Below are 144,179 nucleotides of genomic sequence, written 5' to 3' on the forward strand. Positions count from 1 at the left end.
ATTATTTCGACAGGCCAGCTGCTGTGCGGCAGTATGGGGAGGCGGACAGACTGGGAAAACTGCTAGCATGTGCAGTCCATTCCGACAAGGGCAGTCCCTCTATCCCTTGTCTAATGTGATCTGACAACTCTGTGGCAAATCTAGACACCAACATAAACGCTGTCTTCTATGATTTCTATGTTGCACTTTACACCCTGAAACGGCTACAGAAATTGATACTTATCTAGCAGAGATCCCCAAGACTCTTATATCGGCTGATGCATGGCTGTTACTAGAAGAACCCATCAATATAGCTGAGGTTAAAAGAGCCATTAAAGATCTCCCGACATGGAAGGCACTGGGATCTGAGTGCCGAATACTGAAAATGAGCTCACCTCCACCCTATTGCAGGTCTGGTCGGAAGCCCAGGACACTGGGACCCTACCGGAGATGGTGGGCAAGGCCATAATTATCCTGCTACTCAAACCAGGCAAGGCTGCAAATGAATGTGGGTCTTACAGGCCATTGTCATTAATAAACACTGACGCTAAAATATTTACGAAAATCCTTGCTTCGCAACTAACCCCATTGATGCCACACGAGGATCAGGCTGGCTTTATACCCCGGAGGTCCACAGCATTAAATCTACGTCGGATGTACAATGTTATCTCACAAGTACCACAGGACAGCCAAGGAGTTGTGTTGGCCTTGGACATGCAGAAAGCATTTGATACAGTATACTAGCCCTTCCTATTACGACTACTTAACCCACTTTGGATTTGGGCCTAACTTCATAAAATGGGTGAGAGTGTTGTACTCGCACCATATGCAACAGTATATTCCAATGGCGTACTCTCCTCCACACTGCAACTGGAAGGGGACACCAGACAAGGGTGCCCACTGCCATCCATATTGTTCACCTTAATTATAGAACCATTGGCAGCCCTTATACGTGCTTGTTTTAGTAACACTGGCATTCACATAAACGGCCGTCCTGGACTCATCACGCTATACGCAGATGATATAATGTTATACGTGAGTCATTTGCATGGTGTACTAACAGCGGAGCTGGAGTTCAGTAGATATTCTCGGCTTCACCTAAACAGCAGTAAATCAGAAATATTTCCATTGACGCAAGGCACACAGGAACTGACAAAAACATTTGGCCTTCATTGGTCACCCTTGGATATTAGATACCTGGTGATAGAAATACCACGTACCCCTGCTCTGACCAGAAACCTCAATTATGAGAGCCACATGACAAAAATGGCTACAAAACTGGAAAGGTGGAAATGCCTCCCCATATCGCTGGTGGGAAAGGTAGCGCTAGTGAAAATTATTATCTTACCCAAATTCTTGTACCTCTTTATTAACATACCACTGAGGAGGTTGTTTTTTTAAAGAACTAGCCAGCATGTGCTCCTCATTTGTGTGGAATGGACATGATAGAGTGAAGTGGCAACACCTCCCACAACCATACGAAACAGGAGGACTCTCAGCCCCTGACTTTGAATTGTATTATCTGACAGGGCAAGCACACTTCGCGACATACTGGTTGGAACATGATCCAGGACCACACATGAGATTAGAGAGACTTCAGATAGCCCCCAGCCCAATGGTACACTTACTTGCAGGCAATAGATATCACTGTGCACCCGCTTGACCCAGTGGGCGGTACGCATGCCGTGTTGGCAATAAATCAAGGGATAGAGGGTGTTGCTGTGCCATGGGTTTATAGAACCGACGGGGGTTGGTATTATTCCTAAACCTCCCCTTGTCAACCCAATATTGATGCAATGAATGCCATGAGGTACATTAGATCTAATCCACTAGACAGAAAGAGGTTGAACACCAAAGTAAGGCAAATATGATGAAAAAACACAAACAGACAATAGAACACAAGTCTTAATTGAAGGAAAACAGTTCTGTATTTGGTTGCACAAGCAGATTTGTGAAAATAACTGTTTGTCTGGTGATTATCATCCCAGACATGTAAAGTTTGCAACCAGTGCCCGTGATGTAAATCAAAGCATGAAATATGATAAAAAAGCACAACCTGTTATGTTGTACTCATTGAAAGCATAAACAACAAATAAAGGTAACAGTAACTATAACACACACCTAGTACTTTCCTGTTCTATAGTCACAGACAAAGTAGGTTTGAATCCAAGTGGTGGTGTCAGAAAAAAAGGGAAGGACATGCAGATGAGGGGGAGGAATGATAGGCAGAAGTAGAGAAAGAGAAACACGTGGTTGACAGTAGCAGCAAAATAAGGACATGAGTGTACCTGCCTGTCCTTACACAAAATTAAGAACAAATCAAGCTAACGTGCTGCCCCAAGAATGCTGTACTCTATAATAAAGCAATGCCAATCTGGGGCCTGTCAGCCTTTAACCCCTTTCGAGATAAATTGCTAGCAGCACACTAGTGTACTGCTGGTGTAACAACATTGGGTCATTTGTTCCTTGAGGGCAACTTTATCACATGGGACATGATTAAGACATACGTAGGCGACACACCACTTTAACTGTTTCATTACTACCGGGTCTGCTCTGCAGTGGCAGCCACATGACCGTTATTTGTTATTTACGTTAGAACCAAAATCACACCAAGATCAAGCGTAGCCATGAAGGTTATTAAGTAGTGGTCTGTCCAGAGTTGTGGGACAGTGTCGGTGATGGCTATATTGCAATTAAGATCAGATACCCAGTCAAGGGTCCCAGCCTTGATGTGGGTTGGTGAGAGGACTTTTTGGGTGAGCCCATGGTCATTAAGAAGGGCTGCTAATGATTGGGCATGTTTGTTGTCTATATCGTTAAAGCCAATATTAAAGTCACCCATCAGCAGGGTTTGTGAGTGGCCTTTAGTATTGTTATCTATGAGGCTGGTTAGGTCATCTTCAAAGGTTCCTAGTGGCCCTGGGGGCCTGTAGATCTAGTGGATAGTTAGTGTGCGGTTGTTGGTAGCAGCAATTTGCTATTTACACTGTCCATGGAGCCTTTAGCCAAAAGGGTTAGGGACAATTTGAATATCAGGGGTACACTACTGAAAGATGAGCAATATAAGCTGTCCCTTTATTCAAATGATGTCCTGGTCACAGTCACAGAAGCGGTACCATCCATGGTAGGATTATTAAATTAACTGGGTAGATTTGACTTAGTCTCTGGATTCTTAGTTAACTACTCAAAGTCCCAAGGCCTGGCAATCTTGATTGCTCCTGAGACTGAATGACTGCTGTCAAATTTGTATCCAATTAACTGGTCATGGTAAGCTAGTGACTATTTGGCAGTTAAGATCCGGGTGGATGTTGGAAACCTCTATCGGGCTAACTAACCTTTTTTATTTTACAAATTAATTAGATCTTGGGAAAGCTGGTACTATCTTGGCTTGGTCGAGTAACAGCAGTAAAAATGAACCTGGTACCGAAATTGCCATATTATTTCCTGGCACATATACCAGTTAGAAATGTGCATGTTCTTCAGAACAACATCTTGCATGTGTTTACATGGGGGTCCACTGTCATCTTGCCCTAGATGGATACACATTGAGCAGGATTTATCGCCAATTCCCCTAGTACAACTCCCCTTTACTAATGTTAAATGATATCCGGGGGACGTCCCACTCCTAACATCGACTTTGGTTTCTCTCACAAGCTAGAACAAGGTGATTGGGGGCATGGGGGATTCGCTAAGGGTCTGAGCCCACTATCCCTTGTTTCTGGTTACCTGGACTTCTCGCTGGGGGATAAAAGAAGGAGTTTTCAACATTAGGAAAGGGTGGGATGAAGGAATGAAGGCAGCTATACTCAGAAGGATCTCCACGGACGTTCGCAGAATGCAAAGAGGCATTCAGCTCTGATGAAACAGAGAGGTTCAGATATTTTCAGCTGCATCACTGAGCCTCCAATGTAAAGGTGAAGAATAGAGCAAATTCAGCCTTATCTGCTCTGGAACTCACCTAGCGGGCTTATCCATTGTGAAAGTATCTACACTCTATAAGCTCCTGGATCACTTCGGTCAGCAAGAACAGTTTGCCATATATGCTGAAATGGGAGCAGGATCTGGGTACCAGTGTCAGGGAGGAATCTTGGGATAACATTTGTGTTAGGAATCATCAAATTTCCTGGTTCACCACTGACAAAGAATGTCAATTAAAGCTATCTTGTCAGTGTTACCTTCCTCCTGATAGGCTCCACAAAATGACCCAGGGCTACTTCAATCTATGCTTGCGGAGCTGTGGGGAAGTTGGGACGTACATACATATGTGATGGGCTTGTCCCAGGGCACAATATGTTTGGAAAGAGGTTCTTCCACATATCAAAGCAATGACAGGTATTACCTTGCAGATGGTTCCGCTTATCATACTCTTGGGAGATACAGAGGATGGAATTTACCCATTGGGAGGTAGAGGTGTGGCTCTGGTCTCACATCGTTTGCTTGCAGAGAAAATTACATTAGCACACAACTGGAAAATACCTGAAGTGAAGGGCCAATTGTACAAATATGGTGGGCTAAAATTTGTGAGATCCTGGTGGCAGAAAAAAGCATGGCTCTGTCAATGGGCATGTATAATACATTTGTCAGGACCTGGCTCCCCTTTTATCACCCATAAATAACGCCCTCCCAGTTGTGTATAAGACTACAATATATGAGTACTTGGCTTTACTGTGAGTGGTAGGACTTTGCTGATCTCGTGTAGTACCGATGTTGGGCCCGGATGCGGGAAAACAGAGGAGGGAGGATGTCAAATTGTGGGTTGTCGGGGGGTGGGGTTGTGCTAAGAGGAATCAGCTGTTATTCAGCCAAATTCACTTTTGCTTTGGAACATTGAAAGTCAGTTATCTGTCTGCCTTGTGGTAATAAATAAAGATGACGAAAAAAGAGAGTGGTATAAACATAACAGAGGCGAGATTCAAAACTGCAACCCCACTCCTGTTGGCCCTATGGGAAGAGAAATGCCATTGTGGCACAACAGAACAGAGGTGAGATTCAAAACTGCAACCCCACCACTGTTAGCCCTACGTGAAGAGAAAATGCAAGTGTGGCATAACAAAAGAGAAGGGGATTCAAGACTGCAACCCCAACCCTGGTAGCCCTCTGGGACAAGAAAAGGCAAGTGTGGTATAACAGAACAGAGGTGAGATTCAAAACAGCAGACCTACATCAATGACAATGTCTTCTACCTGAACGAAGCAGCGGAGGGAAGCACAGCATCCAGCAGGGTTGGGCCACAAAGATGAACAGGCAACCAGAGATGGTGGGCCGGCCTAAAGACAGCACCCTTTGCCTGAGCCCTTTGCCGGCTGCCCGGGCAAGGTTGCCCAAGGGCTCCACTTAAGAGTATGTGTACCTGGGTCAACTGACCCAGTCAACTCACCAATCATGAGGAGGAGGCAGGCAGAGGGAGATCTAGGGGAAGGGGAGGAAGGCCGGGCAAATGACGGTGAAGCGTAAGTGTGGCTTGTTGTGGTAGCAGAGAGGGACAGAGTCCTGGAGAAGCTCACTGCAGCTATCTACGCAGGGAGAATCCTTCTTGTAACCACAGCTGCAGCGAGGGAAAGGAAGATTCCCCTGGCAGGGAACCCAAGTATGTGTACCTGGGTTAGCTGACATAGACAATGCACCCATCATGAGTCAAGGGGCCAGGCAGATGGAGTGAGGGAGGCATGAGGGAAGGGGGCGCAGGGCCAGGCAATGGATGAAGAAGCATTCATGTGTCTCCTTGGGGTAGCAGTGAGAGACCAAGTCCTGGAGAAACTCACAGCAGTTATCTAAGCTGGGAGAATCCTTCTGTGATCTGCAGCTGCAGCGAAGGAAAGGGGGATTTTCCCAGCAGGGAACCAGAGTATGTGCACATGGGTAAGCTGACTCGGGCAATGCACAAATCACGAGTCAGGGGGCAGACAGAGGGAGGGAGCGAGGGAGGCCTAAGTGAAGGGGAGGCAGGGCCAGGCCTTGTACAAAGAAGCATTTGTGTGGTTCCATGGGGATGCAGAGCGGGACTGATTCCTGGAGAAGCTCACCTCAGCTATCTACGCTGGGAGAACCCCTTCCTGTAATCTGCAGATATGGTGAGGGAAAGAAATTGGGTCAGACAGTCTCTATGTATCTGAATCCCAAGGGCGGAAATAAGATATCCCACCCCGGCAACCTTCCCCAGAAGCTCACTGTCTCCAGAGCTCTGGTTCTCTCTAGGATGGACTATTGCAACAGCCTCTTTCTAAATTTGGCTGCTTCTACTCTCTGCCCTCTGCAACTTATCCAGAACAGGACTGCAAGACTTGTTCTTGGCCTCAAGCCCAGGGATTGTATCTCTCCAGGCTTGAAATCTCTGCACTGGCTCCCAGTGGGTGCAAGGATTAAATTCAAAACCCTCTACATCGTCCACAAGGCCTTCTGGGGCCTGGGGCCTCAATACCTTCAACTCTCTCTTCCTAAATACATTCCTTCTCGAGCTCTTTGCTCATCTGCCTCCAACTCCCTTGGGGCCAGTCCCTTCTCCAAGCAACGAGTGGGTGGTAGATCTCTTTCTTCAACTGGGGCCTCCCTCTGGAACAGCCTCCCTGAAACTTGAGGAGAATCATCTTCGGTTCTGGAAGCACCTCAAAACCTTCCTCCTTGCTTCTGCTTTCTCTCCTCCTCTCCCTTGCTGACTTCCTGGCTGTCACTGAAACTGCACTGGTTACCTGGCCACCCTCTGATCTCGGGCCCAGGTCCCCTCCCCCGTCAGCCGCACTCCTGCACTGCCTTCCTGGCAACCCCAGCGCTTGGGGACTGTTTTCTGCATCCCTACAGTCCCACTACCAGCACTTGACACCTGATGTCCGCACTTACTCTTGCACTTGCACTGTCCTCTTCCCCTTCCTCCCGCACTTCTCCTCCTTCCCCTTGCCATGCACTTGCGCGATCTGAATGACACCTGGCCCAGTAGGCTCGTTGTCTGTCTTCCCTCCGTTCCCCTCCCTTGCCTCGTCGCGCATTGAAACACTTGTGTATAGGCGCGTTACAAATACCATATCATATCATATCATATCATTTACCAGGCAGTACATCTTCTGCAACAGAACCTGGCTGGAAAGGTGGGAGTATGATGCACTGTGGGCAGGGTATACCTTATATAACGACTCCCTCCCCTATTAAGGGGTAGCCAGGGGTGAGCTTTGTCCCCCCAGATGAAATATGTCTGGAATAGCTAGCATAACTCGACTGGGAAAATGAAAAATTACAGTTAAAGGCAAATGTAACATCATTGATCATTACACTGAAATTGGTGGACAGATAACAATGTAATTTGCTAGTTCCCATGAACAAAGGATCTGGGTTGGTGACGCATACAAGACCCATTGCTGGGGAGGAAAGGTGGAGTGCTGCTGGCTTAGTGTGTACTTGGTTTGGGGTGGGAAAATTCAGAGGACAGGTAAAACCCAAGTGGGAATGAGTGTCCCTAAATGGTCCTGGGCCTTAGGACTGTGTAACCAACTTGAGATCCAAACAGACAACCCCCCACTGAAAGGGGATGGGTGTGATAGGGAACCTGGAGGATAAGTCATGTGGCAAATGGGCACAGACCCAGCTGTCAGCAATATTGAACATGCAGGCATACTTCTAGGAGAGATGCAAGTAAGTGTTTTCACTGTGAACCAGGTATGTGCAGAGGGACCATCATTTTCATGACAGGTGGTGTGGAAAGCATCAGTCGCAAGGGAAGCAATAATATTTAAATATTCTAGCAATAATAATGATAACAGAAATATAACCAAACATAGTGTACACTAGGTCATAACACAACCAAGCCACCAACACAGAAAAGTTTGTGGCTTGAAGAAAAAACTTGATTTAGTTCATCAAGGCAGATAGGGTGCAAGACACACGAAAAATTTCACAGACCAAAACCTCCAGTTCAAAGTTTATAGGCTCTGCGAAGTTACAGAAAAATACATATCAATGTTCAAAAGTTCCACCAGGAATCAGGTACTGAGCAAAAGGTTCCTACGTTCACAGTTTATAATTGAAAGTTCAAGCTAAAAGTCCAAACTACAGGTGTCACAGGTGCCAGAGCCACATGCATATAAGGGTCATAGTAACAGATGATACAGCAGGGGCTATAACTTGCAGATATCGATGAATCAACAGTAGTGCTTCTACTCTCTGCCAGTGCACCGCCACCTCAGAGAGATTGATTGTCATTGAGGGCACAGATATAGGAGTGAGTGACTTGGCCAGATGCCACTTTGTTCAGAGCGAATGACTCTCAGGAGCTCTTCCACAGGTTTGCAAAGCATATTTTTTGACGGTTGCCTTGTGAGGTCCAGAGAGGTCAGAAAATGAAGATGGTACACCAACAGTGGGGTCTGAATCAAGGTCGCTTCTTCTGGGACTTTGACGACCTGATGAAAGAGCCATGCCAATAGCTCCCGCAGGGACCTCACTGTGTTGAAGAGGTTCAGAAGCCGTGCATCCTGGTTCAGCATGTGAGCATATTGGCTAATCGAGCGCCGAACCCTTGCATTCTAGTACTGGCTGTTCCGTTCCAGCAACACTGGAAGAGTTTGACATCGGCAAACAATAGACAATGTAACTGGTGGTGGAGTCAGTGGTCGCGGTGGAACTTGAGTCAAGCTGAGAAAGATTGGTCACCATGGAGGTGATGTTGTCAACTGGAGTGGCAACTTTGCGACAGTGCGCCGTATGCATCCTAGCTGGGATTCCAACTTTACTGCTGAGTTTGTGGTCAAGAGGACCTGCAGCCAAACCACCTATGCTGGTGCGCATTTTCCCTGGTGGCTTTCACTATGACCCAGTGTCCTGGCTGTAGAGGGTGGCAGGGTTCAGTAGCCAGTTCAGGCAGGCTTCACAGACCTGAGCATGGAGAGATCAGTTTTAATCAACATGCGACAATACTGAATGCAATCTTGGTCTTTATCTGGACTCTAATCTTTCTTTTACCCATCATATTTCCCTCATATCCCATTCTTACCGCCTTCATCTTTATAATATCCATAAGGTTCACTCCTATCTCATTTTCTATGCGACCAAACTTCTTATTTCTTCTCCTATTTTCTCCCGACTCTTCTATTGTTCTATCATGCTCTTTGGTCTCCCTTCCTTTTACCTTGCTCCTTTGAAATCAATCTACCATTCCTCTGTTCGTGTACTCCGCCTTCTCTCATACCGTAATTCTAACTCGGCATCACTTGCATCTTTTGGATGGTTACCTTTTCACACCCAACTTAAATTTCATTTTCTGTGCTTAGTCTTTAAATCTCTTTGTGGGCTAGCTCCAGACTATCTTGCTGCTCTCCTGTCCTTTTATTCTTCTTCTCGCTCCCTTCGCGCCTCCTGACTTTAAAAAAAAAACATTATTTATTGGCGGACGTTTACAGCAAACACACTCAGTATGGCTTACCATACTATATACATAGACACAGTTCCATTTCTTCTCTGTATCTTATAACACAGTTTGCATAGCACAAGGTTACATCATACCATGATATTACAGATTACTACCGTCCTCTGTCCCTGCTGTGCCCAGTCCCGTTTTTGTTCCTTCCAGCTTCTTGCTCCTCTTCATTGGAACATTCTTCCTCTATCTCTTTGGTCTATCACAGTCTACTCTCTCTTTCGGGTCTCTTTGAAAAATCATCTTCTTCACTGTCCTTGATTGTTCGCTATCAGAATTGATATAAAGCGGGTGCTTCAAACTCTCATCTCAGAACAGGTTATCATGCCATGTTCTTTCTACAGAGGAGCACCTGCTACCTTTTTTTGAAATATTTGCAAGGAATTTGGGGTTGGTCACCCTGAGTTACTGGGGGCAACCAGACGTGGACTCCCTTCTCACTGTGCTCAGAGAGGCATAGCTTCACCTCACTGATGAGGCCCAACAAGGCTGAAACATGTGTATGGGGTTGCTGTTGGTACTCTTGTTCAGAGAGAAATTGCATTAGCATTTTGGTGCTGGACTGCCCATGTGGGCAGTACAAAGACTGATATGCAAATGGATATTTCCCATCTGTGAAAGGTACAGTGAGCAAAAAGCGTGTGCTGCAAACTCTCATCTCAGAACAGGTTATCATGCCATGTTCTTTCTGTAGAGGAGCGCATGCTACCTTTTTTGAAATATTTGCAAGGAACTTGGGGTTGGTCACCCTGAGTTACCTGGGGGCAACTAGACGTGGACTCCCTGCTCACTGTGCTCAGAGAGGCACAGCTTCACCTCACTGATGAGGCCCAACAAGGCTGAAACATGTGTATGGGGTTGCTGTTGGTACTCTTGTTCAGAGAGGAATTGCCATAGCGTTGTGTGTTGGACTGGCCATTTGGGCGGGACAAAGACTGATAGGCAAATGGATATTTCCCATCTGTGAAAGGTACAGTGACCAAAAAACGTGTGCTGCAAACTCTCATCTCAAGAACAGGTTATCATGCCATGTTCTTTCTGTAGAGGAACGCCTGCTACCTTTTTTGAAATATTTGCAAAGAACTTGGGGTTGGTCACCCTGAGTTACCTGGGGGCAACCAGACGTGGACTCCCTGCTCACTGTGCTCAGAGAGGCACAGCTTCACCTCACTGATGAGGCCCAACAAGGCTGAAACATGTGTATGGGGTTGCTTTTGGTACTCTTGTTCAGAGAGGAATTGCCATAGCGTTTCGGTGCTGGACTGCCCATGTGGGTGGAACAAAGACTGATATGCAAATGGATATTTCCCATCTGTGAAAGGTACAGTGAGCAAAAAGCATGTGCTGCAAACTATCATCTCAGAACAGGTTATCATGCCATGTTCTTGCTGTAGAGGAGCGCCTGCAACCTTTTTTGAAATATTTGCAGAATTTATATTTGATTTACTTCACAGTTCATTATTTTTGTACCGTTGGTTTTAACTTTGTGCAGCGCTTTGGACAAAAGCGCTATATAAGACTCAATAAATTAATAAATACAAATATTGGACCACTGTTTCATCCTCTAATGGCAGACTTTGAATGACGAGAAATACTGGAGGTGCAGTTCCTATTCTCATAGGTTGACCAGTGCGGATTTCATAGGCAGACAGTTTATGTTTACCTGTGGATTATTTTGCATGGCAAACAGGACCATGGGACAAAGCTTGAGGTCATTTCAACCCCCTCACTGTACACAATTCAGACTCCCTTAACTTAAGGTCCCCATTTCAATGTTCTACATGTGCGCTAAAGCACATGTATTAAGAGCATTGGAACTGTTGAGCTACTCCTAAGACTTTGCACACTTCTCTAATTACTTGACAAGTAAAACGGGTATCTCCGTCGCTATCTATACTGAGGGGAAATCCAAACTAAGGTATAAACTCTGGTAACACCTTTTTAGCCACTGTGACAGTGCCTGCTTTTCTACATGGGTATGCCTCCACCCAAACAGAAAATACGTCAACCAGAACCGAACAGTAGATCAAATTCATGCAAGCAGGGAGCTGTATGAAGTCTGTCTGCGCAAGAATTGACCTTCCAGTACAGGTCATGCAGACATCCTCGTGAGTATCACTTTTCAAACATTGTATGTTAAACATATGGTACCATTTTTACAATAAGCCAGAGCTATAGAAACTAAACCAAGAGCTATCCAATCGCAAGGTAATAAAGTAATCATAGTATTTTTAATTGATTGGGCTAAACTGTGAGCTTTATGGACCCAGCAGAGGATAAGTACCCTAGGTGGCACCAGGCAGCCATCTGGAAAGCACCAGAGATAATCTACTCATAGTTTACAATGCTGTTGAGTCCAGGTCACCTTTTCAGCTTCTGGGGCTTAAACTTGTAGGATTTCCAGCTTGGAAATAGAAGTGATTGGGGACCCACCTAGGATGTCTGCTGTTAGAACCAAGCAGAGCATACTGTGAGCTGGCTGTGTACCAGTTCTGAAGCTGCTGGATGGGTCCTCTGAGTCTGGTATCTCCCCCTGTTCCCTGGGAGATGCTTAGGGGAGGGATATTGCTTCCTTCTTGGAAATCCTGGCCTTCCTTCACTAGTGGAAGATGTACCTTCAGCCTGGGTCCAATGTGAGTTCTTTTTTCCTGCTTCTCGTTAGGCATTCATATGATCTTGTAATTGAGGGTCTCAGCCCTCTTTTAAAACCAAATGAGCCCCTGTGATTGTTTCAGGCTAAGCCTACCTTAAGGAACCAAACTGAGGTCCCCACCAACAATCTTCTGTTATACGTGAGGCTAGGACCAGAGTGCTTTGCAACAGGAAATGTAAAGGGTCGTCCTGTCTGTTGTAGATCAAAGTGTCTCTCTGGTTATCTGAGCCCTCAGTGACTCTTGATCAAAGTGCAGGTCTCCGTTGACGTTTGTGATGAGAGCAGATTCCTGTCTCACTTAAATCAAATACTTCTGCCTCTGAAAGGGGGCCGCTATTCAGGGGTTGCCTACGGTAATTAGTGTACCCAGACTTGCCATTCACTGCCCTTCATACAGAGGATTGGAAATTAGCTTCAAGTGAACACATTGCATATCAAAGAGGTGTTTGTTTTCCTGCCCATTGTTAAGTTCTGTGACCAGGCCTATTCTCAGACCTGCTTCAATTAACTCTCATCAGTATGCAGAGCCACCACACAGAACTTAGACAATAGAACAGGGCGGATCTGTGGAGCCTTTGATATTTAATTAGGCTCACCATGGGAGGAGGAAGGTGTTGCCCTTCTGCTATGGATGTTTTTGTGTACCCCTCGCTGTCACCTGTCAAATAAATGTGACAGGGATGACTGTGCTTGTAGGCTGTGTCGCCCAGAGTACAATGGACTATGGGCCTCATTACAACCCAGGTGGTAAGTTCCCTACTTTACCACCATAGTGTAAACTCCGTTTACACCATGGTGGATGGCGGATTCACCACCCCATTCCAAGGTGAGTGGGGCGGTAAATCCCCATTCCCCATTTACTCTTCCCCATTCCCATTTTTGCCCCAAAGGGCATAATGGGAGTGAGGAAGGCGTTAATTACGGCACCGTAAATTACGGTGCCGTAATTAGCACCAAGGCGGGTTAGCGCCTTGCATTTTAACGCCTGCTAAAAGCAGGCGTTAAAATGGTAATCAAGTGTTAAGGGTTAAACCCTTAACGCCTGGGTTGTAATGAGGCCCTATGTGTCTGTTGTGCGGCAAGCATTATAAAAGGTGTGCAGATTAGCCCCAAACATTTTGGAGGTTGATCTCCCATCATTCCATTTCATAAAAAAAGCCTAGGCGAGCGCACACTCTCCATGCGGATGGTCGAATCCCTCACAACACCATCAGCGGAACAGTAAGTAGAGGAACTTAGCTTGCACAATAAATCTAATCCAAACAAATTTACAGGTGAACAGGGACTGCATGTTGGTCAGATATTGACCTTATCATGAGCATAAGCGGAGTAGACACAGGATGGGTTATTGGAGTAGCCCCTATACCTGCAGCATTAGCAACTTCATCTGAATACATAATTCATGAAAAACCAGAAACTTTTAGTGTGGAGAGTGATGCTCCAGTGTCAACCAAACATGACATATTTTGAACATCGATAACGCAATCAACATACTGGGCAGTAGGATCCATGGATATAAGTGGTGAAACAAGTTTAGAGACCCCTTAGCAATACTAACCACGGGTCTGAAGTGGTGGCGGTGGAGGCTGGAAGCTTGTCCTTCTGCTTGCCGCAGTTGGCTGTCCACCCCAACCGTCATACTGGGGTTGATGTGGACACTCGGCTTTCCGGTGTCAAAACTCTTTACAGTAATTACAGTGACCACTGTATGTGTTCTCTACCTTTCAGCAGTTTGCCCTGGCTCATATGGTTAGGGTTCTCCTCTCCCTTTTCCCTGTCCTCAACCTCCTGGTATTGGGTGAAACCCTGCCCTTCCCTGGGGAGGTTGTAAACTCTGTATCTGCATCACCATATGTTTGGCTTCAGTAATTTCTTGCTGTCTTTCAACTTTTTCATGAAAATGCTGTGCAGTTAATGCAACCTCTACCAAACTCTTTCCTTCCCATCATATTAGTACTACCTTAATTCCTTCAGATACCTTAGGTTGCAAACCCATAACAAACTGAGCCATCACGTCTTGTGGCGCTATACAGGCTGCATAAAAAATCCAAGAGTATTGTTCAACGGCTCAAGATATTCTTGTCATGATGCCCGCTCCCGGGGAGCCGGTTCAAGCCCGGCGTCCCCGAAAGCGGACATCCAGTTCCCAAGGAAGGACCCAGCAACCCCATATAGGGGCCCTTTGGACAGTGTCCTGGCGCCATTGGAGGAAGGATACATACCTGGAACTTCTTCCAAGGCTATTTAAACCCCACCCGAATAGCCACACGTGCTTCGCGTTGTTCTGCATATAGCTGCTGGATGCTCACCGTGTCTGCTCCTGCATCCTGACTTCTGCCACGCCTGCCAGCATCCTGGATCACCTGCAAAGGAAGAGAAGAAGAGAACAGAAGAAGGAAAACTCATTACCTGCTAAATCCGCACCCCGGAGACATCTCGCCGACAATCCTGAAAAGGAAGACTTTAATTTAAAAGCTCATCGCGTCGATCGCTGCAGGGCCACATTCCACTCACCTTTACAGGGCGCCTCCATGTTCAGCAGCGATCATCCGGATTCGCAGTCACGCCCCAGCGCCTAGGGAGAAAAACACCAGAACAAAAGGTGAGAGGATGAAGGGAATAAGAAAAGCTAAATCTCCATGTTAAGACTTACCTGTTGATTCATTCCCTCTTCATTTCGGGTCCGCACCGCATCCTGGCATTTCCGGACCCCGGCCCCTAAGGGGAAAAAGAGACATCAGCGTTAATGAGCGAATGAAAAGACATTACCAAAAAACGCTCATTAAAGACTTACCTGATTTCTACAAGGATTTCACCTCTCGTCTCGGGTCGGTGCCTGTTCCCCGGCATCCCGTACCCCAGCCCCTATGGGGAAAAAGACACTAGCATTAGTACATTAATGCATGGACACAAGGGAAACCTCTTATCAAAAAACTTACCTGGAAGCCAAGCAAGTTTGGTTCTCACCAATCCGAAAATCCAGTGAAGTAACTGGATACCAACGCGCCCCTGCATCAGAAGCAGGATGGAGAGCTCGTCCTTCCAGACCCTAAGGTGAGACGCTATGAGAAATCACAGAAGGGTTTCAAGGAGGGTGAGAGGGGAAAGTGGGAGGCCGATTGCATTACCACGCAGACAGTTAATCCCCTATTTTCGCCTACAGAAGGATACTTCTGCGAGCCAGACAAGCCAGATTTGGGTGCCCGGTCCAGTCTGTCTTCCGAACCCTGCGCATCACCTTAGAAGAGGTCACAGCAGCGCGAACCAGGCCAGCGCCTCCGTGGGAGTCAGGTGAGCGTAACAGAACGCAAAGCCTTCCTACAAATTCCCACCCAGGCGCTATGGAAAGTTCTGAGACTGATCAGTTGGCCCAATTACTGGGGGAATTACGGGCCGAAGTACATGCCGCTCGTCAAGAGACTAATGCCCTCAGGAGGGAATTAATAATATCAAAGGAAAGAACTGATGACCTGGCCAGACAGCTTTTGCAAGGTCAAGCTGGGCAAACTCCTCTACCCGGTTCCGGAGGGAACCCCGCTCCTGTGGTTTCCAGTAACCCTGTGCAGATTAATCTACCTGGAAACATGCCGCTGGCCCCACCCGAACGCTTTGCTGGGGACCCCAAACGATTCGCCGTATTCATGAATCAGTGTCGTTTGCACTTCCTATGCAGACCTGGGGCCTTCCCTCATGATCAGACCAAGGTAGCCTTTGTATTGTCATATCTCAGCGGCTGCGCTGCCGATTGGTCAGTTCCACTGGTTACTCAAGATGACCCGATTCTCCTTGATTTTCAAAGGTTTCAAGCAAGCATGGAAAGGTTATTTGCTCGACACTCTCAGGGGCAGGCTCTGGATGACAAACTTCTATCTCTGCGACAGGGCAATCAGGACCTCCTATCCTATATTGCAACCTTTAATAGACTAATTGTGGAAACGGGATGGCCAGAGGATAAAAGAGTCACGTTGTTTCATCGAGGCCTTCGCGGAGAACTTAAAGATGTCTTGGCCCACGTTGTAAATCCGCCCCAAGAATGAACAGAGTATATAGACTTAGTGGTCCAATTGGATCACAGACTTCAAAACAGAAAAGCAGATCGGTCCAGGTTTGAGACCCGGGTGTTGGTCAAGACCCATGCTAATCCCAAGGGAGTTGATGTCTCTGAGCCTATGCAAATTGGAGGGGTTAAAGGACCCTTAACTCAAAAGGAACGTGAAAGGAGGCGGCAGTTAAAATGATGTCGTTATTGTGGGAATTGTGGACACTTTCTACGAGATTGCCCGGCAAAACCGTCCCGAAAGGCGGTAGGAGCCGCTGATAAAAACCATGAAGACTCTGTTTCGGGAAACGACTCCGCCCGACAAGTGTAGGGGCCCGCTTGCCGAGCTTGAAAACTAACTCTCAGACCTCGCATTTCATTGTGCCAATGGTTCTCGTAGATCCAGAACAGCCTAAGCGGTTGCATGCAATAAAGGCATACATTGATAGTGGGGCTATTGGAAACTATGTGGATCGTGAATTGGTCTCTAGGATTAACCTCCCTCTCCGTCCTAAAACCAGCAAAGATGTCATCACCACAGTCGATGGAACTGAAATTGCCTCTGGACCGGTAACACATTCCACTACTGAGGTGACTCTTATTGGTCCCGACGGCCATCGGGAGGGTGTTGTGTTTGATGTAATCAAGGCTCCACAGTTTCAGGTTATTCTTGGAATCCCTTGGTTAGAGACACATAATCCTCGAATTGATTGGCGAGCTAAGAGAATAACCTTCCCGGATTGTACACAAACCTGCTACCCAGAAAACCTGAAGATTAATCTAGCATCTGTAACCTCTGCCTCCATGCAACTACCTCTGGAATACCAAGACTTTCAGGACGTCTTCCAAAAGGAAGAGGCCAACACGTTACCTACTCACAGATCGTACGATTGCCAAATCGATCTGGTGCCCGGTGCATAACCCCCTTGTAGCAGGATTTATGCCCTTACCGAACCTGAGAATCTGCATTTGAGACAATATTTGGATCAATACCTAGCTAATGGTTTTATTCGCCCGTCAAAGTCCCCGGCATCCTCGGCTTTGTTCTTCGTGCCCAAAAAAGAAGGCGACCTTAGAACTTCTATCGATTACCACGCATTGAACCAGATAACGGATAAAAACCGTTATCGTCTGCCTCTGATCCCTGAACTCCTTGACCAGGTGAAGGACGCTTGCATATACACCAAGTTAGATCTCCGGGGGGCTTATCATCTGGTACGAGTTAAAGAAGGCGACAAATGGAAAACTGCCTTCCGTACTAAATACGGATTATTCGAGTACCAGGTGATGCCTTTCGGATTGTGTAACGCGCCGGCTGCCTTCCAATACTTCATGAATGATGTCCTTCGGGAACTCATCGATGTTTGTGTTGTCGTATATATCGATGACATTCTGGTGTACTCCTCTTCGGAATCTGATCACAGAAAACACGTCACGGCAGTACTTGAAAAACTGCACCAACACAAACTATTTGATAAATTGGAGAAATGTGTTTTCCATACCACAGAAGTCGAGTTTCTAGGTTTCATCCTGACACCCAAAGGAGTCCGAATGGACTCAAGAAAAGTGGATGCCATCCTCAAATGGCCATCACCTAGCTCTGTAAAAGGGGTTCAAAGCATGCTCGGCTTTGCCAATTTCTATCGCAGGTTTATCCCGGAATTTTAACGCGTGGTACAACCGATTACTGCACTCTTGAGGAAAAATAAACGTTTTGAATGGTCTGAAGAAGCCGAGCAGGCCTTTGAGGATTTAAAAGCTAAGTTTACCTCCGCACCTATATTGAAACACCTGCGTCCAGATCTCCCTTATGTCGTCGAGACTGACGCATCCAGCCTAGCCATGGGAGCTGTCCTGTCCCAAAGAGATCCCGAAACCAACCAACTGCATCCCGTAGCATTTTGGTCCAGAAAATTCTCGGCACCCGAGGTTAATTATGCAATCACAGACAAAGAACTGTTAGCCATTAAGTCCGCTTTTAAAGCCTGGTGGCATTATCTGCTTGGCGCTCAACATACCATCACAGTGATCACTGATCACCGGAATTTACAGTATTTGAAAACCGCCAAGGCTCAGTCATCACAGCAGCTCCGATGGGCTTTGTTTTTCGCTGAATTTGATTTCGTGATTACCTATCGACCTGGCTGCAAGAATGGCAAAGCAGACGCCTTATCCCGAATTGGAATGGGAGAATCTGATACAAACTCAGAACCAGTACCAATAATTCCCGAACAGAGGATTCTAGGCATGACTTCGTTACAGACGCTTGAAGACATTCAAGCCACAGTGAAACAACTCCTGGACCCTACAACCTTACAGGAATGGATACAAAAGGGATCAGACTTTACCATAGATAATGGTTTACCTTATTTCCAAGGACGCTTATTCCTGCCACATAAGGAATTACACGAACTAGTTATTTCCGGTTATCATGATACATTAATAGAGGGACACCCCGGCATTGCCAAGACAGAGGAAAAGGTGAAACGACAATTTTGGTGGCCCTCTTGGCGAAAAGATGTTACATCTTTTGTGATGTCCTGTGGTGTTTGCGCCCAAAATAAAAGTGAAAAGAAAAGACCAGCCGGTCTCCTTCAACCTCTAGACATACCACCAGCACCCTGGCACACCCTATCAATGGATTTTATTACGGACCTGCCTCCTTGTTCGGGATACAATACTATTCTGGTAATTGTGGATTTGTTTTCCAAAATGGCCCACTTTAGGTTTACCTTCAGCTTCTGTCCTAGCCAAAGAATTCCTCGAAAATATTGTTCGGCTACATGGATTCCTATTTATACTAATCTCTGACCGGGGAAGCCAATTCATTTCCCACTTCTGGCGCAAATGTTGTCAAATGGCGCAGATCGACGTAAGATTATTGACCAGTCACCACCCTCAGACCGATGGTCAGACCGAGAGGACCAATCAGACCCTTGAACAGTACTTACGGTGTATGTTACAGCAATCTGAAAGCAACTGGAAAGACATTCTTTGGATAGCCGAATACGCATATAATAATTTGGTACACTCTGGAACTGGCCACAGTCCTTTTTATACTTTGTTTGGGCATCACCCTCGAACCTCAAACCTTGACTCACCTCAGAACCTCGGAATGCCTGCAGTAGGACATCTGCATTCTACAATTACCCAAGCCTTCAAAGAGGCAACTACGCATTTACAACAAGCCAAGAGAAAATACAAGGAGAATTCTGATCTACATCGGAGTGAAGCACCTCCGTATCAGATTGGGGATCAAGTGTGGTTAGCTACCAGACATTTACCACTCAAAGGGCCTCGAACTTTTAACCCAAAATATCTGGGACCTTATTCTATTACAGCAATAATTAACCCAGTGGCTGTTAAACTTGATTTACCAGCTAGTATGCGAATTCACCCTGTTTTTCATGTGTCACTTCTGAAACAAGTGGTACCCGGAACCCGACTACTCAAACCTCCAGAACCTATTCTAATAGATGGGGAGCCCGAATTCGAAGTGAAGAACATTTTAGACTCAAAAATGTTTAGGTCAAAACTGTTCTACCTAATTGATTGGAAGGGGTACGGACCTCAGGGGAGCCGGTTCAAGCCCGGCGTCCCCGAAAGCGGACATCCAGTCCCCAAGGAAGGACCCAGAAACCCCACATAGGGGCCCTTTGGACAGTGTCCTGGCGCCTATGGCGCCTGGCTCATAAAAGACATCAGTCCTGGCGCCACTTACCTGATGCAGACGATGCTGCAGGATCCCGGCTCCTTGAGGCCTGAAAGGAACTACTTTACCTGTGGGACTAATTTACCATCCGGGCGTGGTCGGGGAAGGATATATACCTGATTGGAGGAAGGATACATACCTTGCATTACCCCGCAGACAGTTAATCCCCTATTTTCGCCTACAGAAGGATACTTCTGCGAGCCAGACAAGCCAGATTTGGGGGCCCGGTCCAGTCCGTCTTCCGAACCCTGCGCATCACCTTAGAAGAGGTCACAGCAGCACGAACCAGGCCAGCGGCTCCGTGGGAGTCAGGTGAGCGTAACAATTCTGCAGTATTTCCACCCTTGGCTTGCTTTCATGCATTAATTTCAGACCAATCCGTCTTTCGAGGACGCATTTCCGTGATAGTTTGTATCAGTCTTTCAATAAAAGGTTTCAAATCCCTAGAGGCGGCAGGTTCTTCAGCTGTTCGATTGGTGTGGAATTTGAGCAAGGTAAATGTATCTGTGGGCAGTACTGCTCTCAACAATGCCTTAAACCTAGCACTTGCAAATTGCTGGCTGCATTACCACTGTTTGTTGCCTTTATTATTTATTTATTGTTATTTATCTGTTTCTCCTCTGCTTTGCACTTTCCACCTCTCCCCCTTCCATGCACTTTTCCCCTCACCCCTCTCCCATGCACATGCGCGTTCTCAATGTCACTGGGCCTAGTAAGATCGCTGTTTTGTTCTCCCCTGTTCCCCTCCCTTGCCTTGTCGCGCTCTGAAACACTTGTGTACGAGCGCGATAGAAATAAAATATCAATCAATCAACAATTGATTCAATTCTTTTTTTTTCTTTTTATAAGGTTGATTGGTAGAATACCATTTACCCAAATTCATCATTAAGAAAAACATTATATAAATACCTGAGTATATAAAACATACATCTAGCAAGACACCAATTTATAAATTCCACTTTAGATACACATAATTCATCAATTTCTTATAGCACAATAAAATTAAGATAGATTTAATAATACAAATCATTGTCTTAATTACCCAACATTTGTTCAAATTTAATCTACTTATACAATTCAATAAAATCTTAAAGTGCATACTGCCAATTAACTGTCAGATATTTCCAGATAACATTTCAAAATCATTTGCCAAACATAAATGTGGCCTAACTCAATTGTTAATTATTCCCTGAAAATATTTGTGACCAAAATTGATCATTTTGTTTATTCACAATATCTGGCACTAAATCACAATAACCTTTAACATAGGTCTCCATCAATGTTAAGCAGGAATTAAGCAAGTGTCGAATGGACTCGATATTATCATGACAAACACGACATAATCTATACTCATAAGGAACAATAATCCTGGCTCCATGACGCTCAAAGGTAGGTAATTGGTCAAAGCGTAACCTCATTATAAACAGTTATGTTTTTGAATTCCAGATTTCATAAAAATATTTAAATAGAGCTCTAATATTAAAGCCATATTTGAAATAATTTGTAAAGGATACCTTGCTGGATAAGTGATCAATATTCTTTATGCGGTCCTATATTTCAGCTTTACGTTTGATGTCCTTGGTTTCTAGACTAACATTAGCAGGACACTGTGCCATGAATCCAATGTCTGTATGGAACTTCTGATATCCTGCAGCCAACAACCCATCACCTTGTAAGGGCCATCAAGGCTAAGGGCCTCATTACACGGATGGCGGAGAACCATGGCGCTATCAGTAAAATACCGGCACCGCCTTGGCGGAAAGGGGAATTACCGCCCCATTCCAAGGTTGGCGGGGCGGTAATTCCCCCTTCCACCATTGCCCTTCCCCATTCCCATTTTTGCCCCATAGGGCATAATGGGAATGGGGAAGGCGCTAATTACGGTACCGCAAATTGCGGTACCGTAATTAGCTCCCTGGGTCCCTTTGCGGGTTGGTTTTTAACGCCTGCAAAAAGCAGGCGTTAAATCCCCCAACCCGCAAAGGGACCTCGTAGTAAGGCGGTAAGGATTTACCGGTACCGGTATTTACCGGTACCGGTAAATCCTTACCGCCATCCGTGTAATGAGCCCCTAAGTCTTGACTCTTGCTCTGATCCAACATCTGAAGATGAAACAAATGTACACAAGTGGTGTGATAGCAATCTATTATGACCTGAAGCTCTTCATGGAAATTAAGGGGAGCTTCTCTTATCTTTGTAAGTCTCTGAACGATATTAAACAAATCAGTAGCGCTCCAGCGGGCATATATGGTAACTAAAGTATTGCCTCCTACATGAAGATGTCTAAGCTGGAATGCACTAGTACTGGTATTGGCTGTCAAATTCAGAAAACCTTCAAACTTGGCTGAGGAAGGCAAAAAAACATTGGAGATCCGAGCTCGTATTTCAGAGGAGAAAGGGATGGCCATAGGGTTTATTGGGGTGGAATGATGATATGTTGGTGGTTGGGTACAGTCCGGGCTAGATGGTTGTTGGTTTGGTGTAACTTTTAAAATGGCACGGTAGTATGTGTCCAAAATATCCTTGTGACTTTCCATCAACGGGGGCTCCCCTTGGATTACATGATATAATCGGTTGTACCCAGCTTTATGGGGTGGTACCTACAGGTTAGAGGACTCGGGTTTTCAGGGATTGGATTTGCGCCTGGAGCTTTTCTTTAATGTCTTTCAGTTCCCGCGTCTTGGATTCAGACTGTCTCTTAGTAGCTTTGATATACCAATCTAGATAAGTGTCCCATTGCCAGTGATGTACATGTGTGCCTTTGTTTCCTAACACCTTTGCGTAAATGTATAATTCTGCCTAAATCGAATGTGGCTTCCTGGGGAAGTGTCTAGTTGACTCACTCTGTGTATATTCATGGATTTATCCAGGTACTTACCTGCTTTGGACGAATAATGAGTAAACTTGTAGTGTGCTGGACTTCCTTTCAGTGGAAATGGCACTTGTCTAGACTGCCCTGAACCCATTTTCAGAAGGGTAGGACAAGTTATGACTTATTACAGATCCAGGCCCGTTCTTAACTCCATCTGCAATAGGACACTATTATGTCCCATGGCATCCGGCGTGGGTATGGCTCATAACTGACCACTCTGCCACATCTTATCAGAGGCTCTGGTATAACCTCCTGACCCCCATTGGTCCCCCAGTGCAGAACATTCAATGACACTCGCAAGTGTTGGTCATATTTTAGCTCACTTCTGGTTCAGAGCCTACATCCCCTAATATACTACCCACAATGCAGAGCGGTATTTCAGCTTGTTCCAGAGACTTGGCTAGCTAAGGGTCAAAGACAAGACACATAGGGCCTCATTATATGTTTGCCAGTCCGGAATTAACATACCCGTAATTCCGTTTACTGGCACATTTCTGGACTGGCAAACTACAATTTTGCTAGTGAGGTGGCCTGATTTACCTACAGCCAATAGCTGGAGGTAAGTCAGGCACCCCACTGGCAAGAAACAGCTGGTATTACTGACTCTGGTGCAGTTAATACCGGCAATCCCCCCATGGAGTCCCATGGGACTATAATCAGTAGAAACAAAGCCTGTTACAGCTCTCATACTAGGATAGAGAAGAGTGTGAAATAAAAAGCAGGGGCACAACCGAGTTGCACATTTAGGGTTTAAAATATCAAGTTATAGGTTTTAGACAAGACAACCACAGGACTCCCATCCAAATATGTTCTTCACACTCATTCAAAACACATTTTCTCTAGTCAATAATCCATACTACACTACCCTGACCAGCGCAGCGGTCTCATGTTCTCTATGGTAAGTAGAGAGCATGGATGTGAAGCTTTTACATTTTTTCTTCTAATCTGCGATGGTCAACCACTTTTACTATTTCATATTCAGATAAACAGTTCTACAGGCAGGTTAAATTCCCTCCTGTATCCTTCGATAATCACAACTGATTACAGATTTCAGAGACTTTACCCCAACCCATTTCAAACAATACTTTACAAAACATAACAATACACTGACACAATTACCTGTGTTCACCAACCCACGGTTTGAGTCAGCTTTTTCTTCTGCATCTTCTATGTTCGCCTTCCCCAAGTCCCAGGGTTCTCTGGCCAGCTCTACCCTCTGATAAAACCATCTTTTTTGCGCCCACGGGGATCACCTGGAGGTGCGCCCAGAGACTGATGGACTTGGCAGCAGTGCAGCGGGAATCAAATATCGCAGGCACCAAACGTGTCATGGAAAAATGACCACTGACTATTCTGGTGGATTGTGAACAATTTATTTGTAAAAGGTGAGTAACAGGACAAAACAAACCAACGACAGTACTAGACTTTGGCGCAAGTGAGAATCCTCTCCCTCCATGCACCGTTCTCTCATGCCCAAAGGAACACATGCATTTCAATGGAAGGGGTGATCCAGACAGGTTAAGGACTCATAATGAAACACTGTTGCAAGCAGGGATAAAAGCCCCACTATACAAGCCTTTGATACCAGCTGCATTCCTGCATGTTAGACAATCTTATAAGGGAGGAGAGCATAACATGATACATTTAGTGAAATTGAATATACTCCTCAAAGAATCACACACAGTTTGAGGCAGGTTAGAATGCTTACAGTAAGATATCTTCCGTCAGTTAATACCACTTTTCCAAAGACAGTTGGAGCCTAAAACACACTTACATATGCCCAAAGAGAAACACGTTAGAAGCAAGAGATTTGAAGACGAGCATAGGTGCACTCTAGACGAAGAGACTTCATCGCAAAGTCACGGACAGTAAAGCCTAATGCCTCACCTCTCACAAGCAAGAAACAGTTGTTTAAATATGGCAGCATCCCCTCAATATTATAACGCAGAAGTGTACATACAATTTTTTTATTCCAATCTTTCACCCACAGTGGGAAACATGGAAGAAACAATTTTGACAGTGTTATGCATTTCAACATTCTTAACAAAAGGATATACATGGAGGCATAAACTCAAAAATATTTCCGCCTCTTTTCAAGATTAGATTTAAAACTAGTTTGAATTGTAGATGTATTACAGCCAAGCCCAGTCTGTCATCATAGATGAACTCAACTTTATGGCTGTTGGGGTTTCCACCAAACGCAAAGTAGGAATAGACACAAGTAGTTGGAAAATGGCCGATCTGTTTAGGACTGTAGAGTCAGTCTCTAGAAATCCCTTCAAACAATATTGCTGGCCAAACTAATGAAGATCCCAAAGGTGTATTATGTGAAGGGGTCCCCAAATTGCTGGAATTTGAGGCTGGAGATACATTTGGAGGAGCAACTTTCGTCTTTCATGCATGTTGACTAGATGAGGACATGTCGTCCACTTCCCACCTAGATGTTGACCCTGGCTAAAAACGGTCAGAGAAGAGTTGACATGGAATGACTTCCCCATCCGACCCGAAGAAGGAGTCAGCCACCATACTGGTTTTAGAAGGGTTGGCACTGCATGGTCGGAGCCAATGTCTTGATTGAAGAGACAGCAGGGGGCATGGTGGGGCCAGAAACAGAACAATATTTATCGATGAGGCAGCTGGCTTCATCACCTTCTCCACTTTGGCAACTTTTTTCTTTTGAGAATGCACATTTCCCAAATTCTTAGCCACAGAGATGGGAGAAAGGGGAGGTGGCGATTCGACTGGTAGGACCATAACATCAGAATTGTCAGGATTGAGCGTTGACAAAAATGTCTATGAGTGTCACCTCTTATAAGTCTGGGCTAGCATAGCCTTTTTTTCCTCTGACTTTTCTTTGTGGGCTGCAAAAGGCCTAGAGACAGAGAATCGTCACCTCTGCAGGACACCGCCAATATAGATGGAATTTCCCCCTTATCCCTAGTAACAGGCTGAGGGGACGTTATGAAGTGCACAGTGATGGCAGATGAGTGAGGTGAATGATTAGATGGCTGGGCTGCAATATTACCATTGATGGAAGGCAGGGTCATAATTGTCAAGTCTAGAACAGTTCAAGGTAGGTTTTAATCAGACCTAATGCTTAGCCTTACATCTTTTTTAAGTAAATTAAACATTTCTATGAAGAGACGATAATTTGACTGTAACTAATAACCTCATATAGCCTTCACAAAGACTGCAGGATGACAACGATGGTTGTATTACAAGTCGCTCCAAGTGAGTCCAAATTCAGTTTATTCGAAGGTCAAATAACTTGACCTAAGCAGAGGGGGTGATTTACAGATGAATTATGGTCAGCCACCCTTCCAAAGAAGCCTGGCTTTCATTTTGTTAATTAGCAGTGGCGTAGAAGCGGCATAAGACATAAATAAAGATGGAGTCGCTGAAATAGAATCAGTTAATCTACTCATGGCTGCATGCAGCACCCAGACTCATGAATTTCACTGTAAGTGATTTCAACCCAGCACTTCACCTAAGTCAATGCCTAGTGTGGGATGCACAATTGAAACCCTTAATTATATATTTTTGTCTATAAGTTCTTTTATTCCTGAATGATGTACCCTTATATCACGCCCCTCTCTTTGAATCCCCGCCGGTCGCACTGAACCAGGAAGCAGGCTGTTTTTGCAAAGTTAAAAATATTTATTTTATGGATTTCACAATATATATATCACACTATTTAATATTTATACAATGATCACCAATGGGTGATGTTACAATCAACAATCTCTTTAATCAGAAGGAGTATGGATAAGAAAAATAATGCAGCATAGAATAATACTTTGGGTGGGTTCAGTCAAATGCAATGTCACTATTTCCCCCTGCACACTACTCAATCCCCCCAATATGCAAGATAAAGAGATGGAAGGAGAGAAAACAGGTTTCAGGAATACACACTCAACAAATACAGTATTAATCCCAATTTCCCCCAGCAAAATTAGAGGGAAACATGAATGATTGCAAACAGGTCAAATGCTTTTGAATGTGGGTTTGAATGAAAGGTTAACACTGAAAAATGTATTTAATTCACTAAAATTGGATTCAAAACTAGTGGGGGCAGCTTTGTATGGTATCAGAGAAACACTAGCAATGATTATTGAGTCACTAGCAGATTGAACACGTAAATCTGAGGTCGGATGCAAGGAACAGCTGTTTTACATGTGATGAAATTGAGCCAAACGAAAATTTGCGGCAAACTTTTCTGTGTGCAAAAAAGTGCGATTGCAGAAAAACTATGAGTTGGATAAGTTGGAAAGCTGAGGATGTTAGCTTCAATTTGACAGTTAAATTTCGTTTCTAGCATACATGGTACGGATGTTATGAAGGTTTTAGTAGAGGTTGTTTTTTCTCAGAGTCAAGATTTTCCATTGAAAGATGTGCTTTTGAACATTACAAACAGGATTTTCTTTGCACTAGGGAGTCTATGAAGCCACAAACTACACGACAGCACAGCTAGCAATCCAGCGTCGTCTGGGTGTGATAGAAGGGTTTGGATAGGATTACTTATGAATAAGATGCTTGCTAGAGACAATTCTATGCTATAGATACTCACTACTACTGTTTGGAATGGGCCCGTCAGGGATCTGGTCAAGGATTCTGGACTGGGATTCTGCTAGCCCACTGGACAGGATTCAGGGCGCTTGGGTTCTGCACTCAGCACGGCACTATGGACACTGCACGGCACTCTGGACTGGATCTGACGGGTTGGTTCTGGTTCGCAGCAATCTGGTTACAGCTCAGCTCTACTTGTTTGGATCTCTGGATTCTAGGAAGAATTCTTAGCAAGAAAGCAGAAACAGCACAGCCAGGCTGTTGTTTTTTTGGTTTGTTTCCCCTTGGAGGTCCGGGGTAAAATCTGGTTTCAGGATTATAAAAGGCCAAGCTGAGAAGGGTTCAGCTTTGAAATTGAGCCTCTCTGCTTTCAAAGTTCTGGAGTCTGGATATGGATTTCTTGCAAAGTTCTCTGCCATCAACCAGTCGATGGGTGAATGTGTGTGTGTTCATAGGTCCTAAACTGTCTCTATTTATGTATTTCCCAAAGGGGTGGGTAGGCTGAATCATACTAGGCACACCCTATAGGAATCCTATTTGTTAGGGTCTGTCCTCACCCCTGATTTGAGAAGAAAATCTGGTGTCGTGATGAAGCTGTATTTTACAATCCAGGGAGAACCTCCCCTTTGTTTCTGCACAGTAAATCTATTTTTCAAATAAAGCATATTTACAATATTACCAACTTGCTAGCAATAACATCTTTACATCACAGGTTTAGTGGAGCAAGTATCCATCCGAGTTCCATCTTGGTGAGAGCTTTAGTTCAGATTTGACAGTTTTCCACGCTTTTAGTCGGGTACCCAATGTCAGATTTGTCCACCTTTTTATACATATATGCGCATGACATCCTGTGAAGTTTCATGTTTCTAGTATCATCACAATTGCTACAAAATCACAATTTCTGTAGTTATGTCCTTGAACATAGCACATAGTTCTGAGTAGTTTCAAAATGTGACCAGCATTTTCAGGTTAACAACACTATATTTTACAGATGTTTACCATTTTGCACAATTCTCTGGCAGTCTTTTTCAAAAACATATACTTTCTTGTGGTTTAAGGATACACATATCTGTCTGGCCCGCCCCCCCTAGGTTTTAGTGGGCCAAGAGCAATCCAGGCCTCTCTTCCTGCTGGCAGTAGTTTCTGTTGACACTTGAATGTGTCTACCCTTTCAATCCAGGAAGCCTTGTGTCTCTCCCCAGAGGCAGCAGAGCAAAATCTCCTCCCCCTGAGAGTTGCTGGGGCAGAGAGCAAAAGGAAGGTACCTTTTGTTTGGGGCATGCTGTGGAATTTGCCTTTGAAGTTCTGTGGCTGGCATCAAAGGTTACTTTAACACACTTTGTTTAAAATTGTCTTTGCTAAAATAAGCTTTACATTTTCAAAAAGTAAGACACACAGATCTCTAATTCCAGTCTTTTTAAAACATAGAAATTAAATAGTGCCAACCTATATTGCTTTTGATGGCAAGTCACTTCTTTTCAACAATTTGATTTTAATGCACAAGTTTAAACTCCTAATGCACTTGCTTGGCATGCAGGCAGGCGGTGGTATTGTGCCCATATTCTGACAGATTTTCCCAGGCAAGCACCTTTTTTTAATGTGGATATTCTTGTGATGAAATCTGCTTCTCCTGCCATTGTGTACTTATGGGGATTCCTTAAATAAGGTGATAGTTAACACCCAGCAAGGATATTGGATCTTTTCTGATGTTTGGGACCCATTATTTTGCAATTTCAACAGCCAAGGAAAAAAGGATTTCAGCGCACTTCTGGGTTTCCTTGCAAGGAAGCACTGCCTTTTCAGGTAGTTCAATTTCCCTCTGTGGGCAGCCAAATGAAAGGTTTTGGCATTGTGGTCTCCTGTTCCACCACTGCCACAGGCAAAGTCGATTGGCATCCAATTTTTCCGGTTTCACTGGGCAATTCTCAGAGGTTAAGTGCCCATAGGGCTTTTTGCGGCCATTCTGTTGATTCTGGTGAAAGCAGCACACAGTGATGTTGCAAGGTGGAGCCTAGTCGTTCAATACATCCCACAAGCCCCCCCCTCGCGATTTGGCATTGACTGTCCGCCAGTGGGAAGTTGCGAGATTGGGATGATCAATTTCTTTCCTTTCTGGTTCAAATGTCAAAATTCATCAGCTACTCCCATCAGTGGTTGATCGACCAGTTCTCCGCGCCAAGTCCTGATGTGAGTATGGAGCGATACCCCAGGCCTCTTGGATCTTTCCTTCCGGTCCCTGGGTGGTGCTCCTTGGTTTTAGTCCCCATGGTTTCAAATTCTAGGATGACAAAGCAAAAGCATATTTGTAGACATTTCCCCACCACTATTTATGTAGTGGGGCGAACACATACATTTGCCATATCAGGACAATTTTTCTATTGGCAATTTATTGATTATATAGATGGAATATTTTTATAGTTGTAATTCTAGGGAGCTGGAGTGACCACCTCTTGGGTTCCAGGAGACTCCTCCAGTTGCTGCAGAGTGTGCCTAGGATGGCAACAATTTAGTTGGTTGATATGGACCCACTTATCTTCCTCCTCTGCTAAACTGCCTTTGGGGATGCGGATTTTGTAGGCGACTGGTGAGATTTGGTCTACAATTTCAAAAGGGTCCCTCCAGCTAGGGAAAATTTTGCACTGATTGGCCTGGTTCCTTTGGATATTGTATAAGTAGACCTGGTCTCCTACATATGATTCTTTTCTAGTAGTCTTTAAGACATAGTGGGTCTTCATGCTCTGTGCAGATCTCTCTAGATTTTGCTGAGCAAAGGCAAAAGCATGTTGAAAGTGTTTTCTCAGATTTTCACCATACTCATGAGTTGTGGAGGCATTGATTAATGTCTGCTCTTGGGTTCTGTAGAGCAGATGCTGGGGAAGCACCATCCTTCGTCCAGTCATCAGCTCAAATGGTGACATTTTACTTGCAGATGAAGGGGTAGATCTGATGGCCATCAGGACAAGGGGTAATCGAATATCCCAACTTGGACCAGAATCTGCCCCAAACTTTTTTAATATGCTCACAATGGTCTTGTTGTATCTCTCTACTGCACCACTAGAGGCAGCCAGTAATTTCCTTTTGACCCCAAGTATCTCCCACATCTTTGTCATTACTTTGCTAGTGAAGTGGCTACCTCGGTCTGTCTCGATCCTTTGGGGTCATCCAAAATGCGAGCAGATGTGGTTGATCATCAGGGCAGCTGCTGTTTCTGCCTTGCAATTTGGGGCCAGGAGACATTCCACTCATTTAGTAAACAAGCATGTCATGGTCAACATGTACTTGTTCCCCCTAGAGGAGCGAATCACAGGCCCGACAAAATCGACTTGCAAATCGGACCATGGCGGTGTCATCCCCCTCTTTTGGAGAGGCGCACGGTGTGTGAGCGATGTTGGCTGAACATCGCTGTTGAAACCCTTGCTGTTGGAAATAAGCATTAAGATGAATATAGGCATCAGGGTTTTTCAATTTCTGTCCTCTTTTAACTTTCACTTCCAGGGAGAATTGTCGGGTCCTTTCTGGGATGGTGACTTCCTCTCCAATCTGAATTTCAACTGCATAAGGCAGCAATTGAGCTGACCTAAATGCTTTCTCTGGGTCATCAAAGCCCATGGTATTATCCGCTAATCGGGACCAAGCTTTGAAGTTTATTAGGTCCAAACTAATGGCAAAGTGATTGAGAATGTCACTGCCTAAGTAAAAGGCGACAGTGACGTCTCGCACGACCCAACAATTATGGACTATGCTCTTGTTGCCTATGGAGATTTTGAGCATACACCTGCTTGGCAGTGGATGTTTGGAATTGGGTGTTTCCAGATCCATTTCCCATTTGTCTATCAGTTTAAATGTGGGAATGGCTGGATCTTTTGGGAGTTTGCGGAACATGGCTTCGCTGATGAAGCTCTTACCGTTGTTCACACACACTCGGGCGAGAACAGAGTCCTAGCCTTCATTTAACTGAACAGGGATGAACTGCTCTCCAATTTGCAGAATATCAGCCAGGCTTTGAGCTGATTTCTCATCTTTATGGACCATAGGAGTGGGAATGTCTGATTGTGAAGTTGTAAAGAATTTCAGAGTATTTCCTTCTAGTGTGTAATGCCACCTTAGACTGGTAGGAAGGTTGATTTTCAGAAATAGAGAGGACCCACCATCACCAGTTTGTTGGCCTACTGCTATTACTGTCACGTCTGGGATTTGGTTGTTCTGGAAGTGCAATTCTACTTTGTCAGATTTTTGCTCAACCATGTGGCATGTGCCGTTTAAACTGACATGGTTGGCACTCTGTTTTAATTTTATCGATTGCTAGTCTGTGTCCAAAGGACCTTGTTTACGCAATCTATTAGGGGTGACAACCTACGCAGGATGTCATTCCCTAGTAAACAAGGGGTGCCCTCTGTAGTTACAACTATTACCGGGTGCTTCACCTTGTGTCGCCCAATTTTAATATCCAAATCCGCAGTCCCCTCAACGGGAATTTCCTTCCCGTTGAAGTTCTGAAGTTGTCCAGGAAGAGGGGTGAGAGGAATTTGGTAATTCTCCCCCCTTCCCGAATTCAGGTTATCAAAGACATTTTTAGACAGAAGGGTAGCCTGAGATCCAGTGTCCACCAGTGCCAAAATTGTACACTTCCCCTGTATCTGGACCGGGGCATAGAATCTTCCCTCTTCTCCTCAAGGGGGCACAGATAATGTACATTTTTGGACAACTTACATTTTTGGACAACTGGTGGGTGAGATTCTTGGTTTTGGACACTGATAGAGAAGAGATGGGGGCAGAATTCTGCTGGGAGTCTTGGGAATCTGAAAAGAAAAGGTGACAGCTAGATATGGAGGAAGTTTTGGGTTCCCATGGTTCTGGTTCTGGGATGGCCCCTTTTTGGAGGCAGTTACCAGGATGGGTTTGAACCAGGGGATTTTCATGCTGTTGTTTGTGGGGTTGGATGATGAGTGGCGCTAGCTCAGTCCCCACATCTACCCAGTCTGGATTTGGAGCTTTTGGGAACCATTTTTCTTTGGGAGGAGTTCCCCCATCTCTGAAGGAGAAGATCCTTTTCCCAGAATCCTCTGAGGATCCCTCTCCTTCAAATTGGAAGATTTGTACCTCCTCCTCAAAATAGGTCTGTTTGGGTTCTTTGTTTCTCCTAATCCCCCTATGCTCCTAGGGTGGCAGACTTTCAGGGGCAGGAGATTTTGTTTCCAGTTCCTGGGTTTCCAGGGGCTTTTTACAAGTGGGGAAGGATGCTTCCTCCAAGGCTTTACAACCCCCTTACCCTTGTGCCTCCTCCGTGGGAACCGGTGGGTTGTCGGGTTCTTCCCCCATCATTGCTCTGAAGCACCAGGTCCGGAGTTTGAGGCATTCTGCGCTGGCATGCTCATCTGAGGGTTCTGTTGAGCCCTCAGCATGTGACCCAGATCCTGTGCCATGTTTTTGACCTGGCGCTCTAATTGTGACACCCGCTCAGGCTGATACGGGGTTCTGTTCTCTCCCCTGGGCTGATCCCAGGAAGGGTAGCTATCCCTTCTCTGAAAATACCCCGGGTTTGGAAAATGTGGGTACCCCTCCACCCTTGGCCTCCCCTCTCCCAGATTGGGTTGTCTGGGCTCAGGAAATTGGGGCAAGAAGGATGGATTGTTTTGGGGTTGAAAGTTTTGCAGGTACCTGGGGAAGAAGTTCTGTCCAGGATTTGGGGAATTACTGCCCTCATGGGGGACGTGAGGAGGGAAGTTCCCTGGGTTAGCTGCTGTTTGGTTGGACCCCACCCCCTTGTGCTGGAGGAGTCCACAAATAACCCAGGATGGGTCTGTTTCCGTTGTAGCGGGGGCTTATGTAGTCAGGGGAGTGAGGGGTCCCATTTGTGGGACTCCCTCCTTGGCTCCCTGTTTGTGACTGGCCTGAGGACCTTCTGGGCTTGGGATTGTTCTGATTCTATGCAGGCAGGTTTTTAGGCCCCCCAGCTCCAAATCTAAAATGGGGGCAACCTCCACCTCTGCCACCTTAGTAGCAGCAGGGATGTTGGTTTGTTTGGGGCTTTTTGTGTTATTTTTGTTTTCTACTGGCTTTTGCACCTCATAAATTCATGTGGCCTGTTCAATGACCCAGTCTAGTGATCTTTTCTTGTGAAAATCTCTCACCTGCTGGGTCATGATGTACTTGGGGAGAGAGTGGAAAAAAGTATTCACCAACTCTCTGCTGTCAGTTCGCACCCTTCTGGTGGTCTGTGCAAAGGCATGCTTTAATTCCTGCACAAATTCTTGTGGGGCCTGATCTTCCCCACATTGCAAGTTGTAGGCTGCCTTGCGAGCCTCCTGAGGATTTCTGCACAGAAAAATGTTTCATGATGGTCGCCCTATAGGTGGACCATCTAGAATGATTTTGGTCCTCCAGCCCCGCAAAGAAGCCGGAGTATTCTGGTGATAAGGTCCATTTCACATATTGAATTAAGCTTTGGCTGTCCTTCAAATGGAAACTTTCCATCATCTGTTCAAAGAGCTCTAAGTGCTCCCAAACAGAATATTTCGCATTCTTATGATAGGGTGTTATGACGCTCCTTATCGCTTTGATTTGTTTTAGGGGATCCTTGAGCAAGGCCCTTTTTACCTTATTGGCCTTTTTTGGTTCGGGTAATCCTGGTCCACTCATCCTCTGACTCAGAGGCACTGCTCCCAGAGGTGCCCGTCTGGTCTTCTAGGCTCTCCCGGATTCTGCAAGCATGGGAATGGCTGGCAGAATGTGGGGACCTAGTCTCCTGTGTCGTGGGGCACTCAGAGGAGTCTTCTGATTCCTCCTTGCTCCCAGGATTTGATGAGTACCCCCCCCATCCTAGCTGGGCAGAGGCTTTCAGGATGCCTTTAGTGGGCCTACTCTCATGGAGTTCCCCACTAAATTTCACTGTACTTGGGAACCCATACACAGATGCCCGCCCATCCATTCCTGGGAGGCGCTGATCCATGAGCCCCATGTTCCTCATTGGATTGAAGTCTGCCATCCCTGTGGCCCTTGGCTCATCTGCGTCAGTGGACAAGGGGGTGGCAGAGTCCAGGGATTGGAAGAGATGAAGGCCTCTGGTACTAGGGTTCCTGAGGTTATGCTCATGTGATTCCCTTTCCAAGCGAACCTCATCTCTCTCAGCCCCTGCTCCCTGTTGCCATGCTAAGAACCTGAGCTTTTTGTTCCTCTAACAAGGCCTCGCTATTTTCTATCAATTGCTCTTGCTTAGCTACCTGTCTGTGGAGCCTGTCATTTTTCTCACAGAGAGCCTCGTTGTCTCTCTGTGCTTCCTGTGTCGTTTTAGAGTACTGGGCCAGTTTTTGCTGCAGGAGGGTTACCTTCTGAGTCCTGTCCATACTGGCCTGGTCTTTCCTTGCTAGAGCATCTTCCACCCTCCTGGCGTGCTCTAACAAGTTTCCATGGTCTTTTTGGAGGTCACGCAGTCCCTGAAGGGCCAGGTGATTTTCTTCTATCTTCTCTTTTAAATAACAGACTTCCTGGCCTAAGGTGTCCCTTTCCTGAGCAAGAGCATGCCTCTGTGCAGCCAGGTCATCCCTCTGTCTTTGGACCGCACCAGCTTTCTGGCGCTCTTCATCAAATTCAGCCTGGGTATCCATGTCTTTCAGGATTCATTTATTACTCTCTTCTTTTTATCTGTCTAGGTGGCTTTGCAGGGTGACTACCTGCTCTGTGCATGCCCTATTAAAATGTATTTGATGTCCCAGCTTTTTCTGGCTCTGCAGTAGAGAGTCCAAACTTTCTTGGTACTCCTTCTGCAAGGCTAGCATTCTGGTATCCTGTTCTACCTTCCCCTGCTTCAGGATACCCATGTCTTCTTTTATTTTGGTTAGGTACTGACTACTTTCATTTTCTGATGCATGGCTCCTCTGTAGCCTTTGCTCTACAGAGTCCAGTTCAGTTTGGGCCTTTTCTAGTGCTTGCAGTTGCTTGTTTGCCAGATCTTCGCCCTCTGCATATTTTTCCTGTATTTCTCCATGTGGCGGTACAAATATGCCGTTATTTTGGCGATCTTGCTTTGCTCTTCCTTTACCTTAGGGGCCATATATAATTCACTCAGGGCCACATGTATTGGACCCTGGTCTTGCCATTTGTCTAACCATGTTGCAGTGATCTGTTCTGTGATTGCCTGCAACTACATATTCTGATCCTGCTCTGTCCATTCACCCCTTACAAATAATTTATGCAATAGGTGTTCTTTAGCCATATTAATTTCTACCAAAGTCGCCATTCGGGAAATATTGATGTCCTTCCTGACTTACAGAAGTTTATTTTATTTCTGCAAAACAGACCAATTCCTTAGAGCGTTCTATTGAGGGGTGCTTTTCACAGTGTAACACAGCGTGGTAGCCCAACAGGGATCATATACCCCGTCAGTTAGCACACTGTATAAGACTGTCACAAGTGGTATATCTAATTTAGAAATCCCGGCGCTCAAGCCCCCAATCTTGTACGTGATTTCAACCCAGCACTTCACCTAAGTCAATGCCTACCGTGGGATGCACAATTGAAACCCTTAATTATATATTTTTGTCTATAAGTTCTTTTATTCCTGAATGATGTACCCTTATATCACGCCCCTCTCTTTGAATCCCCCCAGTCACACTGAACCAGGAAGCAGACTGTTTTTGCAAAGTTAAAAATATTTATTTTTGGGATTTCACAATATATATCACACTATTTAATATTTATACAATGATCACCAATGGGTGATGTTACAATCAACAATCTCTTTAATCAGAAGAAGTATGGATAGGAAAAATAATGCAGCATAGAATAATACTTTGTGTGGGTTCAGTCAAATGCAATGTCACTCTTCCCCCCTGCACACTACTCAATCACCCCAATATGCAAGATAAAGAGATGGAAGGAGAGAAAACAGGTTTCAGGAATACACACTCAACAAATACAGTATTAATCCAATTTCCCCCAGCAAACTAGGAGAGAAACAGGAATGATTGCAAACAGGCCAAATGCTTTTGAATGTGGCTTTGAATGAATGATGAAAACACTGAAAAATGGATTTCATTCACTAAATTGGATTCAAAACTAGTGGGAGCCACGTTGTATGGTATCAGATAAACACTAGCAATGATTATCGAGTCACTAGCAGATTGAACACTTAAGTCTGAGGTCGGATGCAAGGAACAGCTGTTTTACACATGATGAAATTGAGCCAAACGAAAACCTGCAGCAAACTTTTCTGCGCACGAGAAGCGCGATTGCGGAAAAACTAGAAGGATTTGAAATGCGGTTTCAGATTCTTTGGAAAGCTATGGATGTTAGCTTCAATTTGACACGTTTCTAGCATACACGGTACGGAAGTTATGAAGGTTTTAGTAGAGGTCAGTTTTTCTCAGAAAGAGTCAAGATTTTCAAATGAAAGATGCGCTTTTGAACATTACAAACAGGATTTTCTTTACACTAGGGAGTCTATGAAGCCACAAGCTACATGACAGCACAGCCACCAATCCAGCGACATCTCCAGATGGTTTCTACCTGCCGAGACGCTTGTCTTTCTTCACCAAATATATCAGCGCAAAGATGATTTTAACACTCCTATTATCAAAGGACTATAGGGATGAGAGAAAGATTCAGGAAAACAAGAGATTTTCTACAATGCAGTTGTGGATGTGATAGAAGGGTTTGGATAGGATTACTTATGAATAAGATACTTGCTAGAGACAATTCCATGCTATAGATACTCACTACTACTGTTTGGAATGGGCCCGTCAGGGATCTGGTCAAGGATTCTGGACTGAAATTCTGCTAGCTCACCCTACGTGATTCAGGGCGCTCAGGTTCTGCACTCAGCACGGCACTCTGGACACTGCACGGCACTCTGGACTGGATCTGACGGGATAGTTCTTGTTCGCAGCTATCTGGTTACAGCTCTGCTCTACTTGTTTGGATCTCTGGATTCTAGCAGGAATTCTTAGCAAGAAAGCAGAAACAGCACAGCCAGGCTGTCCTTTTTGGTTTGTTTCCCCTTGGAGGTCTGGGGTAAAATCTGGTTTCAGGATTTTAAAAGGCCAAGCTGAGAAGGGTTCAGCTTTGGAATTGGGCCTCTCTGCTTTCAAAGTTCTGGAGTCTGGATATGGATTTCTTGCAAAGTGCTCTGCCATCAACCAGTCGATGGATGAATGTGTGTGTGTTCCTAGGTCCTAAGCTGTCTCTATTTATATATTTCCCAAAAGGGGTTGGTAGGCTAAATCATACTAGGCACACCCTCTAGAAATCCTATTGGTTAGGGTCTGTCCTCTCCCCTGATTTGAGAAGAAAATCTGATGTCATGATGATGCTGTATTTTACAATCCATGGAGAACCTCCCCTTTGTTTCTGCACAGTAAATCTATTTTTCATATAAAGCATATTTACAATATTACCAACTTGCTAGCAATAACATATTTACATTACAGGTTTAGTGGAGCAAGTATCCATCTGAGTTCCATCTCGGTTAGAGCTTTAGTTCAGATTTGACCATTTTCCGCGCTTTTGGTCAGTTACCCAATGTCAGATTTGTCCACCTTTATATACATATATGCGCATGACATCTGGGCATAATCCTGTGAAGTTTCATATTTCTAGCATAATCAAAATGTCTACAAAATCACAATTTCTGTATTCATGTCCCTGAACATAGCACAGAGTTCGGAGTAGTTTCAAAATGTGACCAGGATTTACATGTTAACAACACTATATTTTACAGATTTCTACCATTTTGCACACTTCTCTTTCAGTCTTTTTCAAAAACATATACTTTCTTGTGGTTTACGGATACACATATCTGTCTGGCCCGCCCCCAAAGTTTTAGTGGGCCAAGAGCAATCCAGGCCTCTCTTCCTGCTGGCAGTAGTTTCTGTTGACACTTGAATTTGCATACCCTTTCAATCCAGGAAGCCTGTTGTCTCTCTCCAGAGGCAGCAGAGCAAAATCTCCTCCCTCTTCATTAACATCTGACTGAGAGTTCCTGGGGCAGAGAGCAAAAGGAAGGTACCTTTTGTTTGGGGAACGCTGTGGAATTTGCCTTTGAAGTTCTGTGGCTGGCATCAGAGGTTACTTTAACACACTTTGTTTAAAATTGTCTTTGCTAAAATAAGCTTTACATTTTCAAAATATAGACACACAGATCTCTAATTCCAGTCTTTTTAAAACATAGAAATTAAATAGTGGCAACCTATATTGATTTTGATGGCAAATCACTTCATTTCAACAATTTGATTTTAATGCACACGTTTAAACTCCTAATGCACTTGACTGACAGCTGTCATGCAGGCAGGCGGCGGTACTGCGCCCATATTCTGACAGATTTTCCCAGGCAAGCACCTTTTTTAATGTGGATTTTCTTGTGATGAAATCTGCTTCTCCTGCCATTGTTTGCTTATGGGGATTCCTTAAATAAGGTGATAGTTAACACCCAGCAAGAATATTGGATCTTTTCTGATGGTTGGGAACCATTATTTTGCAATTTCAACAACAAAGGAAAAACAGATTTCAGCGCACTTCTGGGTTTCCTTGCAATTAAGCACTGCCTTTTCAGGTAGTTCCATTTCCCTCTGTGGGTATCCCAATGAAAGGTTTTGGCAGTGTGGTCTCCTGTTCCTCCACTGCCACAGGTAAAGTAGATTGGCATCCAATTTTTCCAGTTTCACTGTGCAATTCTCAGAGGTTATGCACACATAGGGCTTTTTGCAGCCATTCTGTTGATTCTGGTGAAAGCAGCACACATCGATGTCGCTGGGCTGAGCCTAGTGGGTCCATACATCCCACATCACACAGTTGCAGATAAGAGTTTTGGACCTTCACCAGGGGGCAATCATGCAATTGAGCCGGGGAGATTTTTTACAAAAGAATGATTGGGTGGTTCACAGATGGAGGACAACAGTAAAATGCAGTCTCTGTCAGGAGCGTTCCTCTGAATCACAAGAAAGTGACTATTAATGTTCCCCATCTGAGGTTTACCGGGAGCAGCAAGACCATCCACTGTTTCAATCACATCTGATGAATGAATAGAGGTGTCTGTGGGGGAGGCCATGGCAGAAAGTGGCAGTGCAGGTTAAAGTGGGCTGCTGCCCAGATTGTAACGAGGGGAATTGGCAGCAGGCATTCACAGCTGAATGGAAATTAATTCAGATTTAGCCATGGCTGGCCGCCAACCGCAGAGTGCTGGTAAAAAACCAACGGGCAGGAACTCCACCAATCCAACCAGTTCAGAGTCAGGCATTGGCTCCAATTCAGGCCGTCCCCAAGCCACCTCTATGTTCCAGAGACTCTGAATCTGGGTTCACTCTTGCTGTACAGGCTCCCCCACCAGGCTACTCGATGCAATGGTAGACACTGGTCTACTCAGCAACCTGCTCCGATCAGTGCCCGTTGATTAGAGGAATGGCCACAGCAACATGTAGACGAATGACCAAAGCCTGTCTTGGAGTGAGCTCTATACAAATTCAAAACAATTCCAACTTGCATTAGCAAGCCCCTTCCTTACTCTAAATCGGTGGCAATTGAACAATCATTGTTCCGTGAAGGAGGGGAATACAACCAGAAACCCTATTCTTTTGAAGTAAAACAGAATATTTAACTCAATTAAGGGAATACTTGTCCCTTGGTAACACCACAACAAAAGCATAGAGCTCTGACCGCACATTAATTAAATGCACCCGAAACTCAAAAATATTGTTTCTCCATTGCAACCCAGTAGTATATCCCTCCTTGTCCTTAATCAGAACCTTCTGCATCCTTGGATTAATGCAAACTTCTTGTACACTTATCATTTTAATGGAAGGAGGTCATTGACATTCGTTCCTCCTTTATTGTTGGCCTATATAAAGCTGCAGAAAGTGCCCATGGCAGAATCCTCTCTGTAGGCACTTTGCATGACTTTACTCCCCCGCAGCCTGATGATGTTCAACTCTAAAGGTTGGTCTGAAATTGCGCTCCCCTTTTGATTCTTGCCCTCCTGAATTCCAGCACAGTGTCTACAACTGTAACTCCTTATCTGAGCTCCCAAACTAAGGGAGTAAAGGCACAGTGCCAGCCACATGCAATCCTGCAATAACACAGCCTCTCCACAAGAAGCCGAGACTTCAGCCTCCCACACACTATAAATGTGCCTATTCCCCTTTTTCCATTCACGACTAAAGGTCTGGAACTATCCAGATATCTTGATATGTACAACTATCTGAATGATTACCCTGTAGGTTGCCATCATGCCAGCGGCACCGAATCTGTTCTTACGTCGGTTCATGATGACCTGCATTGATGGTGGCGCATTTTACTTTCAGCCCTGATATTACTCAATTCATGCTCAGCATTTTACTCCTTCAACTATGCAAAACTGTTACACCAACTGGCAATGTGGGTGTTAAGGACAGTAAACATTTTATTTATAGGGTTTCCAACAAGCCTACTTTGTGAGTGCCGCAGGGCCTATTGTTTCTGAATGTCTAAGTAGAACCTCTACCGCACTTAGAAGCTCTTTTGGCTTCTGTTTCTTCACCTATACGGATGACATTCAGCAGCTAATCAGGAGCAATGGACCTCTTAAAACCACAGGTGCATCTTTCCCTGGGCTTGACACCAGTCTCTGGACTAATGCAACCAAACTGATAAAAGCTTAAGGCTGATAAAACTGAAGTCCCAGTCGTAGGTTGTAGCCCTACAGCTTTCTGAGCTGGGATCCTTCCCCTCCTCCTAAAAATGGTAAAAAAAATTGCAGGCTTCTCCTTTGACACTGATCTCTCACTGAAGCCTCTGCTATGATCAGTTGCTGCCTCCTGTTTTTGTCGTTGTCACGTTCTCTGGAAAATTGTTTTTCTCTCTTGATAACTAATTATTTCTCCTTCTTGGCTCCAACTCTGTTAAAACCCCTTAACAGGGACATTTAAAAAGACACTGAAAGCATGCCTCTCTTTGAAACTCGGCTGACCATCTTTCCCAACTAAGCAAAATTCACTCAACCTGTCTTAGCGCCATGAGACCGATGGGGGATGTGTGCCTTAGATATTTACTCAGCATAATCTAACTAACGGCTCTATCAGGAGTTGGGCAGTACCGCAACTCGGTCTGGTGCAATTTGCGCTGGATCCTGAGTTGCGCATTAGACCCAACGTGGTTGGGGGCTCTATTACTGCCAGATGTAATAGCGCGGAAAATGGTCTTAAAGCCAACTCATTCACCTCCAGCTAAAACCTAAAGCTGGAGGTGAATGCCCTGGAAGATGGGATTGGGCAGAGCGGTAAATGTGGCTGTAATAGCATTGCTGGTGCATTTCCCCACTGCGCCCAATGCTAGATGACCCCTAAGAAAGTAACCGTTAAATGCCAGCTATTATCTAAGTGGATGATCCTTTATAAAGCAAATCCATCCATGCTCAAGTGAGTGCAGGACACGACACGAACACAATAAGTAAGATATGACTTACCAGCTCTGAACACATGATGAAAGAGTGAATAATTAATAGAACATTTAGCTTAAGAATGTTGGAACATTACCAAATAAGAAGGGAGATATACTCGTATGATTGATCATTTCAGGACCTCTATCATTCCTTTTGCTCAGATAAGAACTATCAGAAGGAGAAATTATCTTTTATTGGAAGCATGACTTGGTTGAAAAAGAAGAATGCACAGAATAGGCAACCTAGTGGCAATAGCCTACTTGATTAAAGTATTTTTGTGGATAACAGTTTAATGAGGTAAATGCTTGAAAACGTCACCTTGTGTGTCTCCCTTGAGGGTACTTGATTCTCTATGTTCCTATGCAGCCACCGCCCCACTCTATTACTATTCAGGTACCTCTCAGGTGCCATTTTGTAGTTGGAGGTAAGTTGGTTTCATGCCGCTTAAATGGATTGCGTTGGACTGAGTTGGAAAATCTGGGTTTCACCCAACATGTTCTGCATCAAACACACCTCTATGTGGCAGAACTGTTGACTGGGTGGTGTCACATGAAATTGGGCTTGACACAATAGAAGTGATTCCCTGTCCCTGGTCAGATCATTGTTTTATTAAATTTGATATTCCGCTGATCTCTACCATCAAGACAGTTAAACAAAGGCAAGGGAAAGTGCGTTGTTGTAATTCACGAAAACTTACCAAAACTTACGAAAGGGCATTAGCTCCTTTCTTTGCCCCCTATGTCAACAACCTTGATCAATATAAATCAGTAGTCGACTTGTCATTAGCCTATAATGAAATGATGACGAATGCTGTGGAGAGCCTAGCGCCTCAGAAGCTAAAACAAGTTAGGACCACACTGTCACAAATTGGTATTCATCTGAGATCAAAAAACTAAAACATAAGAAAAATAAGGCCTTCAGGAAATGGTAAAAGACATTGGGCCTCATTACGAGTCCGGCGTTAACCGACCGAGGCGGTAAAACCGCCTGGTTAACGCCGGACTCGTATTACCATTCCGCCTCCGTGATTCCCGGAATTACCGGGGCATCACAACCCCGGTTTTCCGGGAATCACGGAGGCGGAATGGTGTAAATCCCCATTCCCATTGAGTCCTATCGGACTCAATGGGAATCGGGATCATGGAAACACCGGCAGCATCTTGTAATGCTGCCGGTGTTTCCTCGTCCGCCTGCAGGCGGGCGGTGTTAAACCCGCCAGGTCAGACCTGGCGGGAACATCACCTCCCGCCTGCAGGGGTCGGGATCAGGCGGTCCGGAAACAACGGTGGCGGCGGGTTTACCGCCACCGTTATTTCCGGACCGCCACGGTCGTAATGAGGCCCATTGGGCCTCAATATATGTTTGCTGGTCCGGCAACTACAGTACCGGTAAGCATGCTGGTACCGTAATTCCCGGACCGGCAAACTACGAGTTGTGCTCGCGGGTGCCTTTCTGCCCGCCAGGTACCTGGCGGGCAGAGCGGCTCCCGCGAGCACAGCATGTCGGATGCACCGGCACCATTATAAACGGTGCCGGTGCATCCAACCTCCCCATCCTCATTCAACCCTATAGTGCTGAATGGGAATGGGGAGCATCTTTTTTCCCAGCGCCCGCAAATGGGCAATTATCGGGTCCGGCAGGGCCGTAATGACCCAGTAATTGCCCATTTGTGGGTGCCGGAAAAAATTGCAAGTTTGACGGCAGCCTGCTGTTTTACCGGCAAGGCTACCGCCAAACTTGTAATGAGGCCCATTGACCTTTGAGGATGAACCAAACTATTCCCAGGCAGCCAAAGCGCAAAGAGACCATTTGTACTACAGAAAAGTGCTCCTATGAGAATAGGATGAAAACGGCTTCCTCAGATACAAAGGAACTTTGTAAAATTTTAAAAGACCTTGAAGATCCTTGCCAATTGACACTTCATTTGTGAAAGATTCTAACTCGTGTACACAAAATAAAAAGGCCAAGTCCAGCATGATCCTTTTGATCAGAGAGGATATTCAATCCAGGTTAGCTAAATTGAATCATCCACCTCCTACTGCTTTGGCCAGGGACCAGTCTGCCCAGCCTAAGCCCTTCAATTTTAGGGAGACGACTGAAGCAGAGATCCTGGCACTTCTGAATAGGATAAAACCCATGAGCTGTAAGGGTGATATCTGTTCTGCAAAAATAGTTAAAGCCTGCGCCCTGTCCCTTGCCCCTTTCATTGCTAAATCTGTTACTGCATCTTTTGGAGAAATGTTAGTCCCAAAGGAGATCAAGCATGCCTGGATTGCCCCCCTCCTAAAGAAGTCCTTGCTGGCAAATAACTATCACCCATTCACAGACCCCCCGTTTCTTTTAAAGGTTCTGGACAAGATGGCACACACACAGATCCAGGAATTCCTAGCCAGGCATTGCCTATGAGGCCCCAAGCAATCAGGCTTTCAAAGCTTTCATAGTACCAAACCTATATTATTGGATCTTAAGACCAATATTTTATAACAAATTGATAAAGTCAAAGCTTCCTTATTGATGCTTTTGGACCAAACAGCTGCTTTCAATTTAGTCAACCATTCCATCTAAGCCAGCAGACTATATGAGAGGGCTTATTTCTCCTGGGAAGCAGCTAGTTGGGTTCTTTCCTTCCTGTCAGACCATACAGCTAAGGTCTTCTATGAGGAAGCCAGGGGGTTATTTTCTGGATTGTGGAGTGCCACAGGGCTCTTGTTAGTCACCCACTTTCTTTAACATATTCATGCTGACCCTGTTTGATAAACTGGATGTAGAGGGTACTTGTTACGCCAACTATGCAGACGACATTCAGTGTCTCTTCCCACTTACTGGGAATAAAATCAAAGACACTGAGGTCATCAACTTCACCTATAATAAAATTCATTGTTGGATGTTGTACAACGGCCTTGCCCTGATCAACTCCAAAACAGAGTTTATAATCCTAGGCCTTCCCTCTAAACTGTGTCATTTAGACAAGGCCTACTCTTCCATACAAATCGCAGAGTGTCTGATGCCCACTCTCAAGAAAGTGAAGACCTTGGGAGATACTATCGATCAAGAAATCTCAATGAGGGCTCACATTAGCTGTCGAGTGTCCAGCTCCTCATACTACATCAAGCTCTTGGCTCAACTCAGACCGTATCTGAAATGTCCAGCTGTGCTACCCTGGCCAGAGCCATTGTAGGCTGCCACCTGGACTACTGTACAAGCATTCTACTGGGTGTGGGTAAGGGGGAGAGCAACCGATTACAAGTTGTTCAGAACAACGCAGTCAGGGTCGTAGCTGGCATGCGAAAAACTCACCATGTGTCGACAGTAAGAAGATCACTAAATCTGCTTCCTATAGCCAAGATGGTTATGTTTCGTACTCTGTGAATTGCGCACTCTTGTCTCTATAAAAAAGTCCAACCTACCTGACAGCTAAACTTAAATGGTTACCAGACAGATGCAGTCTTAGGTCTAATAACACCGGTCTACTGCAACTTCTGAAATCAAAACTGTCACTTGTAGAAAGAGGATGCTTCCCATTCTCGACTCCATGTCTCTGGAATCCCCTGTCACCTGACTTGAGACTGTGTCCTAGTATCGCCAGTTTCAAACGCAACCTGAAAACCATTCTTTTTTAATAACTGTAAACAGTAGCTTGTTCACCCTTAAGGACTATCCCTGCCCGTTGGTCTTAGTGCTTTCATGACTCAGGGCTCCTGTTCAGCACTTTACAAAAAAAGAAAAAAAAAATGATGATGCTCAGTGTCTTGGCAGATTAAAAGGCCTGTGCAATATATGGATGCTTAATACTTTGAATGCTTCAGGAATTTCATTAAATGACTTTGCCTGAGCTTTTAAACACACTAAGAGGGATTTATCAATAATGAGGATTGAGAATGCTCCCTTAGATCAAAAGATCAGATTTGCTCAATTTACTATAAATGGACTGGTGGGTCGAATGCATCTATTCTAAGCCTTTTCCCTATCTTCCAGTGAGTTTCCACTCATCCCAAAACACCGTTTTGGTATCAGCAACATTTGCAATTGTTGTGTTTCATATGAGGCCACGAGAGGTTTCTGAGCTACATTCTATACTATGGCCAAGGTGTTTACCGGCTGACTGTTCAGAAACGTAGTGAAATGATGATTGCCAGGTTTCTTCAATCCATGCAAATTTTCTTCACATTTGATTCACTCACCCAAAATGTACCATTGTCACAGGATAGACATGTGTACTCCTATATGGAGAAGCCCACATACCCAAAACGTCATGAAGTCCCCATTGCGTGCTGAACACCGTTAATTAAACTGTAAAGAAACTAAAAATGAATGCCTCAATATCAAAAAAGGAAGTCTGGAGCTAAACCAACAAAAAACAGAGGGTACCTAATTTTGCAGAAGGAATGCATTCAGATGAGGAAATAATAAAAGAGAAATTAACTATTCGTGCTGAAACATAGGGCTGGTTGTGAAAGGAATCTAAAAATATGCAAGAAACTAGGAAGCCATTAAAGTACATTATATTATTTAAATTGCGCCAAGAAACAGGCCATAGGCATCTGGAGCAGAATGGAAAAATAACATAAGCGATAGCACAGATAGGAAAGAAGAACAAAGAAGAAGCCTCATTCAAAAATAGGGGTTTGCAAAGACCGTTTAAAAAGAACAAAGGAAGCAATACCTTTTAGATCAGGGGGCACGGTGTTCCAGAGTCTAGGAGTAGCAGAGAAAAAAGCACAATTGGTAACCAGAGACAGGTTTGTTCTCAGAATCAAAAGCAGATCGCTGTTATTGGAGTGCACAGTCCTAAGATTCGGAAGCCATTTCAAACATTCTGATAGATATGCCGGGCTGCCGCCGTACAGGCATTTATGAGTCGTCGTCAAATGCCGGAAAGATATTCTTTTAGCCACTGGAAGCCAACGTAGATCTTTTCTGGATTGTTAATCATTGCTCTCCCTTCTTCAGCCCCTCTACCAGCAGAACAACACTATCCTGCAGTTCCTGGAGCCTATCCAGGTCGATTTCAAACAAAGGACTGCCACAATAATCCATTTTAGAGCCAATAATGGCCGGAGCAATGGTGGCGCAATTCTGCTTGGAGATAAGTTTGGCGAATTTGGATCAAGAGCTTGATTTAGTAATCCAAAGAGAAATTATAGAATTAACTCATGCCCAGGGTCTTGACTTTAGGTAGAGTGTCTCCCTTACAGTCTGCAATGTCAAAGGACTGATAAATAGAGCCCAGCTTCTTGAGCTTGTTAGCTATGACCATCATTGCTGTTTTGGCGTCATTCAAAGCCAGACCATTGGACACCTTCCATTGTTGGATCACAGAGTATGCCGAATTTGTCACATCTAGATCTTTATCGTAGGCACTGGAGAAAGGGATGAGACACTGTGGGCCTGATTCATGGAATATATTGCATGGTACAAAGTACTTTTCACTGGTGCAAAGTGACTTTGGATTGCCAACAAACACGCTGATTCATGGAACACTGCAAAGTGTCTTTTTGCCGAGCAAAGTCACTTTGCACTGTTCCATTAATTAGCGTGTTTGTTGGTAGTGCAAATTCACTTTGCACCAGTGAAAAGTACTTTGCACGGTGCAAAATATTCTATGAATCAGGCCCTATGTGTCATCAGTATAGTTGATATAGCTAATCCCTTGGTCATCTAATAGTTGGAATAAAGGCATAGTGTACACATTATAAAGTGTCAGGGACAAACATGAGCCTTGAGGTGCACCATACTGGATTTTCACTTGCTGTGCAGGCACGTCCCTGTGAAATACTCTGGCAGTTCCACCTCCTAGAAATGAATCACCCAGCAATATAAAAGATCACATGCAGTGGGCTATGGCAACAGTGGGCATTCTTTGAAATGTGCATGTTACATAAAAATGTGATGGAAATATCAAAACTCTGGTGTGAAATGTGGAAACGGATGGAAATGCAGCAAGCCCCCTTCAGCTGCTCTAAACCCCAACCTCCATCAATTTCAATCTAAATCAGGATGAAGCCCAAACTACATACCACATAGTTACGCTGTCAAGAGTCACAAATGTAGTGAAGAAAAGCTTAGTGGTGGCTGTTGGTCACACAGGTAGTGAAGGTAAGCTTAGTGATGAGTGTTGGTCACACAGGTAGTGAAGGAAAGCTTAGTGATGAGTGTTGGTCACACAGGTAGTGAAGGTAAGCTTAGTGATGAGTGTTGGTCACACAGGTAGTGAAGGAAAGCTTAGTGATGAGTGTTGGTCACACAGGTAGTGAAGGTAAGCTTAGTGATGAGTGTTGGTCACACAGGTACTGTAGCAAAGTTTAGTGACGAATGTTGAAGAGAAAACCAGGATCATGTCAGCCTGCCTTTCAGACAATGGATAAAGCTTGGACTTTGACATAAATAGTAAACCATTGGGCAAAGGAAGGAGGTGCACCCAAGAGAAAGATATGGCAAAACATGATCCAAGGAGAAAACAATCTGGTCAATTTTGATGAACAGCAAGAATTAGCCATCTGAATGCAAAACGTTATAACATGTAGATGACATAAGACTCTTTATGATGACAAGAAATAACCTGCTCCGTAAAAAAAAATGACTCAAAATTGAATCAACTTCTGCCACTGAGTCAATAAAATTAAATTTTGCCTTGGAACCGGCCTCGGGACATCGCCCACACCAATTATAACACTGAAAAAACTCTGACCTGCCTCCATTCAACATCAACTCAACCACTGCGTGACCCTTGGTTGATCTCTATTGCCCAATAAGCCACTTAGCAAATCTTATCCATCTCCAGAAATGTCTCTTTTGTCAAACAATGAAGGACCATCCGCTTGATAATCAGAACTGGCAATAAAGGCGACCATGTCGTATTCAAAGAGGGTTGAGGGGTGATGTGTCAGAGATTATTCAGAAGGTATGGAAAGTGATATTTTGATAGAAAAAATGATTAAAGGATACATATTTTGATTTGTATTCAATTTTTAGAGCAAGGTTTATTCTTGATATGAAAGGTCGTGAGAGAACAAGCGTTGCATGCTGAGAAATGCTCTGCTCCTGACATATCACTATGGGAAAACCTCACCTTATTTTGACAAATCTCTTGTTAGAGTTCAGGAGAGCTAACAATTGGCAGGCATTCTGTTCTTGCAAGGGGAAAGGTAGTTTTGTGGTCATGCTCTAATCTACCAAGGAATAGTAGAAGAATCTGTGGGAATCAATAGAAATGAGGGACTTTTAGTCATGGATGAAAGATGCAAATTCCTAATAGAGTGAGCACAAGCATCACTGTGGGGTGGTGGAGTGTGTGTGTGTGTGCATCTGTCTGTCTGTTTGCAGGAGCAGATGGCTGACTAGTGGTTCAATCTCCCGACTTAACCCTGCACTACTAATAAACCAGTCGTGACCCTTGACAAAGCTCAATGGGAATACCTACTTTGTTTTTGTGGTAAAGTGGGCCGAAGGCAGGCTAAACTCTCAGGAGGTCTGTGAAGGGATACCATTAACAACCCAATAAATAATAGTGCACATACTCCAAAACAAAAGAATGTCCAATGAAGGTACTATAACAATCTATAAACAATCAAAAATGCAAATAAATAAAAACACTCACTAAAAGCTACCACTGTGGAGAGAACACAGAAAATGCAGAACTCATATAGAATAGCACTCTGGGTAATTGAGCAGGGGTTATCAGGCAAGCAATTGCAGCAAAGTCTCTTTCCCAAAAAGATCCCTTTCAAGAAAAAGGTGGAGATGGGGGATTAAAAGCCACTATGGTCCACAAAGTGGGCCAGGGAGGCAGGTCCTCTTCACCGTACCTTATTCTTGTCTCTGGGGGATCAGCAGCATTGAGCCAAGCTACTGGGTGCTCCTTGAGGCAGTAACTCAATGTTGGATTGGTGAGGTGGTACACGGAGTCCAACAATCGGTGTGGCCCAAGCAGTCACGGTATGTGGCACAAAGAAGGTTGGGACTTCTGGGTTGCTGGGAGGCCAACCCAGGGTCTTTGGGGAGAAGGAAAGCCATTTGGTTGCACTCCCACTCCAAGGAGCATGGCTTGCACCTGCATGGCATCCTTCACCTGCAGCGAACAGGGACCTAGTTCCAATTCAGCAAATAGTGAACACTGGGTCCAACAACAGTCACACACACTGTTACCGGGAAATAGTTACGGGACAGAGCTCTATGCAATGAAGGTTGTTAGGAAAGATGTCCATTTATGTGTAATTTTACCTCCAGTCGTGAACCCCTCAACTTTTCGCTTTGTTTAAACACCATAGGGCCTCATCACGAGTTGGGCGGTAACGCCGGCGCTACTAGCAAGGGCGCTAATAGCCCTACCGCCAAACCCCCCGGCGCCATTAGCGATGGATCACGGGTTTGGCGGAAGGGTTATTGCCCATTCCCCATTGGGCCCATGCAGGAATTCCTCATTCCCCATTGGGCCCAATGGGGAAAATTCGCGCTATTACCGCCGGCGGATTTACCGCCGGCGGTAATAGCGCCGTAAATCGGCAATTTTGCTGCGGATTTCCCCCCAGCTAAAAGCTAGGGGGAAATCTGCCAAAGCCATGATCTGGCGGGCCCTTAAATGCAGCAGTAATAGTGGTACCGCTGCAATTAAGGGTTACCGCCAGACTCGTGATGAGGCCCACAGTCTGACTTTACCAGAGGAGCACAGCCTTCTGCTGCACTCCTCTGGGCTTTTCGCTCACTTTATTATGGGGAAACTGACATTCCCTTAAAGACAGTCAGTACTGGGAGACTTTGTTTCCCTTAGTCCTTTCCAATGTTGCAACTTTTCTGCAACATATAACAAGTGTACAATGTACCTTACAGTACAGTGCACTTGGGTCTATAGTAATTTCGAAAGGCCCTAGATACTCTCTAAGGATTTCTTAGGAGAAGTGCAGATGTGCCTTGGACAGGGCTGGTGGCAGCTTATCATTTCATATATTTTTAACCCTTTCCTGCCCGGTGAACTGCGATTACCACGTTTGGCACGAATAGGTGGCCTGGCTCCAAAATGGCCATGCCACAAGGTTCTTTGTCCTGTCCGTTGGCCATCTTGCCCCTTCACCTTCCCAGGTCGAGCCTTCCCGGGTCAGTCCTTATTTTGGCATGCATTCTCCTGGGAAACACCAAGCTTTCGTGGGCTTCTGCAAGCCTTGTGTGTTTTTCTCCAGGATGTGGGCTGGGGTGTCTGTCACCAATACACCTCCTGGTTGCCAGAGAGTCTGTAGTGCCGTGAAGGCCTGGGACCACCGTGGCTTGTGATTGGTCTACGTATGGTATGCCTGAATGCAAGCAGATCTCCCATTGGGTCCTCTTTGTTTTGCCGTGAAGGAGATTCTGGATAAGAGAAGGTCCCACACAGCCATACCATGTCGATCTCTGGAGTCCTCACTGAAAAAAGGATAGGATCCAAGTATCCTGAAACTAAGAAGCTGAGTCAAGGAACCACTGTTGACCCACTGGAAGGTTTGGCACCCTGAGCCCGCTGTCATCCCGCTGGACCCCTCTGCATCCGTCATCCTAGAAGGTCTGTGAAGATGCTTCGACCCATTGGAATAGTGGGACCAACTATTCTTGGGACCTTCATCAAACCCTGCAAGTAAGCATTCACGGAAGTGTCCCTGGGCCAACTAGTGGACTGACCAGCTTACACAGGTGTTTTGCCCTGATACCGCTGCCATTTTGAGGAGGCCCTCAAACCTTGGTACATCGCTAGCTCTGTATTCACAGCACGCTCACACAGAATTTCCTACACTTGGCATTCCCAAGTCTGGAGTAAAGTGAGGGCGCCCAAACCAGAGTATACGCAGTTACGGTGTCACCCAGCCATGGTGACGAACTTTTTAGGTGCACTGCATTTGTGCCCTTCTTGCCCCTGAAGCCTGCCGCAGTGAAACTGGCCTGATCCATCCACCAGGAGTGGAGAAATCGCTGCTGTCCCATTTGGGAATCATTGCTGTATCTTCGCTGCTGAAAGCCGCAGAGCCGCCAAATTGCCGCACTTGAACTTGCAACCAAAGTGCACTTGACTGCCGAAGTTTGGTCCGGAGTGCACCGGAAGTCGGTGAGTAATCCAACCCTAACCGGTGGCCCCTAGCGCCTCCATCTATTTTTACGCACAAGTGGCTCCTGAGCGTCCCTCTCCTTTCCACTGCTAGTGCAAACCAGCAAACTATTCCCAACTCTTGGAATCAACTCTGCCCTGAAGTGGAGGCCCTCCTCGAATAGTGGGGACCTATTCTTCATCACCTCACCCACCTTCCTGAGCTGCTACAGACCCTTAAAGAGACCCCGTTTTGCCCATTTGCATTGCCATGTGCGCCAGCATTACAAGTACATTTGAGCATTAGGCTCCACTCTTCTTAGGAATTGGACTGGCTCTCATTTAGGGTTGTGTTGGATGCAGAAGGGTCTAAAGACTATTTGCACTGCCTGTTTCCTTCCCCTTGTAGGTACAGACACATTTTGTGCAATAACCCTTGAGACCCCATTGGTCTTGTACATATGTATTTAGATAGGATTGTGTTGGCTTAAACGTATTATTGTGATTTGACGTGTGTGGTGAAACTCAAAGGCCTTGAAAGACATGTTTTTGTATTTCTAATATATATACACCTGACTGGGAATGATTTGTAAGTGTCCTTTTACTCTGTGTGCTCATTGAAGTCTTTCAGTCACCCTCACCCCTCCTGAGACCTAGTCTTGACCGCCACCAAGCTACCTTGATTGGTCTGGCTTGTCCAGAAGGTTACCATGTTCCAAAAACTAGGCTGGCCTTCTGAACCTCTGCAAACCAGGTCAGAGTTCAGAAATCCGTCTTAACAAAGTCCTTCTGTCTTTGCCTCAATGGCAGCAGACTTTTGAATGAACTGCTGCACTGCCAGCAGAAGTCAAAATCGTATCATTACTATTCTCTTGCTGGTCCAAAGATTAATAAAGTTTGGAGTGGTAGACCCCTTCCTTATAAAGATAATTTCTAACAGTGGATTGGACAAAAGGAAGTCTGATGTAAGAGGTCTACTCCCTGTCGCTGTAACAAGTAACCCATGCCTCATTACACCATACTCAGCGAGGCTTGCCCCACATGACATGGAGAGAATAGGAAGGGAGACAGCCACAGCAGAAAAGAAAGATGGCAGAACCTCTTCTTAGGATCACATCTCCCTCTCTGTCTACTCTAACTCTGCCCCTTTCGCATGCATGCTGACTTGAAAGGCTCTCTATAGAGCACCATCCTGGTATGCGACTGGCCTTTGTTATGTAGGTGCTCCCTTGAAGCAGTTTTCCGAGGAGATTTACTAGTGACAGCTCCAGTAGGAATGTGGACAAATGTGTTATGCTTCCTTCTGGTAAATTAAAGGAAGACATCATTATGGATATTTTCTTGTTTGGAACACTCGAGACAGCCAGTCTAGCCATGAATATACACCGCCTTGACAACACCAACCTGGGATCATAGGGTTGACACTTAAATGATAGCAAATTGATGTGGCTTGTTCGTAGAGATTACCCTGGCACCAACCTAAGGCAACAATGATTACATTTTAGTTCAGATGTGCAGACATTAAAATGCTATATCTGGCTGCAGTGACGTTGGGTCACAGCAGTTGTCAGGAATTTGCATGTGACCTCTGAACCTGCCTTGTGCCACTGAAGAGCAGGGGCTGCAGATGTCAGTACACCGGTGCTGCAAAGGTACATAGATTGACTATGCTTTTGGCATGGAGCTTGTTTGAAAGGGGGGTCTGGTTAGCAGACTTGTCTTTTAAAAACCGAATTACCCACATCCTTTCAAATTAATAAAAATAAAAAAGCTAAGGATCTCACACCCTCAAAATCCATAACAGTGTGTGTGTGGGTGGGGGGAAAGGGCTGTGTGCGCACGTGCCTATGCATGACATCTTTCTGGTGTGAGTGTATCCATCAAAGCTTAGACATATAACACTAGAGTAGAAATCAATTACTTTAAAGTCTAATACATCATGAAAGAGAAAACACGAAGGCCTTAGTTCTTCTCACCAAGGGAATATTCCACTGCATCCTTCCGGGCAATTTCGAGAGGCTCCTCCTAGCAATCAGCTTCCCACAAATGTCCTAACAAGGATTCACCACACCATGTGGAGATCATCAATATAGAGCCCTGGAAAAGGCATTTTACTGAGGGTTACTACACATCTGTCGTGAATCCTTATATTGTCTCCCTGAGCACAATGCCTGGAGCATGTGTATGGTGCAGAGAAAAACAGCAAATCATATGCTCCTCTCAACCACTGACTACGGACCATATCCACACCACCCCATAGAATAATCATTTGTGAGGTTTATCATTGTCTATTCTAGGGGATTGGGCTTGGTTATGTGGTGGTGGTGACTGTCATCTGCATCCTCTGAGCAACTGGGCATTCCGGTAATTGAAGGCTCATTGAGTATATGCCAGATGAAGATGGAGATCCAAACGCATTGTTCCTGCATGTGCACTTTCCTGTGTTTTTCAACCCTGTCTGCACGCAAATGTATGAGGTTATGATTTGAAAGATAAACTCGTCTAATTGCATTTTTCCTTTGACAGATAATAACTACAGTCACCAGATTTTCAAAATAGAAATCTGGACCCTGCCACCAACATAAATGTAGGACTAACGTGTGGTTGTTGCTGCCAGAAGTTCACTTTACTAGTGGGGAAAACAGGAGGAGGAGGACCACTGGATGTCAGGCTTTCACACTGGACTGAAACTGCAGATGTAAATGGGGTTCTAATGTACTAAACACAGAAGAGCTTTTGCTTTGATTGCTATTCAAGGCCTTTCTGTGAAGTGTTTTCCCAAGCAGTCTCTGCTGCATGATTGGTTAGTGTTATGGCTATTAACTGAAAGATTGGTGGTTCCCGTCTCTCTTGTTTGTACAGTAAAAGCATCAATAATGAAATTTAAAAAATACATTATTATGTTGATTTGTAAAACACACATTGGAACTCGTTTCAGCTGTGCAAGAATGTGTTAATTCTTGCCAGCAGAAAAAACACAGAAGGTCCTCTGCCCAAAACCCAGACATGGTTTTTCAAATGGAAGAAACACCCACTGGATAAAGGGACAGAACACACAATTCCGGGACAATCCCTGCAAAACCGGGACATCTGGTCCCCCCATGTAACACAACCGTGCAAAGTAAACTACATTTGTGATCTCAATATTTTCTGTTCTAAAAGCTTATTAATTCGGCATTACGGGAGGTCATGTCATAATTGCCCTTTACCGAAGCCCATGTTAGAAGTGTTTTATTGGGGGGTGTGGCTTGGTGCCGATGAGAGGGGTTGCCTAAAAGCAGCGCTCCGCTCCGATGGGAATTTTGATATAAATATTTTAATTTAACACACTTTAATTACGGTTTCCTCGTGCCCGTCCTGTTGTTGGTGAGCAGCCCGAATCCCAAAGCTCTTCTGTGGAGACTGCGCTCTCTTCACGTCATGTGTGGAATGTCCGGAGAGCGGGCCTAAAGTCGCATCATGCCGTGATCTTCAAGCCGATGTCTCCTGTCAGCTGGTCCGTGGTTGAAACACGAAGAATACGGTACGCATCGGGAGAGCAGTTTTTGCTCACGATAAAGGTTTTTTCCTTCTTTTTTTTTTCTTGCTGCATTATCCCTACATTTCTTGCCTTAACGCTAATATTGAGTATATATATTTGGAAGAAATAAACAATTTTTGAGTTTATTTCACAAGAGGAAAGAAAAAAAGGGAGAAAAGGAATAAAACACATTATTCTAGCAATCTTTTCAAGCAAGTTCAACCATATAGAACTATTTTTTGGGGTTATTTGAATATTTATCAAGCAATTTAGACTGTTTCCTTGCCTTATATTTATTTCAGTTTGAAAGCAAATACTCGGATAAGGCACTTCTTATAAGATACAACTTTCTTTAAGCAAGGTCTGTCACAAACACCTCTCATGGATGACTTTTTCTGCTTTTACAGAATTATGTGAGCAGCATCATATAATTTACATTCATAATTTTGGCATTACATTTTGCCTCATCCGCTGTAAGCTCCTTCTTGCAGGAATTCAACTGTTAATAATAGTACTCTTACTTGAGGTTATCTATCAATACCATTGTATGGTATTTTGAGTGCTACGTTCTTCCTCTAATAACCTTGAAGCAGAGAAAGGAGAAGATAAGAGAACTGTGATATTGCAAACGCCAAATCTGATTGTGTGAATTATTTTATTCTTACACTCCCATATATATATATATATATATAATGGCTACTAAAAAAGGACAAACCAAAGAAGCTTGTGTGACATCTCCCACTACCCTAAAGAGACAGAAGAGTGAATCTCCGACACCCAAAGAAGATACAGCACACCCAGTCATGCAGACCATTTTAGCAGAAATCAGAGCTTTGAAGTCCTTCATTGAGGATACAAAGGCTAAGCTGCAACTTCTTGGTAATAAATGGTCTGTTTTTGAATCTCACATGAATGAAGTCGAAAAGCGAGTTAGCAATGCAGAAGACGTTTCATATAAAGTCACTGGGCCTCATTACGACTTTGGAGCCAGCCATGCCCTTAATAAGGGCATGGCTGCCTCCAAAACTGTGTCCGGGTTCCCTGAATGGGGAAATACCGGGCCATTCTGAGTATGGAGGGCCCGGTATTTCCTCCTTCTGGGAATCCGGGACCGGTCCTCCCCCATTCCCATTCGAGCCCCCATAGGGCTCAATGGGAATGGGTGCAGGAGCTAACAACGGGCCGATTACGACCGGCCCGTTGTTAGCTCCCTGGTCCCCTTGCAGGACCCGCTATGGAGGTCTGGTAAAACCAGATATCCAGAGCGGGCCCCGCGAGGGAACCTCGTAATATTGCAGAATGGGTTTAACGGCGCCAGCACCATTAGCGGCACCGTTAAACCCATTCCGCAATAGTTGTAATGAGGCCTCCTAACTTAGAAGCGCAGGTTGCCTCCGTACAACAACAAACTGAAAACCTTGAAAACAGAAACAGAAGAAACAAGTTACGCATTGTAGGCCTTCCAGAAGGAATTGAAAGAGATGATCCTATTTCCTTTCTATACATATTTCTTCCTCAAATTCTTAGCCTACCGCCCTCTGTGCAACTGAATATCCAGAGAGCTCCTCGAATTGGCCCCAGTAACTCAGCCTCAAATTCTCGCAGTCCTTCCAGAACTCTGATTTTAGCCCTTCTTAACTTCACGCACATTACCCTCATAATGCAGACAGTCAGACAACTTAAACAGCTAACATGGGAAGGTAATAAGGTTTTTATTACACAAGATGTTTCCAAAATAACGGCTGCAAGAAGAAGAGATCTTCTAACTTTCTGTCCTGCTTTAAGGCAATTCAATGCCAGGTATGGCATTATTCACCCTGCTATCCTGAAAGTTACTTTAAATGGGCACACCTCAACCTTTCAAAACACAACGGATCTAAGACACTATATTCAATCTCACAAAAGCTCTGATATGGATACTTCTAACCCTATCACATGAACAAATTCTACAAAGATGTGCGTTTCTTCATCTTAAAATTTAACTTGCCTCATCGGAGCAGAGAATGATGGGACGTCCTTTTTCTTTTTCGGCTCTCCTTCCCCCATTTGTTTTTGGACATGGATTGGTGTGGCTGGCTCCTGTTAGCCACCGTTCTTTTGAACTGTTTTGTATGCAACTATTTTCTACCAATTTTCATGTCTTTTTTGTTTGTCTTAACCCCTTCCTTGTGTCTCACTCCTTTCATGTTATCCCTTATCCTGCTGGATATTAGTTTATTTATACATGCTAACAGGTTTTTAGGCTTGAAAGTTACTGTTTTATTTAAACTACAGTTTATTTTTGTACACATTTACCCTTTTTCGTAAATGATGCCTCTCAATATTGTATCTTGGAATGTCAAAGGTTTACATAATCCCAATAAGAGACAAAAAGTACTTTCACACCTCAATAGACTTATGCCCTCTCTATCCTGTATACTAGAATCACATCTTTCAGTTGACGAAGCAGGGAAGCTCAAACAACATTGGGTAGGCCAGGTCTTTTCAGGCACAGCCAACAGAAAAAATAAATGGGGTAAATGGGGTAATCACACTCATTAATAAAACTCTCAAATGTAAAGTTGTATCTATGGAATCAGATGAGTTGGGAAGATGGGTTATTCTCAATATATTAGTAGATTCCATAACATATACAATTCTTAATGTTAATGGACCTACCTCCGTAGATCCCTTCCTTTTGGATACAACTTAGAAATCATATGCTTCTCAGTAATCCCCTCAATTTGATTGTATGTGGAGAATGTAATCAAGTCATAGACCCATTTATGGACAGAAAATCCGATGTGCGGTTCACTAACACTACAACCCATTCACAATTCATTAACTTTATATCTGAAACTAGCCTCAGCGACACTTGGCGTATCCTACATGCCACTTTTTTTTTTTTTTTTTACATTTTATTCTACACCCCACAACTCTTTCTCACGACTTGATTATATCTTTATCCCTAAGTCTATGGGCAGTCTTCTACTTGATGCCCAGATAGAATCCATCACTATATCTGATCATGCACCAGTGCACATTAAAATTGCTACACCAATAACCTTCATAACTCTTGCACATGGAGATTGAACACTAGCCTATTGAATGATGCTTCTTTTACACAATTTATCACAGAACAACACAATAAATGAAAATAAAGATAAGGATACTTCTATTCCCAGCTATTGGTATTGCTATAAAGCAGTTCTTAGAGGTCATATTATATCTTAAGTAGAGAATAAGAAGAAAAATCTGAAAGCTGAATCTGAATTCGTTCTCAGACGGCTTAAACCCTTAGAAATTCAATTTGCCCACACTTATTCCTCCACAGTCCTTAGGGACATTTTGAAATTAAGATTTCAATACAATAAACTTGTCACACAATACTCTTGTTCCAATAAAGCCAAAATATACCAATTTTCCAATAAAACCAGTAAAACCTTGGCTTCATATCTTAAACTTAAGAAGGAGAAATCCAAAATTGTTGTTATTAAGGATCATTTGGGGAGCAGAAAAGTGTCTGATAAAGATATTGTGCATGTCTTTAAGGAATTTTATTCCAACTTATACACTTCTGAAGCCCCTCCCAAAAATCCCACTATCAATGATTTTTTAAATAACACACCTTGCGACTCCTACCCTTAACTTGATCTCTCTTCACTCAATGCTCCAATTACTGCCCCTGAAATACATTTAGCTATTACTAACCTTAATAAAGGTAAAACACTGGCTTCCCTTTTGATTTCTTTGCCCATTTCTCAAATCCTTTAGTCCCTAAGATTAGCAAACTTTTTTCTCACTTTATTTCAAATAAAATGGCCCAAGGCTCTTTTTCAGAAGCTGTGCTAATATTATTCCCTAAACCTGATAAAGACCCCGAACTCCCCCAAAACTATCGCCCAATTTCCCTTATTAATACTGACTGTAAGATTTATGCTAAAATCCTCGCCAATAGAATCCTTCCTTTCCTACCCAATCTTCTTAAGCAAGATCAAGTATCATCATCCCATATTAGACTTTTTTTGGATAGAATTGATATTCTAAACAAGTCAAATGACCCCTTTGCTGCGATAGCCCTTGATGCTGAAAAAGCCTTCGACAGAGTGGAATGGGACTTTATGTTCCAAGCGTTCAAGTGGCATGGCTTTAGTCCCCCTTTTCTTTCCATGATTAAGGTCTAATACTCCAATCCTAAATGTGCAGTCTTTGTAAATGGACAATTATCCTCCTTCGTTCCCTTGTCTAGATGAACACGTCAGGGCTGCCCACTATCCCCTATTCTCTTTATTCTAGCTTTAGAACCCTTTCTCAAAGCCATTAGACAAAATGACCTCCTTTTGGGAATTCATTTCATAATTTAAATATTGAAACAGCGGCCTATGCCGATGATTACTTGTATTCTTAAAAAACCCTCAGTTTAGTGCCCAACATTCACTTAATAACATATCAAGATTCTCTGATGTGTCAGGATACAAACTTAATGACAAATCGGAGATTCTTCCACTCAATATACATTGCACCTCATTTCACACAAGCACTTTTGTTATGAAATGGTGTCCCCTAGGATTCAAATATTTAGGTATCCACATTTCTGCTTCCATCAATAGTATTTGTAAACATAACTCAGATAGCATAATAGCCAGAGTCAAAGAATTAGTATCTTCTTAGTCCCCCTTATATCTCTCCTGGTGTGGTAGATTGGAATCAATTAAGATGATGATCTCCCCCATAGTACTCTATCTCCTGTATATGCTGCCTATTCCTCTTCATCCCTCCTTCTTCAAATCTATAGATTCATGCCTCACAAAATTCTTACGGGGGGGAAAAGAAACATAGAATCTCGCAGAGGAAGCACAAAATATCCAGATCCCAAGGAGGGGTTGGTTTCCCTGATTTCAAAAAATATCATCTAGCCTTTACGGATAAGCAAACACAATGGTGGTTTGTTCAGGACATATCATTTCAGATGCCTAACTGGGTGCGCCTGGAGAGAGCTATGGCTTCCACAATGTCCCTTGCAGACCTCTACCTAATTAAATGGAAAAATAAATATACTACATATTCCTGTCTTCGCCAATCTATCATCTCCCTCAAGATGTTTATGTTCCCATCCATAACTAAGCAATCTTTATGTATATCCTCCTTCATTTGGCATAACCCCTTGATTAAAATCAAAGGTAAATCATTTTTTGGAAGCCATAGCTCTCTAGGGGCATTAGATTCTGTAATCAATTATTTGACTATGGTGTTCCCAGTGTATTTGATGAATTTACTGTCAAATTTGATATGCCTGGCTTTTCCCTGATGCAATTTCTTGCAATTATTGCACCAATAGCAGAACATTTAGAGACAATGATGCATAATTCTAACGATCCTGATGCGTTAAGACTGCTTCACATACTCAACCCTACTACAACAGCCTCTATTTACTATAATATCTTATTAAATTAAATTCTTCACCTACTCCGCGGAATGAATGTCTTCACAATGACTGGAGAAGAGACTGCGTACAGTTGGATCATCAGCTGTTATGCCACCCCCCATGGCAAAATATTTCTAAAATCACCATCTCTGCAAGTCTTCTCCAAACCTTATTCTTTTTTCATCATAGAGCATTTATCACCCCTGTATCCCTTTTCAAATGTGGTCTATCACCTAATGATACTTGTTGGAGCTGTCTAAAAGACCAAGGTTCTTTTAAACATATGTTCACAAACTGCCTGCCATGTTGAATCATTCTGGAAATCTGTGTGGAAGACCATCAGATGCATTTTTTACCTTACTATGGATTTCTGTTTTGATCTCCTTATTTTGGGTAGCTCCATGCTACATAGCAACTTCGTCAACAAACATGCTAGATATCTGTTTGACTTATGCTTAATAGTAGCAATCCAAAATATCACAACTAATTGGAAAAACCTAAGAAACATTCATTATGCATTTTGGTGGAATTCTATATGTAATATTCATAGATTGGAAGGATGGAATGCGTCTACCCCTGATTTACAAAATAAGTTTAAGTTGAAATGGCAATTATTCAATTACTTTTTATCTGTGTAAGTCTGCATCAGTAACATGTGACTCGCTATCCTGTTAGAATGCATGATTTATTTGTACCACACCGTTTAGCCCTCCTTCCCCCCCCTTCTCCCTCGTCTTGTGTGTGTTATGTCCAGTTGGTGTTTTGTTTTGTCTTGTCTGTTAGTGTGTGTTATCCCCCAATACTCAAAAATCTCTAACACAGTTTAAAACTATACGGTATAAGGATATTTGGCTTCCTTTTTATTAATCCTCGCTACATATTGCTTATCTGGCTTTATATCCGATGTTATTCTTGATATGCAATATGTCTATTTGCTACCTTGTATTTCTAATTTTATTCAATAAAAATTTTCAAACAAAAACCAATTGTTTTGTTGTACTGGGGAGTAGGCCCGTTTATATTTGGTTTGCAGAGCTCCATAACGTCTATTTCGTGTTCCGAAATACATGCTGAAGTGCCCCTAAACCCCAATCTGCCAGTCCTGTGGTGGAGCTATAATGTATCCATGTACGGCAGCTGTATGATTGGCACCAAAAGGCATTTCTTACTGAACCTCTCACTAAAAGCAGGCAGAGACCTAATATCACATCACTCCTTCTCAATGCTATTATTCCTTCATAGATCATTTTGGGAGATCAACAAGGTTGAAAGAAGATTTAATATCAGGACTGACTTGTAGACCCTGTAAACATGTCTGCCCGGTGCTCTACTGCATCATCTCACTTGTGAGACCTGCTTTTAGAATGTTAGCATGACCCGGTAAGCATGTCTGCCCGGTGCTCTACTGTGTCATGTCACTTGTGAGACCTCATTTTAGAATGTGTGTGTGACCCTGTAAGCATGTCTACCCAGTGTTCTACTGTGTCATGTCACTTGTGAGACCTGCTTTTAGAATGTTTGCATGACCCATTAAGCATGTCTGCCCGGTGCTCTACTGTGTCATGTCACTTGTGAGACCTGCATTTAGAATGTTTGCATGACCCTGTATGTCTGCTCAGTGCTCTACTGTGTAATGTCACTTGTGAGACCTGCTTTTAGAATGTTTGCATGACCCGTTAAACATGTCTGCCCGGTGCTCTTCTGTGTCATGTCACTTGTGAGACCTGCTTTTAGAATGTTTGCATGACCCTGCAAGTATGTCAGCCCAGTCCTCTACTGTGTCATGTCACTTGTGAGAACTGCTTTTAGAATGTTTGCATGACCCATTAAGCATGTCTGTCCTGTGCTCTACTGTGTCATGTCACTTGTGAGACCTGCATTTGGGATGTTTGCATGAACCGGTAAGCATGTCTGCCTGGTGCTCTACTGGGTCATGTCACTTGTGAGACCTCATTTTAGAATGTGTGTGTGACCCTGTAAGCATGTCTACCCAGTGTTCTACTGTGTCATGTCACTTGTGAGACCTGCTTTTAGAATGTTCGCATGACCCATTAAGCATGTCTGCCCGGTGCTCTACTGTGTCATGTCACTTGTGAGACCTGCATTTAGAATGTTTGCATGACCCTGTATGTCTGCTCAGTGCTCTACTGTGTAATGTCACTTGTGAGACCTGCTTTTAGAATGTTTGCATGACCCGTTAAGCATGTCTGCCCGGTGCTCTTCTGTGTCATGTCACTTGTGAGACCTGCTTTTAGAATGTTTGCATGACCCTGCAAGTATGTCAGCCCAGTCCTCCACTGTGTCATGTCACTTGTGAGAACTGCTTTTAGAATGTTTGCATGACCCGTTAAGCATGTCTGCCTGGTGCTCTACTGGGTCATGTTACTTGTGAGACCTGCTTTTAGAATGTTTGCAAGACCCGTTAAGCATGTCTGCCCGGTTCTCTACTGTGGCATGTCACTTGTGAGACCTGCTTTTAGAATGTGTGCATGACCCTGTAATTATGTCTTCCCAGTGCTCTACTGTGTCATGTCACTTGTACGAACTGCTTTAAGAATGTTTGCATGACCCGTAAAGCATGTCTGCCTGTTGCTCTACTGTGTCATGTCACTTGTGAGACCTGCTTTTAGAATGTTTGCATGACCCGTTAAGCATGTCTGCCCGGTGCTCTACTGTGTCATGTCACTTGTGAGAACTGCATTTAGAATGTTTGCATGACCCTGTATGTCTGCTCAGTGCTCTACTGTGTAATGTCACTTGTGAGACCTGCTTTTAGAATGTTTGCATGACCCGTTAAGCATGTCTGCCCGCTGCTCTTCTGTGTCATGTCACTTGTGAGACCTGCTTTTAGAATGTTTGCATGACCCTGCAAGTATGTCAGCCCAGTCCTCTACTGTGTCATGTCACTTGTGAGAACTGCTTTTAGAATGTTTGCATGACCCTGTATGTCTGCTCAGTGCTCTACTGTGTAATGTCACTTGTGAGACCTGCTTTTAGAATGTTTGCATGACCCGTTAAGCATGTCTGCCCGCTGCTCTTCTGTGTCATGTCACTTGTGGGACCTGCTTTTAGAATGTTTGCATGACCCTGCAAGCATGTCAGCCCAGTCCTCTACTGTGTCATGTCACTTGTGAGAACTGCTTTTAGAATGTTTGCATGACCCGTTAAGCATGTCTGCCCTGTGCTCTACTGTGTCATGTCACTTGTGAGACCTGCATTTGGGATGTTTGCATGAACCGGTAAGCATGTCTGCCTGGTGCTCTACTGGGTCATGTCACTTGTGAGACCTGCTTTTAGAATGTTTGCAAGACCCGTTAAGCATGTCTGCCCGGTTCTCTACTGTGGCATGTCACTTGTGAGACCTGCTTTTAGAATGTGTGCATGACCCTGTAATTATGTCTTCCCAGTGCTCTACTGTGTCATGTCACTTGTACGAACTGCTTTAAGAATGTTTGCATGACCCGTAAAGCATGTCTGCCTGGTGCTCTACTGTGTCATGTCACTTGTGAGAACTGCTTTTAGAATGTTTGCATGACCCGTTAAGCATGTCTGCCTGGTGCTCTACTGTGTCATGTCACTCGTGAGAACTGCTTTTAGAATGTTTGCATGACCCATTAAGCATGTCTGCCTGGTGCTCTACTGTGTCATGTCACTCGTGAGAACTGCTTTTAGAATGTTTGCATGACCCATTAAGCATGTCTGCCTGGTGCTCTACTGTGTCATGTCACTCGTGAGACCTGCTTTTAGAATGTTTGCATGACCCGTTAAGCATGTCTGCCCGGTTCTCTACTGTGGCATGTCACTTGTGAGACCTGCTTTTAGAATGTGTGCATGACCCTGTAATTATGTCTTCCCAGTGCTCTACTGTGTCATGTCACTTGTACGAACTGCTTTAAGAATGTTTGCATGACCCGTAAAGCATGTCTGCCTGGTGCTCTACTGTGTCATGTCACTCGTGAGACCTGCTTTTAGAATGTTTGCATGACCCGTTAAGCATGTCTGCCTGGTGCTCTACTGTGTCATGTCACTCGTGAGACCTGCTTTTAGAATGTTTGCATGACCCGTTAAGCATGTATGCCCCATGCCCTGTTGTGTCATGTCACGTCTAAGACCTGCTTTTAGAAAATTCAAATACTTTTTGTTGTTATTATTTTGAATATGCCACGTATTTTGCTGCAGATCTGTTTGTAAATCCTGAAGCCTAGTCAAACAGTTTTTGATGCAAAAATTCCGTTGCAAAATGCACCATTTTGACCCATTTTTTAAACAAAATACTTGTAAGGAGGACGCACCTAATGAGCCGTTTTGTGGGTTACGGGCACTTTTCGCACTCTTGCTTGTGCCAAATTGGGGATAACGTGTACACCCCAGCGCCTTAAGAAGTCCCTCCACCGCTGCTGCCTCGAGATGAAAGCTGTCAGCCCTGCGTGGGTCGAAGAGGCTCGCTGTCTTCATTTCCTGTCGTTTTTACTGTGCGCTTTGGTCATCATCCAATCTACACATGTATTTTTGTATGAAATAACAGATCCCGTTTAAGAGATGTTTCCGCTTTCGATAATATTATGCTGTCAAATTACAAAGGTTAGGGTTTCGTTATTTTGGGCAGCACCCTGCATGTCTGTTTTATTTAGGGGATGCAAGACTGAAACGTTTGCATCCGTTTTAGGTGTGGCAGAAGAGAGGTTTGGCTCTCTGAAGATGGTACCAACGACACAGATCGAATGCGTGAAGTGTATGCTGAGACTATTGCAGCTGCTTTTGCTAACAACATCCATCATAGTAATGGCTACTTCCAGCCAAAAACTGTTTCACTAAATTTCTATGGAATTTGAAATGCGTCCATTCATCATGGAGTGCTTGTCAGTTGTGCACTCTGTGTTAGGACAACAGAACCTCAAAAGTACCTGGGAACATTTGTGAAGACAGATGCCGGACATTGTAGAACCATATGCCACACACCTATCTTATAAGCGGGAATGCACATAATAGCAAAACTGGAACAGCTTTGCAAAGTTTATTATGCAGAGAAGTAGAACGTAATGTGCTGTAAAGTAGTTCGGAGGTTCGGGGGTTCGCACCATAAATCACAACTTAGCAGAGTACCCAGGGCACATCAAACTCTCCCCTGGAAATGACAGAGGAATCAGCCAGGGGACAAAGCAGAACTGTCATTTATTTTTCAAACAGGCAGGGATCATACAGGAAATGACTAAATCTCCAGCAATCACAGCTCCTGTGCCTGTGTCATGAGCTGTTATTCCATTATGACATCACAGTTCCTAACCCTTGCCCAAAAACTTAAGAGTAAGTTCTATTTCGTAGCTCGAGTAGTATCACCTATAGCTGTCCCCTATATGAGTGGTCTAACTGGTTCTTCCATGACAGGTGGGTTTGCATGAGACTTCCCCAAAAACGATTAAATTGTTGCATGGTTGCAGGACTACCATTGGTTCTTGACCCATTACACACCACTCCAGGATGTGTGCTCCCTGATTTGCTGGAGCGGTTTTTCCCAGGTCTGGGACACTTCTCTGTTCACAGCGCTCAGTGTACCGTCTTAAGGTAATGAGAAAGACTGCATGTCCCAATTGTTTCCACTGGCATAGCCGCCTAGTCTGGGAGAGTGCCTGCAGGTTGCAATGTTCATTGTGCAACACATGCAACAATTCCATCTCTCTTTGCTGGGAACTGCTTCTCACCATGGGTAAATGGCTATTGTTTGGCTTGCCTGAGTCACGTGAGTGAGGACCGCAAAACTGTGCTTATTGGTCCCAAATTAGTGAGGATGTATTCTGTTATTTTGCAGGTGGCTCCCTGCACCGGGAGCCAGGAATGTTCTACCCGCCCTTGTCCTTGGCTGCGAGTACTGGCCCTGCGCTTCGTGATGAAGAGTTTGCATCTCTTCGTCCCTATTCTGAGGCCTGTGGATTCATGTGAATACACTACAGTTATTCTATGTTTTCTCTACATATATATTATTTATTGTCCTTACAGGTTAGTAGTATTTGGCTCTTCCAGGTTCCTTATGCGTCCCTGTAGTTCCATATGGTTAGATGCAGTTAAGCGTTTGCAAACTTGCTCTATGTGACGTTTGGCTTTCTTGGATTTATGCATATGGCTAGTGAAAAAAAGGGGCTTCTGACAGAATGTACATGTATCTGTCCTCTATCCACAGAACTGTGTATGCATATTCTTCATGTGTGCATGTGTGTGTCTGTGTAACTTCGTGCAGGGATGCAAGTTTATTTTGTGACTAATGTTACTATGTCGTGGTGTCACTAATGATGTCAGCACGGCTGAATAATTATCATTAGTCAACCTGGTCCAGTGATGTTGCACCAATATCCGTGAAGACATCAGCTGGATAGGGTTTGAACGGTATCTGTTCATACATGTGGGATGTACCGGTCCACCTGGGGATTGGGCAAACAGGGACTGACATTTGTCATTTCTCATCCTTCGGGCAGTCATGCCGAGGTGGGTCACGAGGGCCATTCCAGGGATCCTCTCTTCAGTCCCCCCTCTGGTCAACCTGTCGGCCACTTCTCCAAACATCTTCACTGTACCTCTTGGCTTCCAAATCTTCGTTACTCCTCACAGGTGTACATAGAACCTCTCATGATCATCTAAACTCCATGTCACATAACAGCAATCTCCTTCCAGGTTGCACCAGCCCCATTTACTCCAATATTCCTTGTAGTTTTTGGGATCTTCAAACAATACTCCAGTTGGGAAAAGTGCATTTTCTGTTATTTGCGTCTGCAGGGTAGTTCATGCTTCTATTATTTTATCCTCTTCGGAAGTCATTTCTACTGATAATTTAATTCCTACAGTTTTCTGTGTCATTTTTTTGGCTTTGTGTGATGCATATCCTGATCACACATAGTGCAAGTAGTACCAGTATTAGTGATGCTAGCAATACCTTCAGTCCATTCCTCATCCATGTGGGTATCCATGAGAATATATATGACAGCCAACCTTGATCTTTTCCTGCACCTTTTGCGTCTTCCTCCATTTAGGCGTGCATTCGTGACAATCTAGTAACTGCCTCAGTTAGTGTCCTGTTTGCTTCATCATTGACTGGAAAAGCGCCTCCTTCCATTGCTGTGAGGAGGCCCAGGACATACCTGTTCTGGAGGGTCATCAACCTTATTGCTCAGAGCTCTTATCTGATGGTGGTGAGGCCATTAACCATTGAGTTTAGTGTTTGCATCAGCTCCTACCTCGTAATCTGGAGCCGTTTTGCATTTGTGTATGTCTGTACTGCTGGAACTACTGATGCAAAGAACATCTCTGTCCTGAATATCCAGTGCTCAGGTGGTATGTCGTCCGGAGACTTTGTCACTGCTGTTGATGATATGTAGTTCCCTCTTTTCAGCCTAGTTAATTCTACTGACCTCTTCTTTTTTCTGGAATCGTCTAATTTAGGGAAGTCTTCTGTTTTGATGTCGTTCTGCAGTACTGCTAATGTTGGTATGTTGATGTGTGCCAGTGAATATACATCTCCCAAGTTCAGTGGCAGCTTCTCATACGCCTTGGATCCACAGGACCAGTAATTAATCATTAATACTTCTGTCTGAACTTTCATGCCTGCAGCCTTTATCATCTGCTTGCATTCCATGTTTTATCCAACATTTACTTTCCATCATTCTGGAAACATAATGCTGCTTTCTTCAGTGATATTATGTCCATTGGTCCAGCTTCATTCTCCACCCAGGTCAGTAATTTTGCACTTGCTACATTCCTTTAGGCATTTATCATTTTCTTCTGGAATTGTATGAACAGGAGCTGTTAGGAGTGTATGTGCCTTGCTTCCCACTACTCCTTCTTTCCACCCTTCTGCTGCATACACGTGGCTGTAAACAAGCATCTGTGATCTTTCCCAGCATCCTGGCTGTCCTCCTATCTCTACACGGCCTTTATTCGGACATGGTCATTCTTTCAATGTTATTGTTTTCGTCTCCCCTTTCTGCGGGCCATCAGTGATATATTCTATAGCTTGGTCTTTTTTCCAATAACTGTCTAGTGTTTCTATATAGCTGTCTTCATAAGAAAATGTTGCTTTGGACACCCATCTTAAGGTTGCTGTTCTCCCTTGGAATCTTCCCTGATTGGTGAACATTGCTAAGTACATAAGGCACTGCGCTCTTGCTGCTGGTATTTCAGTTGCTACAAATGTTCTGGAGGCACTCATGGCATAGGGGATAAGAGAGCAGACACAACAGCTCTGCCAAGTGGTTTGTTTACCTACTTTAGTCACATGCTTGTACCACATGTTATTGGATACTCGAGCAGTATCAGTGAGATAGAGATCAACCCCTCCTACATCTACATAAACACTGTGCCTTCCTTTCCTAATTGATCTTGCAGTGTTCACCTCCTCACCTGACATGTTAGCGGTACCTGAATTGGTGTTGTGTTAGTAGGTGTCACACTGTTATTTTCTATAACAACGGGCATTCACCAAAAAATAAAGGCAAAAATACGAAACAAAAAGAAGACACAAGACACCATTAGCACACTTTTAACAATGACATTCATTACTTACTCCACTTCGGACTCTTGTGCAGCTTTGAAAATGTCAATGAACTGCATGGAATGCGTTAGAAAATGCACTACTTTGTTAGTTCTTATTATATCCAACTCCGCGATCAGGGTGTTGTGTTACTGCAATAAGGAATAGCTATTCCCACACACTGTGTATTCTAGGATCGTGAAGTACTGCAAGTACTGATGGATTTCTGCTATTCAGTTGTGGGCATGTTTGGGACAAGGAGGCCAGGATACACACAGAAAAATCTAGCAGGAGAAGGTCTTTGTGCATGGTTGGTTCTCCTAACGAAGGGGACAAATTGGTCTTGGAAGGTTGCAGTGTGAGGGTCTTTGGGAAGCATGGGACAGTCTGGCAATAACAGTCGCAACTTTCACAATGAATGATGTAAGTGTGCGAAAAGAAAAATAATAAACAAACAGTGTATCCTCCCTCTGTATGTGTTGGAAGTCCTTTCCTTAGGACTCTGCTGGGCGATGATGCTCCTTGGTGATCTTGTTGCTCTTCTACTTGTGGATCGTTGGCACTTTCACTGTCGTTGCTAGGAGAGGCTGCTGCTTGGCAGGGCTTGGTGTTACCGATGTAGTTCCAGGCCTTTTTGTTTCTCAATTTTACTGCTTGATCTGTGACTTCTTCTACGATTTGGGGTCCCGTAAACCGGGGCTGAAACCATTTTCAGATGAAGTCCCGCAAAAGGAAAGTTTCGCCAAGATGAAGTGGTGGTTTCTTTAGACGGTCCTCTTTTCCTTCTGAATTGTTGCTTTCTTTACCTTTGGGTCTCTCTTGTTGTCCCTGCAGTTGGAGAGAAATTAAAGAGGCACTAGACATCAAGGAAGCAGTGTATTCAGACATTTCTTGTCCCAATACATCAGTCATTTATTCTGCATCCTGCAATGCCCTACTAGGAGGAGCCAGGGAAAGTCGCATGCACCGTCCTGTCACACCTCACATGGGATTAAATGGTGGTCGGCCTCTGGTTTGTTGTGCAAAGTGAATAAAGCCAACGGTAGACATTGTAGCCAGCTCTCATTCAATGTTTTCCTTATCTCAGGTGTATTCTCTTTGAGCAGCCCGTTGAGACGCTCAAACCTCCCGCTTGCTTGCAAGTGATACACACAAGAGAATATGTGTTGTATGCCTAGCAAGATCATGATGTGATGAAACATCTCATTGATGAAGTGAGGGCCGTTGTCATAACGCAGGACCGCACACACACCCCATTATGGGAAAAGGTCCCAAACCAGGAGTTCTGCAGCCTAATGGCATTGGGATGGGAACAGGGACCCGCTTTGATCCACCGGGGAAATAAGTACAAAACTATTATCATGTAGTGGTAGCCCTGGTATACTTGGACCATGTCCACATAACCAACATGAAGGTGTTGGAATGGACCCATTGGGTGAGGTATGGCTCCTCTCACTACCTTTAGTGTATGGCCTGCTGTAAATTGCTTGCAAACAAGACAATTAATCATACACTCCAGACACTTTCGGCCTCATCACGACTTGGGCGGTAACGCCGGCGGTATTACCACCGGCAGTATTAGCCCTACCGCCGAATCACGAGTTCGGCGGTAATGTCAATCCCCATTCCCCATTGAGCCCATTCGGGAATGCCCCATTCCCCATTGGGCTCAATGGGGAAATTTCACGCTAATAACGCCGGCGGATTTCCCGCAGGCGGTAATAGAACGAATTTTCAGCGGATTTCCCCCCAGCTTAGAGATGGGGAGAAATCCGCCGAAGTCCTGCTTTGGTGGACCCTTAAATCCGGCGGTAATAGCGCTACCGCCGGATTTAAGGGTTACCGCCAAAGTCGTGATGAGGCCCTTTGTCTCAGGAGGATAGCTCAAGAGCAACATGCTCGCCTTGCAAGAAGATGACATGGAGCTCCGCAGGTTCAATTCCCCGGATCCGTGCTTAGAAACATATGGGTATTAAGTGCATTATAGATAACCTATCATATCATATCATAAATTCCGCCACATGCTCTGCAAGGTTGAGACAAAACCAGTCTTCTCCAATATGAGCAACAAGTACATCCAAAACCATATGGGTTGGATGGTGCAGTTGTGTCAGTGCTGTGTGTAATAATGATAATGGCATCACCACCTTTCCTGTGTTTTCTTGCTGCCATAGGACGTCTGTCTGGGACATGGAACATTCCCTCCTCAACATAATTCCTTTTCTTCTCTAGGTGCAGCTCCCTGTAATTCCATAATCTGTGTCAGTGGCCATTGTTTTTATATGGTTACGCACCTGTGATAGAGTGTCAATTTCTAGGATGTCATTAAAATATGCGGTGCATTTTGCTTCCGCTTCTGCTGCCTCGTTGCCCATGGAGATGGGATACCCCCCCCCTTGTGTGAGCCTGGCACTTCACAATAGCTATGCACAGAGGGAGTTGGAGTGCTTTTATCAGTCTGCCATTAGGAGCGTGTGCTGCACCAGTTATCCATCAGTGCATCTGAAGCCCCTCCTCAGCCAACGTGACAGCCCATAATGCACTGTGGATGTCACATAGACTGAATCTGAATATATTGTCACTTCTTTGTTTTCTCTTTGCTCCAGTGCCACCTCACTTGTACATTCCTCTTTTAACTTCACTACTGCTGTCCCAGTATTCCTTTCTCCTGTGGTCTGGTCTATTGTGGATGATTTGTCAATGTAAAGTACTTGTGCCCCTTCAAGTGCGTCCTCCTTTACCTTTGGGATGTCATCATTGCTTTCTATGTTTGTGGTGCAGTCGTGTACGTACTCATCCTCCTCTATAGGCTCGGCAACGAACATCAGCGCGTTCACAAGTCAACATTTCACTACTTTCATAGCTGAATTTGATAGTATTACCTAATATCCAGAAGCCCTCTGTGTTCTCAGTGTATTTTTGGTCATTCTAGTATTGCAAAGAGAGCATGCTCCAGAAAAAGATAGTTGCTGAATCCCATGGTAGTACCTGCAGATTTCTCCAATGTGAATGCTGCAGCAGCTACTGACTGTTCACATGAATAGTGTCCTTCTTCCACCCTGTCCTCTCATCACTGGGTCTAATTTCCTGCTGTAATATACTGATGGTTTGTGGCCCAGGGTTGTTTTCTGCATCAGTACTGCGGTCATTACTACTCTGTTGGAGTGGGAGAATAAGTAAAATTCTCTTAGATAATCTGGGATCCCTAACACTGGAGCCGGGTATATTGCTATTTTTAGTTCTTCGAATGCCTCAGTCATTTCTTCTGTCCATTGTGATGTGCTGAGTCCTTCTGTGCTTCTTTCAGTGCGCTCAACAAGGGTCTTGTATATGTGCTGTAGTCAAACACCCATGACCTCCAATAATCATATGGTCCTAGAAATTGCTGCATTTGTTTTTATGTTTGTGGGTTTTGGGGTCTTGCGAATTTCCTCTGCTTTTTGTGGGGTCACTTTTCATCCTTCATGTGAGATCAGTTGCCCAATGTATAATATGTCTTATTGGCAATACTGTCATTTGGCCTTGTCTACCTTGTACCTCTTTACTGCTAATACCATCAACATGTGCACAGACTCACTTCTACATTGTGCTTCTGTCTTGCTGCAAATCAAGATGTCGTCTACATATTGTATAACAAGACTCTCTACCTGCACATTGCCTAAGTTCATTTGGAGCACCCTATTGAATATGGACGGGGACTCGCAGTACGCTTGGGGAGGATGAGTGTGCTTCCACTTCTTATTTCTGTATAGGAACGAAGTACCATCTTACGAGCCTGGATGGAGTGGTATAGAGAAGAAGGCATTCTTCAAATCTATAACCGTGAATTGGGTAGCTTCCATAGGAATGCCACATACAATTGTCGCTGGATTTGGAACTAAAGGAAATTCTGTCTCAACAATATTGTATAAAGGGTGCAAGTCCTGTATTAAATGCCACAACCCCCTGTTGCCTTTTTCACAGGGTACACTGCCTTATTACACAATGATTCTGAAGGTACTAACATGCCTTGCTTAACTAGGGCTGCAATGGTTTCATAAATGCCCTCATCTGCCTCTCTCGACAGAGGGTATTGCCTTGCTCTTGGTAAATGGCTCCTGGCTTGATTTGTATCTTTACTGCTCCTATCCCTTTCAGAAGCCCCACGTCTAAGGGACTTGTGGTCCATAGGACACTGAGGATCTTGAGAAACGACGTTGGTGCTTGCAGCATCATCGCTGTTCTCTGTGGTACCTCTCTATAGTGAATCTTCATCCAATATGTAATACTGATGTCGAACACTACCTTGTGATCTGAGCAGTTGTCTTTGAACTGTTTTTTATTTATAACGGTAGTTAACCTGCACCCCTCTGCCACTGCAATCACTGACCTGCAGGCCCGTATGGTGTCGTCTGTCACGTTATTCTGTCTTGCCTATTACTGCTTCTAATTCCAATGGGATGACCGTCCCCTCTTTCTCATCTAATGGGAGTTTCGGTCTGTATATGTATTAATTCTGAATGCGCCATAGCTGTCCTGGGATTCCTGGGAGCCATGCTATTATCACTTCATCTACATATTGGAATAACTCTTCATTTGCTGGCACCCCACTCTGTACCGTGTGTCCACAGTATGCTTGAATCATTTCCCTCATGTTTAGGAGGTGAAACCCCAGTGTGGAACAAACTGTCCCTTGGTCAGTGAATGAGATGTTCATGTTGAGTTTGCTTATAATGTCTCTCCCCATTATGTTAACTGTGTCTGTCGGGAATACAATAGGTGTAAAAATAAGTCCTGCTCCCCAACAGAAAGTGGAAGATCGTCTGTAAAAAGAACCAAATCAATCACCCCAGAAGATCCCTGCACATTCATGGCATCACCTGACATTGGATATCTTCCCTCGCTGATACAGGACCTAGTTGCCTCTGTGCCTACTAGAAAGGAAAAAGTCTTGTTACCTATCGTCACCTCTATATGTGGTTCCTCTGCCATATCAGGTGTAATCGATAGTATAGAACACGTCAGGTCTGTCTATGGGCTGTCCTATTGTGAGTGTAATGACAGCTGGTTTGGATCGCTGTTTTCATGGGTTCCGCAATGGATGGCGGATGCATTCAAGTTCCTAGGAGCCCTGCTAGTAATAATATTACTAGGATTTTGTGTTATCAAGATAATAATCTCACAATGCCAGAAAACTGTGAAGAAAGCCATAGGGATAGGGATGAAGATCCTGATTGATGTCAAACCAGGATGGAAGCCCAGAGATCTAACTGATGATGAAATAAGAGACTTTGTGAAGGCCAGCGAGCATGCGCCAGAAGGTACGAAGTTTCTTTATCCCAGGAAACGCAGAAATTATGAAGGAAAATTGATCTATTGCAGCCCAAATGGACAATGTCAGCTAATGATATGGAAAAAAGACGAACATGTAAGGACAACAGGAAGCCTGAAAGGAGTGATCAAAATATGGACTCCAAAGAGACACTCCTTCAAACCATCATGTACAAACCCAGAAGATGAAGAAGAAATAAATACAGAAGAACCAGTAAGATGAATCCAAAAGAGGAAGCGGAAGTGGTTGATGTATCGACCAGAGGGGGGAGTATAGAGTAGGTCCCAAATATAGCTTGCACTCCAGTCGCCCATTTTGAAGTACCAGGAACATTCACACCGAGATACGTGACGTATGATGAGCAAATAAACCAGTAGAGAGCTGCAGTAGGGCTCTGCCCAGTGCCTATCAGAAGAACAATACCTATTGAAGCACCAATAACCAGACAACCATGGACAGTAAGGTATCCATTGAGAAATCCCTACCAGCAAATGAAATGAAATGAAGATTGCTTAAACACTGTCCCGGAAGAAACTCAAAAGGCCTTAATTGAAGACGAATGGTGACGACACGAGGGCCCGGACAGACTCACAGATGAAAGAAACGACAACCAAAAGATGACACACAGAGACGAAACGCCATGAATAAGGATATCGTGAACTTAGAAGGAGAGACGATGTTGAAATAAAAAGAAACTTAAGCCCTAAACAGGATGAAGATATTCAACCAGCTAAACATTTGTACATATGCTTGTAACCGCAAGAAAGCTACGAAAACAGTGTGGCTTGCTATGCTAAGTAGAAGAATAGAGCGGCAAGCGCTACCTATACATATCTACCTCAACAAAGCACACTATATAAGTGCGAGTCCACTTTACATAAAAGCAAAATTAACTCAGGTTACTAGGGGTCAAACAGGACAGGATTCGTATTCCAGCTAAAAATGAGAAGAGATGGCTGAATCATATTCTGCAAGAGCAGCTCGTGTCTGGGAAGCCAAGGTCAGACCAAGAGAAGGAACAAACAGTAGCTTTGTGGAATCGAACCTTAGGAACAGAACAGCCTATCTCAGGAAGGCTGAGATAAGGAGGCCCAGGCAGGTGGCAAGCCAAATAAGAATTAAATGCACAAATAAGAAGGAAAACTAGGCAGATTCATGGTGTGCTAGCACATGACCAGCTGAGCGAGAAGAGGCACAGTTTCACACCTACGCCAAGCTGTCACCCAGACAGAGATATCAAAACTTTTTCTAACAAGAAGGTACCGTTTCAAGGCCAACCACAGCCAACTAATTGACACATAACCACTAAAGTAATGATTGATGGAAGGGAGGGCGGGTGAATCTTGGGGTATCCTGCACCCGGCTGACCATTCAGCCTGCTGCTAATTAAAGTGGAGATTTATGCATGGGGTTGAAGCCAACCCAATAACAATGGACCAAATAATCTAGGGTCTTATAGATAGTAGAACCAATGGGACGTCATATTTTTAGTGACGTCCACCATAGTCATTTGAGAAGGAAGGGCTTAGACGCCCACCTGATAGTATTTATCCAATCCCCACACTCCAGTACCATATACAGATATAGCACCTATATTTAACTTACGTTTTTCCAACCAATAGAATTGCATGTTAACTTTTAAGTGTTACACGTCAATGATGATGAGTTTTGGGTATAAATGTTACTGTTTGCATGAAGTTTTTGGGAGTTGAAGCGAGATGGGCTATCGCATCAATGTTGATTTCCATGTTTCCCCGTTTTTTGTACTTGTCATTAAACGGGCTCCCCTTTGCCAAACCATTCAGTTGTCCTTATTGACTGGTGTTGGAGTAAGGAAACCTGCACCCCCATGCATCTCAAGGTGCAGCTATCTCGTCTTAACATACTGCAGAGCAAACCCCGACTCTATGGCCCGGCCGAGGGTCTCTCCAGTACAGCTTAACTATACTGTAAGGGGTCTTCGTCTTCCCTCATTTTGTGTGCCATGATCGTGCTAATGTCTGAAGTGTCTGGCTACTGCACCCATAGAGCGTTTCACAAGGCCACTCTGCAGTTGTTAAATGGCGAACCATCATACACCATGTTCTGGGTGGTTACTCCTGGGTAGCCGGCCCTTTTCCGTACAGCACCGCCACCCTCCCTGAGAATGGGCGACAGTAAGCTTTTCGTGACTCCGACCACTAATGTCGGACCTGCTGTTAGTCTTTCCATCTCGTATATCCATTTCCCCGCTCTAGCGGTCAGTGCGGGTAGCTTAAACCTCAAGTTGTTTTAGTCAATCTGTTGCCATGGTATGTATTGTATGCCCCGCTTGCTACTCCAGTAAGGGGAACTGTGTCAGTCTGATCTTCCCATCTAGTCTCCTGGTGTCTTTGGTGGTGGTCAACGCCCTTGCCAATTCCACTCTCCTCTGCGCTGGAAGGTCTCTGAGCCTCTGCGTATATATGGTAACACTATCTATGCTGCACGGTATGGCCCTAGAACAATGTGCCCTCTCATCTTTGTTGCACCGTAATCTACCTGTATCCTTGTCAGCTCCCCTTACCATGTCTCGGTCTGTGCTCTTCCCTATAACCCCTCGGGCAGGTCAGTCCACTCCCTCATCTTTACTCCCTCCTAGGCCATCCGCTGACTCAGTCTCTCCACCATCACTGTCAATACTGTCTTGGAAACTTAGTGTTCTCAATGCTGCACCTCCCTGCTGTCCTTCTTCTATGTCAATCACGCTTCCGCAGTCCCCTCTCACAGAGGACCCAGTGTTGCCTCTGTCTGGCAGTGTAGCTGCCCTTCCGTATCTCCTGCTTCGGTCTCACACTACTTGCTCTTCCCTCTTTACTTTACTTGAATCTATTTATAACACGCACCATGGACCCTGGGGCTTAAGGGTGTCCAAATAGTCATTTACTCAGAAATAACAGTAGAGACTGGGCCCACCAGCCCTCCTCCTGTTTCGAGCACATAGACACCAGCAGCAGGGAGACCTTTCATTCAAGGAGCCTGTGGTTAAAGCGTGCTCCTTGAATGAACGGGCTGCCTGCTGAGTGTGAGCTTGGACACACTTGTGTCACACCTTTTGTGTGATCAGCCCCTTCTTTTGTTTAAAAGGAGGGTCTGGGCGCATCAAAAGACCTAATGCCAGTGCAGCCCAACTTTACTTCTTTTACCAGGCCACCCCCCCTTTAACCGAGGGGGGGCTCTCGTTAGGGATGTGGCCTACGCACAGGTGTACTTAGGCCACGCCTCCAATGAGAGCACCCCTCGATTTCTAATCCCTCTAAAGAACTGGATGCTCCTATCAAAGTGCTTTTCACCCAAATGGTAACACACATTAGGGTCTTGTCAGAAAAAACAGTTACTCTAATGCACCATCATTAATAAAGAGCGTACCGTTTATACGCATTGTCAGGTAACCTGTCTATTAAGAGAAACCTTTAATCACATATCTAGCAGCGAGAATAGGCTGCGAGACCCTGCTGTGGTCCACAGATAGGCCATAACTTGCACCAACCCTCAGCACATGCAATGCACGACTGAATGTGCAACTGACTTTGCAAGCAATACCATTTGCACCTTTGAATGGAGCCATTTTAGTTCAGTAGACCTGTATAATATTGGAATTTCCATGCCAGGCTGTTGCACTGTGCCCTGCAACCATTGCATGCATGCAACCATTTGGGATTGGGAACTCCCAGGAGTGAGATCTGAGATAAAGAGAGGGTTTTTATTTGCCTATTGATAAGCAGTGATACAAGGGCTGTTGAGAGAGAGAGAGAGAGAGAGAGAGTCAGAGAGAGAGAGAGAGAGAGGACAGGTGATCAAATTCGGTCCATATGAGCAGCGATAATTTGTTCTAATAGAGTCACAGAGAAAAGAAGAAGAAGGGTGTCTATGTCAGCATGGAAGGGAATGAGAAAAGGGAGACACAGTTGAAAGCTGAGTGGTGCGAAGGAGAAAGGCTACACAGATAAAATACCTTTATTTTGAGGATGCTCCCTGCCTGGGATCTGATCTGGTCTAAAACAGGCTCTGAGGATAGCAATTTCTTTTTCATCAGGAGGGTTGCACATGGGCAGGGACTCTTCCTTGTTCTCTTTTTTCCCCTGCTGTGGTGCACAGACATCCGTGTGGGAGGAAAGGGCTAATTCCTTTGGTCTCCCTGCACCTTTCTATCAATCAGCTGGACGCCAAGAAAAACACCCTAGAATCCAGGACTATAAGACAAGCACAGTTTTATTTTCTTTACCCCCATCTTCACCTATGGCGCTCAAACGTATGCTCTTCTTCTTTGTGGCGGTGCACCCCAACTCTCAGGAGTGCCATTAAGACAGGTGGCATATTTATTTGTTTACTTTGATCCCTCCTTCTGGACGCAGAACAAAGCAACTCTGCCACAAAGTGGAGAGGCTGCAGACAGCCACTGGGTAGGCCCTATGCAGCCGCTGAGGCGCCTGTGGCTGACAGGGCTCCACTCCCATTGATATATGTCCATAGGGTGATATAAAATCCCTTTGCACCCTGTTGCCAGGGCTCTACATCCAAAGAAGGGAGACAGGCCAAAGTATGACGTATCCGTTGTGTATGAATATTTTTGTTTTTCCCCACCCGTGCACTTTCCATTGAAAAAAACATCTTGGTAATAGTATTCAGTCAAAGCAGAGAAAATACAGATGTTTCTCACCCATTAAAAAACTTTTTTTTTCCAAACCACCTGTCCCAATTGTTTTGTGGGCTCTGTGGCATGAATATTAACCCCAGAAGGTTAGTGTATTGGAGTTAAATCCAGGGTTAAACTACCCAAGGGTGACCAGATTTCCAAAACAAAAGAAAAACGGGATGGCCAACAACATAAAGGTTTTTTCCAGAATCGCAGCCCACCCATTACAACTCCTCCCCCCAACACGTCCCCACAACCACCACCCAATCCTAGTTCCAGCACCTCTCCTTTCTATAAATTATATATGATCTAAATTGTGCAGTTTTGTGTGTGAATCTTGGCATGTTAATTAAAAACAAGCGTTTGCTCTAATTGATATCACATGGCTTGATGTACAACAATGTCCAACCTAGTCTCTGTGGCACAGTCAGTAAGTGTTGTGACTCGTACTTCAAAAGGTTGGGGGTTAGAGCCAATCCTCTAACTTCAAAATTCTGAAACTGTTGTGAAAAATAATTACAATTATAATTTTTCTTACCCACCCTTTGCCTAAAACCGGCACAGGGTTTTTTTTAATTAAAAAAAAACTCTCAGAACGGGGGACAGAGGGCCCAATTCCAGGACCATCCCGTCGAAACCAGGTCGTCTTGTCACCCTAAACTACTCTCATGTAAGGATAGTGCAAATTACACTTAAAGGAAAAGTTGCTGGTGGGCGGCAGGATCACAGTGGAAGTTAATGTAGTCCTCTATGCAATGACTTCAAATACTATTCATTGTTATGTCCAGCGCTCTTCAGGGGGGCCCAGTGTGATGGAGCTCTAATGAGGCCCCAAGTGGTATGGAACCTATAAGGAAATAGTATGACACGTAAGCATTACCTGCCAATGTTGTGGCTGTGTGCCAGCAATTTGTTGTCAAACAATGACTAAAAGCAGAATATTTTATAACAAAGGGCCTGATTCATGGAAAAGTGTGCAGAAATCCTGCCACGCCCGCGCCCCTAGAACGTCACAGCGCGAGCCTGCGCACAGATGGTTTTCGGGAATTATTCACGCAAAGTAACTGTGTACTCAAGTCGTGGCCGGAATGCCCCCAAGACACCCCCACGCAAATCAGAAACAGCCAGGAACAGCCACCTTGTGTGCTCCTTGGGCACAAATACCTGCACCCTACAAGCAGGTTTGCATCTCGAGGACACTGCGTGGGGACCCCGTAACTGTTACCAGCACCCCGACAACATGCATATGATTTATTTTAACTTGGGTAAAACTCAGAAAATCTGCATGCAAACCTTTGTAAACCGTTCCTGCACCCCACTACACTGTGTATGCGCACCCCTCAGTTAGGTCAAAACCCCGGTTGTGTCCACGCACCCCAAATTCAGAAACCCGATCTTACCTCTACATGGTGAATCCTATGCACAAGTGTCAGTACGCCTGCCTTTGGGTGGCGGATAGTATGAGGGCTTTGTGTGGCCATTTCACTGCTCAGAGGTTGTGCGTTGGATCCATGAATACGTATTGTTCTGCCTAATAGTGGGCATGCTATGGACTGCCTGAGGCCCGTCTCTCGCAGAGGAAGACAGTAGAGGAAGACTGCTTAAAAAATACAAAAATGGGCCTCATTATAAGTTTGGCGGTAGCCGTGCCAGTAAAACCGGCAGGCTACCGCCAAACTTCAGAAAATGGTCAGCGCCAGTGAATGAGCAATTACAGAGGCATTCCGGCCCCACCAGACCCGGTATTTGCCCATTCGCGGGCGCTGGAAAAAATGTCCACATTCCCATTTGAGCCCCATAGGGCTCAATGGGAATGGGGAGGTCAATTGCACTGGCACCATTCAGAAGGGTGCTGGTGCATCCAACATGCTGTGATCGCGGGTCCTGCTCAGCCCGCCAGGTCAGACCTGGCGGGCAGAAAGGCACCCGTGAGCACAACTCGTTGTTTGCCATTCCGGGAACTATGGTACCAACAAGCTTACCGGTACCATAGTTCCCGGAGCAGCAAATTTGTAATGAGGCCCAATGTGTAAGCAAACTCGACTAGGTCCATAAAGTTCTACAATCTAAAGCTCAAAATCTTTCTCCGCTATGTGGTTAATTTCAATTGTCAAATTTAAAGGAGAGGAGTTTTTTGCCAGCTGCTAAAAACATTAGTTATCATTGGTCTTTGATAGGTTGAATATAATCTGCCAACAAGTTATGGCAGACTTCCTGTATGTGACCATCCAGTTTTTTTGTCTAATACGGATATTAGATACCTCCTGCATATAACAGGGCAGAGAGATTGAGCCATTTTTCCATAACTTCGCTAATTCTTGTTTATTCCGGGCCACCACAAGTTTACAATCTTTACCATCCAGGCTGAGCTTAGCAGGAGCAGCCGCAATTCCATGGGCAATGGTCGACCAACAAGCAACTAGTTCCTCAATCCGTAAAAAGGTACTTAAAGAACCTAAACGGGTGACATTAGATAATTCATAATTAATGTTAGAGACTCTGCCCAGGGTCCAGATTTTTCTTTTACCTTGAAGTTGTATTCTATAAGAACCCTCCAAGAATGACAGGATTACTGCATCACGTTGCATTATATCAACTTGCAAGATTGTATTTGTATTTGTATTTTATTTATTTATATAGCATGCCTGGCACAAAGGCATCTGGGCACATTTCTTAAGGTTACAGTGACATAGTATGCAGCAAACATAAAACAGCATATAATTACAAGATATTTACAAGATATTTACAAGATAATTACAAGGTGATTAGACAGAGCGGTAGAGCCTAGCAACGCAAGGCAGCAGAAAAGCAGTTATGATCACTGGCCTCATTCTCTATTTTTACAAATGACACAACATACAGATTACTAAAAGAATCTAAAAATAATATAGTCCAATCTTGATGTCATATGGCCATTTGTTCATGTCCAATGATCCTTAGGATGAGCACCCATGTTGGGATCTAAGTATCTAAGTCCATACATGTTCATGAAATCTAGCCATCACCTACCTTGCTTAACAGGTCCTATGTCACCCTCTCTGAAAGCTCCTACTTTATTCTCCTCCTTTGCTAGATCACAATACGCATTAACATCCCCAGTAATCAATACATCCCCATCAGGGACATTCCAAAAAAGACTTCCTGCGAGGGCACCTGGAATGGATTCCATGATTACAGGAGTAGTTAATCCCCTGGTGGATCGTATACAATCATAATCAACAGCTCTTTAGCACCTTTAGTTCTAAACCCTTTACATGAGCCAATAAAACCTATTTGGAAGCCAGGCTATATTCAAACCCACAGAGCTGAAAAACATTCAACACACCTATAATTAAACATCCACTAGGACGTTCCTTGGCCCCCTTTACCCACACTTCTATTCAAACAGGCATAGCTATCCAAGGACGTTCCAGCACAGGACTTTCCAGAAGGGAGTCCACATGCTTCTCTCCATCTTCCTCAATCTGATATACGATCGGGGAAAAAGGTCATAATTTGTCCCCACTGCACGGGCAAAGTCATAGGATCGACAGACATCTTTTTTTTTAAGATGCATCCTGGGCGGTATTAGTTGGGGGACGGGGGGTATGTTTACTCCTTTTGTTTTTTTCCCCAGTGGAGAGCCCTCAGCATGCACTCGACTTCTTGTGAAATACTGTCTGCTTCTTGGTGGCATACTGGAGGCTAAACAAACAAACAAAAATAGGTCTCTTACTTTTTTGCGCTTCTTGGAGTGGGCAGTCTATTCCTCTTGACTGTCGACTGCTCTTCAGACTGTATGCAGTCACTTCCTGCGGATTGCCAATAGATAGATCCCGTTAAGCAATCTAGTCTATACACCACAGAAAAAAGGTTGAAGGATGGCGTTTACAGCCAACGCGCCACCGACAGCCTTCCAATGCCTCTGATTTCCGAATGCAGTTCCACACTTGCAATCAATCCATTTCTTTTCTAATCTTGGAACTGCACTTAGATACCATTGGTTTTAGCGTTATACAAATACCATCATCATCACCATTAGCAAGTTTATCTTGCACTCTGCTTAATCTCAATACATTCGGACCTTGTCATGTTTACACAATCACATCATATTACCAGTTAGCCAACTCCATTACATACCATGTTTGCAATTTGTCTGTTTGGCATTCCCAATCTACTCCCTATGTGGCAATCCCAGTATGCTCGCAGTTTGAGAACCCTTATATATTGGGAGTTTATCCAATTCCTATACACACCCAGTTTGACAATTAGCATGTGTTCTGAAATGATACAGCATACAAGTGAGTTTATTTCTTCTTCTTTATTGACTTCTTCTAAGTCATCTTTTCTTCTGGTAACCACACTCTCTAAAGATGCACATTCTAATAGAAACTGCAGTCCTCCAATATTCTGCCCAAAGCATGCCACAATCTAGTTCTCTAAGAACATGATCTGCATGATGCTACATAGTACAGAATGTTACACATTCCCAGTTTGAAAGGTCCAGGGCAATCACAGGTTGCACAAGACCAGCATATTTCGCGGCTGCCAACCCAAGTATAATCTTAGGTCTCACTATCCCTATATACTACATTCCTGGTATACTTTGACGTTGCAAAATTTAGTATAATCCCAATATTCTCCAAGTTTGACAAACCCACTCTGTTTCTAATTTGACAATCTGAGCAAACACCCACCTTGTGAAATCCCAGCATAGGCATTGATATACAATCCTGGCATTTTGCCAATTTGCACACTGCCAGTTTGGTCAAGGTAGGACAATCTCAGTGGACTCCCATGTTGACAGTCCCTGTTTACCCACAGTTTGCACGAGCCAAGCCTATTACCAAAATCACCCTGTTTCAAATCATGTGTTCTTTCGTCTGTCATACATATTAAAATTCCTCTTTTTCTTGAATGTTTTGCTATATCTCATTATTGTAGCGATATTTAACAGTGTACATCGCATTGGCGAGCGTGCTATATAAATTCAACAAATACAAGTAACAACTGCAGTAACCACCTACTTTAACAATGCAAGTAAATTGCCGGATTAAAAACCCCAGTATACTACTATGGACACCAACACAATACGCTTCCCCTTTCCCGTCTCCTGTAAACACAAAGGCCATTCAAAGCCTGCACCTCTCCCACCACCTTATCACAGAGAGCACTCCAGCATCCTTCAACCCATTCCCACTTTCAGGGCAGTCCTTGTCAGCAGAAACCACACAGGAGATCTACACCTGCGACCCCCTTTCAGGATATACTTACTCTAAACTCAGCAGAACTAACCTAGAAACACCAGCACACACAGAAAACTGCACTCAACAACAATTCAAGGTGAGCATCTTGCCTTTCCCTTTTATCCCACTAATTGCCCCTCCCTGATCTCTTTCAGGGCAGAGTGCCATGAGACTGCCGACATGGCAGAAATGGGGCCTTACAAGACTACTTTACACTACCTTGCATTATATTGCTTGTAAAAACAATCCAGTTATACTTCTAGTTTGGTCATTTCCATTATATTCACGGTTTTACAAACCAGTTTGCAGAATCCTAGCATACTGTCTCCCAATTCAGTTGTATGCTCAGTGTGCAAAATCCCAGTGTATTCCCTGTCTGAACAAATCCAGTAAACTGTAGGAAATCGGCATAGTCAAATTTTGTTTGACCATCACAGTACCTTCTTAATGTGCCCCCACCCCAATATAGTCCCAGTTTGGTAATCCCAGTATTCCTCTCAGTTTAAAAACTTCCAGTATAGTGACATTGTGCATAATCCTTGTAAACACCCAGCCTGAACAAATACACTAGTGCTCAACGTGCACATAATGTGCATAAAGGTGGCATGCCTCTCTTAAATACTTGTTTTCATACTCTGGGGCATGTTTGTGATTTTTGGAGGAGGCAGAGTGCATAGTTACATTGTCGCCTCACGTTTCCTTTTTACCTCCACAAATCACTTGGTTTTATGTCAGCATGGTAAACCGCTGCTAGTGGAGGACCAATGGATTGCTTTGGAGTCTGTTGGCTTTTTACACCTGCAAAAAGGAGGCAGATTCCATAGTAATCCATTATCTATCGAGCCATTCATAAATGGCATGAATCCTTTACTAAATTCGCTCTTCCAAGTGCAATAGAGGGGATTCTGCCTGCTTTTTCACATTCCTTTGTAGTGCATATGTTTAGCATGGGCCCCTCCGTGCAATGTACTCAAAAATTCAAAATAAAATCCAGTGTATTCTGAGTTTGCTGAGTATACCAGGCAATCCCTTTTGGTCAATCCTAGTATTTTCTCAGCTTTTAAAATCCCACTATGCTTGAAGTTTGAACGTCTTTAAAATCCATATCTACTCCCAATTATGCAATTTCAGTACAGTTCCAGTTTGCATAACTCCAGGTTATTTGTGGATACAAATCCCAGGCTGATCGCCCAGTTATAGTCCAGTTTGCACAATTCAGGTAGATTGCATGCTTTAGAGCATTGCTTGTAGAATCTGAACATACCGACAGTTTATTGTTGCACTATTCCTGTATATTTCAAGTTGCCACATCCTAGCATCTACCCAGTATGGCAGGGGTCTGCAACCTTTGGCTCTCCAGGTGTTTCGGACTACAATTCCCACTATATCTGGCTAATGACTATGCTGGTTAAGGATGATAGGATTTGTAGTCCAAAACCTCTGGAGGGCCAAAGGTTGCAGACCCCTGCAGTATGATGAAATCCGCTGTAAACCAATTTATCAATTCCAGCATACAAGCAATTAGCACAAATCCCAGTACAATCCCAGTTTGAAAAGCATCAAGTTTGCACCATATGCCAGTATAGTCCAAATGTTACATTCCCAGTATTTTTCTATTTTAATATCCCAATATGCACATTTCCACATACCCACAGCTTAAAATTACACACTTCCAGTACACTCATAAAATCCCAGTACATTCCCAGTTATAAAATCCCAGAATTGAAGTCTCAGCTTAGCACACCACAATATATTCTTTTTTTAATAATCAAAAGCTACCCACAGCGTGCATAACATTTAACACGCTCGGTATACTGCACTGAGAAATCCCAGATCCACACCAAATGTCGTAGAGCGCCGGCTGTCATTAGAAGAAAGCCATATTGTTCTGTTCATACTGAAAAGTTCCCAGTTCCGAGCATGCTCTGTAGTTCACTGGACTACTTAAATAAGTCACAGGTGCAACCGAGCCTTGTGCAAAAGTGCCGGCTTTGTACCGGTTTGGGTCCGTTGCGGGTCCCTGCAGCAGTGTGTAGCTATTAGATCGGCTTATCCCCTCACGCTGTAAGTACCCCTTAATTATCAGATATAGGCTGGCATGTTGCATTCCGACCTAGTTATGCGTATCCAAAGAAATTACAAAGCTAGATTAGAAGTGCAACGTGGCGACTATTCTCATATGTGGCACTCATCCACGCCGCGTGGTGCTTCTCTCTACCACACTGATGGTGATGGCTCCCTCAAGGCGCCGCCAATCAAATGTCTGATCTGATTTACATTACCTCGCCACATGCTACTTCCCCGTCAGATGTACATCATTTTATTCTATCACCTGCTGTCGATGCAGCCCACGCTTCCGCTCCTATGTTAATGTGGCTTCTTTGTCTGCTCCTGCCATTCTCACAGAGACTCCCGCCATTTTTGCGACATTAACTCCTGCGTCTCTGCTAGAGTTTGGTCTCCTGAATATGTGCTCTCTTCGAGCTCATGGAGTAGAGGTAGCAAACCTACTTACTTCTCCCCAGATTTTCTCACCATTACTGAATCTTGGCTAAATGATGCCATCTATCTCCTCAGAGGCCATCCTTGCTATTCCGGATAACTACCATCTCTTTTGTGCCAATCGAAATGATGAACGTGGGGCTCTCTTTGACAAAAATACCTTACATTGTCACCAGGTCCCTCATGACGCACCAGATGACTGCAAAAGTTTGATTGTGAAACTTAAAGTTTCCGATAATGCCTCCATCACTATCTTCATCATTTATCACCCCCCTAGGGTATATTTGCACCCTAAATAGAATTACCAGGAGCAATACTCCCGTTTTGGTTCTAGGTGACTTTAACTACTGGGCCATTGCCCCAAGTGACACATCTACAGCCTCACTACTGGATGACCTTGGGGATATTGGTTTTATGCAACGCTCTTTCGGTCCCACACACTTGGCTGGCCACACTTTTCACTGGGTCCTCTCCCACCATCTGACTGCTGCCAACCTTACGGCATCCCTGTGTTTTTGGTCAGATCAGTACCTGATTTATTTTAATGTTAACATTCCAATGCCACCTGCTAGGCTCAACACCAATCCCATACTAACTATAGAGTCAAGGAATTGGAAGAACGCCTCACCAAAAAAAGATCAACCTTGCTTGCTGCATGCCTGGGCTTAATAGATCACTTTGAGAAGGCTGATGAACTAGCCAGCAATCGCATTACAAAACTTGAACGTGCCATTAACACCCTTGTCCCCCTTACATTCCGCCAGGTGAAGAGTGAAACCATTAAAATAAATTGTATTAATGAAAATATATTCCTTCTCAGACAGGAGAAATGGTCCGCTGAACCTTGTTAGCATTCCAACCCCTCCCCCTCCACTTTGGCTACTTATAAATGCCTTATCAAGCAATATAAAGCAGCCAATATAGAGGCTAAATATCTGATTTATAATGATAGGATTCGTCAAGCCAAGTCCAGCTCCAAGGAGCTCTTTGCTATCCTTAACTAATTTAAGACCAAACCTCGTCTAGCGTCCGTCCCTGTTAAAAATGATGATTGGTGCCAATCGATTCACAATGCCATCACCAACAAGGTTTCTGCTCATCAAAATGCCACTCATATGTTAAGGAGCTCACTTAGTTCTAGAGATTTGCTTGCAGTTCCTGGCGTTTTGACTTTTTTGATTACCACTGAGTCACCCATCTTTGCATTCTCTCCCTGTACAGAATCCTTTATTGCCCAGCTGGTCCCGCATATGAAACCCACCTCGTTCCGGGGGGACATTTGTAAATCAAGCCTTTTCAGTAAGTGCTTTGATGCACTGTGTTCCTGGGTCACAAAACTTGTTAACCTCTCCTTCTCGGAAAGGCACCGTCCCCTCTCTTGTTAATGATGTCTGGATCGCCCAGCTCCTGAAGAATGAGAACCTTGACCCATTTACGACTGCTAGTTACTGATATATCACTAATATCCCAAGATTTTGAATAAGGTGGCCTACACAAAATGGAGCAAAATAATAATTTGGGGACCCTTTAGTCCAGTTTCATAGCCTGTCATGGTACGGAGACGGCTCTACTTGACCAACCTGCTTAATATTGTGGATCAAGGCCACTCTGCTATCCTGATGTTCTTAATTCTTTCTTTCGGATTTTGATCTTGTGGACCATGCTCTATCAACTGACCTACTTCAATCCTTAGTTGGCTAATCCAGTTTGGCATCTTCATGGATCTCCTCCTTTCTGGGGCCACGACAGGTCAGAGTTGTTAATGGGGACGCACATTCTTTGTCTTCTATCACCTGCGGGGTGCCTCAGCATTCTTGTATTTCGCCCTCTCACTTCAATGTCTATATTATTCCCTTTCTGACGTCATTGGACAACCTGGGTGTCCAGTATGCACATTTTCTGATGACACTCATATTGTCATGAAACTCTCTGGACAATTTGCCACGGACTCAGCCAATCTTAACAGGATTTATGTTGCCATCCATAAGTGGATGGCCATCAACTCGTTGGCTCTTAATGCAACTAAAAATGAGCTCCTCATTGTGACCTCGGCACCCAAACGTAAAACCCTTCCTTTGGAGTATCTGAGCTTTACTGGCCTCAATGCCGTCATTCTAATGTCTAAAAAAGGCTAAAAAAGTGAAAACTCTTGACGTCGCCTTTGATTCGGAACTGACCATGAAGCCTTATGTTTCACAGATTCGTAGTTCCTGCGGTGTTCTGAACAAGTTACTCAGCAATATCTGACCTTTTGTGTCACCCGAGAATGTTGCCATTCTTGCCACGGCCCTCATAAACTCACGCCTGGACTACTGCAACAGCCTTTTAACTGGTTGTTCTCTGACTGCTCTGTCCTCCCTCCAGGTAACCCAGAATAGTGCTGTGCGTGCCATTATTGGCTTGTCTAAATGTTCACATGTTGCCCAAGCAAGACGAATCTGCACTGGCTGCCTGTAAAGCACAGAGTGCCTCACAAGATTCTCACTCTGACTCACAAGTGCTTTCTCAATAGAGCACCTGAATATCTCTCTGCCCGACTCAAGCATTATACTTCAGCACGCACCCTAAGATCCAAGAACCAACTCAAACTTGTTCAGCCCCGGTTCAGACTGGTCTCAGTGGGTGGACATAGTTTCGATGTGCGTGGCCCGACTTCCTGGAATTCTCTGCCTCTGATTCTTCGATCCATCACTTCGATGATGGATTTTAAAAAGGGACTAAAGACAACGTTATTCAATCAGTCTGCTGATTAGCTTCTCTTGCTTCGCCCTCTGATCTCTTGATCTAACAGACTCTGACCTTCTCCCAGTGTTGCTCCACTTTGTTTTGTGTTATATTGTTTTGTGTGCGCCCTGAGGCCTGCAGGCGTGTGCGGCACTGCATAAGAATTCAAATAAATAAATAAATAAATAAACATCACAGCACATATTTCTATGCTGACTAAAACATAATGAGGGCCAGTGATGAGGCTTGGGCCAAGTCACATTAACTGCCCACCTACCTGGGAAAAAAAGAATGTGTTACGACCACAATGGATGACAACTATCCTGTGGTGCCTAATACAATTGGAATTCAGACTGTGCACAACAAATGTTTTGTCTTCCTGCTCAGATTGCCAAACATTTTCCTTCCTTTACTATTAAAGATAAATGCGCTCTGCCAAGAAGTACAACGTTGAGGTATTTTCCTTTTAACAGTAAAGACTGACAATGTCAGTCACACTTCCTGCATTTTTGACCGATGACTGACTCCACCAGGCTCGGATTGTGGTATTGGCCATTCGGCCTTTGGCCGAACCACTTGGAGGCCCTGGAGGCTTGGGGCTAGTTTCATAAGGCACTTTGGGCTGGTTTTCAAGTGTACAATACCTTAACTCATGTTACTTTCAGAAACACAAGTTACGGACACTATTTGCCTGCCTGCAAGCTGCAGCCTTCCAGTAGTCAGCTCACAGAGTGGATGGATTCATCAAAGAAAGTTAACACCTAAGTGTTACCTTTGCTTTTATGAATGCATCATAGCTAGGCCATACTGGTACTGGCAGTGCCCCAGCTATCTGCTGCGCAAACGTGGTTCCAATCAGGAGGCCGAGGCAACGGCTCCTGTTGGATTTCACATCATTAATAACAAGTGCATTTTCAACAAATTGTTCTGGGCAGGGGGTGAGGTTGGGCCGGAGCTGAAAGAGGCTGAGCTTGTGCCTCTCGCTGTCTCAGCTCCTGTGTTGATCAAGTAAGTTTGATGATTTGGGGTGGGAGGGTTCTCTTGAGACTGAGCCTTGCAGCTGGAGCAGGGGCCAAGGGCCTGCCTCTTGCCTGTTGTTGCTAGGCTGCTATCTTCAGGCAGGCTGCTGCGGCAGTCAGTACTGTGCCAAGCCGGCCATGACGTGTCCTCAAATTTCCAGTCATGCACATGGTGTGGGGTGAGCCTGGGGCCCATGATTCGGCCACTTGAAGTCACAACCCACCCATCACGAGGCAGGAGGAAACAAGGAGTGGTGACTCAGGAGCAGTTTGTGTCAGTCACTTGATGGGAAGGGCCGAGAATGAAGAAGGCTCTATGGCTGGCCTGGCCTGGCCAAGGGAAAATCATGTGAGATGCCACACCGTGCCACGACGAGGCCTGAAGGTCTATTATTCATGAGGGCCCACTGAAACTGGGAGCTGCTGCCTGCTGCAGACAACTCTGCTAGTGCAGCATGTTTGGCCCAGGCCCAGGACCGGCCAAGGAGAGGACTAATGCTGGTGGACACGGCCCAAGGCCGGCATGCTCAATGAAGTCAGTCATCATCACACACACAAGCAAGTAAAATAACAAGGCAGGGGCCAGGCCAGGTCATCTCTCAGGGTGCACTTCCCCGGCCTCAATGCAAATAGAAAGGGTCGCTGCCGACAATGCCTGCATTTTAATTTTTTAAATAGTCCGTGCCACTCCCCTTTCATTTTCCCATGATGGCGGCGGCAGATTTTTTGATTAATAATCATTGGGGAGTCAATCATATGTCATCATCGGAGAAAGCATGAGTGCTCTGAAAGGTTTCTACAGCAAATGAATAGAACGTTGCACAGTCAATCAACCCATTTAATTATGATTCACATATTCATCTATTAGGGTCATCACTCATCAGGAATGTTTCTGCAGAATATATTATGTTCCTGGTGTTCCGCCCAAGGAGTTGAAAAATAGTAGCATGTGTGGTGGCACTGGTGGTGGGTACTGCTCTTTATATTATATACCGATTTAAGAGTACTGAAGAAGTACTTGAATAAAGCAACTTTTACCGAAATGTACCTGTGTTTCTGTAGGTCATATCATATTCTTTGATAACTAACCCCACTGCCATCCTATGTTCTTTGGACCCTTCTCCCTTTTCACACCCTATTTCTAGCATAAGACAAGGTATAAGAGAAGTATTGACCAATAGAGGGGGCGGGGAAGGGGAGGAAGGAGTGAGATGCAATGGGTTGAGAGGTGGCGTGGAAAAAGCAAGGAAGCCAGGATGCAAGGGAGGGAGGGAGGAAGCAAGGAAGGATGGAACGAAGGAAGGAGGGAGGGATTGTGAATCAATATGCACATGTATGCTTTGCCACCATGTAGGATACATGTATCTTCAACTGCGGCTGCTTGGAATTAAACAAAATCTAAAATGGAAAGGAATTGGATGCTCGGGAGGAGAGCTCAGGGGCAACGTGCTCACCTTGGAAGCAAGATGACACAGAGCAACGCAGGTTCGATCCCCGGGTCCGTGCTTAGAAACGTCTGGGTATTGAGTGCATTATAAATATCATATCATATCTTTTTTTATTTTCGTTTTCGTTAAATTTGAAGCATGTGTAGCTGTAACACAGCCAGTTATTTCGAAGCACAAGAAGCATCTAGACAGATGGAGAAATCTAAATGCAAATATAAAACATTCAGGTAGAAAGGAGACTTCAGTTTGAGACGGCGGTACAAAACATCTCAAACATCAGTAGAACACAAGGGATTGCACAATGAGAACTGATCTGCTGAGAAACGCAGGTTCCTGGGCTAGTGGGTGGTAGCACAGCAGTCGGCTCTTCCTTCTACTGCGTTCTGGGTTGCAGACGGCAGTAAGAGCAATGTATGTGCAGTGCAGTGTCCACTGTCCACTGCGGGACCCCGTCCGTAGAACGGGCATATCTAGGTGTCACTGCGTAATGTTCACCCTGAGCCAAGGCTGACCTGATTCCGTCTCCTTGCATGTGCTTAGCGTGTGTACTTATCATACTCTCCTTTTCTTTGTGCTCAGCAAACCGCAGAGGCTTTGATGGGACAGCATTCCTAGTCTTTCTCCTTTCAACATGCCACACCTTCATTAGAGGATATCAATGTTTTCAAAATAACGGAGCCCTAATCACAGAAGCCCTATAAAATACAGGTATCTGTTTAAAAGACATGTGATATTGCACTAAACACGTTTCTATATATGCATTGCCTACTAATTCTGAGGTGCTTGGTTTTCTTCACATTATGCCGGCAGGGGCTCCTTTTCTTCATCGAAAGCGTCCCCTACAATCACAACATATGTGGCTCTTTGCTACACAACGGTGACGTCTTCAGTCTGCTTGACCCACCACCATTAAGGTGCATGGCAATGACGAGTCCCAATTTTTGAACTGCTGCTTTAACCATTACAGTTTAGCTAAATTTGGGGCACTTTGCTCTTGTTTTTACAGTGCTACTTGTGGTAATTAATCCTGTTTCTGAACACAAACTCTTTCTGGGACCACTTTGCTACATTAGGCTGCCCATTGCCACGCAAATAAAAGAGAAACTGAATGTACACTTTCCTTCTCGCCATTTTGTGAGCGTGCATAGCGTAGGCTAGCAGCTATAGCTGTTCCAATTTTAGGAGTTCAGATAGGTCTCAGAGTTTGGCAGACCATATGATGATGATGCCAGCCTCAGTTTTTTAACTAATGTGTTTTTAAACACTTGTTAGTTCAGTGATAATGTCTTAAGAGTGTACTTATAAGTTGAAAAACGCACAAATAGCGTAATAAACCCACATGACAACATGTAAATACTTATAGCAATGTTAAGCCAAAAGAATGTTATTGTGGCTTTAATTTTCACATCCTGAATGGTAAACGATAAGTCCCAGAAGGCACGATAATGCCAACCTGAAAAATCTAGTTCACTTCACTCTGCTTTCAGTGATTTAAGACATGCAATGAATGAAGCTGTGCAATAACACAGATAGATGTGCATATTATTTGTCCCAAACTTCCAGCTCCTTGTTATTCATGATGTTGAAACAATTTGATTAGCAACTTTATTGTTTTACATATGAAGACAGTAGACATCATGGATATAACACATCTTTAAATGGGCGCTTTGTGTTGCTCACTTTAACTAGTACAGCTCTTTGAGTTGGAAATGTTCATGCATATGAAAGGCTCTGCAAGTGCCACTGATAAAAGAAATGCATTTACAACTTGAACACCTTAACGACCTGCAGAGCCTCGGACGCCCTGTGTATGTGTCTGCCGAGCTCAACCCTCGGAACCTGGCAGTGCTTGAATGTCCGGCCTGAGCCGATTCTACATTTGGCTCAGGAGAAAGAAAGAGTCAAGGACGCATTGCTTGCGCCTTTGAACTAAAGGTACACTCTGTAAAAATTAAAAGAACTGTTACGGTGTACCAATGATTTAATTACACTTACATCTCTGCCTAGTTCCACCTCTCTGCCAGGGGCTTGGCCAGATGTAGTCATTGCTGTCTCTTCCTTGATTGTGCACAATGAGCATCCAGACACGTCTGGTAGACAAGCTACTTGTGTCCTGTCCTTCCTCTATCGGTTGCCCACAGTAATCGCCCCTGTAGAAGTAATTAAATAGTTATGAGTTTGCATGCTCTCCAGATGCTGCTTGCACTGCTGTGCTGCTCTTTCACGCACAGGGGTTGGCAGAGACTGGCACCAAATCTCTACACTGAAGTTATCTTCAAAGCGTGGGGATGCTCTGCCTACTCTTTTGGGGGTGACTGGGTTTGGGGGAGTATATGATGGTATGTGTTTTGGGCAACAATGGGGGCTAGCTAGGGCTGACCTGACTCGGTCCCTTCAGAAATGTCTGGGAAAACACATTTTGTGCCTATGGATGAAGGAGTGCAGAGCCGGCCAATGGTGTTCGGTTGGTTCAGATGCCCAGAATTGGTATGCTCATGGGGGAGTGTGTATGTAACATGGTTCAGAGTGTGCAAAGCATGCATGAGTGCGTGCCATAAGTAGCATTTTCTGTAAAGTCGTGAATTGACGCAATTCACGGATGAGGGACACTTTTTTGAGGTGAGGGCTGGCCCACCTTTTTTTGGGTGTCCGGGTCTATTTCTTGTCCCAGTCCGACCCTGGACTCCACCCCAGTCTTAAGAGCTTCTGGACATCCAATCAATAGATCAGGAGATGTTCCTACCCCTTGCTTCTAAAATGGTGGGAGGGCTGTTTAAACATGGAGATGATGAGCCCATCAAATGTGCCATTTGGAAAGCACCATGACATGAATTACTCAAAAGCAATACAAGACTCCCACACTGTCCACCAGTGTGCACCAGTGCCTATCATAGAAGCCCAGGAGCTGGAGATCAGAGTTTAGGATACATGTACAGTCAAGCCTGGACTTCTCTGCTCAGGACAGTACACATGTGCTACTGTTGTGCATTTAAAGCCACAGTAGCCTTGCTAAGAAGTGATGACACTAGGCTCCTGAGCAAATGCCTGCCCTACTGTCATGCTGATATTTTGCCAGAAGTTCTGGGTTTATGGTGTTGTGCCAATAAGTGTCCACACTCTTAAGAAGCAATGTGACGGTGCCTTTAAAAAGAAGTCAGCATTGCTGGCAGGTGGCAGGTGCCGGTGGCTGCTGCCACTACCTGCCAGTGAGCATGCTACCTAAACAGGACTGTAAGAGGGATGCTCAGAGCCAATGTAATTGTTAAGTGTTGAGAGTCGTGAAGATATAGGGGACCTCCGTCCCCAAGTGCCGCACAGGGAGAATCGCTTGTCACTCCCTGTGCAACCCTTGAGGCCACAGGTGGAGAAAGAATCCAACGCCGGAACCGAAGTACTAGGAACCCCAAGGCAGCTGTGAAAAAAGGCAATGGTTATAATTCAAGCAGGCAGGTACTACATGTATATGTAACAGAGAAGAGTTCAAGCCTTACCGGGGTCTTTGATGTAATGGATGTTGGACCTAAGAGGGGAAAGGTTCCGGGACTCACGCAGACAAGGAACCCCTTCTGGACCCAAAAGTGTCCGTCTCCAACCGGAGAGAGTAGTATTGGAGGAAGGGTCTCAATTAGTCCGATGATAGCCACCAGGAGGAGTGTGACCAGTTAGTGCAGAGAGGCAATCCGGGAAAGCCAAGAGGTATCCGTTGAACAAAATTAGGTCTGTAGCCAGAGAGAGCTGTCCGTATCCATGGGAAACAAGGAGCAGAGGAAGTCCGTGATTCAGTCCGAGGTCAGGAGCCGTGATGAATAGAAGAGCCAATGTCGCCGTAGCCAAACGTGATCCACAAGGAGTCCAAAAAACAAGAGCAGGATTCGAGGAAGCCGGGTGAGTAGCACGGGTAAATCAGCCAGACAGAGTCTCCGAGGAAAACAGCTGTGAAGCGTGGTGTCTAGGCACTGCACCGTTTAAATATCATTACTTCCTGGTCACGTGACACTGAACGGAGTCACGTGACCGTAAATCAGGGTCACGTGATCGCGTAATCAAGTCACGTGACCGGGCCACAACGGTGCGAGAGCGTGGGCTACCGCTCGAGCGGCTGCCTAATCTCCATGGCAACTGCCAATGGAGAAACGGTCGTAAGCGCGACTGACAGGCATGTGGTGATTGCCTTGTCAGCGCGCGAGCCAAACTGGGTTGCCTGCGCGAGCCCCGGGAGAAAGGTAAATGGACGGGGGTGGTCATGTGATTGGGTGACGGGACGTGACCGGGGAGACCCCTTGCAGGCATGACAGAGCCCCCCCCCAAAGGCCCACGACCCCGTGGGCACGAAGGATGCGCCCGATGAAACCGAGCAACCAACCGGGGGGCATGGACATCCGAGGCAGAGACCCAGGAACGTTCCTCCGGACCATAACCCAACCAATCGACCAGGTATTGCAGGCGACCCCTAAGGAAACGGGACCCCAGAATGTCCGAGACCTCGAAAACATCAGGTGACTCCAGGGAAACAGGGGCAGGAGAGGGGCGGAGACGGGTAGAGGAGGGACACGGCTTGAGGAGGGAGGTATGAAAAACAGGATGGACCCGCCAAGAGGAAGGGAGGACGAGGCGATAGGCCACCGGATTGATGACCCGGGAAACAACATACGGACCCAAAAAACGGGGCAAGAGCTTGCGACACCCCTTCAGGCGGAGATGACGGGAGGACAACCAAACCCGGGAACCAACGGCATATAAAGGAGCCACAGTGCGCCTAGCGTCCGAGGAGGCCTTCATGGAAGCCTGTGCCTCCTGGAGATGAACAAGGACCTGAGCATGGAGGGCAGACACATCCCGAACGCAGGTAGCTGCGGCAGGATTCTTGGAGGGTGACATGTCGGGGACAGGGAGGAAGCGGGGATGCTGACCATACATGGCATAGAACGGAGAGAAACCAGTGGAAGAGTGTGTAGCGTTGTTATAGGCAAACTCAGCATATCGGATGTTCTGTAGCCAGGTAGTTTGCTGCTGGAGTATCAAACAACGCAGATACTGCTCCATGGACTGATTCGTCCTCTCCGTTTGCCCATCGGTCTCTGGATGGTAGGCGGATGAAAACCGTGCATCGATACCCAGCAGAGCGGTCAAGGCACGCCAGAAACGGGAAGTGAACTGAGAGCCACGGTCGGAGACCAGGACAGAAGGAAGGCCGTATAGACAAAACACGGAATCAAAGAAGAGCTTGGCCAAGGCAGGGGCAGAAGGAATACCGCGACAAGGGACGAAACGGGCCATCTTGGTGAAGACATCGACCACCACCCATACGGTGTCAAAACCCTGGATTCTGGGTAATTCGGTCACGAAGTCCATGCTCAGGGTGTGCCAGGGCCTTGGCGGCATGGGCAAGGGGCGTAAAAGACCCAACGTACGACCCCTACGATATTTTCCCTGAGCGCAGACCGAGCATGAGTCTACGTAACAGCCCACATCACGTCTCATGGAAGGCCACCAACACCAGCGTTTTAGGAGGTCCAAAGTACGGGCCTGACCTGGGTGACCATTAATCGGGGCGTCATGAGACCACTCCAGGGCCAGATTTCTGGTGTCAGAGGTAGGGAGAACTAAGCGGTCCTGTACGTATGGGAGACCGTCGTGAAAGGTGGGATCCCATTCTGACAGTTGATCGGGTGTTCTTTGACCCAAGAGCGAATCTCCTCTAGTAGCGTCAAAGGAGGGGTGCAAATGCAAACAACCTGACCTAGGGGTAAGAGTGTATCTGGAAATACCGGTAATGAAACCCCCCCAGGTGAGCGAGACAAGGCGTCGGCCTTGCTATGCTCAGAGCCAGAGCGATGTTTGATCTGAAAATCAAAAGCAGCGAAGAATAGGTGCCATCTAACCTGTCTGCTGTTTATGCATTTTAGGGCCGCCAGGTCTTGCAAATTTCTGTGATCGGTGTATACCGTGACCTTATGTTTAGCCCCCAATAGGTGATGACGCCAGGTTCGAAAGGCGTCCATTACCGCCAGTAGCTCTTTTTCGGTTACGGTGTAATGGGTCTCGGCAGGGTTGAACTTGCGTGAATGAAAGGCTACAGGATGAAGACGTCCTGTAGTGGGACAGGCTTGTGACAGGATTGCCCCCAACGCGAAGGAAGAGGCGTCAGCCTCAACAACGTATGGCTGGTCAGGGTCGGGATGCTGGAGCACAGGGGCAGTGGTAAAGGCGGTTTTTAATGCGTCGAAAGCCTGCTGATGTATCTCCTTCCACTCGAACGGCACAAGGGGACTGGTGAGGGATGTGAGAGGAGCCACAAGAGAAGAGAACCCAGAGATAAAACGCCGGTAAAAGTTGGCGAAACCCAAGAAGGATTGTAAGGTTTTTAGGTTCTTTGGTGTTGGCCATTCGAGGATTGCCCGCACTTTGGTATGGTTCATGGCCAGACCACCAGGTGTAATGCTAAACCCCAAAAACTCCACGTTAGATACATGGAATAGGCATTTCTCGGGCTTCACAAACAGCGAGTGGTTTTGCAACCGAGACAACACTTCTCGTACATGTAGGATATGTTCTTTCAAAGAGAGAGAAAAAATGAGTATATCGTCAAGGTATACCACCACAAACACATCTAGGATGCCCGAGAAGATGTCATTCATGAAATGTTGAAAAGTAGCCGGGGCATTACATAGACCGAAGGGCATGACCGTATACTCATAAAGACCATACCGCGTACAGAAGGCGGTTTTCAACTCGTCTCCTTCTCGGATGCGAACAAGGTTATAGGCTCCCCGTAAATCCAATTTGGTGTATATAGAGGCATGGATCAAGCGGTCTAGAAGAGGAGAAATGAGTGGAATAGGGTAACGATTCTTAATAGTGACTGCATTGAGCCGACGATAATCAACACAGGGTCGAAGATCGCCCTCTTTTTTAGGCACAAAAAATATGGGGCTAGCTGCAGATGATTTAGACGGTCGTATGTGACCCAGGCGCAGTGCTTTATCAATGTACTCTTTAAGAGTCTGTTCCTCCGACAGGGATAAAGAATAAATGCGGCCCAACGGTACCACGGCCCCGGGAACCAAGTCAATCGGGCAATCATATGGGCGGTGAGGAGGGAGTACCTCGGAGGAGCCCTGATCAAATAACATGCTGTAATCTTGATAAACCTCAGGTATGCGATTGGTGACTAAACCCACTATGTGTGAGGCAGGGGGTACTACGTCACCCAATATTGATAGTTGGGCAACCGCACCAAGAGCCAATGCTGGGGTGTTAATCTCCCTATCCACAGGTAGGCAGAAGTTCTGACATAGTTCGGATTCGAAGTGTACATGTCCCGTACCCCAATCGATATGCGGGTTGTGTTCCCGTAACCAGGGAATACCGACAATGATCCCAAACTGGGGCATGGATATTAGGTCAAAGTGGAGGGTTTCTTTATGGACTGAATGGATGGTTAGGAGAAGGGGAGCCGTCTGTTGCTTAATGGGACCAGACACGAGCTCCGTCCCATCGACTGCTTGAACCGGTTCGGGTCGGGGCTTGTTGATCAGAGGTAGGTTCAGTGTTTGGGCCAGGATGATATCAATATAGTTTCCGGAGGCCCCGGAATCAATAGTGATCTGTACGGAATGAACGATACCAGGGGCAGGCTGTAAGGTGGCTTCTACTTGAATCGGCCTGATTCGCCCAAACGATGGAGCAAGATGCGGGGAAGAACATGGAGAACTCGATCCTACCCCCGTATCTAGGATCGAGCTGGACGAAAATCCGGTTTCCTAGATTTGGGTTTTCGAGGACATTCCTTTACTAAATGGCCCCCCAACCCGCAGTAAAAACAGGCGTTCTCGGCCCTTCTGCGCTCCCTTTCCCTTGAAGTGATGGGACTCCTAACACCCCCGATTTGCATAGGCTCATTGGTTGACTCAGTGTAAGACGATGAGGCGGCAGAACTGGTAGACTGGGAAAACCCAGCCTCAGCCCTGCGTTCAGAGCGTCGTGCGTCCACTTGAAGAGCCAAATCCACCAGCGCGGGGAACTGGACTGGTAGGGATGGAACCACAGCTAAAGCGTCCTTCATGGGATTGCTTAGCCCTCTATAGAAGACAACCGATTTTTTACTCTCGGGCCATGAGGTCTCAGCTGCTAGTTGATTGAATCGTGTGATGTACTCAATGAGGGAACTCTTACCCTGGGACAGGTCTAGCAATTCTAAATCATGGGATTGGGCTTTATATCGGGTGTCGAATACTCTGGACATTTCTGATATCAACTGGTCAAAATCATAGAGGGCAGGATGGTCGGTCTCTAACAATGGGTTAGCCCAGGCAGCAGCCGTGCCAGCGAGGTGAGATAGAGTGAATGCCGCCTTGGTGGTAGGGTCAGGAAAGGCAAGGGGTCGACACAAAAAGTGCAATTTGCATTGATTGAGGAATGTCCTAAATTTCCTAGGGTCCCCATGGAACTTTTCGGGGGCAGCCAAAGGAAAAGGAGAGGGCAAGACCAACGGAACGGGAGCCGGGGGAGTCGGGAGCGGGTGTGCAAGGGATACTGATGCAGGTATGGCGTCACCAAGCTCTGGATCCGCGGGTAAGGGATGTTGGGCGCTCTGTAACAGGTCGAGGCGTTGATGGACTGCTGTATTAGCAGCCACCATGTCAGCCCGTAGTGACGTGAGTGCTTGAATGACAGCGGCCAGGGGGTCTTCAGCGGCACCCTCCATATCTTACACGACAGGCTTCACAGTCTGTTAAGTGTTGAGAGTCGTGAAGATATAGGGGACCTCCGTCCCCAAGTGCCGCACAGGGAGAATCGCTTGTCACTCCCTGTGCAACCCTTGAGGCCACAGGTGGAGAAAGAATCCAACGCCGGAACCGAAGTACTAGGAACCCCAAGGCAGCTGTGAAAAAAGGCAATGGTTATAATTCAAGCAGGCAGGTACTACATGTATATGTAACAGAGAAGAGTTCAAGCCTTACCGGGGTCTTTGATGTAATGGATGTTGGACCTAAGAGGGGAAAGGTTCCGGGACTCACGCAGACAAGGAACCCCTTCTGGACCCAAAAGTGTCCGTCTCCAACCGGAGAGAGTAGTATTGGAGGAAGGGTCTCAATTAGTCCGATGATAGCCACCAGGAGGAGTGTGACCAGTTAGTGCAGAGAGGCAATCCGGGAAAGCCAAGAGGTATCCGTTGAACAAAATTAGGTCTGTAGCCAGAGAGAGCTGTCCGTATCCATGGGAAACAAGGAGCAGAGGAAGTCCGTGATTCAGTCCGAGGTCAGGAGCCGTGATGAATAGAAGAGCCAATGTCGCCGTAGCCAAACGTGATCCACAAGGAGTCCAAAAAACAAGAGCAGGATTCGAGGAAGCCGGGTGAGTAGCACGGGTAAATCAGCCAGACAGAGTCTCCGAGGAAAACAGCTGTGAAGCGTGGTGTCTAGGCACTGCACCGTTTAAATATCATTACTTCCTGGTCACGTGACACTGAACGGAGTCACGTGACCGTAAATCAGGGTCACGTGATCGCGTAATCAAGTCACGGGACCGGGCCACAACGGTGCGAGAGCGTGGGCTACCGCTCGAGCGGCTGCCTAATCTCCATGGCAACTGCCAATGGAGAAACGGTCGTAAGCGCGACTGACAGGCATGTGGTGATTGCCTTGTCAGCGCGCGAGCCAAACTGGGTTGCCTGCGCGAGCCCCGGGAGAAAGGTAAATGGACGGGGGTGGTCATGTGATTGGGTGACGGGACGTGACCGGGGAGACCCCTTGCAGGCATGACAGTAATTCACAGCACATGCTCAAGACCCAACAAAATGCCACTATAAAATTGCCAGAACTTGTTGATCTATGAGAATTGTTGAGAACATTTATGAAAATAGGACTAGACGGAGTCAGAGATCTTGGTGGGAGGCAAAGGTGGAGCAGGAATTGCATCATGAACCTTTATTCATTCTTTAGTCTTTCATTATCTACACATTTACTTGTCTTCCCTGTATGTCATGCAAAGGCGATTTTAGGAGACTTCAGCCTTCACTTGGACATGGAGCAGGTTAGACTTAAGTCCCTGGTAAATTAGTCACTGTCTGGATGACCCAAGACAAACTGGAAGGCGCTTCTGGAAACCGCTAAGCTAACTTCATGCTTTGCCTGTCTCGTAGGAAGGCCGTGCCGGCGACAGCTCCACCGCCACCAGTAGGAGACAGCCAGAAGCCATACAAGCCTACTCCAGGCCCCTCAGCAGCTGTGCTGAGTTAGAGAAGAGGAAATTTGTTTTTCGCAGGACACATGTTGGCCTTGGCCTGTGAGTTGGCAGCCTCTTGTGCAGGCAATCCACTATGGACCTTCTCAGTATTGCATACGCGTCTGTGTGCTCGACTGATTGTAGATAAAGTCTGATGAGGCCAGCGAAGTGATGGGGAAGAGGTGGGGGAAAGGGAGAACAATGTCTTTCTAGTCCTCTGCACTCTGCAGATGTAGAGGAGACTATAGGCCATGAGGTTGCCACTGAAAACAGCTCCAACATTGCTTTCTCGTTAGACAGGGTGGCCCAAGAGATTTGCTGCCCCCCAAAAAATCTAGATTTCGAGTCAATAGGCATTCGGAGATTGGGAGCATAACGTGCAAGGGCAGAGCCTTCGAAGAGTTAAGGCTCATTTGCATCCCTGGCGCCAGATTACTGAAAGTTTGCGCTGCTGCAAATGCAAATTTGCATGGTATTAGCACTAAGGCAAAGTGTGCCCTATGTTTAAAAACAATAGGACATATTAGAAAACCTTTGCACCGTGGCAAGTGCAGTTGGGCATGTTATAAGCACCAGGCAAAAATTGTCAATGCATTTTTACTCGAGGGCAAACTTTGCCCTCGTACTAATACCAATCCTTATTAGCATTAGGGCACACTTTGCCCTGGTGCAATAATGTGTTCAAAATGTATATTTTTTCCACAAGAGCAATTTTTGCCCTCGTGCTTATAACATGCCAAACTGCACTTGTCAATGTGAAAAGGTTTTCTAATGTGTTGCAGTGTTTTTTAAAAATAGGGCAAACTTTGCCCTAGTGCTAATACCGTGCAGACCGGCCCTTGCACCGGTGCAACGTTTCCGTAATCTGACCCCAAGTAAGCAAAAATGTACAACTATTCACCCACAGCTTCCGAGGACTCGATGACTCAATGATTTGGCGCAGTGTCGCAAAACCATTCAACGCTCCTTTGAAATGGAACCCTTTTCCTTGGCGATCAAAATCCATCTGTGTATTTAATTTTCTCCCGACGCTTACAATGCATCACCACCTTGAAATTTATCAGTGACTGGACCCATCGATTTCCTTGAAAAGGATGGAATTGTTCACATGTTGTACTTGAAAGGTTAGCTAAATTGGTGCTATGTGTAGATTGTCTTCAAATAAAGTAACACTTGAAAGTTTAAAAAGGTATGCCTCCATCTGTGTGGTGACCTTTCTGTGCCCTTTATCAGATGAGTTGCCAGAGCGGTGCCCATAGGCCTGGGAAGGGACTTCTTAACCGTTTTTGGGGCCCAGGGCACAAACTGCCTTGCGATCCCCCCTGAAACCTATGTCACCTTCCCCACCACCACGCCCAAAACCCATGGACCCCTGCCACCCCGCAAAATGAAGGGATTACATACCTCGAGGCAAATTCAATAGAAACTTGTCTAGCCTTTAAATCGATAATGTAGAGTTAAAAAAAGAAATAAACATTACACATCTTTGTGACCTGTTTCATCAAGAGGGTGCTATATTGAAGACATGTTCACTTTGTTTTTTTCACTTTGTTTTTTGAATAAATATGATAGCCTAACAGTTCAGCATGACCATTTATTTCTGTATGAATGTGTACAAATGGCATGCCTTTGGAAAAACAGTACATGACTAGCCAGCAGAGAAAATAAAAAGTCATGTAACAAACATCAAAATTCACTTAGCATTTCAGTTCATGCCCGCACAGCAGACACACACATTGAAGTAATCATAGAAAGAATGAAAGGAGGTGCACGCAGTGAGTATATGCTTTGTTTGATTGATTGATTGATTGAATCATTTGTACCGTGAAGCTAGACGATAAATCGTTTCAAGGCGCAGATGGAATTACACTAGGCTTGCTATGGCAAAGCTATGGATTATCACCTCTCTTCTCCAGATCTCTGACTAATCCATTATTTAAACAGAAGGGATTTTAGTTGTTTACGAAATGAGGTCAGAGAGTCAAGTCTCCTCAGTTCCAGTAGGAGAATGTTCCAGAATCTTGGCCCAAAGACCTAGAATCTACAGTCACCACAGGATACACAGTGAGTAAGAGGAACAGACAGCAAGTGCTTGTCTAGCGATCTTAATGACTGGGAAGGACAGTACAGCTTCAGTCTATTTGCCCGATAACTGGGTGCTAAATTATTAAGACATTTGTAAATCACGTAGCTGATTTTTTTAACTTTATCTGGTACTCCACTGCTAACCAATGAACTGACCGGCGTAGACCCGAAATTGGTGTAGATTTATTTACCCAACAAATTGATATAACAGCTTTCTGTAGTCTATGTAGTCTATGTATCTGTTTGGAAGGAGCCCTGGCCAGAAGACTATTACAATAGTCCAGCCTAGAATTGACCAGGGCTCCCACCACAATCACGTGGTGAACTGGGGGAATATACGGTCGAGCCTGTCGTAGGAGCGGAAGGTTGTAAAAAACAGCTGTATTTTAGCTGATACCTGCCCCTCGCATTCTAGGTGCTTTTGCCACATACACACCAGGTTTTTAACCCTGGATGCATTCTTTAGCTCTATCCGCAAAAAGATAATGGAGGGGGACCTTTGATCTCCCCTATAAGATGTTTTGGGCCAAACAAGATCACCTCTGTCTTCATTGGATTAAGCTGTAGCCAATGTAATGCCATCCAATCTGCCACTTCTTCCAGGCACTGACTGACCCTTTGTTAGAGAATCGTCCATATCATCCAATCTGAGAATCACCTGGGTATCATCAGCATTAAGATAAATTAACCTGGTGGCTTCTTATGATATTGAAACGAGGGCGTAAATAAAGATTAAATAACAGCGGCGAGAGGGAAGACCCCTGTGGCACGCCACACCACTGGGGGAGGGTGTCCGAAAGGAAGCCCCTTAGCTTCACTTATTGTTGTCACCCAGTGAGGAAAGATTTGAACCAATTAAGAGCACTCTCCGAAGCATTTCTACTGCCCAAGGCTGATGTCCGTGAAACACTGCCAGGATTAAATTCTATATTTCCATCTAGATTTGCATATTGCAAAATCATTATGTCCAAAAAATCTATCTCTTGAACCATTCTAGACTCAATGCTTAACAGAGCCAAATAATTAAATCTGTTTTTCAACAAAAAGGCAAAACAGGGAAAGTTAAGAGATATACCTCCTTTGCCTTTTGTAGTAACGTGGGCCGAAGGAAGGCCATGCTCTTAAGAGGGATGTGAAGGTGAACCAGTAGTGACCCAAACAACACAGGATTACAGTCCAAAATTAGGGGAATGTCCAATCAAGGTTTGATAAAAATTATATATACTTTGATTAAACACACCACCTGTAATAGATTTAATAGAAAATACATCTACCCTGATGGATGAACAGGGAAGATGTAAGAAGAAACTAGCGCTCTGAATGTGGTTCCAGAGGTGGTAGGAGAATTACTAGCCACAAAAGGAATATGTCGATGTTGAAAACAGGTGCAATTGTGACCTAACCAGTCTATAAGGGCCAAGTGGACCGAGTGGGCAGTTCAGGGTCTACAGTACCTGTACTCAATTCTTGGTGGGCACCCAGTAGGGGTGAATGTTGTCGCTTTGTGCAGCAGAAGGGGTGCTCTCAATGACGCAGGTCAGAGCAGTCCCAGGATTGCTTCGCAGTTGAGCCAGACCGAGTTTGGCTTTACCGGTGGGAGGGGTCAATGAGTGATGCTCCAGTAGTTCGAGTCGACCTGCAACGGTCGTCAAAGTGGTGACATTGGGGACGTTGATGTGCAGGTCTATGAGGCGGACCTTCAAGGGCTAGCTGTGCTGAACTATGGTTGTAACCCCTGGTCAGAGTCGGTGTGTGACTCACCAGTGATTTGGGTCAGGTGCCGGCGTCAAGCAGTCGATTCGGGCTTACCAGGTGACAGGCTTATACAGGGCACGGGGCAGCATCAAGCTTGCTCGAAATGCAAGCAATAGTGTGACTTGGTGGAGGAGCACAAAAGCCAGTGCCGGCACCTTCCCTCTCATTCACGGTGCAATAAACACTGAGTGACTGGTTGAGTAGAAGAGAGAGCTTCAAATGGTCTGGCCCTCCAGCTGCTGTGTAGGCGACTTAGAGGGACTTGAGGACAGGATGGTTCCATTCAGGGTCTGCTTTCCCAGCTTCAGCAGATTCTGGTGCAGAGTGGTAGGTCCTGGTCCACTGCAAAGGTCACTCCCGATGTGCCCTGGGAGTGGATATGGGGGAGACATTCCTACCGCCTTGGGCGACTCCTTCTTTACCACAAGATGAGGGCTTTGGAAAGCGCAACTTTCCCAAAGGAAGTCCAGTGAGTTCTTCTCAGGTGAATCGTCGTGTCTTGAGAGGATCCAAGAGGATCTGAGAGAATCTAAACAAGGGGTGGGCGACCCCTTCTTTTAAAGGCAAAAGTCCCCAGGTGATATGACTAAAGCTAGTGTAAGGGAGCAGCTGAATGCCTCTGCTGTACACTAACAAAATAAGAAGAAGAAGATGTATGGCCCTTATAGAACCTATGACGAAATAAGGGATAGAGTGAACATTCCTATTCAAAGAGAAAATTGCATGTGGGTGTGTGAAACATTGCAGAAAATACAAGCCGTTCAATGAAGGTACAGATGCAGCAACGTAAGTAGGCCAAGTGATCATAAAAGCTGGCTATATGTAGTGAATAGACTGCAGGCGAAGCCACCATTACATATGTTGAAACTGTACATCAGTGTCACAATTCTAGTAAGTTCAAATCCATGGAGAAAGAAGGATAGAGAGCTGTGCATGTTGCAGCAAAGAATTAGCTGAAGATTGTGGACTTGAAGCGAGAAAGGCGGCCTGGCCTGATGTCAAGGCTGGAAGCAGCCAAGAACTGGTTATCAGTTCTCAAGGGCAGAAAATGTGAGAAGCCGGATCATCCCTTGATTAAGGTACAAGGAAAGAACATCATGAGTGCCAAGTTTAATAATTCAAGACAATTAATTGCTATAAAATGGGCTGAATTGTGGTCTCCTGTCAAGTGAACCAAGGTTGGAAATAAGAGTTGGGCATGCCGACCAAAACTGTGATAAGCCTGTACCAATACTCCCTTTTATTCCCAAGAGAAGAGAAACTACTACAAAGCCAAGTTCAAAGACAGTTTGCATGGCTGCATGACATCTCTGCAGCCCCTATGTCGAAGAGGGCTGGAGCCCTCTCCCTCCAGGATCGGAGCTACGACGTGGAAAAGGTTTCCCTCATCAACCCAAGCACTTTCTGCAAGGTGGCCAACGCCATCTACGTGCCTCTCTAGAGGCCCTGCATCCAGTGTAGCCCCCAGCTCTGATTGGCCGCACTGCTGCATTTCCTCCAACCACCGTGACTGTCAGGCGGAAGCCGGGCCAAATCCAAAGGGTCGCTCTTAAGGGCCTTTCTGTGGCTCATCTCGATGCATCCCTGCACCCCTGACGCGGAAGATGGCTGGAGCCCTCTCCCTCCAGGATCAGAGCCACAACGTGTAAAAGGTTTCCCTCATCAACCCTTTCCCTACGGAGAATACCCAGCATCAGCATAGGGTAATTACCTGATTATCTGTACGAGCCGCCCTGCAGCTTTATATTTTAAGCGTGTGCGATCCACATTACTAAGTGCATTCCCTTCATCAGCTGTTCTGCAGTGCAACATTTAACACGTGAAGCCGTGTCCTCTGCCCAACACAACATTCTACCAGATTCGAATTGTAAATCTCCGGCACTTTCTGCAAGATGGCCGACGCCATCTACGTGCCTCTCTAGAGGCCCCCCATCCGGCACAGCCCCCAGATCAGATTGGCCACACTGCTGCATTTCCTCCAACTGCTGTGACCGTCAGGCCGAAGCCGGGCCAAATCCAAAGGGCCGCTCCAAAGGGCCTGTCTGTGGCCGTACATCAGCCAGACACGCTAATACCAAGACATTATTCCATCTCCTGTAAGTACTCTTGCACCCTATTACCTACAACTACCTCTCCTCAATCGACCCTACAGAGTACCAACTTTTATGTGCACCGTTCCCGAATGAGCACTGGCTCGCTCTTCCCCATCGTGAACAACTCCTCCACAAAGTCATGTAAGCTAAGTCTTAATCACAGCGCCACCTCCTTTCCACATCCTGACTCTTCTCCCACTGAAGCCTACTGCCCGCACAATCAGAATGCTACCTGCATGACAATGCCGCCTGTCCTAAGAGTACCCCAAGGCTCTTAGTAAGGCACTGGAACGACTATGCTATTCCTCTGCTCGATGATCTCTTATCATTGTTCCTCATCTGCACCTGTTTAATGGTCTACCAGCACATTGTGTCCACCATACCTACGGTTACCATAACTGCATATATTCGTGCCCTCACCAATGATAACTATCTGCCCTAGATCTTACCCTTTGTCCACCTGCATATTGTAAGATCACCTGCCACTCCCATTAGTGACACAGTTTACTACTCTTAAATCAACTTGTGCTGCCCACTGCTTTGTAGCCCAATTGTAGCAACTGTATCCATTGCAACCCTCTGCTCGCTCCTCAATTTGAGTTGCCTTTTGCTCCTATTTCAATTATGTTGCCCAATGCTCCTATCTCAATTGTGTTGCCCATTGCTCCTCTCTCAATTGTGTTGCCCATTGCTCCAATTTCAATTGTGTTGCCCATTGCTCCTATCTCAATTGTGTTGCCCATTGCTCCTATTTCAATTGTGTTGCCCATTGCTCCTATCTCAATTGTGTTGCCCATTGCTCCTATTTCAATTGTGCTGCCCATTGCTTCCAGATCAATTGTGTTGCCCATTGCTCCTATTTCAATTGTGTTGCCCTCTGCTCCTATCGCAATTGTGCTGCCCATTGCTCCTAGATCAATTGTGTGGCCCTTTGCTCTCTGACCATTTGTGCCGGGCCCCCCGTCCCCAAGCAGTGCACCCTACACCTCCCCATCCCCAAGTTGGGCAGCAGGTGTCCCCCCAAGAGTGGGGGGACACTTTGGCGGTTAGCCCACTCATAAAAACACCTCTGGTTCCTGCCCCTCCATGCCCAGAACACCTTGTCATGGGAACTCTTTCAGCTCGCTTTACTCAAGCTTTACCATCAAGCGTTGCTCTCAAAGTGCCTGCCAGCGTTTTTTACAAGTAGTCTTCTGAAAGTTAATGACTTAATTTAAGTTGTAAACACTCTACTGGTGTAATAAAAATGCCAAACAGGTCTGTCCTCAGCCACTCAATTTATAAGCATTATGCATGTCCTTCACTGATGGCCTGTTAAAAAACAAGCATTGACAAATCCAACAGCTTTGGCTTGTGTATAAGTATTAGCCATTTGCCAGGTGCTGCTATTAGATGCCCAGGCATTCGCACCATTTTGCAACTGTTACCATCAATGGACAGTTAATAGCAGTACACAGTGCCTTTCCCCTGCCTACACAAAAGTCCAAACTGTTGGCATTGCCAATGCTTGTTTTTTTTGCATGTCACTGCAAAGCATATGTTCTTTGCAGTGTCTAAATGATGATGAGAGAGAAAGAAAGAAAGAAAGAAAGAAAGAAAGAAAGAAAGAAAGAAAAGAAAGAAAGAAAGAAAGAAAGAAAGAAAGAAAGAAAGAAAGAAAGAAAGAAAGAAAGAAAGAAAGAAAGAAAGAAAGAAAGAAAGAAAGAAAAAATGTTTTCTGGCCTCATGACTCACCCTTAAGTGGCGACCCCACCCACCAGTGCCACCACACCCACCCCAAGTTGGTCAGCAAGTGGGGTCCCCCAAGGGTGGGGGCCCGTGGCACGTGCATCGTTTGCGAACCAATAAAAACGTCTCTGGGTGCGCTCACTTGATACAACATATTCCACTGTATTTCGCACTCAATGGCGCCCTAGATGGAAGCACAGCAGAGGCGCCAAGGACTGAATGAGCATGGTCCCCAGTCAGAGCAGGCTCGGTGTCCACCAGTGAGAAGGTAAAGATGCTGTGGAAGGCACCAGTGTCTAGTGCTCCATGCCATACGCCTCTCACCAACATAATATTGCCATTGCACATTCACGTCCATTGTTAGAGATTGTTCAGTGTGCAGTGGGATTTGCACATGGCAATATTTTCTACTGGTGTCTCACAGCTCTGGACCCGAATCCTTCGCTTTACCTGTAGCCGCCCACGCATGCACACAATGCAGTGTGGGAAGGTGCTTGAAAAGTTTCACATGAAACCAAATTAGCTCAACTTGTTTGTTTTCAGAATGCGAGTGAAACTAGAAGGGATTCCCCAAATGGGGAAAACCAAAAAAACTCAAGCCTGTTTGTTTCATTTCCGGGTAACCCAATCCGCTCGAAAGTACCTGGGCATCCAGGAGCCAGGAAGGTTTTCGTGTGGATAACGTGAAAGGCCATTCAAACCCTCTGTGCAGACAGCAAGGCCAGCTGCTGTGCCCATGTCCTCAATTTAAAGGCGTCATTTGGCCTAACAGATGCCCACCTGACTGCAGCACCATTCATTGTTCTGGCAATGGACACTTTCCCCAGAGCCACAGAAAGCATTTTCTACTTTGAAAAAAAAGTTTTAATGTAAAAATGGTCCCATGGTGTTTAAAGTCAGAATGAGTGACACTGTCTGACGTTCTATCAGAGAAGACTCTGAGTGACTGATCGCAGTGTATCTTTCATTAAGTTTAAGATAGTGTGGGGCTACAGTCAAGAAAGCATTCCACAAATGGGAGAATTCGTAGATAAATACCGGCATGTTTTATTGCAATTGTTATTAGATGAGGCATTGGTAAGTACTTAACTCTCATTCGTAGGCCTTGAAGCACCGAGGCAGTCTAGGCTGACATTAGGTACTCAAGCAGAACATTCCATAATATACGCAAATTATTGCAGATTAACTATTAGTATTGAGAATACATGATTGTGTGTCTTGTTGTGGTGGGCTATGTATGTATTGGCTATGTTCAGATTATGGGTGTTCAGATGCACAAAGGATTTTGACATTTCAATAAGATCATTGCATAATTGGTTATTTATAATGCACTTAATACCGAAGATGTTTCTGAAAACTGACCTGGGTCTCGAACCTGTGTTGCTCGTGCGTTGCCACTGAGCTATACTACCCGTGATATCCCTAACCTCATCACGTTTATGTCAATCGCAGACTCACTCACTGGTAAACTCAACTTTTCAGGAACCCAAGTCACCAAAAGTGCAAGGGATTATTATCACACGGAATCCATGAGCAGAAGACATGTACTAAATGCCTCCCATAACAGGGGAAACGTTCTCAATCTTACCTTCTCCTCCTCTCCCCTGGTTAAATGCCTAAACACGATCCGACTTGAATGGGAAAACTATGCTGCCTGCCCTAACCAACTTAGACATACTCTCCCAGCTAAAAAGGCACATGGCAAACCCAGCATGTAGCCCCACCAATCCTTTAAGAACTTCCCCTGGGAAGCACTAGAAAACAGATGAGCAATGGTAGCCAGTCCAACTGACCCCAACGTTGATGCATCATTATCAACCTTCCACCAAACCATGAAGGAACTGGGAGACCTACAAACCCACCTGAAACAATATCACAACAAGGTTAAACCATTGTCATCCTGCTATACCCAAATACTGACTGACAATAAAGGCAGAATCCAACCACAAGAAAAACAATGGTGCAAAACACATAAGCATGAGTACCTTCATACCTTAAAGGATTTATGCAGTACTAACTGGGCGCTCATCACTGAAGCGAAAGTTGCATATTACTCCTTGACTATCAGGTAGCCACTAACAGGAGCAAAGCCATCTTTGTGGCACTCAAACACTGCTTCGACCCATTGCCAAAACCAGTAATCCCAGAACCTGCGTGGAAATGTAATGCAATTCATAATTTCTCTATCACCAAGATAGCTAAAATCAGATCTGTCCAAGCACACACAGCACAACCACAGACAACCTTCAAACCCCTCACCCACAAGGACATGGCAGATACTCCTGCATCCAAATAATCAATGCTTTGCTCAATGAAGATTTCTTCCCAAACCCCTTAAGAACTACATCAATCCACCCATTCCTCAGAAAACCCACTCTTGACACAGATGACGTTGGATAACTATTGGCCAATCTCAAGGCACCTGTTCATTGGTCAAATCATTGAGAATGCAGTTGCCAATCAATCCATAATTGGATTGACCCAACATGGCCTACCCTGATACTGCCAAGCTGGATTTCGACCAAGATGCTTCCTGGAAACCGCCACTATTCACGTGACAGATGCACCCCATTAGCATGGATAAAGTTGACTCCTTCCTCTCCTCCTCCCCTTCTCTGCCATGTTTCAAACAGTTGGACATGTCACACATGCAAGCAGACTGGCTGGTAGAATGGGGTTCACAGGCACAGTCCTCAACTGGTTCTCTTTGTACCTCTCCAGCAGATTGCAAGCAGTACCACTGGATAATCTCTGATCCAACCATAACCCTGACGTCCGTGGAGTCCCACAGGGAACACTTTGCTCCCCAGTGATCTAGAACCACTCTGGTTGCTTCTTAATTGCTGTCAATTCGCAACTCATTAATACACTGAAGATACTCAGATATACCTCATTTCAACGCCTGGCCTCCATCCATGCTTGTTACCTACCTGAAGCTCAATACCACCAAAACATAATTCATCCTACTTAGACACCCATCTAAACAGTAGGCCATGCTAAACTGGCTTGTAGTATCGTGGCTGCAGAATGAAGTGACACAGCAGTTCTCTAGAGCGGAATGACAGAGTTGAAGGAGCGGCAAAGAGACCATTGGAGAGAGGGCGTAAGAAGCAGGGCTTCCATTTATATCCCCATATCAAATATATATGCATGTCTATTTCCTCAAATAAATTATTATGCATACGGCCTCCTCCTCGTCCCAGTACATATATTTACTTTTTCTCCTTTGTATTCTTCAATATTGGACATTCTGTTGAACACTATTACTAGTAATGCTGGATCAAATTTAGAGCTGGACATTTATCAGAACAATGGAACCACTTTACTTGGGTATGCTCACAATGGCTACCCAAAGATATGCAGGAGACATGGCCATGCACAGTGTGCCTCCACCGGCAATGTTTCTGCCGGAGGTTGGTGAACCTGTTTGACCTTGGAAAAGATGGCTAAAAGCATTCAAACATTATGCTGATGTGGTGTGTGGCACAAATTATGAGTGGAAAGGATCACATCTTTATTTCTACATTGTCTGGGACCAGCAGGCCAGAAAAAATGTAAAGACCTGCCTGATTTGACGGATGATGAAAGTGGGGATATGAATGCATATGAAAAGTCTATAAAGAATATGAGCAAACACTATGAGAAAAAACTGAGCACTATTCTAGCAAATTCAGAAAACGGATATAGGAAGGGGAAGAAAGTGTAGAACCGTACATTACGGCTCTGCAGAAGCTAACGAAGATGAGCAAATTAAATCAATAGCTAGAAGAAAGATTGAGGGATCCATTTATGTTAGAATGCAGTAAAGTATGAGAAAAACTATGGGCAGAGGATAATCCACTTCTGGAAACTGTCCTACGCATGACTAAGGAGGTTGAACACACCGAGAAATGTGTGAAGACTTTAGAAGGCTGAGTGAGAGAAATTACAATTAAGACTGCCCTGGATAGTGCAGCACAACCTAGTGGGTAATCAATTGCAATTGTAGGCAATCAAAGTGTGAGAAGGAGGTGGAACAGCGATAACACGGAATCCAGGTACAACAGTGAAAACAGAGATACAACAAATTGAGACAACAGAAGGGGTCTTGCCATGGAATTTCAATGAGGGCGAGGCAGACAAGGGTAGCAAACTACTTCAAGAAAATGCTACAGGTGTTATATCCCCTCACATTGGGCCAACAGTCCGATTTGCCCCGCACTTGGAATAATTTGCAGAATTTGTAATGGAAGGGGGCATCTGGCTAAGTGCTGTAGAAGCAAGAATACCTTCACAAACTGGATTCGAAATGAAAACAGTGATGAAGAAGGTGAGGAGTATGTTTCAGCTGTAGGAAGTAAAGAAGGAGATATAGATATTCCAAACACTGTCATTCATGTTAATGGCGTACCAGTTGTGATGATGATTGGTTCAGGAGCTAAATACATGCTCATTCTGGAAGTGGAATGAAGAAAATCTGGACCCAACTACTTAAATGAAGTGGACATCAATCCAAGAGCTTATATGTGGAGCAAAAATGTACTTAATTGGCTGGTGCAACGCATTATTGGACTTCAAAGGAAGACAGCCCATAGGCCGTATATATGTGTCAAAGAAAGAGGCATCTCTGCTCCTGAGCTGGACGCACAAGAAGTTGCTGATGGTTCAACTGGACCAGAATGCAGTGAAGTCCGTTTTTATGGTTGAGACCTCGGAAAAGAGTGCCCAGAAAATACAAAGTGAAGTATTCAAAGATGAGATAGGTTATTTAAAGGGAATCACAAATCGCATAATACTTAAACAGGGTTGCACACCAGTAGCCCAGAAACTGCGCATTATTCCACTATCCATGAGAGATGGAGTGGAGCTGGAGTTGAAGAAACTGGAGGAACAGCAAATCATAGAAAGTATCGATGCATCTGAATGGGTGCCACCTCTAGTTGTGGTAAGGAAGTCCTCATGAAAGGTCAGAATTTGTGTCGACCTAAGAGAACTCAACACATGTGTGATCCCAGAAAGGCATCCTCTACCCAACATTCAAGTAGTGATTTCAACAATGGGTCCAGCGAAGGTATTTTCGACACTCAACATTACGTCAGCATACCATCAAGTTAAGTTGCATGAGGAATCCAGGTATCTTACTGCATTTATAACTCCAGAAGGCTGTTTCAATACCACAGGATGCCATTTGGCCTTATGTCTGCAGCTTCAGTGTTTCAGAAAATTATGTACAGAATATTTGACAGAGAAAATTGTATTATTTTATACCAAGACAACATTTTAATTTATGCTGAGAACAAAGAGGAATATTATAAAAAGATGGAAAAAGTTCTCAAGAAGTTGCATGATATGGGAATGGCTCTCATTGAGGAGAAGGAAAACATCAACAGAAAGGAACAGGAATATTTGTGGCATGTGATCTACAAAGAAGGGATTTCAGCAAAAAGGGATCTTATCGGTACACTAGAACACACGGTCACACTGAATTGCAAGGAGCAGGTCAAAGCATGTTTAGGGATGGCAGAACCTTATTCAAAGTTCATTAGAGAATTTGCTGATCACACTGGGAATGATGAAGATGAATAAAACATGTGTGTGGGATGAGAGCTGCAAGACCTAATTTCAATACATAAAGAGAGCGTTAGAAGTAGCCCCAGCACTGCAAAACTGCAAGAGGGGAAGACAAACAGTGATTAAAACGGATGTGAGTAATGTGATGTGGATTGCGAGCACATTGAAGTAGGAAAGGAACATGTGATAGCATTTGCATCAAGATTGTTGAGGAGTCCAGAGAAGGCATATGCGACCGGTTCTACGTTATTTTGCCGTGGGATTTTTCGTCGCAGGACTTTTCATCAGTTTTTTTAACGAAAAAACTCAGCTTTTTTTGTTTTGTTGGGGGGTTACCCCCCAAACCCCTCTTTTTTTTATCATTCCCTTTCACCCACAAATATTTATTTAATTTTTAAACCCCCACCAAAAAAAACAAAAAACGATGAGTTTGTTTTTGGATAAAAAAACGGCAATGAAAAGTCACGCGACGAAAAGTCCTGCGGCAAAAGAACTGCATACCATGCGGCCATAGAGAAAAAGCATTAAGCTATCAGATGGGCTGCAGACGAATTTAGAATTTTTGTCTGGGGGACCAGATTGGAGTTGCGCACTGATCATAAACTGTTGGTTGAAGTGTTTTCTCTGAAGGGTTTGGACAAAGTATCAGGTAGAACAAGGAGGTGGGTGTCCAGGTTACAATAATTTGATTTTACAGTGACATACAGTGCTAGAGTAAAGAATTATGCAGCACATTGTCTGTCTCGGATAACAACAAATCTAGAGACCAAGTGCAGATCATTTTAAAAGGATAAATATGTCGACAACTTATTTAGCCGAACAAAGTCATTTACTTGCAAGGTATAATTACAAAGATTTGTTGGTGGTTCATGTTACTAGTTTCATTACCACAGCAACCTTACAAAACATGTTCATATTAAGTTCTTGGATAGCCACTGCTGCCTTGTTTATGAGACCTGATGTGACAACCAGCAGCTGGGCATGAGCTTAGATGTCGGAGTTTCATTTGATTAATTAAATCTCTTTTGTCCTTTCGTGTCAAATAACATGAATCAATATTCAGACGAGAAATAAATACACGTATCAGAAAAATAATTGTGCTAGTGCCAGGTTATCATCAACACACAATTACATATTCGATATGAGATCCATTGACTCCACACTTTGGGGTAAGCGAACCTTGGGTCTGAACCGGATCTATGGGCACATGTCTCATCGGGGGAGCAGAAGGGCCCAGTGTAGGCTCCTCTGCTTCCCTCAGCTTTTTTCTATTTTGCCTAAGTCTTCTATTTGACACATTAGGTTTCTGATACATCATAGAGACAATGCTGAATTTTCTGCTTTTTAGGGGTAGCAGCTTGGCTCTGACCAGTATGTTTGCGGATCATCCTAAAACAAATCCCTCTCAAGGCCCTCCCAAAATAGGTGCCTGGGTTTGAAAACTGATAGCATGTGGTGTTCTTCCAGAGGACTTTTCATGAGGCTTATAAAATCCCTTGACCCTACTTGGGCCTGGGAACTTATTCAGCCTTTGACTCCACTTTCGACCCCAAGGGGCTTTCATACCTTTCCACTTGTAACTGTCACTATTTGTAATCTAGCCTTGGAATATGATAGTGTAGGAACAGTTAGTAGTGTGGCCTTGTAAAAACAGTGTGTTATTCTTCTTTAGGATGGGTCATTATTTGCTTTTGTCATGGGCTTGAAGAGAGTGCTGAGAGAGTCAAAAGGCACTGACAATGGTTCCAGAAATTGGTGGGCCCATTAACCTTTATCTACATTGTTTTGATCTTTTAATGTCCATGAAAGTCACTTGCCCCATATACCCTTGTTCACCCTCTGCACCTGCTCTCCACCTGAGGTTCAACCCATTCTACCTGTACAACCCTAGTTTTGCCCATGCCACTGCATACCTCAGTGCACTTGGGCCCAGCTTCATTGAATGCTGTGTTGTCACAGCAGCAGTCAGCAGCAATTGTCTCCTTCTCTCTGGCCGCCCATGGGCCCCCTCTCCTCACCCTCTTGTGAGGCAAAAAAACCTTGGTGTCATCTTCGACTCTTCTCTCTCCTTCTATCCTCACATCACAGACCTTGCCCAGAAGTCTCACTTTCAGCTGCACTTCCTCCGAAGCATTCTCCTTTTTCACACCTTTCCCAGAGACTCAATGTCTCCAGAGCTCTGGTCCTCTCTAGGCTGAACTACTGCAACAGTCTCTTCCTCAATCTCCTGAAATCCTCCCTTTGCCCCCTTCAACTAATCCAGAATAGGATTGTGAGACTTATCCTTTGCCTCAAGCCCATGGACCGCATCTCTCCAGCCCTAAAATCTCTCCACTGGCTTCCAGTTGCTGAGAGGATCAAGTTCAAGGCCCTCTGCTTCATCCACAAGGCTTTCTAGGGCCTGGGACCCCACTACTTCCAACTCTCTCGCGCCAAATACCACCCTGCTAGAACCCTGCTGTTTCTAGCTCCAACTCTCTGCAGATCACATGCTTTTCCAAGCATAGTGGCGGGAAGATCTCTGTCTTCTGCAGGAGCCTCCCTCTGGATTGGCCTCCCTGCCCCTATCTGACTTGGGCCGGATCTCCTTTAGTTCTGGAAGCTTTTCAAGAACCTCCTTTTTTTCTTCTTCCTTCCCTCTCCCCCTCCCATGCTAATGTCCCCCCTCTGCCACATTTTGACTTGCTGCCTAGTTCCTTCTGATTCATACATGGCACCAAGCCCTCCGCACTCAGTTTACCCCAGCACCTCGTTCTACCCTGACCCCTCCCATAACCTGCACCTGCCCTACCAGGCTCCATCCCCATGAACTAGCCTGGCTGGGCCTGCACCCTATTGAGTCCATCCATCCCCGTCCATGCACTTAGCATGTGGACCATATGTCCCATGCACTCTCTTTTTCCCCTGGCACTTGTCCACCTGGGCTCCTCTCAGCACTCCCCTAGCCCAGGGGCCCTCTGACCCCACTTCTGCCTCCCTCCAGCACTTACATCCTCTCTACTCCGACTTGCACTTCGATCATTGCTCAGCATTAGCGCATTCTGCTCTGATCAGCACTTTTCCCCTCACGCCCACTCCCCTGGACATCCTTTACTGCCCTTGAACAATCCGAATGACACAAGACCTATTAGGACCGTTTTTGTTATTCTTCATTCCAGCCCCACCCCCTCTTTGTCTTGTTGCGCCTTGAAACACCATTGCTTTGTAGGAGCATTATAAATACCCAATAAATAAATAAATTGTCTCAGGTAGCATCTTTCAGATATCATAATCTGGTTCTCCAGCTCTACACGAGTCACGGGTGCAGCAGGGCTACAGCTCATTGATGTCCTATTCTAATCCTGCTTTCGCTGATCTTGGTGACTTGCTTGCTCTGCTGCTGCCCTCATCACCCCGTAAAAGCACATTAAAAAGCTGCACTGTGCATCGACTTGCTACCTGCAACCGTGTGCATGGCAGTTTCTGCTGCTCTATAGAAATACCCTTAGGTAAACTACTTGTCATTGACCTTTGCAACATCAATCGACAGGCAATGTGCCATTTGCTGTGATATACTATTCCGCATTTTGGTGAGAACCTCCCACACATGTATTTATTTTCTCCCCATCGTCAACCACCTAAGTCAAAACTAACTACATTCCTACACTCTACAGGATTGCGATAGATGCAAACCATGCTACCCTTGTTCAAAATTGTAGTCACACCCAACTTGTTAGGTACGTTTGCAAGCCTTACCTTACCGGAAAGCCCACACACCTTGCTGCGTGTCCCTCGCACCAGTTTTGCTTTTTTTTTTTCTTCAGGCCACAATGGAAAGTGAGAAGGGGCTACGTGTAGTCCCTTCTCCCCTTCCTTGACAGCCCTTTTCTTTGTTTACTATGGCTGCCATGGAAAGAGAAAATGGACTACGTTGCCCAGTCCGCGGCGGCCATTTTTTCCCCTTTTTTTGGCTGCAAAACGCAACAAGTCTTGCAACAGAAAACAAAAAAAATATTAATACCCGGTCTAACAGGCCGGGGTACTAATGGCAATAAGCCTGTCACCGGCAGACCATTACCGTGCCAGGTAAAGCCCCCGGGGCCTTCGTTAAGGCCCTTGCTATACTGGGCCTGTAACTATGGGCCCCGGGGACATTACCTGATGCGGTAATGACCCGCCGGCTCATAGTTTATTGCCTAATTCTAAGCACTGGGAAGATAGTGTCAAGAACATGGCATACACCTTTTCTGCAGCAAGAGCATTATGCCAAACAGAAAATGAGTAGTGTAGATAACTGGTTACCCAAATTTGAAAAAAATCGAGCAGGTTTGAGAGCTGGGCCTGAACTTCTTAACCAGTGCTCTACTTTTTGTATTTTATATTAACTTAATATAATTATAATATGAAAAGTTGTACATAAAATGTTACAGCTTAACAAAAATACAGTCAAACTGCAGCACTCTCAGTGACAGACATGTTAAGAATTATATTTTATTATTAATTCAAATAAATAATGATACAGTAGAAGCATTACTATCCAGCAGCCCGTTTACTTGGACACTCTATTAACCTGCTCCTCTGTACCTCCCTTTGTTTGTAATAATAACACTCCTGTTAATAAAATGCAGAATAACAAAGTTTGGAGGTGCAATAATTTAGTTTTCAAGAGTCAGAGAGGTGTTAAAACGAGCAGAAGAACCAGACGATGGGCCTCATTACACGGAAGGCGGGGAACCATGGCACTATTAGCGCCATGGTTCATACCGGTAAAATACTGGCACTGCCTTGGTGGAAAGGGGAATTACCGCCCCATTCCAAGGTTGGCAGGGCGGTAATTCCCCCTTCCACCATTGCCCTTCCCCATTCCCATTGGTGCCCCATGGTTTATAGTCATAATGTCGAAAAAAAAATGTCGACAGACAAAAATGTCGAAAAAAAAATGTCGAAAATAATAATGTCGACATCCTATACTTATAATGTAAAAAGTCATTTTTTCGAAAAAAAAATGTCGACATTTTTTTTTTGACATTATGACTATAAACCCTTAAAACTATCAACACCTCACCCAACACCCCCCTGCCACCCCCCCCCCACACCCCCCCAACCACCCTTTCACCCCTCACACTCAACACATACCATTTATTTATTTATTTATTTATTTATTAAATAAATACATAAACTAAAAAAGGATCATTTACTATGGGGGGGTCCCCCCCCCAACCCCCCCTCACCCAACACCCCCCTGCCACCCCCCCACACCCCCCAACCACCCTTTCACCCCTCATACTCAACACATACCAATTATTTATTTATTTATTTATTTATTCAATAATTAAATAAATAAAAATTGTATTTGCTATGGGGGGGTCCCCCCCAACCCCCCTTCACCCAACACCCCCCTGCCACCCCCCCACACCCCCCAACCACCCCTCATACTCACCACATCATATATATATTTATTTAATTATTTATGCATGCACTAAGTTAAATTTCGTAAAAATATCGAATAATGTCGACATTTTTGTTTGTCGACATTATTGTTTTTCGACATTAATTTGTCGACATTTTGACTGTCGACATTATTGATGTCGACATTATGACTGCACACCGTGCCCCATAGGGCTCTATGGGAATGGGGACGGTGCTAATTACGGTACCGCAAATTGCGGTACCGTAATTAGCTCCACTGGTCCCTTTGCGGGTTGGTTTTTAACGCCTGCAAAAAGCAGGCATTAAATTCCCCAACTCGCAAAGGGACCTCGTAGTAAGGCGGTAAGGATTTACCGTCTTAGACTGCGTGTCTCCGTAGCTGGGGGGAAGGAGAAGAGCAGGCACGGGGGGTTGGGGCTGCCCCTCTCCCAGCTGCCGATGGTAACAGCAGTTAACCTGCCTCACTTGTGGGATGCCCATGCAGCATTGCCCAATATTAGCACACTCATAATACTCTAAAGCACTAGATTTGCATGCGATTTGTATGCATTCATTGCTTGCGTCAAAACGGAGTTTGTGGTGCAAAACACGCAGTAAGCAAATGAACACACAATAAACCAGCGCCTCTCACTAGGCTGAATTTTCCAGGATCAGAGATCCGGCAAAATATGTCTTCCCGGCTCTGGGAAAAAAATGTTCGCCCCTTCAGGAATTGTAATGGTTTTTTTTTATTTCTTTTTATTGACAAAGCTGGGATTTGAACACAGAGGTCTTCAGGATGAAGGTCAAGAGACTTACCCACTAGCATATCTGAATACATGTGAAATGATTGTAAGGATTGTGTTCAGACAATATTTAAGCAAGCTTTGTATGTTTAAAAGGTGTGCACCTTTTATACTTTGCTTACATCATCATAGGAAACATGTGTCTTTTATGTGTTGAGGGGCTTCGAAAAATCTGCAGCGTTCGCCAACTACCACACCACCCCCCACACCCTTTCCCCTTGTGATCGCAAACCCACAGTTAAGAATGTCCATTTCCAGCACTGCTAAATGGTAAACCAAATCTTACTAGCATAAGGTAACCAAACAGGTTCTGCACACTTTGGGGCAATGGGCTGTGCCCTCCCACACACACGCAGGATGGCTTCAACAGCCACAAGTTCCATGCGCGCAGAACATGTATAGCACGGACTGACTTTCACTGACACTTAGGGTGACCAGACGTCCCGGTTTTGCCGGGACTGTCCCGGTTTTTGCTGCTCTGTCCCCCTTTCTCAAGATTATGTTCCCAATGGAAACTGCAGTGGTCCCGGTTTTTGGTAGTAGGTCTTCATAGCTGGCAGGCAGGAATGCACACTCTCGCACAGAAGAAATGCTGCATTTTACATATTAAGATAGTGTTAGTTTGTGATAAATTAATTATAATATGTGTTTATTTAAACACTAACACTTAAACGCCCTTCTCCCCCCAACGCTACTAAAGTGTAGTGCCTTGACAGCCACTTTCAAGAGTTAGTCCTACTTTTATGTTAGTTGTCATGTCCCGGTGTTTTACTTTATAAATCTGGTCACCCTGCTGACACTGTTCCTTCCCTGCTTCTCGATTGCTGGCGCCCTTCGTCACGTGCCTTGGCTCTGGTGTGAAGTGCCACGTTGGGAACGTAGGCAGAATTCCTCCCACACAAGTGCCAGTCAAAGTTAAGTGTATGGTAGACATACATAGCGTACACAAAAATAAAACCCACTGTCAGCGCACCACATTAGAACTATTATACTCCAGTGACTGAAGTGACATAAATGCAGAGAGACTGTAAACAGGTGGTTTGCTTTAGAGCTGCCTGGCGTGGAGAAAGCTCCGTTTAGCGTGGAGTGAACCTTCCCCCGCGCTTAACTTCGTTTTGTTCACACCAGTCTCTTACTTACAGAACACGCTCCGCGGGAGCCCGTGACTCAACAAAACCCCCAAGCAGGTGATGATATTTGAATAGATTATATGTGTGAACTCCCACCGAAGCACCCTCTCTGACAACGCATAAAGCATTCCTGAGCAGACTGCTTAGAGACGGGGGAAATAAAGCGTGCCTATTGGACAGAGGTGCTGGGGAAAGGGGCGCACACCCAATAAAGCTGGGTTGGGGGATTGCTATATGGCTGAGCTCTGCTGGGACACTTTATATGTCCAAGGCCTTCTGGGCTACTGCTCATTTAATGCGAGATGTAAAAGTACATACAAAAGTGTGGTGGGGAGCGAAGCGCCCCCCTACCATGATTGACGTCCGACCACTCCCACCTCGTACAAGGCCCAAACGACATTCCAAGGGCATTCCCGCTGTGTTCACAATGCCTGCACCATGGGCCCAGTTTCTTCTCAGGATACCATCAATAGGGGTTCACCGGGTCTCCAAAGGATGCGCTCTCTCACTATGATGTCTGCCCATCAGATCCCCAATAGCGAAGAATTAAGTCTTCAATGACTTGTCAATATGGCCACAATGGTTTCTCACTTGATGAACAATGGCTGCTCTCTGGGTTCTACCATGGCTGCTCACTTGTCTCGGGAGGATAGCTCAGCGGCGGACATGGAGAACCACCGTTTCGATCCCTAGGTCTGCACTTAGAAACCTCTGGGTATTAAGTGTGTTATAAATAACATATCACATCACTAAGTCAGTAGTTTCGTCTCACTGTACTCTCAGTGGGGGTTCATCAGTTCCCCAAAGAAAGCTCTCTCTGACCGTAATGTCTGACTGCCAGTTCATTAGCAGAGCCTCGTTGGGCCGGCAATGTCTTATCATTAGGCCCATTATGACTTGTCCTCAGTAGGGCCGCATCACCATCTCACTAGATCTCCAATGGCTTTTCACTGATTCTCCAACCCGCTTCTCACAGGATGCCTAAGAGTGTCTCGTCAAGTCTTCCAGAGCTTCTTACTACATCCACAATGCCTTCTCAATGAGCCCTTACTTCTTGCTCACTGGTTCCACAATGGCTTTTCAATTGGTCAACAATGTCTCAATAATAAGGCAGGTCATAGTGGCTTCCTGATGGTTTTGCGATTTTTCATACTGGACCCACAAGTCTTCAGGAAGAGTTCGCAATAGCTTCTCAATGTGTACATAATGTATTCTCCATAGGTCCACAATGAATTCTCCGTAACACCTCAATGGCTTCTCAATTGGTTGACAATAGCTTCTCTCTGGATCTCCTTTACCCAATCTAATGATGTATTTCTAGCATCCTCTTTTCATTTTGTATGCAGGTATTTTGTATTCTTCATGGCTTGGAGTGTTTCCATGGACTACGGGTTATGAAGGCCAGACGTGTTCAGAGCCGCGCAATGGTGACGCACTATTGGGCCACATCCCCATTCCTATATTTGCCCTAATAGCCTTCCTTCTTATAGCTATCTCCATATTAAGAGTGACTTCCGGGTTCATTTATGATGCAGTCAGTGTATTTCATTTAGAAATACTTGTCTGGCTTGTCCTGCCAAAAAAGTACTTCACATTCTATTGCATTGGGATTGTAAGAAGATTCAATTCAACACTACAGCTAAGTCAATGCCTAGTCTGGGATACTGAATGGAAACCCTTATTAATATATCTTTATGTCCAGTTCATGAGTTCTGGACGACTACCCCTATATAACACCCCTCTCTTAGAATCCCCCTGACCTCACTGAGCCAAGAAGTAGTTCTGTTTTGCAAGTTTAAAAGGTTTATTTGAGAAATATAACGGTATATCTATCACACTCTTATAATAAATTCATATTTAATATCACACTTAAGAATATGAGCAGTAATCAACAATGAATAATGTTCTACTAGTAAACTGATTTGGTTACTCAGGAGTAGTATAGAGGATGAGGTAGCACACTTGTGAATAGAAACAGAAGAATAAAGGGGAAGAGAATTCTTTATACGGATCAAGGAAATGCAAGGTGGAATAAATGCAGTACAGAAATAACTTGATATGACTTCAACAAAACAAGCAATCACTTTTCTTTGACAATTCACCCCCCCTTTATGCAATGTAAGGAGATGAAGAGGAGAGCACACAGTTCTTAGAAATGCAATCAAATATAATTCAGTTCAATTCCCCCCCAGCAACTTAGAGAAATCAGGTATGAGTTTTAAAACACCGGCCCAAGTGCTTTGAATGTGGTGGCAAGGAAGTGAAAATTATGCCAAAAATGGTTTCCCTTCCCTTTTAGATTAAAATAGTTTGGATTAGATTATTTTAAACTAAGAGCTTATTTCTGTCAAAATCTGACCTAAGTACTCACAATATATTTTGGAAGGACTGGACCTCGTCACGGATCTGATCAATCGGGCTAGTGGCACTTCACAGCGATCTGGTCTCTGGGTCTGCGGTTCTGCACGGTCTGGTCTGGTCTGGCACTGGTCTGGTCTGTCCGGATACAGCGGTCTCTGCACGGCTCCTGGATCTCTGCACTGGTCCTGGCAAAAGTTCTTGGCAAGGGATTCAAGCAGCTCGCCCGGCTGTGAGTAGCTTGCAATGATTTGAGGCCTGCTGCAGAGAACTCAGCTTGTGGTTTTAGGCCTCTGATTTAGGTTCTAAAGTATAAGTTCTAGGTTCTCGAGTATGTAGCTGGAGTCAGTCTGGAACTGGTATCTTCTGGATGTTGTGTGGTCCGGCAAAACGCTCCGCAGCAACTGGATTTGAATGTCCTCTCTAGCTTCCAGTGGCTCTTTTTATGTCTTTTGAAAGTGGGTGTGTGCGCAGCATCACTAAGCCAGCCCCTCTCTCAACTGATCATTGGTCAAGCTTTTCTCTCTTCCTTGATAGGGGAAAGGAAATGTGAGTCATGGTGATGCTGTTTTATGGCCTGCAGAAAGGACACGCCCCTGTCAAATTGCACACAAATCTATATTTGACCCAAATACATATTCCACAGATACACAGTTGTTTGTCATTGCATACACACATCATGCATTACTGATGGGAGGCACTGTTCTGACCCTGGCGTTTCTAGGAGCTAAAGAAATGGCAACTTTTTGCGCTTTTTAGTAGCTTTCCCCATATCGGATTTTTCTCCAAATTTATACAATTGTGTGCAAGGCATGTGGGCATTTAGATAAGGAAATGTCAGATTTTTAACATGCATACATTTAGAGTAAAAGCCTCTTTTCCGCTCGTAAACCCCCAGATCATACCACTGGGTCCTAAAACATCTTAAAATGTGGGCAGAAAAATCACAAGAATTACGGTATCATTTAGATAATTTTGACAAGTCCGCACCATGAGTTATACATCTTTCTTAAAATCATATTCTGGCCAACAGGGGTGTGTCTTCCCAGGTCACATGGTGGAGAAACCAGTCTTTCCACTTTCTTTAAGCTCAGCCTGTCCTCAGAGGGGGCTGCCCCTCCCCGTTTCTGCCAAGAGGAAGCCACTTTACGACCCCCCCTATAAACCATCTGCCTGAGTCAAGGAAGGGCTTTGTTCAAAAGGAAGCCATTTACGACCCCCCCAATAAACCATCTGCCTGGGCCCTTTGTTTAGTTTCCTGCAGTCCCCAGGTAATTCAATCAGAGAGTGTGTGACCTCCTTTTGGCAGGGGCACAGAATGCAGCCAGGCCTGGGAACCTGCTGATCAAGTTTCAACTCCTGTGGGGGTAGATGTCAGGCAGAATTGGAATCTCTTTAAGCCAGTTTTTAGCTACATGTCATTTTGAGTACCCAGTTTAAATCAAACTTACAATTTTTACACATGCAGCTAGAATGCTGATTCTAAGTTCAAAACTATGACATTTCAACAGTGACAAACTATGTGACACTCAAAAGTAGGTCACTCATTTATTCTAAACATTTCGATTTTAGTGTCTTTCAGTTCAGTTTAGCACTCAGCCAGTCTTGTTATCAACATTATTTTGGGCTCTTCATCTTCCCAGATTTTGTAGGCACACAAAACTTCATTCTGCCAGATGTCTGCTGGTGTTCAGTGAGATTTTTGGATGTGTTGCAATGTTTGAAAATAGGCATTTTGAGCTGGCATTCAGAGAAACCAAAGGTAATTTTAAAGCGTTTTTTTTTTGCTAACAGGCGCTGCTGTTTTACCTTTGGCATCCATTCCACTCATGGCACCCTGGCCCATCATGCTCGCACTGGTGGTTGGCAAGTTAGGCAACCATTTTGGTGTGCGCACAAACTGCGTGGTTCTCCTGGATTATGGCGCACATGTGGGCTTTTTGGCCATCTTGGATTTTCTAAGCCCACAGCACCAAATGTTGCAGCATGATAGCTCAAACGTGGGTCAGGACACCCAACAAGGCCCCCCCACGCGACTGCACTTTGAATTTGAGTCGATGGGGAGTCGGGTGCACAGAAGGTTTTTACCCACGCACTGGTATGTCTGCATAATCTTCTTCCAATTCTGCAAATGGCACAGTTCAGCATCTCTTCCTCCATCCGGTACTGATCGATCGGTTCTCCTCGCCGGTCCTGATGGGAATATTGAGCGGTACCCCGGGCACCTCGGATCTTTGCTCCCGGTCTCCGGATCGTCCTCCTTAGCCAGTCTCCAGGTTTTCTTTCTCCTAGGACGACAAAGGAAGAGCGGCAATACCTATTCATGGATATTTCTCCCCCACCATTGATATAGTGGGGTGGCATATATATTTTAGAACTCAACAGATATGAACATGCACATTTTTTTAAATTAAGAGACAGGAACACATAAACTTGAGAAACACAGAATTTGATAGGCTATATGTAGGATATTTTAGGGTTGGAATTGAATTACTCTGGAGCGGTACCCTCTGGGATTGCAGAGGACTCCTCCAGTTGCTGCAAAGTGTGCCTGGGATGGCAACACTTCAACTGGTCTATGTGGACCCACTTGTCTTCCCCCTCTGCCAAACCGCCTTTGGGGATGCGGATCTTGTCTGCCACAGGGGAGATCTTGTCTATAATCTCAAAGGGTCCCTTCCATGTAGGCAAAAATTTGCGCTGTCTTGCCTGGTTTCTTGGGAAGTTGTATAAATAGACCCGGTCCCCCACCTGATATTCCTTCCTGGAAGTTTTCAGGTCATAGTGGGTCTTCATACTCTCGTCTGATCTTTCTAGATTCCGCTGAGCATAGGCAAAAGCATGTTGAAGGAGGCATTTATCAGTGTCTGCTCTTGGGCCTGTAGAGCAAATGCTGGGGAAGCACCATCTTGCGCCCGGTCATCAACTCAAATGGTGACACTTTGGTTGCAGATGAAGGGGTAGATCTGATGGCCATTAGGACCAGAGGTAATCGGATATCCCAACTTGGCCCAGAATCTGCCACAAACTTCTTTAATATGCTCACAATGGTTTGGTTGTATCTCTCCACTGCTCCAGAAGAAGCTGGCCTGTAAGCAATGTGTAGCTTCCTTTTAACCCCCAGTATCTCCCACATCTTTGTCATTACTTCACTGGTGAAGTGGCTACCTCTGTCTGACTCAATCCTTTGAGGTAGACCAAAAGGGGAAAAGATGTGGTTAATCATCAGGGCAGCTGCAGTTTCTGCCTTTCAATTTGGGGCTGGGAGACATTCCACCCACTTGGTAAACAAGCATGTCACCGTCATTATGTACTTATTCCCCCTAGCAGAGCGAATTACGGGGCCTACAAAGTCAATTTGCAAATCTGACCATGGGAGTGTCATTCCCCTCTTTTGGAGAGGTGCCCGGTGTGTGAGGGATGTTGGCTGAAATTGTGCACACACAAGACAACCCTTCAAATATTGGTTGAGGTCCTGGCCCATGTGTGGCCAGTATGCAACCTCTCTTAATATTTCCAGTGTTGTGTGAAACCCCCTATGACCGGCGGTGGCCGCATCATGGGCGTGACTTAACATCAGGCTTCGGAATGAGGTAGGAACAACCCACTGATCATGGCCAGCTTGGGATTTCCTTACCAACAAACCGTCTTGGATTCGGAACATTTTTGGACATTTCATCAACACTCTTAGGTCCTCTTTCCCAATGTAATCGGTATCCGTGAGGGGAAAGTTCTCAGGGTCCTCAAGGTGTTGGTAAAACTTACCAATAATTGGATCCCCCTTCTGAGCTGTAATGAAATCAGCATCAGGGGTCTCCTTGCTCCATTGGGCAGTTGAAAGATCATTGTGAGCATTTGTCTGGGACCTAGTGATAGCAGTGACCTGGATTTCCCCCAACAGGGACTCTATTTCGATTAGATCCCCTTGGATGGCCCTGGTTTTGGCCAGCTGATCAGCTAAGTCATTTCCAGTTTTGTCTGGTCCCTCTACTTTGGAATGGCCCTTGATCTTTTTCCAGTAGATGGTCATCCCATTCGATGTGACCCAATCATCAATGTTTTGGATTAACTTATCATGTTTCAAGGGTTTGTTATTAGCACATAAAATGCCTCTGGTTTTCCAATTAACCAGGTGCTCCACGAACCCGTTCCGTACATAATCCGAATCGGTGATTATGACCAGTTCGTGGAGTTGATGTTGGACAGCAGTGAGGATGGCCTGATGCACAGCCATCAACTCTGCCACCTGACTACTTCGGGGACCAATTTTGTATCCAGCGGAGGGTTCTGGAAACTCCTTCACCCAGGCATTCCCTACGCCGGCCACCAGTTCTTTCTCCCCGTTGTTGTCAACATGGTACGAGCATCCATCCACATAGACAGTGGGCATTCCCTCACACTTGTCTTCTTCAAAGAATTTGTGTGGGGAATTAAGGTATGCCTCCGTGTTGTCCTTGATTTTTAGACTTTCGTCCTCAAGACAGTTTTCTCTGGCACAATCATGCAAGTCAGCCAGACCTTCCGCGAGGGGACTCTTCTTGTTTTGGCCATATCTGACCTCTACAGGAAAGCCTTGCATTGACAGAATCCAGGAAGTAATTCGGGAATTACTCACATTTCCGGCCCGGATTCTGTCACTTTGTAGATATTGCAGAGGCTGGTGTGGAGTCTCCACTATGATGTGTTCCCCATGGATAAACGGGCTGTAATTCTTCAAGGCCCACAGCGTTGCCAGGAGTGCCTTCTCACAATCGTTGAATTTTTCCTCCACAGAGGATAAAGTTTTGCTCGCATAGGAGATTACTTTATTGACCTTGTCATGCTTTTGGTATAATACTGCCGTCAAGCACGTATTAGAGAACCCTGTCTCCAGGAATAACTCCTTGTTTCTGACAGGTTAAGCTAGGCAGGGCGCTTGTGAGAGGCTTCTTTTGAGTTGTCTTACTGCCTCGGCTTGTTCTGGACCCCATTCCCACTTGACCCCCCCCTTCAGGAGATGAATCAGGGGTCTGGTGATCTCTGCGTATCCCTCAATGAACTTTCTGCTGTAATTAGTCAGTCCAAGGAGGCTCCTTAGTTCCCGCAGAGTTGTGGGGTCTTTCAGTTTCTGAAGTGCTTCCACTTTCTTTTCCTGGGGACAGAGACCCTGAGGAGTAATCTCATGCCCCAAGAAATTAACACGGGTTCTACACCACTGTGCTTTCTGAAAGGAAAGTTTTGCTCCGGCGGCCCTCAACTGGGTCAGAACATAACATATGTCCGCTATGTGTTCCTCCACAGATGAACTTTTGATGTGGACATCATCTACATAAGCCAGGTTACCCCTTGCACCCATGTCGGGCATGGCCTTGTGTAGGAAAATGTTGAATTCATTGCCGGAGTTGAGGTAACCGAAGGGAGTCCGTGTCCATGTGTACTGCTGGCCCCAAAGGTAAAAGCCAGCTTGTATTGGTCCTCCCTACTGACAGGCACAGTCCAGTATCCATTGGTCAGGTCTATTGCAGTGAATACCTGTGACCCCTGGATCTGGGCCAGCCCTTGGTCAATGTAGGGCAGAGGCCATCGGGAAGTATGGACCCATTTATTGAGCTCCCTGAGGTCGGCGCAGAGTCTCCACTGGCCGTTTGGCTTCAATATTCCCAGCACCGGGTTATTGAAGGTGCTGTGAACTGGACGGATTATTCCCTGGGACTCCAGGTTCTTAATTATTTCAGTAAGGGACTCCATTGATGCGAGAGGCAAGCGATATTGCTTCACAAACACTGGAGTCATGCCAGGGTCCGTGGGGATTGTTGTTGTGTGGATGTCGGTGCGGCCACAGTCATATGAGTCTACCGCAAAGAGATCTTGGAAATCCAATAAAACTTGTTTCAACTTTTGCTTTTGTTCCAGAGTCACACAGGCATCAGCTAGGTTGACTCTCTCTTACACCATCTGCCTGAAGCCTGGAAAGACTTCTGGTTTGGCTATCTCAGCGGCCTCCTCCAGCTGGGTGGAGAAGTCCCTGGTCAGAGTGCTGATTTGGACTGGAGGCCTCAGGTGGGAAAGGCAACCCTCATGGACCTGGAAAAGCACCTCATCCCTCCTGAAGTCACAAGTCACATCTTCCTTACCATAAGGGCAGGAAGTGTACACCAGGAAGTTCCCCCCATGCCGGGTAAAAATCCTGTCTGGTGTTGTATTGTCCTCACTGTCACTGTCAAAGCAGTCCTTGGGGATTGGTCCTAACAGTACATTTCCTAAATCAATGGAGAAATGTCAGTTATCAATCGCCATTCCAATAATGGTGCCTGCGGCTAGAGTAATACTCTTTAAGTCGCTGTTATCCACCTCTATTGGAATGGTGTCATGTTCTATGTTGACTAATATAGTTGGGTTTACCCCCAACCCTTGCTGTTGGAGAGAAGCATTTAGATGTATATAAGCATCAGGGTTTTGCAATTTTTGTCCTCTTTTAACTTTCACTTCCAGGGAGAATTGTCGGATCCTTTCTGGGATGGTGACTTCCTCTTTGATCTGAATTTCAACTGCATAAGGTAGCAATTGAGCTGACCTAAATGCTTTTTCTGGATCATCAAAGCCCATGGGATTATCCGCTAATCGGGACCAAGCTTTGAAGTTTATTAGGTCCAAACTAATGGCAAAGCGATTGAGAATATCACTGCCTAAGTAAAAGGCGGCAGTGACGTCTCGCACGACCCAACAATTATGGACTATGCTCTTGTTGCCAATGGAGATTTTGAGCATACACCTGCTTGGTAGGAGATGTTTGGAATTAGGTGCTTCCAGGTCCATTTCCCATTTGTCTATCAGTTTGAATGTGGGAATGGCTGGATCTTTTGGGAGTTGGTGGAACATGGCTTCGCTGATGAAGCTCTTACCGTTGTTCACACACACTCGAGCGAGAACAGAGTCCTTCCCATCATTTAACTGAACAGGGATGAACAACTGCTCTCCAATTTGCTGAATATCAGCCAGGCTCTGAGCTGATTTCACATATTTCTGGACTATAAGAGTGGGAGTTTCTGATTGTGGATTAGTAAAGAATTTCAGGGTGTTTCCTTCCAGTGTGGAATACCACCTTAAACTGGAAGGAAGGTTGATTTTCAGAAATAGAGAGGACCCCCCATCACCAGTCTGTTGTCCTACTGCTATTACTGTCACGTCTGGAATTTGGCTATTCTGGAAGTGAAATTCTACTTGGTCAGATTTTTGTTCAGCCATGTGGCAGGTGCCGTTTAAACTAACATGGTTGACACTCTGTTTTAATTTTATTGGTCGGCTAGTCTGGGTCCAGAGGACCTTGTTTACACAATCTATTAGGGGTGACAACCTTCTCAGGAGGTCATTCCCTAGTAAACAAGGGGTGCCCTCTGGAGTGACTACTATGACCGGGTGTTTCACCTTGTGTCGCCCAATTTTAATGTCCAAGTCTGCAGTCCCCTCAACGGGAATTTCCTTCCCGTCAAAGTTCTGCAGTTGTCCAGGAAGAGAGGTGAGAGGAATACGGTAATTCTCCCCCCTTCCTGCATTTAGTTCATCAAAAGCCCTTTTGGACAGAAAGGTAGCTTGGGATCCAGTGTCCACCAGTGCCAAAATTGTACCCTGCCCCTGTACTTGTACCGGGGCATAGTATCTTCCCTCCTTCTCCTCAAGGGGGCACAGATAATGCACATTTTTGGACAACTGGTGGGCTAACTTTCTGGTTTTGGACATTGCTAGCGAAGAGATTTGGGCAGAATTCTGTGAAGAGCCTGGGGAATCTGAAAGAAAAAGTTGGCAACTGGAAATGGTTTCGGGTTCTGGGCCACCCCCCCCCTTTTTGGAGGCAGTCCTCAGGATGGGTTTGACCCACAGGATTTTGGTATTGTCGGTTCTGGGATGAGATGATGGGCGGTGGTAGCTCAGTCTCCACATCTCCCCAGTCTGAATTGGCATCCCTTGGGACCCATTTTTCCTTGGGAGGAGTTCCCCCATCTCTGAAGGAGAAGATCCTTTTCCCAGGATCTTCTGAGGATCCCTCTCCCTCATATTAGAAGATCTGTACCTCCTCCACAAACTGGGCCTGTTTGGGTCCTTTGTTTCTCCTACTCCCCCTCTGCTCCTTGGGAGGCAGGCTTTCAGGGGCAGGAGATTTTGTTTCCGGTTCCTGGTTTTCCAGGGGCTGTTTACAAGTTGGGAAGGAAGCTTCCTCCAAGGCTTAACACCCTCCTTCCCCTTGTGCCTCCTCCCTGGGAGCCGGTGGGTTATCGGGGTGCTGCCCTCGTTCGTCATTGTACTGGAGCACTAGGTCCAGAGTTTGGGGCATTCTGCGGTGGCATGCTCATCTGAGGGTTTGGTTGAGCCCTCAGTATGTGACCCAGATCCCGTGCCATATTTTGGACCTGGCGCTCAAGTTTTGAAACCCGCTCAGGCTGATACGGGGCTCTATTTTCTCCCCTGGGCTGATCCCGGGAAGGGTAGCTATCCCTTCTCTGGTAGTACCCCTGGTTGGGAAGATTTTGGTACCCCTCCATCTTGGCCTCCCCTCTTCCGGATTAGGTTATCTGGGCTCAGGGAATTGGGGAAAGAAGGATGGATGATTTTGGGGCTGGAAATTGGGTGGATACCTTGGGAAACAGTTCTGCCCAGGATTTGGAGAATTTCTGCCCTCCTGTGGGAAGTTGGGAGGGAAGTTCCCTGGGTTAGGTGCTTGGCCGGATCCCCCCCTTGGGCTGGAGGAGTCCACACATAACCCAGGACTGGTCGGTTTCCCTTGTAGCGGGGACTTACATAGTCAGGGGAGCGGGGGACCCCATTTGTGGGACTACCTCCTCGACTCCCTGTCTGTGTCTGGCCCGAGGGCCTTCTGGGCTGTGAATTATTTGGTGCAGGCAGGTTTTTAGGCCTCCCCATCTCCAAATCTAAAACGGGGGCAACCTTTACCTCTGCCACCTTGGCAGCAGCAGGGGTGCTGTTGGTTTTGGGGTTTTTCAGCGCGTTATTTTTATTTTCGATAGGCTTCTGCACCTCATAGATCCGGGTAGCCTGTTCAATGACCCAGTCTAAAGATCTTTTATCATGAAAATCTCTCACAAGCTGGGTCATTATATATTTAGGGAGAGCACGGAAAAATGTATTGACAAACGCTTTGCTGTCTATGCGCACCCTTCTGGTGGTCTACGCAAAAGCACGCTTTAATTCTTGCACAGACTCTTGTGGGGCCTGATCCTCCCCACATTGCAAATTGTAGGCTGCCTTGCAAGCCTCTTGGGGATTTCTGTGCACAGAAAAATGTTTCAAGATGGCCGCCCTGTATGTGGACCACCTTGAATGATTTTGGTCCTCCAGCCCCGCAAATAAACTGGAGTACATTGGTGAGAAGGTCCACTTTACATATTGAATACAGCTTTGGCTGTCCTTCAAATGAAAAGTCTCCATCATTTGCTCAAACAGCTCTAAGTGCTCCCAAACAGAATACTTGGTGTTCTTATGATAAGGCGTGATAACACTCCATATTGCCTTTATTTGCTTCAATGGGTCCTTAAGCAAGGCCCTTTTTGCCTTATTGGCCTTTTTGGTTCGGGTAACCCTGGTCCATTCATCCTCTGACTCAGAGGCACTGCTCCCAGAGGTTCCTGTCTGATCTTCCAGGTTTTCCCGGATTCTGCGAGCCTGGGAATGGCTGGCAGAATGTGGGGACCTGGTCTCCTGTGTCCTGCGCCGTTCAGAGGAGTCTTCAGATTCCTCCTTGCTGCCAGGATTTGATGGGTACCCCCCCCCCCACTGACCTAACTGGGCAGAGGTTTTCAGGATGCCCTTAATGGGCCTACTCTCCTGGGGTTCTCCACTAAATTGCACTGTGCTTGGGTGCCCATACCCGGATGCCCGCCCCTCTATTCCTGGGAGGTACTGGCCTATGAGCCCCATACTTCTGGTTGGATAGTAATCTGCCATCCCTGTGGCCCAGTGCTCATGTGCGCCAGGGGACATGGGGTTGGCAGAGTCCAGGGACTGAGAGATATGAAGGCCTCTGGTACTAGGGCTCCTGAGGTTATGCTCAGGAGTCTCCCTCTCTTAGCGAACCTGGTCTCTATCCGCCCCTGCTCCCTGTTGCAATGCAAGAGCCTGCGCTTTCAGTTCCTCAGTTAAGGCCTTACTAGACTCTATCAGTCTCTCCTGCATCGCTACCTGTTGCTGGAGCCTATCATTGTGCTGACAGAGAGCCTCATTTTCTCTCTGTGCCTCCTGATTGGTCCTGGAGTACTGGGCCATTCTCTGCTGCAGGAGGGTTACCTCCTGAGCTGTGTCCCTATTGGCCTGCTCCTTTCTTGCCAGAGTATCCTCCACCCTCCTGGTGTGCTCTAACAAGTTCTGGTGTTCTTTTTGGAGGTCACCCAGTCCATGGAGGGCCAGGTGATTTTCTTCCATTTTCCTTTTTAAGTGGCAGACTTCCTGGCCTAAGGTATCCCTTTCCTGACTAAGAGTCTGCATCTGTGCCGCCAGGTCGTCCCTTTGCCTTTGGAAGGCACCAGCTTTCTGGTGTTCTTCATCAAACTCTGCCTGGGTATCCAGGTCTTTCAAAATCAATGTATTGCTTTCCTCTTTCTCTCTGTCTAGTTGGATTTGCAGGGTGGCTACCTGCTCTGTGCATGCCCTGTTGAAATTGATCTGTTGCTCCAGCTTTTTCTGGCTCTGCAGTAAGGAGTCCAGACTGTCTTGGTGCTCCTTCTGCAAAGCCAGAATTCTGGTATCCTGGTCCGTCTTTTCCTGTTGCAGTCTATCCATGTCCTCTTTTATTTTAATGATATACTGCCTACTATCATTTTCTGACTCCTGGCTCCTCTGCAGCCTCTGCTCAGAAGAGACCAAGTCAGATTGTGCCTGTTCTAATGCCATCTGTTGCCTACTTGCCAGATCTTGGCCTTCAGCACATTTGTCCTGCATGGCTCCCATATATAGATACAAATATGCCGCTATCCTAACCATCTTGTCGTGTTCATCTTTAACTTTAGGAGCCATGTATAATTCACTCAGGGCCACATGTAATGGACCCTGATCTCTCCATGAATCTGACTCTGTTTCAGTGACCTGTTGCGCGATTGCCTGCAGCCAGACCGTTTGGTCCTGATGAGTCCACTCACCCTCCAAATAGCTTATGTAAGAAGTGCTCTCTGGCTATTTTCATATCTACCAAGGTCGTCATTCTGGAATTTGAGTTCCTTCCTGACTTACAGAAGTTTGTATTTTATTTTTGCAAAACAGACCTTTCCCTTAGAGCGTCCTTTTGAGGAGTGCTTTACAGCGTAACACAGCGTGGTGATCCGACCGGATGTATGTATCTTGTCAGTTAGCACACTGTATTAATCTGCACAAGTGATAGATCTAATCCGGAATCCCCAGCTACGAGCCCCCAATTTGTAAGAAGATTCAATTCAACACTACAGCTAAGTCAATGCCTAGTCTGGGATACTGAATGGAAACCCTTATTGATATATCTTTATGTCTAGTTCATGAGTTCTGGACGACTACCCCTATATAACACCCCTCTCTTAGAATCCCCCTGACCCCACTGAGCCAAGAAGTAGTTCTGTTTTGCAAGTTTAAAAGGTTTATTTGAGAAATAGAACGGTATATCTATCACACTCTTATAATAAATTAATATTTAATATCACACTTAAGAATATGAGCAGTAATCAACAATGAATAATGTTCTACTAGTAAACTGATTTGGTTACTCAGGAGTAGTATAGAGGATGAGGTAGCACACTTGTGAATAGAAACAGAAGAATAAAGGGGTAGAGAATGCTTTATACGGTTCAAGGAAATGCAAGGTGGAATAAATGCAGTACAGAAATAACTTGATCAGACTTCAACAAAACAAGCAATCACTTTTCTTTGACAATTCACCCCCCCTTTATGCAATGTAAGGAGATGAAGAGGAGAGCACACAGTTCTTAGAAATGCAATCAAATATAATTCAGTTCAATTCCCCCCCAGCAATTTAGAGAAATCAGGTATGAGTTTTAAAACACCGGCCCAAGTGCTTTGAATGTGGTGGCAAGGAAGTGAAAATTATGCCGAAAATGGTTTCCCTTTAGGAGGTTCAGGGTGAGTGAGAGATACTTGGGATGAGTTCAGGCTCACTTTAGCAATGATTTAGAGTTGGTGATTAAGAGGCAAGCAAGGAAAGAAATGACTGCTGATGGTTACACGTGGCTGGATTTTTAACCAAATCGCAAATCGCGGTAAAATTCGCGAGTGCGTGAATCGCGATTATGGCAAAAGTATAAGGAGTGACAAGTGACAGCTATGCAGCTGCAGAATTGACAAGTGACAGTGGTGCAGCTTTACAAAATGACAAGTGACAACTTCTAGGAGGCAGTTCTGGTTAGATTAAAATAGTTTGGATTAGATTATTTTAAACTAAGAGCTTATTTCTGTCACAATCTGACCGAAGTACTCACAATATATTTTGGAAGGACTGGACCTCGTCACGGATCTGATCAATCGGGCTAGTGGCACTTCACAGCGATCTGGTCTCTGGGTCTGCGGTTCTGCACGGTCTGGTCTGGTCTGGTCCGGCACTGGTCTGGTCTGTCCGGATACAGTGGTCTCTGCACGGTTCTTGGATCTCTGCACTGGTCCTGGCAAAAGTTCTTGGCAAGGGATTCAAGCAGCTCGCCCGGCTGTGAGTAGCTTGCAATGATTTGAGGCCTGCTGCAGAGAACTCAGCTTGTGGTTTTAGGCCTCTGATTTAGGTTCTAAAGTATAAATTCTAGGTTCTGGAGTATGTAGCTGGAGTCAGTCTGGAACTAGTATCTTCTGGATGTTGTGTGGTCCAGCAAAACGCTCCGCAGCAACTGGATTTGAATGTCCTCTCTAGCTTCCAGTGGCTCTTTTTATGTCTTTTGAAAGTGAGTGTGTGCGCAGCATCACTAAGCCAGCCCCTCTCTCAACTGATCATTGGTCAAGCTTTTCTCTCTTCCTTGATAGGGGAAAGGAAATGTGAGTCATGGTGATGCTGTTTTATGGCCTGCAGAAAGGACACTCCCCTGTCAAATTGCACACAAATCTATATTTGACCCAAATACATATTCCACATATACACAGTTGTTTGTCATTGCATGCACACATCATGCATTACTGATGGGAGGCACTGTTCTGACCCTGGCGTTTCTAGAAGCTTGGGTAAAGAAATGGCAACTTTTTGCAAGGCATGTGGGCATTTAGATAAGGAAGTGTCAGATTTTTAACATGCATACATTTAGAGTAATAGCCTCCTTTCCGCTCGTAAGCCCCCAGATCATACCAACGGGTCCCAAAACCTCTTAAAATGTGGGCAGAAAAATCACAAGAATTATGGTATCATTTAGATAATTTTGACAAGTCCGCACCATGAGTTATACTTCCTTCTTAAAATCATATTCTGGCCAACAGGGGTGTGTCTTCCCAGGTCACATGGTGGAGAAACCAGTCTATCCACTTTCTTTAAGCTCAGCCTGTACTCAGAGGGGGCTGCCCCTCCCCGTTTCTGCCAAGAGGAAGCCACTTTACGACCCCCCCTATAAACCATCTGCCTGAGTCAAGGAAGGGCTTTGTTCAAAAGGAAGCCATTTACGACCCCCCCCAATAAACCATCTGCCTGGGCCCTTTGTTTAGTTTCCTGCAGTCCCGAGGTAATTCAATCAGAGAGTGTGTGACCTCGTTTTGGCAGGGGCACAGAATGCAGCCAGGCCTGGGAACCTGCTGATCAAGTTTCAACTCCTGTGGGGGTAGATGTCAGGCAGAATTGGAATCTCTTTAAGCCAGTTTTTAGCTACATGTCATTTTGGGTTCCCAGTTTAAATAAAGCTTACAATTTTTACACATGCAGCTAGAATGCTGATTCTAAGTTCAAAACTATGACATTTCAACAGTGACAAACTATGTGACACTCAAAAGTAGGTCACTCATTTATTCTAAACATTTCGATTTTAGTGTCTTTCAGTTCAGTTTAGCACTCAGCCAGTCTTGTTATCAACATTATTTTGGGCTCTTCATCTTCCCAGATTTTGTAGGCACACAAAACTTCATTCTGCCAGATGTCTGCTGGTGTTCAGTGAGATTTTTGGATGTGTTGCAATGTTTGAAAATAGGCATTTTGAGCTGGCATTCAGAGAAACCAAAGTTAATTTTAAAGCGTTTTTTTTTTTGCTAACAGGTGCTGCTGTTTTACCTTTGGCACCCATTCCACTCATGGCACCCTGGCCCATCATGCTCGCACTGGTGGGTGGCAAGTTAGGCAACCATTTTGGTGTGCGCACAAACTGCGTGGTTCTCCTGGATTCTGGCGCACATGTGGGCTTTTTGACCATCTTGGATTTTTTAAGCCCACAGCACCAAATGTTGCAGCATGATAGCTCAAACGTGGGTCAGGACACCCAACAGGATGTGGTTTGCATGGGTTTCAGACATTCTCTTGTAAAAGTTAACTGAGGTAAGCAATGATCACAAACGCCCATATAAAAACGGTACAACCATTACAATAAAAAAAAAACCTTCCTTACAAGAACATTTATTTATTTACTGTGATTCAGGGTGAGAATAGCTCAGAGACGGCCCCTTTTATGCCCCTGTATATTTCAATGTGTTTAGTCGTGGGCACACTTTAGTAAACATTGTTTTAAAGGAACAGTAAAGTGAAGTCTTCTCCTTCGTCACAGGAATGTTTTCAGGTTCTCTGACAAACACGGGTTAAGGAGTGACTCTCATTGGCCAGTTAGATGTAGACATTGGTTCGAGTGATGGAGGACTGTCTACCTTTAGGCTGCTCGGTAGACTGGTTCATAGTCTAAGTCATTGCAATCACTGAGGTCTTCACGGTTTCAAACAAACATGGATGTACTAAGGCAAGTTCTAGTCCTTCTTATTATGGCATTGACTTCAATTCTTGAGGCCCAGGACTGACCATGGCCCGGCTGTGACACCTAGGGAATAGTGAAAGTAAGGTGTAATCTCATTGGCATTAACTGTGACATGTGAAATAACTCAGAATGGCCAATCAGAGTATGGTACGGCTAATAATCTGAAGAGTGCAGTCAAATACCCAGTGACCAGATACAATATGGCACTTCTTGACTTGTGGAGGAAACGATCAATACCGTGATAGAGTTTAATGACTATCATGAAAACTTCATAAGTATTTTTGGCAACAAAACTCATAGGGCCCGATTCATGTAATTATTTGCGTGGTAAATGGAGAATTTGCATGCCGAACTGTGTGCAAAATCCTGTTTGTTGATTCATGGAATCGACTGTGTGGCTCTTATTCATACCTTGCAGGGACTTTGCACAGGCTTGGCATGTCTCTGCGAGCGGCTGAGTGCCTTGCGTGAGACACCATGCAGAACGTGGGTGTGGCTGGCGCAGACGGCTTGGAAGGGGGCAGAACGTATAAAATGAGGAAGAAAAAGGGAAAATGTGAGCGATACGAGGGATGGCCCGCAGGCAGTCCATCGCACGCTCACTATTGCGTGGAATGGTATTTATTCATGGATCCATCCATGTAACTTCTCGGCAGGTAAATGGCCACACAAAGCCCTCATCTGATCCGCCACCTGAACACAGGCGTACTGACACTTACATATGGGAATCACAGCACAGAGGTAAGATCGGGTGTCAGATTTAGGAGTATGCGTACGCAGACGGGGTTCCAAACTAACTTAGGGGTACGCGTACACAGTGTAGTGTGGTGCAGGAACGGTTTATTTGGGTTCGCATACAGATTTTCCAAGTTACGATAAATCGTACACATGTTGTTGGGGTGCCAGTAACAGTTACGGGGGACCCCATGCAGGGTCACCGACATGCAGGCCCTCTTGCGTGAGAACCCCATTCACTGTTTGAAGGGTGTGTGTATTTGTGCCCAGGGAAGCACGCAAAGGTAGCTGTTCTGGCTGTTTTTGCTTTGTGTGACGGCGTGTCAGGAGCGTTCCGGCAGCGATATGCCTAGATAAGTACTTTGTGCAGAAAAAGTAATGAATATGCAGGGCGCTTTTTAAAAAATTCTGTGCGCAGGCTCATGCCTTGTCGTTTTCTGCGCGCTGCCTGTGCGGGATAAATGCACCCTTTTCCATGAGGCCCCTAGACTCTAAAAACTCTGTTGAGATCATGTTATAATTCGGTGGCGAGACACATTACATATAGACATACACGTAAGTGGGGCATCGCAGCTGAATTATTTTCATTTGCATGGAAGAATGCATAAGTGCAGGGCAAAAGGCAGCATACAAACATGTTCGCCACCTATTGCCCTGCATGTTTGCATGCTTTCATGCAAATCAAGTAAATGCCGCCTGCAAAGCACTCATGGCAGGCGGCATTTACTAAGTATCCCTATGAGATAATCCTGCTTTTGACTGGTGCATAAAGCCAGCAGACATCATGGGGATCACCAGCATTTGCGCTGGCATGAAAAGTCATGCCAGTGCAAATGCAGGATGATATAGGCATGGCAGAGAGGAACAGAGGCAGCGTAATCACAAGTTGTGTTCCGCCCATCCTCTCTGCCATAGAAATGGAAAAAATGTAAGTCTTTAATGCCATCCATTTATGTCACGGCTTAGTGAAAATGAGCCCCTATACGTTTAACCTGGTTCATAATTTATTTAGTGCAGCACTAACTGGCCATGCGGCACTCACTGACCATGCTCACTTCACTCGAGATCTTAATCTTAACACTCATCAACTCCCTCTCAAAAAATTGAATAGGATATCAGTTTAGACGTATTCAAGTTCGCTGAATGCGTGCCATTCTTACCAAAAAATGTATGAAATCTCTGATTAACATATGTTCTCAGAAGTGAATTCCTCCCTCACTCAAAGTCATACTCCAAAGAAATGAGCCTTCCCTACAGGTGGAATAAAAGCAGAGAAGCACAAAGTACACGATGCCCTCTTCTAGGTCACAGGAACCATCTTTGCAAAAATATAATTTAAATAATAAGAGCCTAATGCCCATTTCTGACTGTATCACCCAGTCTTTTGTCTGATCCCTTGTGTAGAATAGAACCCCCTTATAAGCAAGACAATTTCTTTAAGCAAAATACATGCTTTAGATTGAATTTGAATATCCACAATGCATTTCGCATTGCCTCTGACCTGAAGTTGAAATTCAAGAGATGGCTACTGGGTGGCATCATGGTAAGTTTAGCTTGTTAAGTGAAATGGCCTATTCTACTCCTACATAGATCAATACAAAATATGCTATATTACACGGGCTGTGGTAGCGGCCGTGTAGTTGTGGTTAAGTTGCTAAACCCATAGGAAGACCACTTTAAGAGATTGGCCAATGGTTGAAGTAGTGTAATAGTATGTGTTGAGAAGTGTACAGGGACGCAGGTGGTTTACGGTAGGGGACATGGAATGTGAATGGTTGCAGGTAGTGGAATAGTATGTGTATAGAAGTGGATAGGGCCTCTGGCGATTTCCTTATGAGTGTGGGTTGTGGGCAGTGTGCAGATTGTTGGGTGCATGTGTGTATTATTTTGTGGTGATTGCAGGCAGCTAGTAGACTCTTGGGTGCACTCGGACCACTGCATGCAAATACTGTAATAGTATGTGAAGAGGAGTGTACAGGTTGTGTGGCAGTTGCTTTATTGGAATGTGCTGAGATTCTTGGGTGTAGGAGAGTTTGTCCAGTGGGTGCAAGTAATGTAATAGTATGTGAACTGAAGTGGATAGTGCCTCAGGAGGCTGGCTTATGTCTGTGGGTTGTGGTTAGTTGGCAGATGTTTAGGTGCATGGCAGTATTATGCTGCTGTGGTTGTGGCCAAGCCCTTCACTCTTGGGTGCATGGCCGTGGCAGAAGGGTACAGATTGACTACAGTTACAGATGAAGAATTGTTCAAAGAAAATACATCAGATCACGAGGTAGTGTTTGAACTAAGTAAAACATACTGGGTGAAAATACATTCCAGAGAGGTACCACAGAGAATGTTGATGATGCTAAAAGCACTGCCAAAACTTTTTCGAGGAAGACTTGGCAAAGATCCCCATCATTTTACGGACCACAAGACCCTATGATGTGGAGCTTCTGAAAGGGATAGGAGCAGCGAAAATAAAACTGAAGCCAGGAGCCATTTACCACGATCTAGGCAATATCACCTGTCCAGGGAGGCAGACAAAGGTATCTATGAGACAATTGCAGCACTAGTGAAGCAGGGCATCCTAATACTATCAGAATTGCTGTGCAACACAGCAGTGTCTCCTCTTAATAAGGCAATGGTGGTAGGGGATGGTCAAGGCATTTTATATAGGACTTGGGCTCTCTGAACTGGATTGTAGAAACAGAATTTCCTTTTGTCCTGAATCCTGTGACAATTTTATAGCATTCCCACGGAAGCTGCATACTTCACGGTCATCAGTTGTCCATTAATAACCCCAGTTTCTTATTCACCTTAGCTGTTGAGGATAGTCACCCCTTTACAAAGGCCATGGTAGAAGAACTTTAGGTGTGGCGTGAGGTGAGATTAGCATTTTTTTCATTTTGTCTGGGTTGAGTTCTCAGTAGTTGTAGTTGGCTGTCATTCACCGACCTATTTGTGTGAGGCAGTTTCTGAGGGTGGAGTTGGGGTTTTCGTTGTCAGTCATTTTGTATATCATTTGAGTGTTATTTTCCTAGTTGTAACAGGTGAACCCATAGGATTGTATGATCTTCATCAAAGGGATCATATAGATGTTGAAGATGAGTGACAAGGGGTTTCATCCCTGTTGGCTGGAACTGAAAGGGGGAACTATGTGATTTCTGTTATGTCCATTGGGAAATATCTCATTGATTGTAGAGTTGTGTTGCAGAGTCTGTTTTCTTCAAAGCTTCACATTGGTGTACTGTGGTTAACAGTGTTGAAGGCTACTGAGATTTGGAGGAGTACAGGTGCTGAGCTGATGTAAAATATTTGGGTCTATGTGATTTGGTTGAAAACCATCCATCAAATACGTTTTCATTGAATATATTTGTTTTTCATTTCGTAGATCCTGCTGCAAATATATGCAGGGGGCTACCATGACACCTCCCTCCCCCATAGCCCCCCCCCCCCCACATTACT

Source organism: Ambystoma mexicanum, chromosome 2p (genome assembly GCF_040938575.1).
Source record: "Ambystoma mexicanum isolate Mex_15411 chromosome 2p, UKY_AmexF1_1, whole genome shotgun sequence".
NCBI lineage: Eukaryota > Metazoa > Chordata > Amphibia > Caudata > Ambystomatidae > Ambystoma > Ambystoma mexicanum.